Below are 121,896 nucleotides of genomic sequence, written 5' to 3' on the forward strand. Positions count from 1 at the left end.
AAATATGTATAGTCATGCAAAATAACTTTCAGCATTAGCCATGTTTTTAAAAAAGCAATTAAAAAAGGGGAAAATATATACTTCAATCTGCACTCTGAGTCCATAAGTTCTCTACCTGGAGGTGTATAATACGTCTCTTCATGTGTTCTTTGGAATTGTGATGGGTCATTGTGTTGATTGGAGTTACTAATTCTTTCAAAGTTGGTTATCTTTATTATGCTGCTATTACTGTATTCTTCTGGTTCTACTCATTTCTTTTTGCATCAGTTCATACAAGTTTTCTCAGGTTTTTCAGAAATCATCACCTTCATCTCATCTTAAAGCACATTATTTTATCACATTCATATACTGTAATTTATTCAGCCATTCTCCAAATAATGGATATTCCTTCAGTTTCCAATTCTTTGCCATCACAAAAAGAGCTGCTGTTAAACATATGCATCATTTTCCTCTTTCTTTGATCTTGGGGTATAGAACTAGTAGCAGTATTGCTATGTCAAAATTGCTTTCCCGAATGGTTGGATTAGTTCACCTGAAAAGAGATAGAGGCAAATTATATTGTTTAAAGATATTATGGAACTTGAAAAAACTATCATCAATAGTAAATAGTAAATGATCAATACTAAAAACACAGAGTAAAAGTTAACTAAACAGCTAAAAGATGTAAATAATATCAAAAAGTGTAGCTTGCTTTAATGTTCTATCTCAGAGTGGACAAATGTGACACAAAGCTAAAAAGGGCTAATGGAACTGAACACACCATGTGGGAAAGTAGATTGAAAAATTACATCTAAAAGATATATGGTGTTTTGCAAATGTGCATATAAAAGAATATACTTGTTTTTCACATTACCTTTACAAAAACAGACCATTAATTTGAGTACAGAGAAAATAAGCAAGTATAAAAATTACTATTTATGTTCTTAACAAATCATAGCTCAAAAATATAATTAATACAGAAAGCAATAACATATTAAATAACACGTGAGTCAAAAACACATTTAAAAAATAACCATGAATAAGAGAATTTTAACAATGATAGCTGTTGTTAGTCATTTCAGTCACGTCCAAGTCCTTATGACCCCATTTGGGATTTTCTTGGCAAAGACACTAGAGTGGTTTGCCATTTCCTTCTATGACTTTTTTTTATATAGATGAGGAAACTAAAGCAAACAAGGTTAAGTGATATGCCCAGGATCACACAGCTAATAAGTTTCTGAGGCCAGATTTGAATGCAGGAAGATGAGTCTTCCTGACTTCAGGTCTGGTGCTCTATCCACTGCGCCACCTCGCTGCCCCTTTGATAGTGATATAGCATGCCAAAATTTGAGATGCAGCTGAAGCAGTTCTCTGAAGAAGCATTACAATGCTTGAAAATATACGTGATCAAAATAGAAAAAGTTGGAATTAATTAAGTAGGTAATATAAGAAACTGGAAAATCAATGAGTAAATAAACCTAAATAATCACGAAAAGGAATGATTAAAAATTAGAGTAGAAATAGCTATATTAGGAAATTTAAAAGCTTCTGAAATTATAATGAAAACTAAAATTTATTTCTTTGTATGAACCAATAAAATTGATAAACATTTAACTAACCTAATGGGAAAAAAAGACCAAGGAAAATCAAGTCAACAGAGGAAAAATAAAAAAGAATTGTCAGAATCTACTGTATACAATTGCATCCTAGCCAAACTGAGAATTTAAAGTCCCAAATTAATCAAACATTAAGTACAGATATTAAACAACCAAATGTCAGAAACTGAAATTGAATTAGTTATGAAGGAACTACAAAAGAGAAAGAGAGAGGAATTCTGGTCATTAAAATTTTACAGGTGGATTTTATCAGCCATTTAAAAAACAGTGCCATGCTATATTTTTGTCAAAAACTGAAAAAGAAAAATCCCTAGTAAATTTCTTTCAGGAGACAAGTATGGTCCTAATGTCTACACCAGGGAAGACAAAGAACAAGAACTATATAGTAGTGTATATTAGTAATATAATGGAAATGTTCAACAAAAATGTATTCTCCTTCCATTTTTTTCTCTTGAACTTTATTTCTAATTTCATTATTTTAATCTTTTGTTTCATTTCTCCCAGCCGGTCTTGGAGTCCATGAGGCTGACTTTTTTTTCTTCTGAGCTTTACTTTTAATTGTTGTGAATTTACTCTTCTGTGTCTGCCTCTTTAACGTCTCTTAATCCAGAGTATTTCTTCATTGTTTTCTGTTTCCTTCTGCTTCCTCATGTTTCTAGCCTCACTTCCCACATTGAGACTTTGTGCTCGTGGAAGTCTATCCAGCTCTCTTGGATGGGTTGACCGTGTATGGTCCTGTCATCTTAGTGCTACTGCTGAAGCTCTTTTGAATGGGGTGGTTGACAGTAGACCTCATCCTCTGCCTTAATTCCTCTCTTCTGTCTCAGTCTCCTGGTCATACAGTTATAATGGTGATTAGGTGCTTTACTGCCAGATTCAGAGTCCGTCCTACCCTCCCACCCTAGATAGCCTCTTAAAAAAAAAAGGAAACAAAAAACTGCATTTAAGGGTTACACCAACTTTAATTCCCACACAAGGTAGACATATTACTAATCTCACATGTGACAATTCACTTACTTTCAGGGAATTTTCTAAGTAGTTTTTGAGAGACACAATTTTGCTGCTTCACATATGGCCTGGAAAGCACCCTTGAAGTGTGAAATTAACTTAAATAAATTCACAGAACAACAATAATTCCCTTTGTCTTACTTGTTAATGGGAAAGTCTATGTCATGCTGGAATCATGAATGTTATCTATAAAAGAAGAAGCAGTGAGGAAACATCATCCCTTTTCCCTCTTTCCCAATGTCAACGGCCTAAGAGATCTGCAAAAGGAATAGCGGGGGGACTCACTTGAGCAGATGTTTAGCTAGGCTGATGCCGCTTTAGTAACAGTGACGTCCTGATGACCTATCCAAGCTATACTCTCTTCTTTCTCCATTCCTACCTCAGCAAAAAAGTTGCTGGGAGAACAGATAGAACCCCTTGTGTATTGGGGAAAATGGGTGAGGGAGAGGAGGGAGAAACAAACGTCACTTTCCTGGGCGATTCCAAATCGATAGGGCTAATGATATAACCTTTTCTTTTTTTATTCGATTACGTGAGCAAAGCGGGAAGAACTGATGAGAATTTGAAGGGCTTGCAGCCCTGGAGTGAGTCAGGGAAGGATGCAGGGGACAAGGTGAAGATGCATTCTTTCCTTTCTTCTCCACTAGTGGGCGCCCTAGACTCAAGTCTTAGAGCGGGCAGTCCTGCAGGACGCTAAGACCTGAGGCCAGAGTTGTGTGATTGGTGAAAGCCAACGTGTAGCCTTGGAAGGGGATGGACTTTTTTCCAGCCTCTGACGCCTGGCCGTTTTCTTGGGGTTGGAGCGCGTGGGTGAGGCTTGTCAGAGCCATGCCCCGCCTACTCGTTTTTTTCTGGAGGTGTGGCTCTCCTTTCTCTTCCTAGCGCTCGGGACCTTTTCCTATCACTCCTTAGCTGCAGGCTGGCTAGGTTTGGGTCAGGTAGCAGAAAAGGTCCGTGCACCGTGACTGTGGGAGTGGGAAGACTAGGAGGGAATATCTGTAATTGCTGGAGCTGACCCATTTTCCCGCGGCTCTGGTTGAGAGGGGAAGAAGAAAGGCAGTCTTCCGCCAGCATTTGCACCAGTTTTTCCCTCAGTTTTTGCTGAAGAGAGGACTCAGAAATTTTCTTCTTTATTTTTCCTTTATTGTTATTATTATTATTATTATTATTATTATTTTATTATTATTATTATTATTATTATGCTGGGCTTAAGTAATGGCTTGTGGGTGCTCGTTATGTAGGTGTGTTTATTCCTTGACTTACCTTGGCTATTGTTTGTAACCTTTGGGTATTTCTTCTGTAGTAAGTAAGCTCTGCTTACCTTCACCATGGAGCTTTCTCACTTTCCTAAAATCTATTCCTTTCCCTTAGAAACTGAAACTGCATTGGTACTAATTGATAAACTAGATTGACATGAGGACCTCTGAAAAGTAGTTTATATTACTAAAACTTCCAAGAAATAACTTGTGAATTCATTTTCCCTCTTCTCTCCCTTTTCCTTCCTTTCTCCCTCTATCCACCTTTTCTTTTCTCCTTTCTTTTACAGCATCAGAAACTTAACTTCAAACCAGGTATTCCCAAACTGGATGGAAATGTCTTGAATTCACCCTTCTCAAATGAGGAACGTGTCTTTTGTGGAAACTCTGAATTTCCCAGCAGCCTAGATGAGCAGTGATTTTTCAAAGAAGTTGGAATGGAATTAAATGACATGATTTGTCTAGGTTATTGGATTGATGAGATCCAGTGGCTAACCATGGTCACTCTGTTCATCGCCGCCTTGGTGACTCTAAGCATATATTTGGTGCAATATGCCTTGGTCATTGTTGGATCCAGTCCCTGCAGGATGTCAACAGACTCCTTCCAGCCAGTACAGAAGGAAGATTTGGGTTTCTTGCTGAAATGGGTACTATCCCTAAACAGTTGGAGGAGCCAGTGGCAAGTGGCTTGGGTGACAGCTTTGAATGAGGAAGCTAAACATAAAGGGGTGAGTTACTCCATGTGTGTCCACCACTATTTGTGAGGTATTAGCTTTGCTGGCTGCTGGGCAGAGCATACAGATTTTTGAAATGACCCCGTGTACCGTTTAAAATGAAACAACCTCCTACCATTCCCAGCCCCCATCCACCTCCCCCCTCCCATCCTATACTCATCCTCATATCCACTGAACAGCTCAGGTTGTCACAGAGAATGTATTAAATAGAAGTGAGCCTTGGACTTGTGGATAGACTGAAGTTTCAGGGAGATCCTTATATGAAACAAGGGAAGAAAATGCTTCAAAAAAGGGAGAGATAGAGAAAAGGGGATCTGGTTTTAATTGAGGGAGTCAAAACAGAGGTGAATAGTATTAAAATGAAAGACTATGACACAGCCCTTTGTGATGAACTTTCATAAGTACCTTGAGACTGTATGGGTTTTTTATTGATCTTTTAAAAGGATATTTGGAATGTGCTCATAATTTTAGATTTGTTTATTTTTGTGTAAATCACTGATTCAGAAAAGATTTCCAATTCCAAATTAATATCACTAGGTGAAATCTTTGCCAATATGATATATCATTTATGTTCACTTCATTGGCTGACATTAATAACTGTAATTCCCCCTCCCTTTTTACTAATTTGATAGATTGATAAGTGCAACTTAATTATTTTATGTGCATTATATTAGGTTCATAAAATGCAGTTTTTAGTCAAGTAAAATTTTCTTGTGATATAGTAAATATCTGAGTTTCAGAAATATGAACTGGTTTCCTTACTCCCTTTATCCCTGTTTTTCAAAAGTTCCTGACTGTCACCATGGCATCTTTAGCATATGCTTTGTATACCTACTCAATAACGGTGGGAGGTAGATTAGATTACCATGTTAAGTCTCAAAGATTCTGTGATATCTGGATCCCCATAATAATGAGCCATTTCTCATCCTCCATCTTTGTCTTTTAGGGAGAGGGAATTATGTGGAGTTTTTATTTACATTTAGTTCTCAGTCAGGGGACCATCAAAATACCATGAAAAGTTGGACATTACCTAATTTTTTGTTAAAATTTTTTTTGTGAACTTAATAGTCACCAACCAATATAAGATATAAAGATTAGAAAAGTACAAAAAACTGTGAACTTTTGTTACATTTTTTTAAAGACACAAAAAGTTTAACAACATAGTAACAAAGTAGGTCCATTTGTATCTATCTGCATTTTTTTCCCTTTCTGTGTATTTCTAAAAATGTTTTGTTGATAACTCCCCTCTGTTATCACCTAATCCTTTCTCTATTGTATCAAATATGTATATATAGTCAAGCAAAACAAGTCAACACACTGGTCGTGTCAAAGAACACACATATTTCTGTATCTCTCTATCACCTCTTTCAAAAGTTGCCTTACTTTTCCTTAGATATTTCTAGGTTTGAAAAATGGGGCCTCTTATACCCTTTCCACTGATGTTTGGAAAGAGTCAAATTGAGCTTCAAATTCCTTACTTGAAAAGTAGGGGTAATAATATTTGCACTGCTTATCTCATAGAGTTTTTTTGAGGAAAAAGCTTAGCATGCTTTATAAATGTGAATTATTATGTAAGGCACATTAATTTTAATTTCTCAAAGGCCAGTGTGAGTTCCTGGTTCTTCAGATTAATTTTAAATCAATTAAGGGCTATATGGTGTGACTATAATGAGATATAAACCCTTGTGCTTGACATATTGAGGCATCACTCATAATTTTGCATATTGTCTCATTTCTAATAATGTAGAACAGACATATTGAGGCATCATTCATAATTTTGCATATTGTCTCATTTTGAATAATGTAGAACAGAGGTAGGAAAACTACTGCATATAGATTGAAGGTAGCAGAGATATGATTTTTAGTGTAATAACAGTATTACCCAGGCTAACCTTAGGTCAAATTGTAAAAATTTCATATTTCCCTATTAGCATCCCTCCTCCTGCCTTTGATAACATTGCTAAAGTTTAGGTTAGGGCTTAGTGTCTAGAGAATTCTGAGGCACCAATGCTATGCTGACCCTTCCAGTAACAAGTGAATTAACAGAAGCTTAGCCACTTTGGAGAAGTTGTTAATTCCTACCCTAAAGTAAGATAGCTATTAAGATACTGTAATAAATTTGGTAAAATTAAGCTTTGCCAGAGAAAGTTGAAATTTCTTGTGGGGGGAAATCGACTATTTCTTGTTTCTGGGGGGGAAAGTTGGCTTATTTTTTGCAGAGGTAAAGAGATCAAAGGGCTTGATTGATATATAATAAAACAATAGATCCATATCCTCTTTAGATAAATTTAAGTGATCTTTAAAGTCTGTTAGCTAACAAGCACCTATTAAGCTCTTATTATGTGCCAAGCACTGTGTTAAGTGTTTGGGGATACAAGGAAGGGCCCTGTCCTCAAGGAACTCACATTCTAATGGGGGACACAACATACAAACAAGTATATACACAAGATTCAATCAATCTCTCTCCCTCTGCCACATATAGATACATATATATGTATGTATGTATACATACATACATACATACCTATATACATACATACACACCCCTATATATAAAATATACACACATAAATATGTGTGCAGAAAGTGGGATTTGAGCTGAATCTTGAAGGAAGCCAGGGAAACCAGGAGGTGGAGGGGTAGGAGAGCATTCCAGCCTTGGGGTACAGCCAATGAAAAGGCACAGAGTTGAGAGATGGGGTTTCTTGTTTAAGGAACACCAAGAAAATCAGTATAGTTGAATCATACACTATAAGGAGGGGAGTAAAGTATAAGAAGACTAGAAAGGGAAAATGTGAAAGGCTTTAAAAGTCAAAGTACTGTTTTGACTTCTTGGAAATTACCTTCACTTTTATTGCAAGAGTTCTAGTCTTGGAGCTGGCCCTGAAGAAACAAAATATTTACTAATTGTATGAACCTGGGCAAGTCACTTAACATCTCTGACTTGGCTTCATCAATGTAAAATGTTGAAAATACTACCCCCACAGGATTATTATGGAGAAAGGCCTTTATAAACCTTAAATGGTTAGGAAAAAATGAAATTTCATTGGATAGGATCATAAATGTGGATGTAGAAGAAGCCTCAGAGGGCATCTATTCTGATTCCCTTATTTTGTAGACAAGCAAACTGAGGCCCAAAGAGTTTAAGTGTTGCTCACAGTTCCATAGTCTAGTAGGCCAGGCCTGACCCGGGCCAGTTTAGTGACAGGCCTGGAATCAGGAAGACCTGAGTTAAAATCCAGCCTCAGAACACTTATGAGCTGTGTGACCTTAGCCAAGTCACTTAACCTCTACTTGCCTTAGTTTCCTCATCTGTAAAGGTGATAAATAATAGCACCTATGTCCCAGGGTTGTTGAGAGAATCAAATAAGATAATAATTGGGAAGTGCTTAGCACAGTTCCTTGCACATAGTAAGTGTTACATAAATGTTAGCTATTCTTATTACTATAGATTCTAGGTTGTCTTCAGCTAGAAAATTGTTTCAAACTGTCCTTTTGTGGGTTCTGCCACTCCAGAATTCATTGTGCAGCATGATTTTAAAGTTGTTTGGAGGAGAATTTGGGAGAGTTCAGATGAGTCCCAGGCCTTTTTTCTGCTGTCTTGCTAAAATGAAGAGTCATTCCTAGGTCATTGAACAGTTAACAAAAGGAGGTTTACTTAACCATGATATAGTAAGGATATGGAATAAGGGAATAGTGGCACTTAGCTTCTATAGATTCAGCCCCCCTTGTCTCCATATGGAAGCACATCCTTTCAGCAGGGAAGGGTATGGTGACTTCTATGGTCTTCAGACATTCAGTAAGTCAAAGGAGTTCCCTGTGGATGAGACTTTCTGTGCCAGGAGGCACATCAACCAATCCAGATCCTGAGGATAGCTTTATCACCTTTTAGGAAAAATTAACCCACGTATAGGGGAAGTGTTGAAAACCCTTCTAAATAGTACTTCTATCACAATGGGTCATTCATACAACCGCATGTGATAGTCCACACCATAGGCATCACCGTGTTTTTTCATGTTTGGGTAATTGAGTAGCTATACATGGCATTTAGGATTCTGCAACATTCTGGGGCTTGATGTCATTAGCAAAATGTCATCCACAAATAGCATATGAAGGGACCTTACCATATGTAGGTCTAAAAGCAGATGGGGATAGGGAGTTTGACTGAAGAGGATCATTAGCCACTGTAACTTCTACCCTTGTGTGGATGGAGCCTGTTTCCAGCTCCTCCCTTCAGATGGGATTCTCTTCTAGTCAGTGCTCTAGGTTTGCCTCTTAGAGGAGGGGTTCCTTTAAACCTGTAGTGGTAATGGAACAGTGGAAATTGAAAACTGACTGAGGGTTTTTTCTTGCTTCTCTTTGCCAAGCTGTCTTCCTCCAAAACAATTTTGGTTCATTCTCTGTCTAGGTTTCTTTTTATTCCAAATTATCTTAATCTTTTCCTTGCTTTGGAGGAATCTTTGATAATATGTATTAGTAACATTTCTTTGGTTCATCTTAAGCCTTCAACTCCTTATCTTAGCTGTGTGCAATTGATCATAATCTCCCTCTCATTTGCCTTTGAGCAAATGAAATATTATACAGACCAGAAATGCATTGGGGTAAGCATAATTTTATCTTGATAGTAGCTTTTATAGGATACAAAGACAGAAATGCGACAGTCTGGGAGGCGGAGCCAAGATGGTGGAGTGAAAGCAGTGACTTGCTTGAGCTCTCCCCTAAACCCCTGCAAATACCTATAAAAATGGCTCTAAACAAATTCTAAAAACAGCAGAACCCACAAAAAGACGGAGTGAAGCAAATTTCCAGCCCAAGACAACCTGGATGATTGATCAGAAAGGTATATCGCTCTGGGCTTTGAGGGGAGCGCAGTGTGGCATGGGCTCGCAGGCTGCAGCGAACCTAAAGCAGGCCTCAGAGGACTGAATCTCAGGCAGCTGTGGCAGTTTCCAGATCTCAACCCATGAACGCCAAAGACAGCTTAGAAGGTCAGTGGGAAAAGTCTGTTGCTGTGGTGACAGAGGAGCTGGGTCTCAGAGCCAGATCCAGAGAGAAGAGCGCTGCCTCTTGAGCTTCCAGCCCACAGACTGAGGGGGAATTGAGTGGCTAATCAGAGAGGAATTGCAGAGATCTCTTTGCCAGTGCTGAAGCAGGAATCTCTTGCTTTGCCCTGCTTGGATCTGGGTCACAGTTCTGGTTGGCAGTCCTGGGGCGAGGAGGAGCACTGGCATGGAGGAGCTTGTAGTGGCTGGGGAGAGAAAACCCTCCTTACAATTCCAGGACAGAAAGGACTGCTTGTGGTCACTAATAGACCAGAGCACAGGCCAGGAAAGGAGTAAACATCTTGCCCCTTATCATACCACCTTGCAAGAACTGAAAATTTACAGGATCCTACAAGTATCTCTGAAAACAGCTGTACAAACCCCTGAAGCTCGGGACAATACATTCTCCACATTGGAAGCAGACTCTTACCTTAACAAAGAGCTTAAAACTCAAGTAATTGGCAGGGATCTTGAGCAAGCAGTGTAAAAAAGAGTCAGACAAAGATAGAAATGCAAAATAAGCTTGAAAGAAACAAAGAGAAGCTTCAGAATGGTTATATTCATTTGCTGGTAGGAGAGATTAGGAGAACAAGTGTCGCCTTCGTCACCCTTGGCAAACAAGAACAGCTAGAGCCTTTCTGATGAGACTTTAGGTAGCCTTATGTCATTCAGTTACAATCCATTCCAAAAGTCTCAGCCCCCAGTCAGAGAAATGATGGTAACAGTAACAGCAACAGTGACATTACTGAGCACCTGCCAAGTGAGCCCATCTCCTCTTCTTTTTCCTTGTATGTGTGCCATGAAGAACCTCACATTTCAGCCTCTGATATCTATGATTGAAGTGTCTCACAATGGAGGCTATGTCATCGTGGTTGAAGCTGCTTGGGTACAGAGGTAGTTGCAGTCTTGTCTACCTCTATACACCATCTTTTCATTGGCTTCTTAAAAAAATGTTTTAATGGATGCTGTTTCTTAGATCATCACAGTTATCCCAGGTGTCTCTTCTCCTTCCCCTCCCAGAGAACCATCCCATATGATACATAGTATTTTTTTGAGAGGGAAAAAATTCAGTACCATTGATCAATACACTGAAAAAACCTTAAAGTATGTTCAAAGTATAGCACTCCATGAAGAAGTGGGTTGGGGGTGTCTTCTCATATCTCATCATTCATGTTCTACTTGATCTTCACAATTTTTTTAAATTTTGATTTTTTGGCACATTTTTCTTTCCATTTACATTATTATAATTATTATGTATATTGTTTTCTTGGCTCTGCTTGTTTCTTTCTGCATCAGTTCACGTAGATCTTCCCATGTTTCTCTGTATTCATCATACTCATCATTTCTTAGAGCACAGTAATATTTCATTACATTCATGTAACACAGTTTGTTTCGCCATTCTCCAAATGATGGGCATCTACTTTCCAATTCTTAGCTAGCACAAAAAGTGCTACTTTAGATATTTTGGTGTATATGGAGACTTTCTTCTTATCTATCTGTGGTGTCTTAGGGGTAGAAGCCAAGTAATGGAGTTTCTGTTCCAAAGGGTATGGACATTTTTGTCAATTTATTTACACAGTTCCAAATTGCTTTCCAAAATGGTTGTACCATTTCACAGCTCCACTAACAATGTATGCCTGTCATTTCACAACTGCTCCAAAATTGACTGTTTTCATTTTCCTTCAATTTTACCGATTTGTAGGATGTAAAGTGAAACCTCTGAGTCATTTTGATTTGCATTTCTCTTGTTATTAGTGATCTGGAGCATTCTTTAATGTGGTTGTGAATACTTTGTAATTCTTCTTTTGAGAACTGTTTGTTCATATTCTTTGACTAATTATCCGTTAGGAGATGCCTGCCCATTAATCTTACATGTATTTATTAATTATTTACATGTCTTGGATACTAAATCCTTATCAGAGAAACTTGATAGGGGCAGCTAGCACCGGCCCTGAAGTCAGGAGGACCTGAGTTCATATCTGGTCTCAGACCAAACACTTGACACTTACTAGCTGTGTGACCCTGGGCAAGTCACTTAACCCCAATTGCCTAAAAAAAAAATTAATACAAAGATTTTTTTTCCCATTTGATCCTTTCTTTCTTATCCTAGGTGTGTCTGTGTAGAAGCTTTTTGATTTCAAGTAATCAAAGCTATGTCTTCTTTTGTAATTTTTGTAATTGGCTCTATTTCTTGTTTGATTAAGAATACATCTACCCATATCTGTGAGAGATATATGATCTGGTTCTCTTATATCTTTTTTTAGAGTATAATTTTTAATATTTGGTTACATATCCACTTCAGGGTGGCGCAGTGGGTAGAGGCTGGGCCTGGAGTCAAGAAGATCAACTTCAAATCTGGCCCGTGGCACTTACTAGCTGTGTGACCCTGGGCAAGTCATTTAACATTTTTTTGCCTCAGTTTCCTCATCTGTAAAATGAGCTGGAGAAGGAAATAGCAAACCTTTCCAGTACCTTTTCTAAGGAAACCTCAATGGGGTCACAGAGACTCAGATACTACTGAAATGACTGAATAAGAATATCCGTTTAGTCTACATATCCTCTTCAGTGCAATCTTTTTCCTTTGTTCATTGTGGCAGAAATTTGGGCCTTGGCCACTTCTCACTATAGTACCTTTTTACCTCTTGAGAGATTGCAACTTTCTTTACCTACAGGAAGAAGAGAGGGAAACTATCTTTTCTCCTGGAGAAAACAGTCCCCAGTCATCCTTGGATCAAAATGCAGTTGAGATTTCTGTCACATCCAGTAGGTATCCACCTCAGATGAACTCTATGGAGTAACCCCTTGTGTAAAGATGGCTACATAGGAAATCCCTCTTGCCTTTAGACTCTACTGGAGTCTTCCATGACATTTGTGTGATGTCATGAGCAATCCGTGAGCATTTGTCTCCCTGGTTAATATATTTCTTGATTTTAATAACAGAAGTCATTGAACAAAGTTATGTTTGTGTTTTTCAAGACATCTTGAATGAACTTGACATGTTTGTTGGTGGGTCTAAGTTGGAAGAGAGCCTTCGAGGGCAAATTTTGCCTAACTAAATGAAAAAATTAAAGCAGTCAGAAACTAATAACCACAGTGATATCTCATGTTCCCAGTACCTTTCAGTCAAGCATTTAGAGGTATGGGGTCTGCTGTGAAATATAATTCATTGGAGCTTGCTTATTCCCTTTTCGTAGTTTTAGCAAGAATGCCCTTAAAAAGTATGAAGATCATTCTCATAATTTTTTAAAATGAGAAAATAGGTATATGAGTAAGTGGCTGATGATTTGGGTTTTTAGTTACCTTTTGATAATTATAAAGTCCATCAATTAAGAAAAAGAATTTATTATGAATTTAATCATTGTTGTTGTATTTCAATATACAAAGAACAAAAAGGTACAAAACCGTGAACTATTACAGTTTATTGTTGTTTTTTTTTAAAGTAGACAATGACATGATCACCAAGATGGCAGAATAGTCATTTTCCCAGATTATTTTAACTCTTTAACTTTCAAAAATAAAAATAAATCCAAAAGGAATTATGCACCAGATGTTGAATAATTTGTTCACACAACAAAGAAAAGGTAAAATTTTTATGAATTGTCATTGGAGAATTTTAATCCCTATAGTACTCACTCTCTTTCCTGTATCAACCTCTACTCATCCCAAGTAAGGGCATAAATAGACTTTTGAGCTTTCATCTGGGACCTTTTTTGGAATCTTCCTTTCCTTTGAAGACTATTAACGTACCCCACCCCCTCACCGTACTCATGTTTCAAACAAGCAGTGGATGCTGACTTTTCCTATCCATGTGAGAAGGAAAGCAGAGAGCTGAAACAGCACTATCTTCTGAGTGGGGCCTGGATGTTGGTTAGGGGCCCCCAAAGCTTTGGAGGCTTACTGAAATAACTCCTCTCCCCACCCCCTCATCTCTACAAATAACAGCGGACACTGATTTAGCTAGTGAAGGAAAGGAAGAAAACCAAGGGAGGAATTGAGGGGAGGGGGGAAAGGTTCATGGCTAAGCTAGGTCTGAAGAAAAGTGGACTAAAACCTCTCTGGGCTTATCTTCTTTCCACCAAGAGACTACTATCCTACCTTCCTTCCCTCATGCTCACTATCTTCTGCTACTCCCCAACTCCTCTCCTGCCTTTATACTTTGGTTGTTGTTTGATTCTTTGTAGTTTTCTTGGCAAAGATACTGGAGTGGCATGCTATTTCTTTTTCCAGCTCAGTTTACAGAGGAGGAAACTGAAGCAAAGAGGATTAAGTGACTTGACCAGGGTCACACAGCTTTTACGTGTCTGAGGCTGAATTTGGACTTAGGTCTTCCTGACTCCAGGCCTGGTGCTTTATCCACTGTGCCACCAAGCTGCCTCCTTCAAGTCTTCACTAAAATCTAATCTTCTACAGGAAGCCTTTCCTAATTTTTCCTAATTCTAGTGCTTTTCCTCTTTTAATTATTTCTTCTTTTTCCTATATATATGTATTTTTTTTATATATTTGCTTGTTTTCTTCCCCATTAGGTTGTGAGCTCCCTGAGGACAAAGACTGTCTTTTTCCTTATTTTTGCATCTCCAGTGCTTGGCACAATGCCTGGCACATAGTAGACTCTTAATAAATGGTCATTTTCTGACTTGATTACTGGGGGCAGGGCCTCAGAATGGTGAACTATATATCCCCTAATGTACAAGGAAACTAAGGCAGCTTTACAGATTAGCACTGGTGGGTGGGGTAGTACCCATGAACAAAAAAGGGAATTTCAGATGGGGGCAATATTTTTTAAAAGGCTAGGACACCAAAGCTTTTTTATAAAAGCCCCCAAAACAAGCAGATAAATCAATATTGAGAATCCCAAGAGTGGAAGGAAGGGTGAATTCTAAATCCTCAAAGTGTTAGTCCTCTTAATAAATATTATAAAACAAATGTATTAATGGTTGATGAAATGCATAATCTACAGAATTTCCAGGAGAGGATGGAACAACAAGAAATTTCAGAATGATTCAAAAGATAAATTAAATCCATAAAAGACATTAAAATTAAATATATCTTGGGATATAAGGCTCATAATGCAGAATTTAAAAGTTTAATTAGCAGAATTGGAAAATCTATGATAGAAATCTCTCTAAAGAGTTGAAAGATCAATAAACGGATGTGGAACACAAAAATACTGAAGTAGAAGAAAATCTTGTGGAAGAGAAGTGAAAGGCTACAAAGAACACACGAAATCTATATAAGCTGAAGCAGCTGATCTTCAGTTAAGTAACATGTATTTATTCAGCAAAAGGCACTGTGGGCACATACACAAACAATGAAACAATCTCTGCTGTCAAGGAGCTAACATTCTAACAAGGAAGAACTTAAGGATTTGCAGAGAGAAATTAGACCCATTCTACCTTCTGCCTCCTGTGGGAAGAGAAGAAATGCCATTCCATCATGTCTTGTTTGGATTCCTACCTTTGGGGCAAGGGGAGAAATACCATTCTTTTAGCTTCCCTCACTTAGTATCTTACCAGAGCTGCCTAAAGCCCTGAGAGGACTCTCACAGGAGACCAAACCCCTAGTAATATTGATAACCTACCTGAATTCATTCCTCAGTGATTAAGAAACTTTCACCTGATCATACCCTCTGCATCTCTATGATTTTGAAGTCCTGGCTGTCATCATTCAAACCCCATTCTTCATGTCCTACTGCCCAATCCCTTATTCCTGTTACCTTCAACTGAACTCGCCTATCCCCAGGGCCCCACTTGAAAGCTACCTGCCCCTTCCACTATGCTCTGTGGAATACTTGCAAGTTTACAAGCTTGCTTTCATTGTACATATTTTAATTTCTTCCCTTTTTCTGGTTCTCACTGAGATTTGGTTTGCTGCTTATGACACAAGCCTAAGAATTCTACAGAGTTGGAATGCTCCCTGTTCCCCATTGCCACTTCTTTATCTACCACCATCACTCAATAACCTCTCCTCCTTTAAGATGCATTCAGTGCATATCTACCACCCAATCAAAATTCTGATAGCTTGTGTTCACTAACTTCTAGGGCACTTCCTTTCTTTCTTCAAGGAGTTTAGTGCCTGGCTCACAGACTTTCTCTCCTTGACAACTCCTACCCTAATAATTAGGGACTTTAAGAGAAATTTGATACTCCCTCAAAAGCTCTTGATTCAGTTCCTAGGTATACTCATTTCACTTGACATAATCCTTCACCACTCCTCTCACCTATATACTAAAATGGATCTTGGCATCCCTCATAATTGCATCATTTAAATATTGTTGTTCATCCTTCATTTTTGAAGAGGAACAATAGCATCATGGGGTTATGTCTTGACTTGAGTGTGAATTGGATTTAAGTGCGGCAGAGTTGTAAAAAGTTGTCAGCCTCTCTCTTCCAGAGTCATTGAAGTTCAGTGGCAAGAGAAAAGTCGAGATGACTGGTGCTAGCCCAGCTTATAGTGGATGAACTTGGCATCTTCGATGTTTGATCAAGCTCTAAGTGCCCCATAGCACCTGCTTCAGCTGCCTTCATGGCCATTGGAATATATCATTGTCATCCACCCAGTCTGCTAGGGGATGTCTTCACATGCTTGGGGTAGACATTCCCCTAAGTCGCCTATGGGTCACTTACTCTCAACCTGGTTTAGCCTGTCTGCCCAGGCAGTTTTACCAGGGTGTGGCGATTGCACATACTATAGCTTCTTGGAGCCACGGGTGAGAGTTGAGTGACGTTTGATACCAAAGGTGGATGAGTAGCCATGCTGCTAGCTATATGACCCTGGGCAAGTCACTTTGATTGCCACAGTTTCCTCGATTTAAAATAAGAGCACCTGCCTCCTAGGACTGTTGTGAGAATCAAATCAGATAATATTTATAAAGAACTTAGCTTTATTGTTAATTTATCTGCTTATGCTGAAGGTCTATAACTGAGTTTTCTTCCTCCTGACATCTTTGATAATATCAGTCTTTCCCCCTTATGTTCCCTTATTGCTGCTTTCTTACTCTTTCTTTTTTTGGTTACAGTTTCCCTAGGGGTTGGAATTCAAAACTGTTTCAGGCTCCTCCCATGATGGTGAATTCATGTTTTGATGGCCTCTGTCACTGCCCCAAGTGACTTCTGGAGGGAAAGAACTTACTGAAGCTGGTTGCCAATCTCCTTTGCTTCAGGCAAGCCTGATGTACACACACACACACACACACACTTTAGTATTCTGCCCCCAATTTCTTCTATTCCTCCGTCCTCTGTCTGAGGATCATTGCAGCACAGAGCATTGACAAAATAATCTTCTGCCTTTTGGTTTTCTTGGGATACTGGGGGAGGTGCAGAGAATGCACAGAAATTTGAGCCATAGGTTGGCTTGTGTAGCCCTTCCTGAATGTTAATGACTAGTGGGATAGGGAGTTCTGAGTGAATGGATTAGAGGTTTGGAATTAGCTTTCTTTGATGTTAGTTCAAATTTTTACTTCCTTAAAGCTCTTGGTGTTGTAGATTATGGGGATAGCTGAAATTGTTTTACCTCTTTTACATAATTCCTATTTTGGAGAGGTTTGAGATGCATGATCTAAGAAAGTGTCTAGTCTTTCATCGTGTTGTTTGTGTGCCCTGGATTTCTGTTTTCTTTGTTTATGAAGGGCTGTGTTCTTCATGGATCTCTGTAGCAGCTCAGGTGAAAAACCTGAGAGATTTCAGTGTGCTCAACACATTCTGATATTGGTTGAAGTCTGAGTGTTTCCTTTCTGGTCAGAGCTTTGCAAAGCCATTGTATCCATTTCTGGTCTAGGTAACACTATTGTAGGTTTGTCCCTGTTTGGAACTTCAGTTGACTGCCACTGGGTAGATCCTGTCCTTAATGCCTGAAGTTCTCTTTCTGTCTCCTTTTGCTGACTTAGGCTGGAAACATGATTCACTGTGATTTTTCCTTGGACTTCCTAATCATGATTTCATGGGTGTCTCTTTCTAAGTCTTTGTTGTAGTAGTTGTTGGGGCGAGATGAACTGTACTGCTTCCTCCTACTTTGCCATATTTGTTTGTGTCATTGAAACACTTTTTTTTTTAAATTTGCAAAAGATAACTGAAGGAAGCATAGACAGGCAGGATGATTTTGAAAATAACAGTAGGATTTGTTGTATACTTTTAAAGAAGCAAGCAGTGTGAAATGGAAATCCATAGTTTCATGTTCTCCTGTATATATCAAAATGCTCTTAAAAAAAAGTTTAAAAAAAGACATACATGTGAAATGCCAACCATTGATAGCATAAAACCTTCCCTTTAAGATCTCTTTCCTTCCTTCGTGTTTTCCCTGTCTCCTATCCACCCCTGTAAAGCAGGTTAATCTGGTGTCTGTTAATTTAGAATGAACTCTGTAGCCAAGCCAAAACTATGTCTTTTGATAATAAGCTGTACTCATGTTTAACTTTGCAGATTGTTAGGTAAATTGAAAAGGGGAGATGGGGGTAAAGTTCATATTTTAAATCTGCATAATTTTATTTTATTTTTTTCTCAGCAATGAGGAAATACAGCCTATCTTCAGTGTCCATGACAAAAATGTTTATTTTCCTTATTTTTATTTAAAATCTTTCACAAAGATACTCTTTGTTGTCCTTTAAAGACCACACTATGGTATCTTTAGAAATAGATTAACGTCTTGTTTCCTACACCCAATAGAGAACAGTTTTAATCTCTCCTTTTTATTAGTTCAATGCTTGGTCTTATGTTTTGTTATTCTCTAGCCAGGCTTCCTGGTTTGCAAAACATCTCTTACGTTAATGACACTCCTCTGCTGGCTTGTTTTACCAAAACACACCTTAATCCTGGAAACTGGGAAGGGTAGCAATCAGAAATACCTGCATAGCAATAGACCTCTCCATTCCTCTGTGTGTATGTGTGTGTTCGAAAACATTATTTCATCACTTAAAAAACGGATTCTATATTTCCCTTGTTAGTTTTAGGTGGGACATGCTACAGCAAAAGTTAGATTAGAAATGTTTTTCTAGCTTTTAATATATCTTTGGGATTCCTAACATGGCCACTTGCCAAATAGCAAACACTGGTGAGTTGACTCATAAAAATATTCTGGCTTCTGTGTTGTTTTTGATTGTTTCCAGTTTTCATTATGAGATACAGGTGGTTTGAATATAAAACAGTAATTAAGACAACAGCCCTCTTCTCTGATAAAAATCACTAAGAAAACTTTTTTTTTCAGGAGAAAATGTGCTTTTTAGAGGGTTTGAGCATTTATTAAGTGAGTGTTGTCCACTGTAAGGTAATCTTTTGTAAGGCCATTCTTGGGGGCACTCACCCTTCACTGTCCTATACCTAGCCAATGCAGTGTGTAGTTCAATGTTGGAATGAACTGCCCCTCCCAAGAAGGGTGGTTCCCTTTTCTCACACTCATTAATTCATTTTTAAAAACTTAATTATGGGATGCTATTTATGGTAAATGAGGTTTGTAAGTTTCAGGTTTCTCCCTTCAGTTTCAGATTTTCACTAAGGGAAAAAGTACCAAAGGAATTTAATATACAAAAATGAATCATGTATAGGTCATATAATTTATGCCACTCACAAAAAGGAGTGCTCAGCATAAAAGAACTGTAGTCTATATTAACAGAATTAGATAAGAATTCAGTAATTCAGCTTATAACTATGGTTATAATCAGTTGGGAGGCTAATAGTTAAACCTCTTCAGTACATGAAGGACTACTAATCAGGGATTTCATATTTGCCATACTTGGCCTATATGGACCTACTCTATTATTGATGGTTATCTTCTTTGATGCAGAATATTCACTTGCCTCCACCCTACTACCACTTAGAGGACAACAAAAGTGATCCTTATGTAGGCCCCCCCCAGGACTTTTGGAGCTCTGAATGTTGTCCCCAATCCTAGACACATCCATCACAAACACCATGGTCATATGGAGGCTGGGTAAGAGAAAGGGCAGTCACCCCTATCCCACTCAACAATCCATGACAAATGTTGAAGGGGATGTGGAAAAGTTGGGACACTAATGGATTGTTGATGGGATTGTGAAATGATCCAATGATTCAGAAGAGCAATTTGGAACTGTGCCCAAAGGGCTATAAAGCTGCATACCCTTGGATCCAACATTATCACTACTAGGTCTGTATCCCAAAGAGATTTTTTAAAAAAGGGAAAAGACCTATATGTACCAAAATATTTATAGCAGCTCTTTTTGTGGTGATAAGGAATTGGAAATTGAAGGGACACACATTAGGGAATGCTGAAGAAGTTGTGTTATGTGATTGTGATGGAATGCTGTTGTGCTTTAAGAAATGATAATCAGGATGCTTTCAGAAAAACTTGGGAAGGCATGAACTCATGCAAAGAAAGTGAGCAGAACCAGGAAAACATTGTGCATAGTAACAACGATGTTGTACAGTGATCAACTGTGAATGACTTCACTATTTTGCTCAATACAATGATCTAAGACAATTCCAAAAGACCCATGATGAAAAATTCTGTCTACCACCAGAGAAACACCTGATGGACTCTGAATGCAGATCAAAGCACATTTTTTAAAACTTTATTTTTCTTGGGGGTTTTTTTGTCTGCATTTTCTTTTGCAAAATGGCTAATATGGAAATATGTTTTGCATGACTGCACACATATAATCTACATCAAATTGCTTGCCTTCTCAAGAAGGGGGTAAAGGTGGAAGTGAGGGAGAGAATTTGGAACTCAAATTTTTTAAAAAAGAATGCTAAAAATTGTTATTACGTGTAATTAGAAAAAAATTAAATATAAAATTTTTCCCAAAAAAGATTCTTTCTTTTTCTGGTTTTTAGTTAGCTTTTTGTGTTTTTTTTTAACTTCACCAGAATTTTCCTACTATCCCTCTCTTCCTCTCTCTTCCTTCCTTCCCTGAGGCCTATCCCAGGTAAATTTTTCAATTAATTAATTAATTTTTAGTTTTCAAAATTCACTTCCTTGAGATTTAGAGTTCCAAATTTTCTCCCCATCTCTCCCCTCTTCCCACCTCAAGATAGTGTGCAATCTGATATAGGCTCTACATATACATTCATGTTGAACCTATTTTCACAGTAGTCATGTTGTAAAGAAGAATTAGAACCAATGGGAGAAACCACAAGAAAGAAGAAACAAAAAAAAAAGAGAGAGAGAGAGATTAAATAATGTGCTTTGATCTGCCTTCAGATTCCATAGTTCTTTTTCTGGATGTGGACATTTTCCATCATGAGTCCTTTGGAAGTTATCTTGGATCTTTGCATTGCTGAGAAGAGATGAGTAGCTGTTACTGTCTACAATGTTCTCCTGGTTCTGCTTGCTTCAATCAGCATCAGTTCATTTAAGTCTTTCCAAGTTTTTCTGAAGTCTGCCTACTCATCATTTCTTATAGCACAATAGTATTCCATTACATTGATATATCACAACTTGTTCAGCCATTCCCCAACTGATGGGCATCCCCTCAATTTCTAATTCTTTGCCACCACAGAAAGAGCTGCTATAAATATTTTTGTACATGTGAGTCCTTTTCCCATTTGTATGATCTCTTTGGGATACAGACCTAGAAGTGGTATTGCTGGGTCAAAGGGTATGCACAAATTGCTCTTTAGAATAGTTGGATCAGTTCACAACTCCACCAACAATGCATTAGTGTTCCAGTTTTCCTATATCTTCTCCAGCATTTATTATTTTCCCATTTTGTCATGTTGGCTAATCTGATAGGTGTGATGTACTACCTCTGAGTTGTTTTGATTTGCATTTTTCTAACCAATAGTGATTTAGAGCATTTTTTCATATGACTATAGATAGCTTTAATTTCTTCCTCTGAAAACTGCCTGTTTATATCCTTTGACCATTTATCAATTGAGGAATGACTTGTATTCTTATAAATTTGGCTTCCTCCTCCCATGTAAATTTTTTTTTAAAGGAAAAGAGAAAAAAGAAAGAAAAATCCAGCAAAACAATAGGTTTTTAAAAAAAGTCTGGAAATATAAGTAGAGTTCCATACTTATGGACCTCCCACTTCTACAGAGGAAAAGAGTAGGAGTATCTTCTCCTACCCTTTCTTTTGTGTCATACTTATCCTTTGTATTTTTTTTTATATTTGCCTTTGATTTTTTCTCCTTTTTTATTGATTTTTTTTGTAGTCATATAAATTGTTGACACAACTTTACATTAGAGGGTATCATGTGAGGGTCTGTTTTGTTCCACCCATATATCCTCTGTATGTCCATATGAAGGTGGCTCTCAGTGAGCCAAGAATAGACATCCCTAGCATCTCCTTCCTCTCGGGGGAGACTGACTCCTGCCAGGAAGAGAAGGAAGAGGGTGGGGCTTGAGGCCGTTTACTCTGTTCTCCTCTGAGAGAGAAAGTACTGGGCTAGAATTATATCTATCTGACCCTTTATGTATTAATCATCTAGGGGAAGTAGTTTTTAGGTTCAAGCTAAATTCCTGATCAGTATTCATTAATGGTGAAAGGGTGGCCACAGGTTTATAACCAAGACTGCGATGAACACACAGATCAAATAGCAAAGAAACCCATTTGTCCAAGTCAATAGCAAAAAAAGCAAAACAGGAATCAGAAAAAGTAAATGTATGAGAATATATACCAGATAATACAGAATGAAGGAGTTCTCCCATTGGGAATGAGATATCTTAGCCTAACCAAGAGAGTGAATTCCAAACCTCAACCAATGGGAAAATTTCCTGAAGTCCCTAGTTTATCAAACTGCATAGAAGAACATGATAGAGATAGCCAGTTCCTCTACATGCTGGCCTCTTCTTAGTCTTTCTCTCCCTTCAGCAATTTGAGAGGAGGTTGGCATTCCCCATCTTCTTTCTCAAAACTAGAAGCCAGAAGAAATCCAGAACTTTTCTCTCTCATTCTTGCCAAATCTGCCCTTCCCAACAGGCTGGGGGTATTGATCTCCCAATCAGTTAGTCAGTCAATAAACATTTACTAAGTACCTACTAAGTGCCAGCTAAGTACTGAGTTAGTAAGTACAGAGGATACAGAAAGAGAAAAAAAAAGATAGTCCCTACCCCCAAGGGGAAGACAAGCTGTATACAAGATAAATGTTGTTTATCCTTTGTTTTTGAAGAGGACCAATGACATCACAGGTGATGTCTTGATTTGCTTGTGATTTGGATTTAAGTAGAGGCAGAGTAGAGCAAAGTTGTCAGCCTCTCTCTCTCTTCCAGACTCACTGAAGTCCGGTGACAGGACAAAAGTCAAGATGGCTAGTGATGACACAGCTTGCAGTGGATGACCGTGGCATCTTCAATGTCTGACCAAGCTCTAAATGCCCCACGGTTCCCGCTTCAGCTGTTCTCATGGCCATTCTGCTGGGGGAAGTCTTCCCATGCTTAGGGTAGACATCTCCCTAATTCACTGATGGGTTTGAGGCCTATTGGTTATCCTCAACCTGGTTTAGCCTGTCTGTGTAGACAGTTTTACCAGGGTGTGGCTGCTGCATATACTATAGCTTCTTGGAGCCCTGGGTGAGAGTTGGGTGGCAGTTGGACACCAAAGGTGGATGAGCCACCCCTAAAAGGGCTTCGCAAGCCCTCACACCAGAGGTGCTCATCCTCCCTGAACACCCCATACACTTCTGCAGGATAAATAGGAAGTGGTTAAAGGGGCTGGGAAAGGCTTCATGTTAAAGGTGAGATTTTAATTGGGACTTAAAGGGAGCTAGGAGAGCATTTCAGGCAAGGAGGACAGCTGAAGAAAATGTCTGAAGCCAAGAAATGGATTGTCTTATGTGTGGAACACCAAGGAGACCAGTGTCACTGGATGAAAGAATCTAAGTCAGAGAGTAAGATAAAAGATGACTGGATAAGTAGGAAGGGGCTATGCTATATTTTTTTTGAAGGGACTATGTTTGAAAGGATTTGAACACCAAACAGAGGCAAGGGGGTGACAGGTTTGGACCTGCACTTTATAAAAATCACTTAGATGGCTGAACGGAAGCTGGACTGGAGTGGAGAAAGAGTAGATGCAAGCAGAGCCACCAGCAGGCTAATGCAGTAGTTCAGGCAGGTGGGGATGTGGGCCTGCACTAGAATATTGGCAATGTCGGAGAAGAAAAAAGGCATACTGCAAAGATGAAATGATAAAATGAGATGTTGCAAAGGTGAAATCAGTGGGCCTTGGCAACAGATTGGATATGAGAGTAAGGAATAGTAAGGAGTCAAGGAAGATACCGAGGTTTTGAGCCTGAGGGACTGAGAGAGCTGCCTTTGGTAGTAATAGGGTTATGATATAGGAGGGAGGGGGAGGGTTTAGGAGGAAAGATAATGAGTTCCGTTTTAGATATGTTGAATTTAAGATGTGTGACAGGTAAGATGTTTACAACCAGTTCAAGATAACTGAAAAACAGTTGGAGAAAGGAGATTGAAAGTCAGCAGAGAGTTTGGGGCAGGATAGGTATATTTGAGAATGGTTAGCATAGAAAGGTAATTAAATGTATGGAGCTGATGAAATCACCAAGTGACATAGTATAGCGAGAGAAGAGAAGAGGGTTCAAGACAGAAACTGTGGGACACCTACAGTTAGAGAATGTGATCAGAAGAAGGATCCAGCAAAGGAAAAGGAACATTTCAGTAAGTGAAAGGAGAACCAAGAGTGGTGTCCCAAAAACCTAGAGAGAAGAGGTTATCAAGTCGACGAGGATGATCAGTAGTTTCAGTGGCTGCAGAAAGGTTGAAGAGAATGAGAATTGAGAAGAGGCCATTGGATTTGTCAATAAAGAGATTATTATTATTTGGAAAAAAACAGTTTTGGTGGAATGATGATGTCAGAAGATGAATTGTTAGGAGTTAAGAAGAGAGCGAAATGAGAGAAAGTAGAGGCACCTTTTGTAGATGGCCTTTTCAAAGAGTTTAAAACCACAGAGGGAACAAATTATACAGAATGATAATTAACAGAGATGGAGTGATCAAGTGAGGGGTTTTTTCCAGGATGGGGGAGAAATGGATATGTTGTATGCAGTAGGAAGCAGCTAGTAGTAGACAGGGGGAGATTAAAAATGGAGTGAGAATGACAGAGGGGTTGTTTTGTTGGAGGAGATGAGATGGAATAGGATCATTTATGTAGGTAAAAGGGATAACCTTGGTAAGAAGTAAGGCCACTTCGGGTGACACAGGGATAAAGGAAGAGATGGTGGCAGAAGGCATCTGAGGGAAAGGAAATGAACAAGCAGGAATAAGAGGGAGCTCATGGTGAAAATCCTTAAATTTTTTTTTGTAGAATATGAGGCAAGATTCTCAATTGAGAGTATGGGGGAAGGGGGATTTATGAGAAATTTAAGGAGGGATGAAAAGGTTTGGAAGAGCTTTTGTGGAGATTAAGGTAGTGAATTGATAAGGAGGGTAACAAGTACCAGGCAGATGGCCTGAGAGAGAATTGAGAGGTCAAGAGATTGGATGTCACCAGTGAGGAGAGGATTCCATACAATTGGGCCTTGGAGCCAAAGATTACAAGATCATATAAGTCTTTCCATACTTCTCTGTTTTCATCATATTCATATTTTTTACAACAAAGTAATATTGCATTACTGTTTAACCATTCCTACTTTGTTTCGAGTTTTTTTGCTACCACAAAAAATGCTGCTACAAATTTTTATTGTATGTGGGAATTTTCTTCTAACTGAATCTGCTTAAAAGAAGGATCAACATTCATAGTAAGTAGTGAAGAAAGACTTTTGATTAGGATTTTATCTTGAAAAATGAAAATAAAAACTAAAAATATTTTCTTCTATTTAACAAATTATTATAGTTGTTAATGCCTCTACATTTTCCTGCTACCTATAATATTGATTTATCAATGAGGAGATGAGATTTTTCTGCCTGAAACAATCTACTTCCTCCATCTGCTATTCTTTTGATTTTTCTGATTATACCATTTGCCTGATTCTTTAGATTTTTGCCTTCTCACTGTGGCTCAATATAAGATGTTTTAAAAAAAGAAAAGCAAATAACAAAAATACTTCCCACTCAACATTTGTGTTGTTCTCTAGTGATTGTACATAAAAAGAAACATTTCATTTCCTAATCTTTCATTATTGTCTGAAAGTGTTTAACTTAATGCTGTTTGTGTAGTTTGCAAGTCAAATACCCTGCTTACCACTGGGTTCTTTTGAAGGAAAGATTCAAATTCTTTTTTTGCTGAAGTCTGTCTATCTTATCTTATCTTATCTTATCTTATCTTATCTTATCTTATCCTATCGCATCTTATCCTATCGCATCTTATCTATCTATCTGGTATGTTTAGGTTCTGCAGTGTAGGATGTATTATTTTAGGATGTTAGCAAATGCCCTTGCTTTCCAAACATCATATTTCAATTTCCTTTGATTTCTTACAAACATAGAGTGATGCCATAATGTTCTGATTGTTTCTCCTTGGAATTTAAAGGGGGTTTTTTTTTGGTCCCTTACTGAATATAAGATGTGACCTATGATGGGGAATTCCTAAAATCTGAGTTCATTGTTTCTTACTGATTTATTCTTGGGGTTTCTGTTTTTTCTTGGAGAAAGGAATTCTTTCAATCTGAACTTTGTTATCTGCTTCCACTATTTCTCAGCAGTTTTTTTGGGTTTTTTTGCATGTTTCCTTGGATCAAGATATTCAGGTTTTCTTTATTGTGATATTTTCTGGAAGACTTACAATCTTTAGTTGACCTCTTTGCATTGTAACTTTGCCTTCAGCATTCTTGTATGGTAGAGCTGTCCTATGTTCTTCCACACTTATTTTAATTTGTCTCATTATTTGTCCTTTTTGATGCATGCTTTCAAGTTCTGTTATTTTCTTTTTTGGAGAACCTACTAGTTTTGTCTTTCTCTAGTCTGACTGGACTTGTTAATTTCTATTATTATTTCTTTACTATTTTCTCTTATTTCTTTTACTGATTTTCTGAGTCATTTTTTACTTTTTTTTTTTTTTAGGCAATTGGAGTCAAGTGACTTGCCCAGGGTCACACAGCTAGTGTCAGATGTTTGGTCTGAGACCAGATTTGAACTCAGGTCTTCCTGACTCCAGGGCCAGTGCTCTATCCATTCTGCCACCTAGCTGCCCCTCTGAGCCACTTTTTAAGTTGCTCCATTGTCGTTTCAGGGCATCTTGCAGAATCTGTTAGTCTATCTTCCCCTACCTCAGGAAGTTTTGACTCAAATTCCTTTATTTCAAAGTATTCATCCACTGAGATCAATCTTTTCCTTGAAAAATGCTATTTCTCTGTAATGTCTTTACTGGAAATGTGTTTACCACATTTTAGAAGGCCTAGTGCTTTTGTGCCCTGCCACTGTGGGAATTCACAGTATATAGTATGCAATACCCTTTTTCTGTTTTTTTTTTCTTTTTCTCTTTTGGATAAGGCAATCTGACATTTGTTGAGGTCACAATATTTAAAAATACAAAATAATAACAAAAAAACCCCCAACAACCCAGGTGTTCAAAATGGCAGGAGCCATACAGGTGGCTTTGGGCTAGCAAAGGGACTTTAGGAATGGATAAGGAAGGCTGGAAGCAATGGGACCATGCTGAAGTGGTGAGACATCCATCTGTCCTAGGACTGAGGGCTTACTAGGACAATTGAAAAGGGCTTAATTTCAAAAGTCAGGTGCCAAAAATGACAGTAGTCACAGAGGTCATAGGGAGGAATTGTACACAGGTCTATGGGAGCAGGATAGGCTGGTAAATTGGTCTTCAGCTATTATTTTCTTTAGATTTACCTTGTGATGAGTTTTTTAATTGTTCCTTACTTGTCTTGGCTGAGTTTACAGCATTTGGGAACTCTTTTCATGTTTATTTGCTGCAGAGGTATTGGAATGGAATGGGAAGAATTCTCCTAGGTTACTTATCACTCCTCTATCTTTCCATAATTCCCTCATGTCCAATTTTGTATATATCTGACCTTCTACAAAGCATTACTGACAATAATTGTCATTATTAATAATACAGCTTCAAGTTAGAGGCATCCTAGATTTAAATGTTGGAGAGAATGAGGACTTTGCTGTGACAGCAAGAATATCAACAGAGGACTCCTTACTTATGCAATTCCTCCTCTCCCATCCAGTCCCCCCTCTTTGGGGAAGAGTAAGGAAGTGCCTGTCAGCATCCGCTTAAAGGACTTTTTGAGGGACTCAGGATGTAGACTTGTGAGGCAAAGTGAAAAAGACAGACAAAAGAATTTGATGACTAGTTATGGTTTTATTACATGGGTTTTCTTGTGTTAAGTTTGTTAGTATACTTTATTATTTAATTTCTGGGGATTTGCCTCGCCTGTAAGTAGAAAATATAGTAATATAAGGGCTTTAGCCAAAAACATATTTGTGTTTAGACTGAACTGTAATATAGCAAGATGGAGTGGGAAATGTTTATTATATAAACAAATCTTATTTATTGAAAGAGCTAAAATACATGTTTTCTTCTTCCTTCTTTTTTAAAGGAAATGTCATACTTGATTGCCATATTTCCTCTTCTTCCTGTTTTAGGGACCATTATTTCTTACATTTGAAGAGGACCAAGTTCAAAAGCCATTAGAGCTAGCAGTTCAACCAGTTGTGAATGTCGTCGAGTCTGTCCAGAAGGTAAGCCATAATATCTTGCTCTGGGGGCAATGTATTTAAAGCTGGACATTGAAGTTATTTTTATTTACCATTACTGAACAAAAACAACCCTGAAACCTTGCATCAGGAAATTTTCTGGGGGCAGCTAGGTGGCACAGTGGATAGAGCACTGGCCCTGGAGTCAGGAGGACCTGAGTTCAAATCTGGCCTCAGACACTTGACACTTACTAGCTGGGTGACCCTGGGCAAGTCATTTAACCCCATTGCTTAGCAAAAAGAAAAAAAAACTTACAAAGAAATTTTCTGAATAATCTAGAGATTTAACCTTTCTAGCTATTACAATATATTTTTGCTATCAACAGTTGAACCTCAGGTGGATTTTATTCAAAATCCAGTGTTTCATTTTATGCCTTCTCATCCTAAATGACTCTTGTTCCTTATCTTCCATGAATATTCCATTGAAGAGCTAGCCAATGTGGTGTGAGCTTTCCTTTTCTATTGACAGTAAGTCTTCTGGTAGTCATCTTGCCTTGAATGTTTACCTCAGAGAGGATAAGTCTATGATCAGTTCAGCCCTCTATGCCACACGTCGCCTTCATCACTCTCACATCTTATCTGTCTCTTCTCTTTACAATGGCATAATCTATTAAATGCCATTGTTTTCTTTGAGGGTGCATCCAAGAATTTTTATTGTGCTTAGGTAAATGGAAGACAGTACTGGTGATGAGAAGGTCATGAGAAACACAAGTCTTCAGTAGTAAGTGACCATTGCTATTGCTGTTGCTGTTTCTGACTATTCCTCCCAAGGACTCCCTGCCGCATCTGATAATCTGCGTCTACCCTGGCATTAAAGTCACCCAAAATTACAAGTTTGTCCTCTTTTGGCACATTGAATATAAAGGTCTTTAGGTCTTCATAAAATTTTTCTTTGACCTCATCAGAGTTCATTGTGAAGAAGCACATGCACTGATGATAGTAGCATGGTGCTCTTCTACGAGTGGCAATCACATTGCCGTGAGCCTATCATTTACTCCTTTTGGTCAGCATACAAGCTTATTGAATAGATTAGTTTTGATTGCAAAACCTATGCCAGCTTCATGGTACTCCCCATAACTGCAGCCACTCCAGAAAAACATACATGCAGCTCTGACTTTGCTAAGCTGGCTTTCATTAGCCAACCTTGTTTCACACAGAGCTGCTATTTGGATGTGATACCTACTGAGTTCTCTTGCAACAAGAGCTGTTCATCTTTCAGGTCTACTGGATTTCATTCTGTCCATAAGTATGTGCACATTCTATGTACCAATGATGAGTAGAATCATCTTCGCAAAAGTTTTTGTACTTTTTTTGTGTTATGACTACGGAGTAGAATTCCCACCTGTCACAATAAGCAGGCCAGAGTTAGGTTGAGTGTAGCAGACAATTTTTAGGGCATCTTTTCTAGTCCCTTCTTCACAACAGGAAATGATTAGTGTGGTCCTTCAAAAAGGCTGCTCAGACACCCAGGGACTGCTGAATCCTACTGCTGCTTCAGTCTAATGAGAAGATGAACCAATAGGCTGAGCTGTCCATGTGCAGGGTTGTGACTACAGTTCCTAATATATCCATACCTGCTGCTTCGTCACTTGTCTATCATAGGTAAAAATGGTAAAATGGTATGGGTGGTGTTGTTTGACTCACTCATAAACTGGATTTAAGTGAGGCAGAGTTGTGTGAAGTCATCAGCCTCCCTCTCTCTTCTAGAATCATTGAAGTCCAATGGCAAGACAAAAGTCAAGATGACTGGTGATGACTCGGGATGCAGTGGATGACCTTGGTGTCTTGATGTCTAACCAAACTCCAAGCACTCCACAGCACCTGCTTCAGCTGCCTTCATGGCTATTGGAACAAATTGTTCTCATCTATCCATTCTGCTGGGGGAAGTCTTCATATGCTTGGGGTAGACACCCCTGTAACTCACTAATGGGTTTGAGACTGCTCAGTTACCCTCAACCTGGTTTAGCTTGTCTGCCAAAATGGTTTACTGGGGTGAGGCCGCTGCACATGTTACAGCTCCTTGAAGCCACAGGTGAGAGTTGGGTGAATCAGGTGGACAGAAAAGGTGGAAAGCAGCCCTCACACCAAAGGTACTAGTCTTCCCTGAACATCCGTACATACCACCTGGCACATAGTAAGCACTTAATAAGTATTGACTGATTGACAAAAATGGAATGATATTTGTAAAACACAGTGTCTGACACATAGCGGACATGTAATACAAGTTTATTTATTTTAGAAATAACAATGATTTGGCAACTGTTTGGATAAGTGAGATGAGGGAGAGGGAGAATTTGAGGGTGATACTCAGATTATGAACTTGAGAGACAGAGTAGTGGTGCCTTTGACAGAAATATGATAGTTTGAAAGAGGGAAGGATTTATGGGGAAAGGTAATGAGCTCAGTTTTAACCATGTTGAGTTGAGTTTAATATGTCTCCGGGACAACCTGTTTGAAATATTCAATAGGCAATTGATATTAAGAGATGAAAACCTGGGAAAGACTAGAGCTGGTTGTGTAGATCTGGGAGTCATCTTTGTTGAGATGATAGTTACTCGAGGGGGCTGATGAGGTTATCAAGAATGGATAGAGGGGGAAGCTAGGTGGTAAAGTGGATAGAGCACTGGCCTTGGATTCAGGAGGACCTGAGTTCAAATCCGGCCTCAGACACATAACACTTCCTAGCTGTGTGACCCTGGGCAAGTCACGCAGCCTCATTGTCTAGCCAAAAAAAAAAAATTAAAAAATAAAAATTAAAAAAAAAAGAATGGATAGAGAGGGGAGAGAAGAAGGCATAGCATAGAAGCTAGGGGGTCACCTACATGTAATGTAAGAGAGTTTGGATGAAGACAAGTTAACACAACTTTAGTGCTATTTACAAGGAGAGGATAATAATATCAACATGGAACATTTTTGGGTGCGCAAACAATGTAATGGAGTCCACTTGGCTGAAGGCCACTGTGGGATAGCGTCTTTATGTGGAACCACTGCAGTGGCTTTTATGCTCCAGTTGAAGTCCCAGAGACCAACTTATATAGAGTTTTAAATGAAGAGCCGACTGGCACCAAGAGTTATTCCTAGAGGAAAATGGTTGGGACCAGAGAAATGAGGATGTTTTCTAAGTTAGCTAATAAAACAGGAGAAATGAGGGGCAGGAACATATGGAACTTAACTCTAACTATGTCATCTGGAAAGAAGTTTGAAGAGGACAATGTCAAGTCTCTAGGTTTATTAGTCTTCGTGTACATGCATCCTGGGAGGCTGGGACCATACCAGTCAAACTAGTTTTCTTTGGCTCATACCACAGTTAAGGGTCTTGATACGAATGATAATGTTAAATTATTCAGATATCCATTGACAGGTGCTGCTGCCAGGCATACTTATCAACATGCAGAGGCATTTTTTAACTGGTTTATGATATGCTGGAGCATAGTCTTAGGGTAACAAAAAAAAAAAGCCAAACAAACCTAATGGACCATGAGTGGCCTTAGTAGACATCTTATATGGGACAGGGCAGGATGGCTATAGTTGGAGTTTTTACAGAAGGCAGAAGGGAAGTGTTGGAGACTGGGTCACCAAAGCAACCACTGCATCAGAGGCACACAAAACCAAAGTGATACATCCAAACTTTATTAGGGTATTTCCTTTCTACAGACCCTGCCATAGCACCTTGCCAGGGTCAGCAGGATTTGGGGGATATTTCCTTTTAGAGGCTTTGTTCATAAGCTATTTATAAGTTCTTTTACTATTAACTGCTTAAGGGGAAAGTGGGCTGAAACATGCAGTATGTGACTGAATTAGCAGGGTGGGTAAATGTTCAACCAAGACAGAGTAAATCCCTGCCTTACCATACATCATTGTTGATTTAACTAGAATATTTTATGAGTTTCTTGCCCCTGACTGCAGCTCTGATCCCATTTAACCCACAACCCACTCCTTCATTGGTGGCCTGAAGGGTCCACCTCTTCCAAAATGCATCTAGGGCTTGTGGATGCAATTGGCTGCTTCTCATTATCCAGTTCCATAACAGAAAAGGTACAGATTTACACACCACAGAACTGATATTAAAAAGGGAAGGTCTCTGTTGGATAAATTTGTAAATTGATCAGTAAGCACTAGAGAATCTCTCCTGGAGTTTACAACTAGTCAGCAAATACTCATCATGAATAAATAAAACTGAGCCAGAAATTCTTTTATCATTAACTAATCACCTGGGTTAAATTTTTAGGTCTTCGCTAAATTCCACCAAAAGAAAAAAGCTTCCCTTGGCTACCTCACTTTCTTTAAAAACAAAACAGCTGTACTGGAGCCAGTAGAAAAGAAATTAAAAGTTCACTTATGATAATGACAGCCAATTAATAGCCAATAATGATAGTCTGAGTTGGAATGGTCCTATAGATAGGAGACTAACAAGAAGAGTGTGACAAGAACTCCAAGAGGGAAGAATGTTTGGAAGTTAAATGTAACAGATCAAGAAGGATTAGAACTAAGAAAAGATGATCAGATTGGTTAATGAAGGAATCATTGGAAGGAGTAGTTTCCATTGAATAATTAGGTTGAAAGCCAGGTCTCAAAGAATCTGTGAGAGAGTAGTAAGAGGAGGGGAAGTGTAGACAAGTGTAGACAACTTTTTCAAGGAGTTTGGCTGAGAAAGGAAGGAGAAATATAGTATTATATCTTGGAGGAGGGGAGAGGGTCTAGTGCAGGTTTTTTAAAGATGGCAGAAACTCGGATTTTTTAAAAAAGGCAGTAGAGAATGAATCAATTGTTGGAGGTTAAAGATACAAGGGAAGAGGGTATGGTTAAAGATGCAGTTTGCTAGAGAAAACAGTAGAAGATGGGATCAAGTGCATATTTATAGGAGTTGGCCTTGGCAAGAAGTGTCTCATTATCAGAGCCTGGGTGAAAGGAGGAAAGAGTCATGGGGTTTTGAGATGAGAAGGAGAGAAGAGAAAGCTCACATTGAATGGCTTCAGTTTTTTCAGCAAAGTAAGAGGCAAGGTCCTTGTCTGAAAGGTGGGGATGAAGAAGTGTGAGAAAGCTTCAGGAAGGAAGAGGATATTTGGAATAGCTTATGTGGGGAGGGAGTTAGGAAAACAATTAGGGAGGAATAAAAGGACTATTTGGCTGCCACAAATTGAGGTTGGATTACATACATTTTTAATGTACGAAGAAATGGTTGTGAGATTTTCTTAGCTTCATTTAGTAGCTCATGATTGGGAGTTGAGGAAGTAGATGGTGGGAGTAATTCAAGGCTGAGCTTTGACAGGGGATCATCAGTGGGACAAGGGGGTAAGAGATTCAAGAGAAGTTGATAATGTAGAGCTGATATGGCCAGCTACTGAGTTGAGATTGAGAAGGGAGAAGGGGTAACAGTCTGAGAAAATACTTAAGGATGGAGGAAATGGAGGTCTCAGTGAGAGCAAAGAACAAAGACAGGAGTGAAGTAGAGGGAGAGGTGTAAGTCAGATAGGAAACTTGAGTAACGGCAAATGAAAAAATGGCATTTTTTCAGTTATGTCTGACTCTTTGTGACCCCGTTTGGGGTTTTCTTGGCAAAGATATGGGAGTGGTTTGCCCTTTCCTTCTCCAGCTCATTTTACAGATGAGGAAACTGAGGCAAACAGGCTTAAGTGACTTGCCCAGGGTCATAGAACTGGTAAGTGTCTGAGGCCACATTTTATGTCTTCCTGACTACTACCTTGTGTTAATTTTGTATATAAAATATATACTTATATGTACATGTGTTCATCTCCATGATAATGTAAGCCCCCTCAGGCCAGGTGCTGTTTCACTATTGACTTTATATTCCCAGTATTAAAACAATTCCTCTCTAATAATAACTGATAATAATAATAAATAATAAGTGCTTATTTATTGGTTGAATTTACATTATAGGTATGTATTTCTTAGTAATCTATCACTAGCAATAACAAAAAAATTCTAAATCCTTCAAGGTTCACATATGTACTTTGATTTAACAATTTAATTTAATTGTAGAAGATTCACATTTTATGTTTGTTCTCTTAAATAAATTAATTTTGGAATTATTCTTTTTTGCTTCATTATATAACATGCCTAATAACTTTAAGTTTTAAATTCTTAGCATTCTACTAGGGTTGTTTTTTTTTTTTTAACATGGTGTTCTATGCCTATAAATCATGGTAGTTACCCTCTTCCCCTAACTCCCATGTTATCACTTATCCCAGTCTATCTTCTTATTTCCTCCTTGTTTTCTCCCTCCAAATATATACATGTAGCAAGGATGATGTATAAGTTCAACATAAGAACAATTGCTTATATTCTGAATTAATTAATTCTGTAACAGCTATATAACTGTGATTTCCAGATTTGAGGCACTTCTTTTTGGAAAGCATATATGACTAATAGATTTTACTGAGTGTTAATATCAGATCTGCTTAACCAAACCTAAACTTTTCCCTAACCTCCAAATTTGCATTTCCAATTGCCTTTAGCCATCTTGAACTGGATGTCCCATAGACATTTTAAAGTAAATTTGTCTAAAAACTGAACTTGTTATTTTCTCTCACACTCTATGCTTCTTCTCTTTCTAACTTTCCAGTTATTGTCAAGGGGATTAACATCTTCCCAGTCAATCAGGTTTGCAACCTAGGTGTTAGCTTTGATTCACCACTCCTGTCATCACCCTGTTGCACTGGCCCTCATCATCTAATGTCTGGACTATTGTAAAGCTTTCTGGGTGGTTTCCCTGCTACAAATCTCTTCCCACTCCAGTCTGTCTTCCACTTAGATGTCAAACTGATCTTTCTAAAATGAGGGTCTCACCATGTCACCCCCCATCCCCCATTCATCCTTTGTTTGGCATAAAAGTCCTTCGTAATCTGACCCCTTCTTACCTTTCTAGTTTTCTTATACTTTAACACCCTCCCCACCCCCAACCCCCTAATTCTGTGGTCCAGTGATACTGGCCTATTTGCTGTTTCTCACACAAGATACTCCATCTTCTAACTCTGTGCATTTTAGTTAGCTATCCCTGATGCCTGGAATGCTCTCCTTCCTCATATCTAACTTGTGGTTTTCCTAGCTTCTTTCAAGTGCCAGCTAAAAACGCACTTTTTACAAGAAGCCTTACCTGATCTCAGGAAATGCTAATGCTTTCTCTCTGCTTATGTATGTAATTTTTTGTATTTTATCTCCGCATTAGACTGGGAGCTCCTTGAGAACAGGAACTGCTTTTTTTTTTTTCGGTCTTTGTATCCTTAACACTTAATAAAGTTCTCATACTAGATGCTTAATAAATGCTTATTGACTAATTGAGTTATTGACTTACTGACTGGGAATGTATAAAAAACTTCATGCTGGTAAGTGTGTCTAAAGGAAGAAGGATCAAAACAACTGATTTGACAATCATCATGTTGAACTTCTGGGAAAAAAAAATTAATCTGTATTAGAGGACATTTTAGAATGCTGTTTCCCGATTTTCAAGTGCTCTATGACATTTAATCAGATTAGAAAATTTAAACTCACAGCTAGCTATGGAATTCTGGCAAACAAAAAAAGTATGTAAATTGTATATATATATATATATATACACAAGATTTTTATTGCTCTATAAAGTTTTTTTATATTTAAAAATTTTAATTAAATGCTTCCTCCTCCCTCCTCCCCCAGGTGGTATCCTATAATGTTGAAGGAGATTCAATTCAGTTTATTGTCCATGTGCTCTCAGCCTCATCTGATGCTTCAAAATGTCAGTCATATGATGTACAGTTATCTCCGTTTCATTTACAGGTAAAATTTAGTGTTTTTTCTTTTCATATCATGAAAACTTGCCATGGAACCTTCCCAAACCATGCCTCCTTTATGTGAAATGAAAGGAAAGCATCGCAAATTATGTAATATATGTTATGTGCCATATAAAATGTATCATACATCTTTAAAAAAAACAAACAAAAAACAACCCACCAGAAAAAAACCACCAACCTCCCCCCAAAAAAAAGCTGGCTTTAAGTAGGGCTTTAATGTGGCTTTAAGTAGGGCATGAGCTATTTTACATGTATCTTTTTAAAAGAGCTATTTTATAGATACAGATGTAACTGTGTCACCTCACAAAACAGCGCAAAATGGTGCTGGAGAGGAAAACAATTCTGAAATAAGCCTGGCTTGAGACTCAACTAAGCCAGATCATCCCAGGAGCATTTATAAATAAAACTGGAAGGAAGGCCACAAATTGACATGGAAATGGAAGACATCTACAGTTATTTTATAGTGAACTCTTCTTATTTCCAGTGACAGTGAAATCACCACATTTCATCTCAACTCCTAAATTCCCAATGTGCTATATGAGAAAGTTGAAATCACCTCAAGAAAATTAAGTTGGAAAGAACAACTAGACGAGACCATGTATATACAAATAAAATCAGGGGTAGAGGTGATATGATTCTGAAAATGAATGAATAAAATTTAAAGATATGTAGAGTTGGAAAAATCATAGATAGTATTATTACCTTTCCTTCCTCCCAAAAAATTCAGATTGAGAGGATGTCAGTAATTACTAATTCATATGCCATCTTATTCACAGAATCCTTGATCTGGAAAGGACCTCAGAGGCCATTTAGTCCAACAGACTCATTTTATAGATGTGGAAACTGAGGGCCAAAGAGGTTTAGTGACTTGCCAAGGTCACACAGGTAGTAAATATCAGAAGGTGACTTGATCTCAAGTCCTCTGATACCAGAGCCACTGTTCTTTTAGTTGTACCGTGATGTCTCCAATATCTTTTCAAATTTATACTGTCATGAGACTATACTTAGAAGTTAAACTAATAAGAATATGAATATATGCATAGTTAGATGTCTCTAATTCAGCAGAAGCTCAGTTACCTAAAATCCTCAATTAACTGGAATTTTAAAGTTCTCATATTTAAGGAAAAAGAGGAAATTTTTTTAAAAGAAAAACTTATAAGGGATTAATTTAATTTCTTTTAAAGTAACATTGAGGATATATTTTGAGTCTATTACAGATTCAGTCCAATTATTTCTTGCTTATACATGAATATTCCTGTGAGTCATAAAATACTTCCCTAAGATACTGTAAGAACTTCATTCTTCAAAGAAATATGGTTTTAATAGAGTATATTGCATTTTAATTAAGTTAGGAAAGTGTACAAACACATTTTAGAAAGATTTTTCATTTAGACTTCCCTGTTCATCAATTATTCCAGCTTTATTTTGTTATTCTTTTGTGGGGAGAGACAAATGGAATGAGAACCCTTCGATCACAAGCACTTTGAACATGACATATTTTTCTTTCGAGATGCAAGTCATTAGAAAATTGCTCCAAAAGGGTTGGAACATTTTGAAGGAAATCCCATATTTGGCTGGGAAACTTCATTATGTTCTGTGTTTTCACATGGTCGTGAGCAACAACGTTCTTGGAAATTATGTGTTCTTTTCTAGTTTCCTCTGATGATTTTAATGATTTAGATCAATGTGATACAATCATGTCTGCTGTCCAAAACAATTTAAAAATGTATGTGAAGATAATTTTGATACCCCTAGTCCAATGAATCAACATTTACTCAGTTCATTTCATGTGATTTCATGGGTATCAATGATTGTATTAGTGAATTAAGTAGAGTAGAGTTAAGTTTGAGTTAGTTATTTTAGTTAATGCTGTCAGGATAAGAGTTATGATTGTTGAATCTACCATGTATTGATGATACTATTAATGATATCTGATTTATCAGATAGATTCACACTCTGTTAGATCTGTTATAAGGAATTATCAATGCATTACCCCCCAACCCTCCCAACTCCAAGTGTAGTACTTTGAAATAAGATTCATTTGCCTTTCTGCACCTGTGAAGCACTATCACCTACTCCCTAATGACCTTTGCTTCAAAGCCACAATTCCTTTGATTCTTATAAAACAGCTCACCAAACACTAATATCTGATGGGCCGTGGAAAGTCCCAATGAAATGGCCTATAGTTGATGATTTGTAGTTAATAACCCTTGAAAGGCTTGCTGACAAAGTGGTTGTGATTGATGGACATTGCCTTTAGCCAATCATGGGAACTGTTCTGCTTCTGAAGATTAGGCAGTCATAGGAGTTTCCTTGAGCACCAGGGGCCTGGACTGTGAGGAAGGTCTTGGACCCAACTGATTAGGGGCCACCTGTCTCTCTAATAAATTGATTGATGATGTTTGGAGCTCTGCCTTGATAATTTTTGTTGCAGATTGGAATTTTGTGGGCCACATATAATATATGCATTATAGCTAATATACATGCAATCATCAAAGATTTAGTATTAACACCAGGGGCAGGTCTGTGTCCTATTCTCATATGTTTTTGTAATGAAAAATCATAAAATAATGCTAGTCTTCAAAAGACTTTAATACCTAATGATCTGCCCTTTTGTATGATTGTTTGCTAATTGTGTTACATTAATGAAACTAAAATATCTCTTCTTTACACAATCACTTTGACTTATAGGGAAAGATGAATGATGATAGGAAGTTATTATGAACCTATAGCAATTATTTCTCTAATTCAGTTCAACAAAGAGGGTGGATTAGAAAGAAGGAGAAATTGGAGGCAAAGAGACCACTTAAGTGGCTATTGCCTTAGAATAGAACAGAGATGATGAAGGCCTGACCTAAGGTGCTAGCCATGTGAATAGAGAAAAAGAAAAAGGACAGATGTGATATATAGAGGTACAGTTGACACAATTTGGAAATTAATTGAATGTGAAGGGTGAGGGTGGTAAGAAAAAAATTAAGTATCCATTCCATTTAAGTAGTATTTAATGTAATGTTTTTTCCCTCTTTCCATGGCAAATTTAATAATGTATTATGAGGAACCAAACTACTGATTTGAAAACTACTTTTGCTAAAACAGTGACCGTAAAATCATAAATCCTAATAATCAGTTTTTTTTTATTAATAGCTAGAACTTCATATGAAAGAGAAAAGAGAAGACATATTGATAAAGTGGTCCTTCCTCAATGCTTCAGAGATAAATATAAAAATCCAGCCTAAAGCAATACAGGAGGTTAGTTTTTATTATTTTCAACATATCTCATATCACAGAATTATGCTGCTAAGATGTCACCACTTGTAGACTGATAATCTGTGTCTGCTTCATGTATATTTATCCAGCTAACTTAGGTTTAGCCATGGACCAGTCCTGCTGCTGTGATGGAAAATTGCATTAGGAAATATTTAATATACTTGTGCTTTGCCCTCAATGTGACCTTCAATCCCTCAGTCCCTTCCTTCCTAATCCATAACATAACTGGCTTCTCTCCTATCATCGTCGACATCTCACATTTGTTTAGTGTTTTAAAATTTGGAAAGCATTTTTCTTTAAAAAGTCCTGTAGGTGTAGGTAGTACAAACATTTTTCACATTTTACAGCTGAGAAAATGGAGACTCTGACTTTTTGATGGTCATAGTTAGAGATCATTTAAAGCAAGATTTGAATTCATGTCTCTCCTGACTCCAAATCTAGAATTTGATCTACTGTATCATGATGTCTCCATCCATTTTATCATGGTTTTAAGGCTATGGTTAACTTATTTCTCATCTTTGTCATTCCATTATACTCACTCTGCTAATCCCCTGGCAACATAGATTCTGAGTCAAAAAGATCTGAATTTGAATCTTGCTTCAGACACATACAGTATGTCCCTGGGGTAGTCATTTAGCCTCTTTCAGCCTCAGTTTCTTCATCTGTAAAGGGGATAATAATAGCATGTCCTAAAGTTGTTGTAAGGATCAAATCAAATGAGAAAATATATGTAAAGCACTTCGTAAATATGAAAGTGTTATATAAATGTTAAATATTATTTTCCTTTTTTATTATTTCTACTCAATGTGGCTTACTGGAAAAGTAATTTGATTTGAATGGACCTTTGCATGAACACTAATTTTTGTTTTTGTTTTCAATATAATTTAAATTTCTTTATCGTATTCAAACCTCATATGCACTACAGGCCTTTCTCTGGAACTTTCTTATGTATATAGAACCACATAATTGTAAATATATATACTTTTGCCAAATATAGGACTATATAAGAGCTAATTTAATCTTAAATGCATATTTTTGAAATTATTCAACCAACATCTTTTAAAAATTATTTCCCCACAAACTGAAATGCCCACAAACATCAAATGTGATTTTCAGTTTGTATTTTTAACCTTAATAGTGCTTATTTCCTTTTGTTCAAGAATACTTTTCCTTATAACTTTGTTCCATTCTTTTCTCCTAATGCTTTAGTCAAGAGAATGGGTCTCTTCACTCCTGATTTGTTCAGGGCTGGTATCTGGGAGGATCTTGAATCCAAAGTAATAGCAATTATGTGACCTTGGGATTTAACCTTTGGGCCTCAATTTCTCACTCTATAAAAATGAGCTTGGCTTAGATCATTTCTAAGATCTTGTCCAGATCTACATCTTATGAATTTTTTCTCAAATTAGGAAGTCTCAGTTACTTATTAATTACTTATTAACCTCATTTTGGTCCTCTGGCCTTTTATTTATTTCTGATCCCTATCTACCTATCTGATTACCTGTCTCAGAGTGGGTGTTGCAGATCTCTTCAGTCATCAGGCCTTCAACTCCTGTCTTTGCTGTTTTTGCTTTTGACAGATGGCATTGCCTCCAAAGGTAGTGATGAGATCAAAATCATCAGACAATAGTTTCCTAAACTCTCTCCAGTCCTCAGGAAGTCTGGAGATTGAGGATGTTACAAATCTTCCAAGTCTGCATCAGATTAACTCATTGGGTAGCAAATCTGAAGGTGGCTTTTCGGCTTTCCAGTTTTGTACAAGAAAGGGCATGTCTGATTTGTGTATGTGATATTTCACCATTTTTCTTCCTTCTTTAGGGCAGAGATTGGAGAGGACATCCAGGGTTCTCTCTACTCTCAGCTTTGAGTTCTTTGAGCATTATAACTTCCCTTCTCTTAGTACCCTCTTAAACTCTTTTCTCCATTTCTATCCTCATATTCACTTCCAAACCTTTAGAAATAGTCAAGAAACATTCATTAAGCATCTGCTATATGCCAGATGCTGTGCTAACTGCAGGACTACAAAGAAAGGCAAAAGATCGTCCTTACTATCAAGAAGCTCACAGTCAGAAGAAAACCAAATTACTAGCATCAGAAATGAAGAGAGTGAATATAATACTAATGAAAATGAAATCAAAGAAATTATTTTGCCCAATTATATGCAAATAAATTTAACAAATTAAGGAAGAACGCTTATAAAAATATAAATTGCCTAGATTAATAGAAGAGGAAATAGAATATCTAAATAAACACATTTTAGAAAAGAAATTGATCAAGCCATAAATGAGCTTCCTAAGAAAAAGCATCAGGACCAGATGGATTTGCAAGTGAATTGTACTAAACATTTGAAGATAAACTAATTCCAATATTAAATAAATGATTTGGAATAATAGAGAAGGAAGGAGTCCTACCACTCTTTTTATGAAACAGATATGGTGCTGAAACCTAAACCAGGAAGAGCAAAAATAGAGAAAGAAAATTAATTAATATGAATGCAAAAATCCCAGAGAGAGAGAGAGAGAGAGAGAGAGAGAAGAGAGAGAGAGAGAAAGAAAGAAAAAGAAAGAAAGAAAGAAAGAAAGGAAGGAAGGAAAGAAGGAAGGAAAGAAGGAAGGAAGGAAGGAAGGAAGGAAAGAAGGAAGGAAGGAAAGAGGGAAGGAAGGAAAGAAGGAAAGAAGGAAGGAAGAAAAAAAGAAAGAAAGAAAGAAGGAAAGAAAGAGAAAGAAAGAAAGAAAGAAAGAAAGAAAGAAAGAAAGAAAGAAAGAAAGAAAAATAGTGTGTTTCAGTCTTTATTCAGACAGTATCAATTCTTTCTCTGGAGGCAGAGAGCATGCTTCATCATAAGTCCTTTGGGATTGTCTTTAGACCATTGTGTTGCTGAGAATAGTAAGTCATTACACAGTTCTTCATTGCACAATATTTCTATTCTGTGTACAGCATTCTGGTTCTGTTCACTTCGCTTTGCATCAGTTTGTGTGAGTCCAGATTTTTCTGACATCATACTGCTTGTCATTTCTTATAGCACAATAATATTCCATCACAATCATATACCATAATTTGTTTAGCCATTCCCAAATTGATGGGCATCCTCTTGATTTCCAATTCTTAGCAACCACAAAAAGAGCTGTTATAAATATTTTTGTACAAATAGGTCCTTTACCTTTTAAAAAAAATGTCTTTGGGATATTCTGGATCAATATTCTGGATCAAAGAGAATTCACAGTTTTATAGGCCCTTGGACATGGTTCCCAATTGTTCTCCAGAATGGTTGAATCAGTTCACAACTCCACCAACAATGCATTAGTGTCTCAATTTTCCCACATACCCTCCAAAATTTATCGTTTTCCCTTTTTGTCATATTGGCCAATCCAATAGTTGTGAGGGGGTACCTCAGAATTGTTTTAATTTGCATTTTTCTAATCAATAGTGATTTAGAGCATTTTTTCATGACTATGGATAGCTTTGATTTCTTCATCTGGAAACTGCCTGTTTATATCCTTTGGCCATTTATCAATTAGGGAATGACTTGTATGTTTTATAAATTTGAGTCCTGTTTCTATATATTTGAGAGATAAGGTCTTCATCAGAGATACTTATAAAAAAATTTCCCCCCAGTTTTCTGCTTTCCTTTTAATTTTGGCTGCATTGGTTTTGTTTGTGCAAAAACTTTTAAATTTTATATAATCAAATTATTTATTTTACATTTTGTAATGCTCTCTATATTTTCTTTGGTTCTAAATTCTTCCCTTGACCATAGATCTGACAAATAAACTATTCCATGCTCTCCTAATTTGCATGTGGTATTACCCTTTATGTGTAAATCATGTACCCATTTTGACCTTACCTTGGTATATGGTATGAGATCTTGATCTGTACCTAGTTTCTGCCATACCGTTTTCCAAGTTTTCTCAGCAGTTTTTTTCAAATAATGAGTTTTTGTTCCAAAAGCTTGGATCTCTGGGTTTATCATATACTAGATCACTATGGTCATTTACTATAATATCTAATATATTCCACTGATCCACCACTCTATTTCTTAGCCAGTACCATATTGTTTTGATAATTACCACTTTATAATGAATGCAGTTTGAGATCTGTTATGGCTAAACAATCTTCCTTCACATTTTTTTCATTGATTCCTTTGATGTCCTTGTGCTATAAAATAATTTTTTGGTAGTTTGATTGGTATGGTACTGAATAAATAGATTAATAGATAGAATTATCATTTTTATTATAATGGCTCGGCTTACCCATGAGCAATTAATATTTTTCAAGATGTTGAGATGTGACTTTATTTGTGTGAAAAGTATTTTGTAATTGCATTCACATAGTTCCTGGGTTTGTCTTGGCAGGTAGACTTCCAAATATTTTATATTGTCTACAGTTATTGTAAATAGAATTTGTCTTTCTGTCTCTTGTTGCTGGACTTTGTTGGCAATACATAGATATCCAGATGACATATGTGATTTATTTTATATCCTACTACTTTGCTAAAGTTGTTAATTGTTTCAAGTAATTTTTTTATTTTATTCTCTAGGATTCTTTGAGTATACCATCCTATCATCTGCAAAGAGTAATAGTTTTGTTTCCTCACGGCCTATTCTAATTCCTTCCATTTTTTTTCCTTCTTATTGCTATAGCTAACATTTCTAGTAAAATTTGAATAACAGAAATTATAATGGGCATCCTAGCTTTACTCCTGATCTTGTTGGGAAGGCTTCTAGCATATCCACATTGCAGATGTTTGCTGATGATTTTAGATAGGTTCTACTTTTCATTTTGAGGAAAGCTGCATTTATTCCTCTGCTCTTTCATGTTTTTAATAGGAATGATTCTTCTATTTTGTCAAAAGCTTTTTCTCTATTTATTTTTGATTTATTCTGTATTTATTCTTGATGCTTTTGTTATTGATATGGTCAATTATGCTGATAATTTTCCTAATATTGAATCAGCCCTACATTCTTTGTGTACATCCCATCTGGTCATAGTATGTTTTTTTGTGATATATTGCTGTAATCTCCTTGCTAATATTTTATTTAAATTTTTTTTGCATCAGTATTCATTAGAGAAATTGGTCTGTATTTTTTTCTGTTTTTGCTCTTCTTGGTTTAGCTATTAGCATCATACTTGTGCCATAAAAGATGTTTATTAGGATCTCTTCTTTCTCTATTTTTCTAAATAGTTTACATAGTATTGGAATTAATTGTTCTTTAAATATTTGATAGAATTTACTTGTGAATCCATTTGATCCTAAGAATTTTTTCTTAGGTAGTTCATTTATGGTTTGTTCAATTTCTTTTTCTAAGATAGGGTTATTTAAGTATTCTATTTCCTCTTCTTCTAATCTGAATAATTTATATTTTATATTCATCCATTTCACTTAGATTGTCAAATTTATTGTCATACAATTGGGCAAAATAGTTCCTCATAATTGCTTTAATTTCCTTTTCATTAGTAGTGAATTCACTGTTTTCATTTTTGATACTGGTAATTTGGTATTGTTTTTTTTTAAAGCCAAATTAACTGATGATTTTGTTTCATAAAACCATCTCTTAGTTTTATTAGTTAAATGGCTTTGTTGCTTTCAATTTTATTAATCTCTCCTTTGATTTTCCTTCAAGAAAATTAGAGATATTAAGGAAATGTTTCATGCAAAAATTGGCATGATAAAATGCAAAAATAGTAGAGAGTTAACCTAAGTAGAAGAGATGAGGAAGAGATGACAAGAATATACAGAAGAACTATGGAAGAAAGATCTTAACATCACCAAAAACCACATGGTATGGTTATTGATCTAGAGCCAGACATCCTGCAGAATGAAGTCAAGTGGGTCTTAGGGAACATTGCTAACAACAAGGCTAGTGGAGGTGATGGAATTCCAGCTGAGCTATTTAAAATACTAAAAGATAATGCGATTCAAATGTACTCAATATTTTGAAAACTCAACTGTGGCCAATCAGTTTTCATCCCAATCCTAAAGAAGGGCAATGCCAAGAAATATTCAAATTACTAAACAATTGTTCTCATTTCACACGCCAATAAGACTATGCTTAAGATTTTTCCAGCTAGGCTTCAGCATTGTATGAACCAAGAATCACCAGAAAAGCAGGCTTGTTTTTGGAAGAGGAACTAAAGACCAAACTGCCAACAATCTCTGGATTATGGAAAAAAGCAAGGGAGTTCCAGATAAACATCTACTTCTGCTTCACTGACTACTCTAAGGCCTTCGACTGTGTGGATCACAACAAAGTGTGGCAAGTTCTCAAAGAGATGGGAGTACCAGATCATCCTACTTGTGTTATGCTGACTGTGGCCCCATAATATTTGAATTATTTCTTTTTTGGCTGCTTGCAGTATTGTCTCCTTGACTTGGAGTTCTGGAATTTTGCTATAATATTACTAGGATTTTTCATTTTGGGATGTTTTTCAGGAGGTGATTGGTGGTTTCTTTCAGTTTCTATTTTACCCTCTGGTTCTAAGATATTGAGACAGTTTTCCTTGATAATTTCTTGAAAGGTGTTATCTAGTAAGTTATCTCTCCTAGATCTATTTTCTAGGTCAATTTTTTATGAGATAGTTCACATTTTCTTCTGTTTTTTTTTATTCTTTTGACTTTGTTTTATTGTTTCTTGATATCTCATGGAGTCATTAACTCCTACTTGAACAATTCTGATTCTTAAGGAGCTTTTTTTTTTTAGTGAAATTTTGTACCTCTTTTGCCAATTGGCCAGTTCAGTTTTTTGACTTTTTTTCTCAGTATTTTTTGTGCTTCTCTGACCCAGCTGTTAGTTTCCTTTTCATAATTTTATTGCATTGCTTTCATTTCTTTTCCTAATTTTTCCTCTGTAGCTTTTATTTGATTTTTAAAATAATTTTTTGTTCTTTTAAAAAAATCTTTTCTTGGTTCCTCTAGGAATTCTGGTTGGGTTTGATTCCAATCTGCATTTTTCTTTGAGGCTTTGCATGTAGGTGTTTGTGTGTCATTGTCTTCTTCTGAGTCTGAAGTGTCTATTATCCTTGATTCTTGTTATTAACCCAAACCATCTAATTTCTAGCTATACATATTCTTATGTGTCACTTCTTTTGTGCAAGATATCCCTGGGAATAAGTATGCTACAGACCTCACATTAACAAAATCTATGAAACAACTTAAAATAAAATTATGAGTTTTCCCATTTTGTTTTTGGGTACCTGTGATCACAAAGAAGATGCCCTACAATTTCAACCTGAAAATACCCTTTGAAGTCATTTGTTCCAAACCTTTCATTTTATTGATGAGGAAATTTATATCCAGAGAGACTGTGACTTTTTTAAAGCCAGAAGATGAACCCAGGTCTTGTGAATCTGAATTTAACTCCTTTTTCCCTGTATCCTTCTGCCTCCTCCATAAACATGAACCCAGGTCTTGTGAATCTGAATTTAACTCCTTTTTCCCTGTATCCTTCTGCCTCCTCCATAAACATGATTTCTATGATGCCTTACAATTCTATAATTCTATGATACTGTTTTTAACCTTCCAAAAATAAGGTCAAGCTGTATTATAACATTTTTATATTCTATGTCATTTTTGACCCAAATGGAAGAAATCTGATGCCAGATTTCACTTTGTAGCTATATCGTGGTTATTTGAGTTGCATATTTTGCATGCTTTTTCCCTGTTTGCTTTTTAAATATTGATAATGATGTTTCCTTTTTCCCTAGGATGAGATAATTGAGACACTTGAACTATCCAAAACCCTCAAAGATATTTTGAAACACCTAATTAGTTCAGTCTCCCCATCAGTGGTTTTAAGCACAAAAATTGTGGACATAAAAAAGTTAGAGGTAAATCTTTTCTTTGTTATTAATATTGATGTTACTTCAAGGTCATTTTTTATTTGTTTGTTTTTGTTTGGGTGTTTTTTGGCTAGGCAATGGGGTTAAGTGACTTGCCCGGGATCACACAGCTAGTAAATGTCAAGTATCTGAGGCCAGTTTCGAACGCAGGTCCTCCTGACTCCAGGGCTGGTGCCCTATGCATTGCACTACCTAGCTGCCCCAACTTCAAGGTCATTGTTGATCTGCCATTGGAAATTTGCAAATGGTCTTGTAGCATTTCCCCATCTCCCATAACCCCTGTTCTTACTCCCAGGCCTTCTAGACCTACTGAATTTCATTCCTTTTGACTGCCTTGTAATAAAGTAGTGATTAAGACACAAGTAACTTTCTTATTCAATACAGTTATAAAACATCATTACATATTACTCAGTGAAAAGGTATTTTCATCATGTTCTGATGGATGGCATTGGACTCAGGAAGATATGAGTTCATCTCTTACTTCTGTGACACATACTGACTTTGTGATGATAGACAAATCATTTAAATTCCCAAGCAACTCTCTGAGATTGTAAGTTACAGATAAATTGTTTCTATTTGCAGAGGAAGTTTCTCAGTAAAGATTTTCATGTTTTAGCCTTTCACTTGATTCTTATTATGCAACTTTTTAGTTTTCTTATGAGGTTTATTATTGTATGTTTTTGAAAGGGATTCTTACCATTTGTGTGCATAATTTATGGACTGAAAATTGGCTATTTGTCTCATTCAATAATTTTATCTTGGTAGGGTGTTAGAATGTCAAAACCACCTGTTTTCTCTCATTCTTTTGGGTAAATGTTCCTTTTTTGTTGTTGTTTTCCTTCTACAGGATGTGCAATATACCTCAACACTTCCTCAGGACTTGTGCCCTCCTAAACCTCCAAGGGTTCATAAGCTAAAACTGTTGGTGAAGAATATCCAAGCAATACTGCTGAATAATCCTGGTTCTTCAGGTAGAATATTGGAAATATCAGAGAAAGCTATGCTACAGTTCCAGAAAGATGGGCTGTTCTGTAAAATTGATAGTGCTTTTTGGCACAAAGAAATTGTAGTATGTACAACAGATAAAAAGTTGAGATGACTTTTAGGTGTTAAGTATTACTAGGATCTGTTATGCTTCAGACGCTGTGGTCCAGAAATGAAACTCCTGATTTTGGAGATAGATGCCTAAAAGAACAAAACAAAAGAACTTAAACAAGAAAGTTAGAAATCCAATTTATCTAGTACTCCAGTCAGCATTTTTTCCTTAACTGTTACAAGATCATGCCATGAGATAAGCTTATTACTATTTTTTTCCTCCTATTTTTTTTAGGTTTTGTTAACAGCTCTTAAAATTTATGAGATGAAAGAAATGTGGTTTTCTGGTCAGTTATTTGAAATGAAAATGTTTTATTCTGTAGAAGTTATTATCCTTCCTGTCAAATACAACTACCTCTAGTTCCCTTAGGAAAAACTATGGGTATATATAATACCTCTTACACTAAGTATCCTTCTAATGTGACATTGCTCTTCTTTAATAAGCTATTATTTTTCTATCTTGATTATTTTTTTAAAACATGGCAATGGTTTTAAAAAACATTAATGTACAGAAGATTTTCTTTTTTGAGTGGCTCTACTGGAGGCAGCTTGAACTGGCTTATGAGAGTTAATTGCTAAATTTTCATTAGAAAAGAAACAAGTAAATGGGAAAAGAAAATCTTTGCAGCAAATTTCTTTTATAAAAGTCTCAAATCCAAACTAATTAAAGGTAAGATCAAAGCTGTCTCCATAGAGAAATAGTCAAAGAAATTTTTCAAAGGAAATGATCCAAACCGTTGATAACCATTTGAAAAAATGCTTTAAATTACTAATTATTTGGTAAATGAAAATTAATGCAACCTTTAGATTCCACTTCACACACATCAGACTAGCAAAGATGACGAAAGAGGAAAATAACAAAAGGTAGGAAGGCTATGGGGAAAATAGGTAACACTATTGGAGCAGCTTTGAATTGGTCCAGCTGTTCTGGAAAGCAGTTTGGAATTATGTCCTAGAAGTTCTTAAAGTGTGCATACCTTTGACCCAGGTATACTACTACTAGACCAAAGAGGTCAAATAAAGAGGAAAAAGACCCATAAATGTAAAAGATATATATACAGCTCTTTTTGTAGTAGCAAAGAATTGGAAACTAAGGGGATTCCTTTTAAAGAATGGATGAATGAATTTTGGTTTGTGAACATAACAGAATACTGTTGTGCCATAAGAAATGGTGAAAAAGATGATTTTAGAGAAACTGTGAAGACTTGTATGAAATTATGCATAATGAAGTGAGCAGAACAAGGAGAACACTAAGCAATGGTGACAACAGTCCAAAAACAAAAACTTTGAAAGAATTAAGAATTTGAGGAGCAGGTAGGTGGCGGAGTGGATAGAACTCTGGCCTTGGAGTCAGGAGGACCTGAGTTCAAATGCAGCCTCAGACACTTGACACTTACTAGCTGTGTGACCCTGGGCAAGTGACTTAACCCCGATTGCCTCACCCCCCCCAAAAAAAAATAAACACAAGAATTTGAATCAATGCAAGATCCAGCCATGATTCCAGAAGAATGATGATGAAGAATTGTACCCTGCTCTTGACTGAGAGGCAGTGGACTCAGGGTGCAGATTGAGATGTAGTACTTTTTTAGAAATAGTGTAGAAATTTGTTTTGCTTGAGTATGCCTATTGTCAAAAACAAGGATTTTTGTTTTGTCTCATTTGTTTTTTATAATGGGGTGTGTGGGACAAAAAGAAAATATATTTTTATCAATTGAAAAAAAACTTTAAAATATTCAATTCCAGTGATCAAATTACAACACAAAATTATATTCTGAATATATACTCTTATCCCAGGCAGTTTTCCCCCCTAAATCATAAAACATTTTTCATTTCCTTCCTCACATTTGTGATGGATTGCCTTTGTTTTGAAAGGTAGAATCTTTTCATGGTAAATCTTTGGTTTTACAAATTTTAAACTACTAACTTAATACAAGGAAAAGATAGCTCAACACTTAAATTGTCCTCAGATGCAGAACATGGTTTTTATCTATCTATCTATCTATCTATCTATCTATCTATCTATCTGTCTACATATCTATATCTATGTATATGTGTATATATATGCATATATTGGTATTATTTTTATTATTCCACAGAAAAATGGGAGAGTAAAAATGCTCTCATGAATTTAAGTATTCAACAACTAAAAACTTCTCAATTGGGAAAGCTGCTTAAATGAGAAGTACTATGGACAGGCAGAACTTAAAAGCTTGAATTACATAGCATTTTAAGGAGGTGTTTTTTTCTTTCTTTTTTTTTTTGCAGTGAAATATTTGTTAATTTATTTTTAGTTTTCAACATTCACTTCCACAAGATTTTGAGTTCCAAATTTTCTCCCCATCTCACTCCTCCTCCCTCCCCAAGACAGTGTGCATTCTGAATACCCCTTCCCCTAATCTGCCCTCCCTTTCCATCTCTCCATCCACTTCTCTTATCCCCTTCCCCTTCTGTTTTCCTGTAGGGCAGGATAGATTTCTATACCCCATTGCCTGTATATCTTATTTCCCACTTGCATGTGAAAACAATTTTTAACATTTGTTTTTAAAACTTTGGGTTCCAAATTTTCTCCCTTCCTCCCTCCCCACCCACTTCCATAGTAGTCATGTTGTAAAAAGCTAACTATATTTCCCTTCATCCTCTCCTGCCCCCCATTTATTCTATTCTCTCTTTTGACCCTGTCCCTCCTCAGAAGTGTTTGGTTCTGATTACCCCTTCCCCAATTTTTATCATCCCTCCTGCTATCTAATCCTCTTTTCCCCCCTTTTCCTGTAGGGTAAGATAGATTTCCATACCCAATTGAGTGTGTATGTTATTCCCTCCTTAAGCCAAATCCGATAAGAATAAGACTCACTTATTTCCTCTCACCTTCCCCCACTCCCCCCCACTATAAAAGTCTTTTCTTGTCTGTTTTATGTGAGATAATTAACCCCGTTCTACCTCTCCATTTCTCCTTCTCTCAGAATAATCCTCTCACCCCTTAATTTTATTCTCCGGATATCACCCTTCATCTTCAACTCACCCTGTGCCCGCTCTCTCTCTCTCTCTCTCTCTCTCTCCCCTATCTATCTATCTATATACATATAATTTTTTCCCTCCAACTACCCTAACACTGACAAAGGTCTCATGAATTACAAATATCATCTTTCCATGTAGGAATATAAACAGTTCAACTTTAATAAGTCCCTTATGATTTCTCTTTCCTGTTTACCTGTTCATGTTTCTCTTGAATCTTGTATTTGAAAGTCAAATTTTCTATTTAGCTCTGGTCTTTTCATGAAGAATGCTTGAAAGTCCTCTATTTCACTGAATGACCATTTTTTCCCCTGAAGGATTATACTCAGTTTTGCTGGGTATGCAATTCTTGGCTATAATCCTATCTCCTTTGACTTCTGGAATATTATATTCTAAGCCCTCTATTCCCTTAGTGTAGAAGCTGCTAAATCTTGTGTTATCCTGATTGTGTATCCATAACACTTGAATTGTTTCTTTCTGGCTGCTTGCAATATTTTCTCCTTGGCCTAGGAACTCTGAAATTTGGCTATGATATTCCTAGTTTTCCTTTGGGGATCTCTTTCAGGAGGTGATTAGTGGATTCTTTCTATTTCTATTTTGCCTTCTGGTTCTAGAATATCGGGGCAGTTTTCCTGGATAATTTCTTGAAAGATGATGTCTAGGCTCTTTTTTTGATGATGGCTTTCATTTCAATAATTTTTACATTATCTCTCCTGTATCTATTTTCCAGGTCAATTGTTTGTCCAATGAGATATGTCATATTATCTTCTATTTTTTCATTCTTTTGGTTTTGTTTTACACTGTCTTGATTTCTCATAAAATAACTAGCTTCCATTTGCTCCATTGTAATTTTTAAGGAAGTATTTTCTTCAATGAGCTTTTGGACTGTCTTTTCCATTTGGCCAATTCTGCTTTTGAAGGCATTCTTCTCCTCATTGGCTTTTTTGGACCTCTTTTGTCATTTGGGTTAAGCTATTTCTTAAGGTGTTATTTTCTTCAGTATTTTTTTTGGGTCTCCTTTAGCAAGCTGTTGACTTGTTTCTCATGATTTCCTTGCATCACTCTCATTTCTCTTCCCAGTTTTTCCTTCTTCTTTCCTACTTCTCTTACTTGCTTCTCAAAATCCTTTTTGAGCTCTCCATGGCCTGGGACTGATTCATATTTTTCTTGGAGGCTTTGGATATAGGAGCTTTGACTTTGTTGTCTTCTTCTGGTTGTATGTTTTGATTTTCTTTGTCACCAAAGAAAGATTCTATAGTCTGACCTTTTTTTTTTTTTTGCTCAATTTGCTCATATTCGAAGCCAATTACTTAAGTGATGAACTCTTTGTTAAGGTGGGGTTCTGCTTCCAGGGTGTAGGATGTACTGTCCCAAGCTTTGGGGGTTTTGTGCAACTGTTTTCAGAGATACTTCTAGGGACCTGTAAGTTTTCAGTTCTTCCAGGTGGTATGATAAGGGGTGAGGTGTTTACTCCTTTCTTGGCCTGTGCTCTGGTCTATGAGTGACCACAAGCACTCTTTCCTGCCTTGGAACTTGAGGAGGATTCTATCTGTACCATCACTACAAGCTCCATCAGGCCAGAACTCCTCCTTGCCCCACAACTGCCACCCAGAACTGTGACCCAGATCCAAGCAGGGCAAAGCAAGAGATTCCTGCCTCAGCACCAGCAAAGAAATGCCTCCAATCCTTCTCTCTTAAGCCACTTGATCCCCCCTCTGTCTGTGGGCTGAGCTCCAGAAGCAGCCACTGCTCCAGGGTTGCGCCAGGACTGGGGCTGGAACCTAGCTTCTCTCTCACAGGGTCACAGACTTTTCCTACTGACCTTCTAAGTTGTCTTTGGCATTTGGAGGTTGAGAAGTCTGGAAACTGCCACAGCTGCTAGTGATTCAGTCCCCTGGGTCCTGCTCCGGGTTCACTGAGGCCTGGTCTTTGCCTGTGAACCCAAGCCGAACTGTGTTCCTCTCCTGGCCAGGCACAATAGACCTTTCCAATCAATCATCCAGGTTGTCTTGGGCTAGAAATTTGTTTCACTCTTTTTGTAGGTTCTGCTGCTCCAGAATTTGTTTAGAGCCATTTTTTACAGGTATTTGAAAGGCTTTGGGGGAGAGCTCAAGCAAGTCACTGCTTTCACTCCGCCATCTTGGAGATAGGATTACAGCCAAGAATCACCTACCCAGCAAAACTGGGTATAATCCTTCAGGGGAAAAAAATGGTCATTCAGTGAAATAGAGGACTTTCAAGCATTCTTCATGAAAAAACCAGGAGGTGTTTTTTCAAAGAAGATGCCAAACACTTGATGACTTGTCTCATCCAGATAGTGTATCATCTTTAGAGGACACAGGTCAAATTTCTAGTATAGGAAATGCTGTCTTGCCACTCATTTTGGCTAAAATTTAGCTATTTTTCCCATTTCTTGGGTTTTGTAATTGAACTATATTTGGGATATTTTATGGAAATTATAAAATGTCACTCTTTTCATTGCAGGTAGCCTTAACTGTGTATTTGTGACTCAGTTAAATGACCCTCTTCAGAAGTTCTTCAGCTCTGTAACCAAAAGTACCACAAATTTCACTTGGGATGAGGAGTTCACTTTGTGAGTATACCAACAGATAACACACTTCAAGGTGTGTTTTTAGTACAGTCAGCTTTGAGTTAACAAAGCTATTAACTTTGTGCAAAAGGGGGACAGAATTGTTGGGTTGTGCAAAAGAAATGGAATATCTTGTTAAGCTTGTGAAGTAGTTTGAAATATGTAAGTGATAGTGGAAAGATGTGTTCTCTGATTTTGTTATGTAAGTTAGTTCTTGGTATTGATTTTAAAAAATCAGTTTTTATTTATGTCATTTTTTTACATTACCATAATTTTCCCCAGTATTCCTTTCCCTTCCCTTCCCCGGAAGTTATCCCATATGACAAAAAGTATTTTCAAAGACAAGAAGAAAAAACAGCTAACTGATCAGTATAATGAAAAATTCTGAAATTATGTGCAATGAGCCACACTCATGGACCTTTAACTCTGTAAAGGACTAGATTAGATGTCTTCTCATATCTCTTTTTTTGGAGCCATGCTTGTTCTTTATATGCAACATTTGTTTATGATTATTTTGTAGTTATTTTTTCCATTTCTATTATTGTCTTGATTGTGTATATTGTTTTCTTGGTTTTACTCACTTTACTCTGAATGAGTTCATTTTAATCTTTCCATATTTCTCTATATTTATTGTATTTGAGTTTCTTGAGCAAGTTTTTTTAAAATGTACTACAATTTATTAAGCCATTCTCCAGTCTATTTTGTTTCCAATGCTTTACTGTCACAAAAAAGCCTGCTACAAGTATTTTGGTGTATATCAGGACTTTAGTCTCACTGATGACTTTCTTGTAACAGAATCACTGGATCAAAGTCACTTTATTTGCATTATTCCAAATTATTTTCCAAAATGATTCACTGATGCTGATTCATAATTCCTCCAAGAAATCACTAGTGCGCCTATTGACGTACAACCCTTCTAGCATTGACTATTCCATTCTGTCATCTCTGCGCATTTGTAGGATATGAAGTGAAATCTCAGGATTGTTTTGATGTGTATTTCTCTTGTCATTAGAGATTTGGAGCATTCTTTTATATAGTTGTTAATAGTTTAAAATTATTTTGAGAAGTATTTGTTCATATCCTTTGACCACTCATCTATTAGGAAATGACTTTTGGAGATGTGTGTATATCATATGATACACAACATATGTACATGCATCTTATATGATACAAAATAACATGAAATTACATGTGTTTGTTATTTCTATATTACATAACAGTATGTATTGTATAACATACATAATGTCATACTGGAGAAATTGAGTCATGCCAAGAGTCGTTCTCCCAACTTTTCCCATGAGAATACCATGTACAGTTCATAGATGTGAACCCCATAGGTTTACTGGCATCATGGATTAATTGGCTTAAGAGTATTTCTTGGTGATCATACCTGGACTGAGACTCAGAACAATGTCACTTACAGTCCCATAAGGTCTTAAAGAACAAGTTCAAATAACTATAGCTTTGGGTAGATTCAGCTCTCAAGGATCACATTTCCTTGATAACAAGTATTGACTATGATCTCAGATTGGTAACAGTAAAAGATTCAGCATGAAAAAATTACGATTTATATTGATATAAGTAGTACTTGTGGTGAGTAGGTGCTTTTTCATTCTTAGGTTCAACGTTACACAAATTATTTTGCTTTAAGATGCTTAATAACAAACAAGAAAAGACTTGGGATGTGATGTGTAAATATAATAATCCCAAATTGTATACAGAGAACAGCTTATATTACTTATATTACAATATACTATTGTCTATAGTAAAACATGTTCAGTTACTAACCCATGTTCAAATGGACATAAACATAGATTACTGCTTTCAAAATCCCTTTAAACAATGGGAATATCTTTAAGGTGAATCTTAAGTAGTTTGCATCCATTTCAGGGCATGCTGTACACACAGATTCTAATCTCAAATATAAGTAACATCAGATTTCTTGTTAAAGTAACACAAGATACCTCATAAGTCCCTAGTCTCCACTAACATAACTGACTATTGAAGTTAAAATTAAGTCAGTTCCTTAAAACATAAACAAAAGAAGTTCCTGACTTTAACCTTACAACATAATAGATTCACATCTTTGTTTCACTAGCTTCTCTACCTTTGTCTAATTATACTCCTATTATTCTGAAAGAATAAGATACTGCAGGAAATGAGTCTTATACATATGACAAGTTCAAGCATTAGTCTAACTCTTGCTTAGGCCATGGAACAACTAGAAATTCAGATCACAACAGCAAAATCTTTCCCGCTTGCAGCTTATTACAGTAATTTAGATGCTTTAGTATTCATCTAATAACTAATAGATCCAGTACTTCAGTGGCAAACTCCCACTGTTTTCCTACCTGGATAATAGAAATTTGCTATGACTTAGAAGCAGGGACATGGTTGTAACAGCATCAAACTGGTCCTCAAGACCTATACCACTATAAGCCTAGTATATATGGAACCAGGTAGATCGATATCTTGTATGGGAAAATGAATTAAGAAGAGTCCAACCTTAGCCTTTCCAAGGTAAACTCCCTATCTTATTTCCAGGGACAGATATTCACTAACCTTAGATCTCAGATGTCACTCCCATTGAGCTGCTGACTAATGATGTTTTTCTTAAAATACCCATTTAAGTTGGCCCAAGGATGCAACAAACCTAAAAATGAAACTCAAAAAGAATATTCAGGTTCCCAAAAAAGGTTTTTTTCCTCAAACACTAAAATCTCACTAATTATAGTAGGACTGGACACAATTATTATCAATATCATAAAATTGTTGCAATAAATTGGCTTACAAATAAAATTTATCAGCCTTTTTAAAAATCACATAGTTTTTTTACTTACAAATTTACACAAAAGATTTTTTTACTTAAATATTCCTTTCTAGTATTTCTCTTTCTTAAAAACAGCTTAAAATTTACCCTGATGTTAAAAGGCAATAATTAGAATAATTAAATAAATTAATTGGAAACCTCTAAACTTATAGATATCTTTTATTTAACCATAAAGCAAAAATAAATCCTTAAAATTAGAATTTATCAAAACTAAGTTGGTATAAGATGTCTTCATATATCATAAATAAATCCCCAAAGTACCATAAAAACAAAACAAATTTCTAATTATCAAAAATTCCTCATTACCCCCCTTGTCAAAAAGTGTTGGCATTGGGAAGGAGATTCAGGTTTTCTCATGAAGCAATGCCAAAAATATACCCAATTAAATTAGCCTTATCACAATAACAAAGTTTACCAAACCTTTAAAATTTTAGTCAATAGCACTTTCTTCCTTTTGTCTTCTCCTAGAGTATAAACTCATCCTGGTATAAAATATATTACTAGAAATCAAGAAAATAATTATATTCTGGAATCCCACATAGATAGTGAATATGTGATAGTTTACTCAAACCCCTAGAAAAACAACATTGGCCAATTCCTGTAAACCTCCAAATAACTTAGTTAACAATCTCAAAATTTTGATAAGTGATAGCCAAATAATTTTAGATGAAGCTTACTTTTAAAAAAGGCAAACCTGGAAGTTTATAAGTTCTTAAACACATACTTCAGAATATTACAATAGGTGGTCAGCAAGGCTGATAAAATGACCCAACACTTTTCAGACTTTTTCCCCCTTCTTTTAACAGTGCAATTCTTACTCTATCAATATCTAGAATCTATTCTAGATTATAAGAAGTTACCTTTCTAACAGCATATCTGACATAATAGTTTACCAAATTTCACAATATAAGAAAATGTATAAATGAAACAATACCATAAACAATACTAAGTATTTGAAACTTGAAACAAAGCCCATTACTGGTCAGCTGGCTTCAATGTAGGTGAATGTGTCTCTAAATTACCTTACGCAGAAAATCATTCATCTCATCACCATTGGCATTGTATACTGATCACATCTAAAATCCTATATAAAGTCATCAAGTATGAAGCAATTATATCTAATTAAAGAAATAATAAAACAGTTAACATTAACATAGCACTTTATAATCATGTGATTCCCACAACAACCCTGCGAGGTGGGGCCTATTATTATCCCCTTACAGAATAGTCAACTGAGGTAAATAGACATAAGGTAACTTGCTTGGGGTCACACAGCTAATAAATTTCTTAATGCCAAATAGCAAATGTCTTTTATATTAAGTTCTTATTTACCATAATTATCCTGATAGGAGAACAGACCACATTCTGATTTCCTTCAGGACAGATTACACATTAAATCAAATCAAATTCAGATTTATAATCACTAATGATAACTTTTAAATCTCCAAGGCCTAGATGCTGTTAATAATTTAAAAAAAGATTATTATCTATAAGCTTATACATATATGTTTTATTATTATTATTTGCCTTTTCCCTGTGTGCCTTTTATCTGTAAGCTTTGCTTAACAGAAGGGGACTTACACCCTTTGATTTTTTTCAGTGCAGATCAATTTCTCCTTCTTTGCCCCCTCACATTGTTTCTCCTCATAAGACCCATGGTTAGAAACCCCTGATGAAGTGTTTGTCATATTAGTTAGTGATTCATTGAGGAGACTTATGTCTCTCAATAGAATCAAATGAGGAAATGAGAGAAATGATTGTTAAATAACTCATTGTTAATATTGGGGAGACACAGGAGTCTCCAAAAAGGTTTCCAAAACCTTTTTCTCTATTAGGCCAAGCCAGCATCTGTAAGATGTTGCTGATAATGAGATTGGATTAATTTTCTCATTCTTGTTCAGGCCCGACCCTGAGGGGGAAGGAAGCCCACTGTGTTCTATTCAGGTTTGGATGGGGGATAAATTCTTTGATAAGATTGTCCAAGGCTGGGAGTGGTTTGGAAGTAAATGATATAATCAAAATTCATCAGCCTTTCATTGAATAGGTCTGCCTCTCATTAAAATATTCTCTGTCCTTACCTGTTAACCAATCAGAGTCGATTGACACAACACTCACTTTTTTCCTTTTTTTTTTAAATCTTTAGGCAATTGGGATTAAGTGACTTGCCCAAGGTTGCATAGCTAATAAGTGTCAAGTGTTTGGTCTGAGGTCTTATTTGAACTCAGGTCCTCCTGACTCCAGGGCCAGTGCTCTATCTGCTGCACCACCTAGCTACTACCCCTTCAGTTTCCAGTTCTTGGCCACCACAAAAAGAGCTGCTATAAATATTTTGTATATTTGGGTCCTTTTCCCTTTTTTATGATCTCTTTGGGATATATACATAGTTGTGGTATTGCTGAGTCAAAGGCTATGCACATTTTTTTTTTGAAGAGTGAAACCAATTTTATTATGCATCAGGTGAATCTAAAAAGCAGGAACTGCAGTCATGCTATCAGACAAGGCAGCTATATAGCAGATGAGTCATCATCAATGTGTATATTTTTGCTAGTCTGTGAGATTACATATTAGCTTAAAAATGAATCAATGTCATAACAAACAAGGAGTCAAGAAATTAATCTTATTAACAAACGAGGTGCATTCTCTCACAGCTTACCAAATCATCAACATAAAAGACACATGCAAAGAACATGCATGCATAGGTACCATACATGCAGGACATACATATGGGCTTCACGTGTGTCTAGGGAACATGTGTGAAGATACATTTTCCAAGAACCTCTATGCCCAGGGTACATAGATAGGGCAGCTCATATGTATGATGATTTAGTTGTTGTTTTCCTTCTTTTCCCTTCCTTTCCCTTCCCTTCCCTCTAGTTTTTTTTAATATAAATTTATTTATTTTTAGTTTTCAACATTCACTTCCACAAGTTTTTGAGTTCCAATTTTTCACCCCATCTTACCCCTCCCCCCACCCCAAGATGGCATGCATTCTGAATATCCCTTCCCCTAGTCTGTCCTCTCTTTTATCTCTTCCCCCCTCCCCTTTCCTTATCCCCTTCCCCTTCTATTTTCCTATAGGGCAGGATAGACTTCTGTACTCCATTTCCTGTATTTCTTACTTCCCAGTAGTATGTGAAAACAGTTTTTTTTAAACATATGTTTTTAAAACTTTAGGTTTCAGATTTTCTCTCTTCCTCCCACCCCACCCACCCTCATTGAAAAGGCAAGCAACTCAATATAGGTTGTACATGTGCAGTTATGCAAAACACTTCCATAGTAGACATGTTGTCAAAAACTACCTCTATTTCCCTTAATCCTATCCTGCCCCCCCATTTATTCTATTCTTTCTTTTGACCCTGTCCCTCCTCAGAAGTATTTACTTCTGATTACACCCTTTCCCAATCTGCCCTCCTCTCTATCATCCCCCTGCTCTCTTGTCCCCTTCTCCCCCTATTTTCCTGTAGGGTAAGATACATTTCCATACCCAATTGAATGTGTATATTATTCCCTCCTTAAGCCAAATCCTATGAGAATAAGATTCACTCATTCCCTCTTACCTTCCCCCATTTCCCCTCCACTGTAAGACTTTTTCTTTTTTTTCTGTGAGATAATTTACCCCGTTCTACCTCTCCCTTTCTTCTTCTCCAAGTATAATCCTTCCTCATCCCTTAATTTTATTCTCCAGATAAGATCCCTTAATCTTCAGCTCACCCTGTGCCCTCTATCTATATATATACACATACACATATTTTTTCCCTCCAACTACCCTAATACTGACAAAAGTCTCATGAGTTATAAATATCATCTTTCCATGCAGGAATGTAAACAGTTCAATCTTAATAAGTCTTTTATGATTTCTCTTTCCTGTTTACCTCTTCATGTTCCACTTGAGTCCTGTATTTGAGAGTCAAATTTTCTATTCAGCTCTGGTCTTTTCATCAGGAATGCTTGAAAGTCCTCTATTTCACTGAATGACCATTTTCTCTGCTGAAGGATTATACTCAGTTTTGCTGGGTAGGTGATTCTTGGTTGTAATCCTATCTCCTTTGCCCTCTGGAATATTATATTCCATGCCCTGTGGTCCTTTAATGTAGAAGCTGCTAAATCTTGTGTTATCCTGATTGTGTTTCCACAGTACTTGAATTGTTTCTTTCTGGCAGCTTGTAATATTTCTCCTTGCCTGGGAACTCTGGAATTTGGCTATAATTCCTAGGAGAGTTTTCCTTTGGGGATCTCTTTCAGGAGGAGATCTGTGGATTCTTTCAATTTCTATTTTGCCCTCTGGTTCTAATATCAGGGCAGTTTTCCTGGATAATTTCTTGAAAGATGATGTCTAGGCTCTTTTTTGATCATGGCTTTCAGATAGTCCAATAATTTTTAAATTCTCTCTCCTGGATCTAAATTGTGTACCCATTTTGACTTTATTTTGGTATATGGTGTAAGGTTTTGGTCTGTGACTAGTTTCTGCCATACTCTTCCAGTTTTGAGTTTTCTCTTTTTTTTAACTTATTTTTATGCCTTGAATTTCTTTCTGTTGCTGTATTGCTATTGCTAGCATTTACAAAATTATATCAAATAGTAATGAGGATGTCTTTACTCCTGTATAAACTGAGAAATCTTCCCACATATCCCTATTTCATATGATACTTGCTTTGGTTTTAGAGAGATACTGTCTATGACTTTTTTTTAAGTTCCCAAATGACTATACTTTATAGAGATTTTCAGCAAAACTTGATATTTTACTTTGTCTGAGGCTTTTCCTATATCTATTGAGGTAATCATACAATTTTGGATGTTTTTGTTTTCAATATTATTAATTACATTAATTGTTTTTCTGATGTTGAACCATTTGAACATGTGTGATATAAATACATCTTTGTAATTTCTTGATAATCAGTAGTATATTTGACAGGATTTTATATAAAAATTTAAAATTGATGTTGGTCTATAGTTTTCTTTTAATGCTTTAGTTTCCTGTTTTGAAATTAGAAGTCTATTTATCTCATAAAAGGAATCTAATAAGCAACTTTCTGAATCTTGAAGAATAATTTGTGCTGTATAGGTACTAATTGTTCTTTAAAATTGTATTAGAAATTTCCTGTGAATCTATCAAGACCAGGAATTTTTTTCTTCATTATTTCCTTTGCAACTAGTTTTATCATTTTCTGAGATTGTTTTGCTTAACATCATCATTTGATCTGGTTAGTTTCAGTATTTTATGTTTTTGAAGATATTCTTCTATTTTTATTTTGTGTTCTTGGTTTTGTTAGCATTTAACTATGCATAGTATGTTCTGATAATTCTTTTTATTTTTATGTCTTCTTATTTTGTTTTGATTTCATTTTGTTCATTTGCTATTTTGTTGACTTGATTTTCTTCCTTCTTTAATCAGATTGGCCAAATGTTTAACACTTTTATTAATCTTTTCAAAGAAATAGTTTTCTTTATCATTTGTATTTTTTTCAGCTTTTCTACTTCTCTAATCTATGCTGTCTCACCCTTTGTGCTCATTTTCAATTTATCTGTTGGCTTTCTAATTCTTAAAAAAGGCATATTCAGTTCAAAAATCCCCTCCTTTTTTAGTTTGTTGATATGTGTTTATAGGGATATGATTTTCCCTTTGAGTAATCTTTTAGCTGCATCCCAGGAAATTTGGTACTTTATTTCATCGTTATTTTCTTTCTCATAATTACTCACTGTTTCTATGACTTGTTCTTTGATCCACTCATTATTTAGGAATTTTTTATTGTCTCAATTTGGATTTGTGTCATATATTTTGCTTCCTCAACTGACAGCTATTTTTATTGCATTATTGTCTAAGGGATACACTTATTATTTCTGCCTTTTAAATTTTTGTTTGTAATATCCTGCAATTCTTGTAGGTGATAGAGAAGATGGAAGTATGTCCCATGGTAGAGATTTTTTTTTTCCGTTTTTGCACAGTTCATTAATACCCTTTGCCATCTTCCTTAATAATTTTCTCCCGTTTTTCATTAAATCTCCTCCATCATCCATGCTCTCTGATTCCACTGGGTGTCAGTTGCTTTAAGGGGTTCTTGATTCCGCTTTTGCTGAGGCAAGATGTTCTCTAAACTCTGAATCCCTGAACTTTACAGGCATTTTAAGGTTCCCATCTTCATTCATAGGATATCTCTCTTCTTCCTGAATGTTCTGAACACTGAATGTGCTTCAGTGGGAATTCTTCCCCCAACTTAGTCAAGAGTTTTTTCTTTCTTTTTCCTTGATCTGTCCTCTTTGCTTTCTGACCCATTCTTTTGTAGTCCCTCTTTTTCCTGAAGGACTACTGGAGTAATTTTCCCTTTGTTGTTAACCTCTAACTTCATTAGGGTACATTATATATTTCCCTTTATTTTCTTCCTCCCCTCTTTCCTTTTGTGCACCCTCCTTTTCTGCAATTTAGTTCCATAAAAAAAATAACAGCAACAAAAAAAGCCATTGATTTACCCTTAGACAGGGTGTTATGAAGTTTAGTCCATGACTTTTCAGGCCTGTTTCTCCAACATCGTTTCTGTTTCATTTCTGCTTTCACCTTTGTCTCCTTGTGTACTTTCACAAAGAAATCTCTTAATGATCTCTGTTATTTTGTTGTTATTCTTAACTCCAAAGGTGTCTGTCTTTGTAGGTTTTTTTCCCCTCTTTTTTTTTCTGGTATAACTTATTTCATTATTGATGCTGTCATTGGTTGCTTGATTTGTTTACTTTTCTTGCATTTGTTTTCTGAGATGTTTGTAGTTCTGGTTTTCTTTTTAAGAATGTTTTTTTAAAATCTCTTTTTATTGAACCTCCATATTTTTCAGTTAATGTTTAGGCTCAGTTTTGTAGGTTATGTCACCTTGGTTGCATCTTGAGCTTCTTTACTCTTTTAGAATACATTATTTTATTCTCTTCTGTGGTTTCTGGGGGTTTCAAAATAGATTTGTGTTATTTGAATTTCCTTTCCTTTATATTTGAAAGTTCTTTGCCTTGTGGCTTGCAGAATTTGTTTTTTTGTCAGTAGAATTGTTAAATTTAACCATTGTGTGTTTGGAATGTACAATCTAAGGGAGTTGTTTCTGGAGGCTATCTGTGGATTCTTTTGATGGGCACTTTGTTTAGCTATTCTGGGCAGTTTTCTTGTGTTATTTCTTGTTTTGTGATGTTTAGGTTTTTTGATTTGTTGTGATGTGAAAGAACTGTAATCTTTAAGTTATCTCTAATGCAGCTGTGAGAAATGCTAACAGTTTGGTTCCCACAGAATTGATAAGAAAACTGGAAGGGTCAGATTGGTTTATTGGTTTACACAAATATATAAACAATATGAGGGGGAGATTGGTTTTCACAGACTCTACAGAAACAATAGCTATTGCATTGCAAACACAGATGTTAAATGGGATGTGCCAGAATGCTGGGACAAGTTGGGGGTTAAAGCCAAGTAATCCTATATAACTGCTTGCTCTACTCCTGTATAGTTGTGTGATTCCTGTGAGGGAACATACCCAATTCTCGCAAGAACTGCTAATAAAGATATTTCTTCTCTTACTCCACAACTGTGATTTTGTTATGACCCAGCTAATTAACGTTCTGGGAGTTCACTGAGCCCAATCTTGGGCTGAATTCTGAATTGAGTCTAGGGTTTTTATAACACAGCCTTTCTTTAACATGTTTTGCTTTTATGGAGACCTTCCTTCCTTCCTTCCTTCCTTCCTTCCTTCCTTCCTTCCTTCCTTCCTTCCTTCCTTCCTTCCTTCCTTCCTTCCTTCCTTCCTTCCTTCCTTCCTTCTGAGGCCAAATTTGAACTCAGGTGTTCCTTATTCTAGGTCTGGTGCTCTAGCCACTTTGCAGCCTAGCTGCCCCTATATATCTGGTCTTAAATCTCTTGAGCTCCTGCCATGTATCAACTGCCTGCTAGTCAGGTCCTCCTGACTCCAGAGCCTGTGCTGATGCTTTCTTTTAATATTGTTTTTTGCTTTTCTTTTTTCAGATTGTTATTTATTTTTGTGTATTTGCCATTCCAATTGGTTATGATGAGGATGGGATATAGACCCCAAAAAGGAAAAACCCTGGACTTTCTCACATGGCCAACTCTCTAGAGTTTGTCTTACCTCCCTATGACCCCAGGCCACTTTCCACCCTTTATCCTATCTAGGCTTCATTCTCCCCTGGCCATATGGTCCAGGTCCCTGGAGTTCTATTACCTCATAGACTACTTGGCCACTCCTAGATCCCTCCCATAGTCTTTATGTATATAAGATCCCTCTTGTCTCCATTAAGATGCTCAGATTCTTAAAATCTAGCCAATAGCTTACTAATGTTCAGACTCCTTAAGAATCTGCCCAATATGATGGATGTTCTAATAAGCCTCATCTTTGGCTGAAAGAAGGCTTGGGTCAAATTCTTTCAGGCAGAACCGGTGTGTTGTGATTTTGGGGTGCCAGCACCCCTAAATCTATAAACTTCATCAGTTATCCTCTCTTTATTTCTTCAGTGAGGTTTGGCACTATGGATTCAAGTTTTTCTATTCTGCCAGTTATTTCTTCAGGGCATGCATTCTGCTTTTACAGTTCTTATTTCTTTTTTTCTAACCATTCAGGAACATTCTGTTGTGGTTTCTCTTCAAAATCCACAGGGTCCTCTGCCTCATCAGGAGTTAATTCATTTTCTTTTGTCTTACTTAAATATTTATTTATAGATGTCAAGACTCTTCTACTTGATCTGTAGGCTACATTCCCTTCTGTTAGTAGCTTTCTTGTTGGTTTATCAGCCTATGCTCAAGGTTTTTAATTGATTTTTCTTCCTCCTCTAATCTTTGGTAATTTTAATTTTTGTTTTCTTCTTCTGTATTTTACCATATATCTCAGTTTCAGACTCTTTCTCCTTTGATTAAAGTTTCCCTGTGCTGGAATATTCACATTTCCTGACCTTGGTATCTGCCCCAGGTTCTTTCTGGGGACACAGAACTTGCTTTGATTGAGGCAGGCTTGAGGGATCCATACACATGCTGGCATCCTGTTCCAGTTCCCTCTTATCCTCAATTTTATTCCTTTTGTTTTCTGTCACAGTAGGGGAAGGGAGGCAGAGTGAAGAGTTCAATTCTGTTGTTGACCTTAAGTTGGCTTGAGTAGCCCTGCCAGTTCATGGTGCCGAGTGAGGTGGGTAGGAGGGTTAGTACCTCCCACAGTATATTAGGGATTATGGGAATGTGTGGGATGCCACTCAAATTAAAACATACACACACACACATACACACACACACAGAGGTATCCAAGGAGAAACAGAAAGTTAATTTATTATTATAATTATTTCAAACCTCGAGATTTGGGTGTCCCTCCACCAGAATACTCTGATGAAAGGAGACACAGACAGAAGCAAAGGACCTGATTATATACCCTAATAGGCAAATTCCCCCCTCCCACCAACTGGCTAATATTTGGCTCACATTCTCAATGTCCATAGAAACTGAAAACAAAACAATGAACACAATATACATATCTATATTTCTTAGTTTGCTGAAGTAATACCAAAGAAACAATTAAAGGTGTGCAGTCAAGCTAGACACTGTACTGTATAGCCAGGTCACCATGACTGAGATATAGCAACAGGTGCATCAACAAAATGGGGGGGGTGCTTCTTCAGGAGTTTCAGGCTTGGCAAACTTTAACTACTTAACAATGGCATGGGGGGGTATTTGGGGTTGAATTCCCGTAAATCAGGTGATTTCTAGTCAACTGAAACTTAGGCCTGTCAGGCTGCTATGCCTGCCTTGAGTCTAATACAATTTCTATTTATTCTTCTAACAAGTTTTCACAGGACCCTCATCCCACTCAGCCTTATCCCAAACCTTAATTACACTGAGGAGTCTTCACTGGGACATCCCATTCAGGAATAGCTTTCTTTGCTGTTAGTTCATATGGTTTATAATCTCAGTAGTGTAAATTAAATAGGGAAGATTTATGACTTCTTGTGGTTATACTCTAAAAGACTTCCTGATGGGCAAATAATCATTTTCAAAAGCTTCATCTTCAGAACTTGAAGGTGACATATTTTTTTGGAAAGAAGAGTGGACTAATAAACTGATTCCAAGCTTGGTCTTGCAAGTGACTAGATTTATGACTGTGTAAAGTCATCTCATCTTTCTGGACCTCAGTTTCCTCATTTATAAAAGGAAAAAGTTGGATTAGATACTCTTTAAGGCTGTACTTCCTATTAGTTTCTCTTAAGTAATAAAATATTTTTCATTTCTTTCATTAATCTGGTGATGATGCGATTTAGGGTTTCAAGGGTCCTAAGACCCCAAAATCACAATACTTAGGTCCTGCCTGAAGAATTTGACCCAAGCCTTCTTTCAGCCAAAGACGAGGTTTATTAGAGCATTGTCATATTGGGCGGACTTTTAAGGAGTCTGAACATGGGGAAGCAGTGGCTAGATTATAAGAGTCTAAGCAGTGAGTAGATTTTAGAAATCTGAACAGTGGCTAGATTATAAGAATCTAAGCATCTTAATGGAGGCAAGATGGACCTTATATACAGAAAGCCTGTGGGAGGGATCTAGGAGTGGCCAAATAGTCTATGAGGTAATGGAATTCCAGGCAAATGGAGCCTAGATGGGACCAAGAGTGAGAAGTGGCCTGGGGCCCTAGGGAGGCAAGACCATGGAGGGGAGATTGGGTGTAGCCACAGTGAAAGGATAGTTGATGGGATTATAGCCTCAGGCAAATGCCAGAGATTCGGCCATGTGGGAAAGTCCAGGGTTTTTCCTTTCTGGGACCCAGATCCCAACCCCATCAATGATATATTACTTGGTACTGACAAAAATGTTGTGTTACTCTGAGTGAAACAAAATGTTTTTATATGTTTGTATTTGTAAAAGGCAGATAGATATGGTAATGGATGCAGTGCTGGACCTGGAATCAGAAAGACTCTTTCTGAGTTCAAATCTGGCCTTGATGAGGATGGGATCTAGAAACCCTGGACTTTCCCCACATGGCCAAATCTCTGGTGTTTGCCTGAGGCTATAATCCCATCACCTGCCTTTCATTGTGACTACACCTAATCTCCCAATTCTGTTTCCCTTAACCTAGCCTAGCCCTCTTTATGGTTGGCCATTTCCCACACTTAATCCTAGCTAGGCTCCATTGTCCAGGTTCTAGGAGTTCTGTTCACCCCAGTTTACTGGCCACTCCCATTCAGGTCTTCTTTAGACTCCTCCTCCAGTCACTCCAAACTATTTGGCCCCTTCTAGATCCCACCCACAGTCTTTAAACTTTATCTTTGGCTGAAAGAAGGCTTGGGTCTAATTCTTTTAGGCAGGATCTGTGTGTTGTGATATTGGGGTCTCAGCACCCCTAAGTCCCTAAACCTCAACAGCCTCAGACACTTACTAGCTATGTGATCCTGGACAAATCACTTAAGCCTGTTTGCCTTAGTTCCTCATCAGCAAAAATGAGCTGGAGAAGAAATGACAAACCACTTCAGTATTGCCAAGGAAACTCCAAGTGGGGTCATGAAGAGTTAGATACAACTGAAACCACTGAACAAATAATTTTGAGATAAAGAGCTCTGTAGAAGTCACATAGCACTTTTTTCTTGTGTTTTTTCCCCTTTTGTTCTGTTCTTTCACAACATGACTAATGTGGAAATATGTTTAACATGATTGCACATGTATAACCTGTGTCAGATTGCTTGCTGTCTGTGGAAGATGGTAAGGGAGAGAGGGAAAACAATTTTGGAACTGAAAAGTCTTATAAAAAAATGAATGTTGAAAAATTTCTTTACATGTAAATAGAAAAAATAAAATACTATTTACAAAAAAAAGAAGTCACATTTAAGCCATTTGTAGAGGCAGTTATAAAGCAAATTGTATATCACTCCCCTTACCTATCAGCTGTCATCAGTTTTAGGGGATGTTGTTGTTTGTTTATTTTCCAGAATTCAGGTGAATTTTTCACAATTCAAGTGGATTTAAATGATCACACTCTCAGTATATCCCTTGCTGATCTCCTCCCCAAAGAATCATCTGGACCTAGAGTCAAGAAGACGTGGGTTCAATTCTAGCATAAGACACTTGTTATGTGACACTGGAAAAGTCCCTTAACCTCTACTTCTGTTACTTTATTTGTAAAATAAGGATAATAATAGCATCTACCTCTCAGAGCTGTTTTTATGACAAGTTGAGATATTTGTAAAACACTGAAAACCTTGCTATGCTATGTAAATGCTATTGTTATTTTCCCATGTAACAAAGAATTAAAAGGAAAAACACAGTTTAACAAGACTAACCAATATAATTTTTGTCACAAACAAAGCCAGTGCAGCTATAGAAAATGGAAGCTGGTAACTAGGGAAAAAAAATCTTTGCAGCAGATTTCTTTGATAAAATTCTTATTTCCAAGATATAAAGGGAAATGATTCAGATTTAAAATAATGAAATTGATGTGGTTAAAGTATATAAACAAGCAGTTTTCAGAGGAAGAAATGCAAGCTATCACTAAGACATATGAAAAAATGTTATGATCAAATAGGATTGATACCAGGAATACAGGAATGGTTTAACATAAGGAAAACTATTAACATAATTGATTACATCAATAATGAAAGTTTAAAAATTATATCAATAGATAAGGTCAATTGATAAATGGTCAAAAGATATGAACAGGCAGTTTTCCAATAACAAAATCAAAACAATTTAAGTCATATGAAAAAAAGCTCTAAATCATTATTGATTACAGAAATGCAGATCAAAATAGCCTTAAGATATCATTTTATAACTACCATATTAGCTAAAATGATATAAAGGGAAAGTGACAAATATTAGAAAGGGTGGAAAAATTGGGACACTAATTCATTGTTGGTGGAATTATGAAATGATCCAACCATTTTGGAGAGCAATCTAGAATTATGCCCAAAGAGTTATTAAACTACCCTTTGACCCAGCAATACCACTACTTACTTTATTTCCAAAGATGTTTAGGGGAAAAGGAAAAGAACCTATACGTTCTAAAATGTTTCTAACAGCTCTTTTTATGGTGGCAAAGACTTGGAAATTGCAGGGATGCCCATCAATTGGGGAATGACTGAACAAATTGTGATATGTGATTGTGATGGAATGCTACTGTGCTATGAGAAATAATGAGTTCCACAATTTTAGAAAAACATGGAAAGACTTGCATGAAATAATAAATGAAATGAGCAGAACCAAGAGAACGTTGTATAAAGTAACAGCAACATTGTTTAAAGAACAACTTTGAGTGAATTTCTTTTGTCTTTTATAAATACCCCAATTAACTATAAAGGACATATGAAGAAAGATGACATCTTCATCCACAGAAAAACTGATAAATAGAAGTATGTATAGAATAATTATAAATATGCATACCTATTCGTATCTAATGGTAGCCATCTCTAGGGCAGGAGGTGGGAGGTAAGGGAAAAAAAGAAATTTACATGATAATTTTGTTGTATATTTGAAAGGAAAAGCAAGTTGTGCACGGTAGATTTGCAGTTTCATATGCAATCATCTTTTTTATTATACTATATTATGGAACTGCTTGTTTTATTCCATAAATTAAGAATAAAATAAATTTTTTACAAAATTAAAAAGAAAAAATGTTCCAAATTAGATCAATGAAAATGAAAACAACACTACCTCATACTCATCAGATTAAGAAATTTGACAAAAAAAAAAGTGACAAATGCAGGGGGGATTTCAGGAAAACAGATGTGCACTATTGGTGGAGCTGGGAATTATTTCAGTCATTCAGGAAAGCAATTTGGAACCATACCTCCAAAGTTACTCAATTATGCATCCTCTTTGATTCAAATATATCACTCCTATGTCTGTACCCACAAAGAGATCAAAGAAAGAAGAACAAGGCAAATGTATACCAAAAATATTTACATCAGCTCTTTTGGTGCTGTCAAAGAACTGGAAACCTGGAGGGTTTTCTACAAGTAGGGAATGGCTGCATAAATTATGGTGTATGAATGTAATGGAATACTTTTGTTGTGTAACAAATGATGATGAGGCCAGTTTCAGTTAGATAGAATTATACGAAGTGATACAAATGAAATGAGCAGAACAAGGAGAAGAATTTATATGATAACAATATTGTAAAAAAAAAAAGAACTTTGAAAATCTTAAGGACAATGATCAATAAAACAAACTAATTCTAGATGATTGATCATTGACATAGAGGTGATGTATATTAAACATATACTTAAGACATGGCCAATGTGGGAATTTTTTTTTATTGTAATCAAAAGCAAACATTTTGTTTTTCTTTCTTTTTCAATTATTAGGGATAATGGTAGGGGTGGAGGAGAAATGAGAGGTTTTTTTTTTTGATTAATTGAAAAAAGCTAAAAAAGAAGAGTCTGGTCTTCTACCATTGCAAAGAAGTGGGAACAGGTACCTTCTCTTGCCTCTTCTTTAGGCCACACTTGATCATTATAATAGGAAATATTTAGTTTTGATTACTTTGTTGAACTATTTTTTTCCACTTATGCTGTTAGTATATATTGTTTTCACAACTCTGTTTCACTTTGAATCAGTATTCATCTAGTCTTCTTGTGATTCTTTATATCAATCATATTTATATTTTACATTACTGTAATATTACATTTTCCAATTGATGGCCATCCTTTTTGTTTCTAGACCTTTGCTACTACAAAAGTTCCTACTATAAATATATTGGAATTTATGACTCCTTTCTTTTTGTCATTGATCTCCTTGTGATATATGCCCAGTAGTGGAATTTGTGGGTGAAAGGTTTTGGCTATTTCATTCACTTTCTTGATATAATTTCAAATTCTTTTCTAGAATTTTTGGACCAATTCAAAGCTCCACCAAGAAGATTTTATTAGTTTGTCCAACTCTTTCTAGAACCCCTACAACATCACCTATTCCTATCTTTTTCAATCTTTGCCAATTTGCTAAATATGAGGTAAAACCTCAGAGGAAATTAATATTGTTAATGATGGAAGTATAAACATCAATTATTGGATTTTCTAATAGTTCCTTAATATTTATGGTTGTATGGAACTCCTTATGTGACTACCCCAAATAGATTGAGTTGCGTTAAAATATTTCATTGTGAAAACCTGATGGTTTTATTCTTTTCATAGTGAATTAAATGCCAAATCCAAAGAGTTACAAATGCATGTTTTAGAAGATGGGAAGTCCAAAGATAGTAAGTATTTTCAAAGTACTTTGGTAGAATTATTTTCAACTAGTTTAGCACCCAGTATCCTTCCTACCTACTTCTAGGAAACTGAGGTACAAAGTGAAGGTATAGAGAGGAGAAATAATTTAGACCCTTTTTTAAAGTTAAGGACAAGAGGAGTGTATGCACTTAGTGTTCATAGTGCTTAGGTAATACTATTGAAACCTTAGATTTCTGATGTGAGAAATTTTTATTTAAAAAATGAATCTTTGCTTTATTCAATGTAGCTGAAATTTTCACTGAAAGTAACAACACATGGAACAGTTAATACATGTTTGTGAATATATGGAATTTGACTTTATTTAGCTTAAAGTTTTGAATGCAAGCTTTATACAGAGTACTGATTTAATATAAATAAAGTTTAGCTTTGCAGAAGAGAGCCACTAATTTTTTTTTTTTTACTAATCTTAACACTTTTGGCATCCTCTTTCACTGGTGCCATAGTGAAGCAATTGTCAACCTTGAGTTTGTTTACCTTAAAAGAGTAAGAATAGGTGATAAGGATTATATTTTTCCATTTTAATTCAGATTCTTTTTTTCTGAGCATTATTAGGTAGATCTAAAATAACTTTTCTTGCACCCTGTGTACAGGTTTATTTATTTGCATCAGGCTTTTTTCTTAGTGTTTTTGGTGCATATTTTAATAGTAGCCTTCAAAATTGTAACTTGAATATGATATGAACCTTTCCTTGTTCTTATTAATTTTCCACATATTTGGGGTTTGATGTTGTTTGGTCCATATCTATGATTTCATCGGTGTAGGAAACTCTTTCTACAAGTCAGTAATTGCTCTGTAACTTAAATATCTTGGATGGTTAAGTGGGGCTAAGAAGTTGTGATTTTCCCAGTCACATAGATTGTATGTGTGAGAGTCAGGACTTGAAACCAGTTATTTTTCTATTTTGATACACTACCTTTTCTATTTTATTTTAGGTCTGTTCTTTGGTTTGGCAACTGTTCCTATAGATGTATTCAAGAAAAAGCCTTCTGGACAACAGTGCTTTGTTCTGAACAGTGGGTACAGCTGTAATCACATTGTGTTGGGATCTATCACTGCAGAGGTTTGATATTCTTGTCTTTTTAATAGCTACACCTGGATTTACCTTGTCTGTTTAGTATTATGGGCTTGTATTACCTTCCATTTATTAATATCAGATCTCCATTCCTATTATCTTAGAATAAATTATGTAAGAGTATACATTTGGTTATTTAAACATTGACTTTTATCTAGCACTCTAAAATTTGCAAAGTGCTTGACATATATTCTTTTTTAAGCATTATAATAACCCTATGAGATAGATCCAACTGGTGGCATTTTCTCCATTTTATGATGAGGAAACAGGTTTAGAGATATTAATTTACATTGCCATTGTTACTTAGCTTAGATAGGGTTTACTATAGTCTTAGTGTTAAACCGATCTACCTAGGTGGTTCAGGGTCAGGAATGGAACAAAATTAGACACTCCCATCTAATGGTTAACAAGAGGGAATTTATTTAACTATAGGATAAAAAAGATATTCAGCAAGGATACAGCATTGATTTAATTCTGTACAGCCTCCCTGCCTCTGCATTCGCTATGGTGGTACAGTGATGTTGACATCACTGGAGAGGAGCTCCTCATTCCCTGTACACTGGCTTTTGTATTTAAGCCATTAGGAAGCTGTGTCAGTGGTTGAAGTCTTAACCCCCAGGGCCAATTAAGTCTTATATGTGTATATGTGTATATATATATACACACACATGTATATATGTATATATATGTGTGTATATATATATATACATATACATGTGTACATACATTTATGTGTATACATGTATAAATACACATATATTTATATAAAATTTGTTTTCATCAGTCAGGATCCCCCTTCATGCTCTCCCACTCTAACCCCTCCCTCTGCATTGAGAAGATTAGAAAAACAAAACCCATTAGAAACATGTATAATCAATCATAGCATATTTCCACACTGGCTATGTCCCCCCAAAATTTGTCTCATTCGACATTCTTAATCCTTCAGCTCTTTATAAAGAGATGGGTAGCATGTTTCATCATTGGTCTTCCAGAATTCTGGTTGGTAATCATTATTGTTGATGAGTGAAGCATAATGGTGTTCCATCATATTTATATATCATAACTTCTTTATCCATTCCCCAATTTATGGGCATCCTCTCAGATTACAATTCTTTGCCACCATAAAAAGAGCTGCCATAAATATTTTTGTACCTATGGGTCCTTTCCCCATTTTTATGATCTCTTTGGGATACAGCTCTAGAAATGGTATTGCTGGGTCAAAGGGTATGCACAATTTTATAGCCCTTTGGGCATAGTTCCAAATTGCTCTCCAGAATGGTTGGAAAAGTTCACAACTCCACCAACAATGCATTAGTGTTCCAATTTTCCCACATCTTCAACATTTATCATTTTCCTGTTTTGTCATGTTGGCCAATCTGATGTGATACTTCAGAGTTATTTTGACTTGCATTTCTCTAAATCAATAGTGATTTAGAGAATTTTTTCATATGACTATAGATGGCTTTAATTTCTTCCTCTGAAAACTGTCTGTTCGTATCCTTTGACCATTTATCAATTGGCGAATGACTTGTATTCTTATAAATTTGATTCAATTCTCTATATATTTTAGAAATGAGGCCCTTATCAGAGATACTGGTAGAGCTACAAATATTTTATTTTGTTGAGGCAATTGGGGTTAAGTGACTTGCCCAGAGTCACACAACCAGTAAGTGTCAAGTGTCTGAGGGCAGATTTAAACTCAGGTCCTCCTGACTCAGGGCTGGTGTTCTATCCACTGTGCTACCTACCTGCCCCAGCTACAAATATTTTTGAACATACTTAGAGTTTGTTTGCTTATGACTAATCTCTCCTTTAATCTACTCAAATCCTTTCCTCCTTTCACCCTTTCCCTACTATTTCCCTGTGGAGTGAATACATGTCTGCATCCGTGTGTGTGTGTGTGTGTGTGTGTGTGTGTGTGTATTCTTCCTTCTTTTGACCAGTTCAGCTGAGAGTAAGGTTCAAATATCAGCCACTCCCTTTTATCTCCTTCTTGTTTATATAGGTACCTATTCGTGCATCCTAATTATGTGAGATAATTTTTCCTTAATCTTCTTTTCCCTTCCCCCTACCCCAAAGGTATTCCTCTTTTCTCTTTCCATTATTTTCTTAAGATCATCAAAACATAACAGAACCTCTCCCAGGCCTTGTCTAGTTGGACACCATCTTTCAACCACGATGACGATAGGGTTCAGAGGGGACAACTATATCTTTCCCCATATTTGAATGTTAGCAATTTATCCTTGGTTAGTCCTTTATCATTGTTCACTGATATTTACCTTTTTATAAGTCTCTTCATTCCTGTATTTGGACTTCCAATATAGCTCTGGTATTTTCATCAGGAATGCTTGGATGTCCTTTATTTCATTAAAAGTTCATTTTTCTCTTGTGTCATCAAACTCAGTTTTGCTGTGTAAGTTATTCTTGACTGTAAGCTTATAATCTTTGCCTTCAGGAATATCATATTTTAAGCTCTCTGCCCTTTTATAGTGGTGGTTACTACATCAAGTGTGATTTTGACTGTGTCTTCTCAGTTCTTGAATTTTTTCTTTCTGACTGCTTGCAATAATTATTCTTTGGCCTAAAAGCTTTGAGTTTGGGCTATGATGTTCTTGGGAGTTTTTGTTTGTGTTTGTGTTTTTGTTTGTTTTTCCAGTAAGTGACTGGCGGATTCTTTCTATTTTCACTTTGCCCTCTAGATCTAAAAGATTTGGGCAGTTTTCTTTTAAGATTTCTTGAAATATGATATTTATTTTTGGTCATGGTGTTCAGATAGTTCAATGATTCTTAAATTTTTTCTTCTTGATTTGTTTTCCAGGTCAGTTGATTTTGCTATGATATACTTTACATTTTCTTCCACCTTTTTAGCCTTTTGACTTCATTTTGATATTTCTTGTTGCCTCATGAAGTCATTAGTGTCCATTTGTTTTGCTCTGTTTTGTTTTGTTTTTGGCTAGGCAATGGGGTTAAGTGACTTGCCCAGGGTCACACAGCTAGTAAGTGTTATGTGTCAGGGGCTGGATTTGAACTCAGGTCCTCCTGATTCCAGGGCCGGTGCTCTATCCACTATGCCATCTAGCTGCCCCCATTAGCTTCCATTTGATTGATTCTAATTTTCAAGTCGTTTGTTGCTTGGGCAAGGTCTTGTACCTTCTGTATTGACCTGTTAAATGCCTTTTCAATTCTTTCTTCCACATCCCTCCCTTCTTTTCCATTTTTTTCCCTTTAAGCACATTTGTTTCATTTATAAAAAACATTTTAAACTTAAAAAAAACCCAACCTCTTAATTCTTCTCCTCCAGGAATTCTAGTTGAGTTTGTGCCCAAGCTGGGTTTTTCTCAGAGGCATTGCTTGAAGTTGTTTTGGAAGCATTCTCTTCCTTTGTATACGTGTGTTGAGCACCCCTGCCACCAGAATCACTCAGTATGATGGGGTTCTTATTTTGTTTGTTCACTCTTTCAGCCTAATTCTTGACTTGATATTAAAGCTCACTTCTGGAGACATGGTCTGGAGACCAGTCATATTGTTGCTTTCTTGAGGTGTTGAGTGTTATATTATTCTAGTATCTCAAGGACAGTCTGAGGACCTGCAAACTTTTAGTGCTTCCAAAGTGAACTGATGTAGGGCAAAGTCTGGTTGCTGTCCCTCCCTGGCCTGAGTTCGGCAAGCTACTGGCCTAGGTTTGGGTGTGAACAAGAGTAGACTGCTGCTGTATTCCAGTCTTATCAGCTAGTTGGAATGCTCTATTGGTTCAGAATGGCAGAATTGTAGACCCCACTCCCCACCCTGCTTTGGTCTGGGTTTCCTTAGTTATGCCTCTGCAGTCTGTGCTAGATGCTGGAAGTAAGAGCTTCCTCTGAGCTATACCACTGCTACTGTGAACTTCTAAACTTCTTCCTTTCTCTATACATAGCCCAAGTCTCTACTCCCTGACCCCCCTACCTGGAGACCCAGGTCCCCTGCACAGGTGTCCTCACTCAGCCCTGGATCTGTGACCATGTACTGAATAGGGAGTGATAAGTCTTCTAATTTACATCTGTTCCCTTCATAGTCCTAATATAGGTCTGGAGGTATCCCGGCATAGATCTAGGACCTCCTGTCGCTCTGGTGCTCAGCCTCTTCTTGGGTGTTAGAGTGGTCCCTTAATGACATACTCCTGGCTCAATCCTTCTTCAGTGTCAGAAGACCTAGGGCAATCTGGGCTGGACAAATGACTACATTTTTCTGGATTTCCTCATTAGGACTGTATCTGGTACATTTTCTATACCAGTTTGGAGAGCTTACCACACCGCTTCTTACTACTCTGCTATCTTGGCTCCATTTCACTATTTTATTTTATTTTATTTTTGCTTTTTGGTGAGACAATTAGGGTTGAGTGACTTGCTCAGGGTCACACAGCTAGTAAGTGTCAAGTGTCTGAGGCTGGATTTGAACTCAGGTCCTCCTGACTCCAAGGCCAGAGCTGTATCCACTGCGCCATCTAGCTGCCCCTCACTATTTAATTTTTGAGAAGAGTTTCAGCACCTATTAAGGATGTATTGTGATTGAATCAATAAGTCCCAGAGAACTAGATGTGCAATTAAAGTCACTGGGTGAAGGCTCATTCATCCCTTGAGGAACTTTCATAAGATGAAGAGGTATCTGAGAAACAGAGATTCTAAGGGCAAAAAAATCTGAAGTTTGGGACAGTCACCCCCTCCCCCAATACCCCCCCCGGGAGAGTAGAGCCCAGCTTTAACATAAAGTCCAAAGTCAAGAAATAGACTGGAAAAATGATCAAATAACAAAAAAAAAGTAACTGTCCATTAAAAATTGCTATGGTGACAGCGAAGCTCAAGAAAAAACTCAGAAGAAAACAATGACATGCAAACATCTTTAAACAAAAGCTCAAAGAAAAATTCAGATTGGACACAAACCAAACCAGAATTCCTAGAAGAGCTAAAGAAAGAGATTTTTTAAAAGTGCAAAAGAAAATTATTTAAAAAACCAAATAAAAGTTGTACAGGAATAATTAAGAAAAGAAATGAAAGAAATGCAAGAAAATTATGAAAGCAAAAGGCAAAAAAAATACTGAAGAAAGTAACTCCTTAAAAAACAGAATTGGCCAACTAATAAAAGAGGTACAAAACTTCACTGAAAAAAAACCTCCTTTATTCCATGAGACATCAGGAACAATAAAACAAAGTCAAAAGAATGAAAAAAAGGAGAAAATGTGAAATAGTCAAACAGACTTTTGACAAGGTAAAAAAAAAAGAAAGGAAAGGATAAACAGAAAAGAATAGAATGCAGGCAAATACGCAGTTAGAAACCATAACTGTGAATGGGATGAACTCACACATAAAGTGAAAGCAGATAAAAGAATGAACTAGAACCAGAATCTAAAAATATGTTATTTATAAGAAACATGCTTGAAACAGAAAGACAAACAATTAAAATAATATGTTGGAAAAGAATCTATTAATGCTTCAGCTGAAGTAAAAAAGGCAGAAATAGCCATCATGATCTCAGACAAAGCAAAAACAAAAACAGACCTAGTTAAATGATATAATCAGGGAAACTTCATTTTGGTAAAAGGTACCATAGACAATGAAATGATATTCATCAAATGGCATAGCATCCAGATTCTTAAAGGAAAAGTTAAGTGAAATACAGGAAGAATTAACTGTACTAGAACCTCAATTTACCTCTCTTGGAACTAGATAACTCTAACCATAAAATAAATAAGAAAGAAGTTAAGGAGATGAATTTTAGAAAAGTTAGATATGACAGACCTCTGGAAAAAAACTAAATGGGAATAGAAAGGAGTATATCTTTTTCCTCTGCTTTACTTGACACCTTTACAAAAACTGACCATGTATTAGGGCATCTTTACAAAAACTAGTCATGTATTAGAGCATAAAAACCTCATAAACAAATGCAAAAATATTGAGTGTACCCTTTTAAGATCATAATGCAATAAATGTTACATTTAATAAAGGGCTGTGGAAAGATAGATTAAAAATTAATTGGAAACTAAATAATCCAATCCTAAAGAATGAATCTGTCAAAGAACAAATCACAAAAAAAACCCCAATCAATAATTTCATTAAAGAGAATGATACAATGAGACAACACACACCAAATCAGCGTAAGCAGGACTTACAGAAACTTTATGTCTCTAAACGCTTACGGGAAGTAAAATAAAAGAGAGAAAGAGTAGATCAATATATTGGGCATGCAACTAAAAACACTAAAAAAAGAATGATGAAAAATCCCCAATTAAACACCAAAATAGAAATCTCAAAAACCAAAGGAGAGATTAATAAAATTGAAAGTAAAATAAACAAAAAACCAAAAACCATTTAACTAATAAAACTGGGAGCAGGCTTTATGAAAAAAAACAATAAAATAAATAAACACTTAATATGATTTTTTTTAGGCAATTGGGGTTAAGTGACTTGCCCAGGGTCACACAGCTAGTAAGTGTCAAGTGTTTGGTCTGAGGCCGGAATTGAACTCAGGTCCTCCTGACTTCAGGGCCGGTGCTCTATCCACTGTGCCACCTAGCTGTCCCTACCTTAATATGATTTTTTGAAAAAAGAAAGAAGAAAACTAAAAAGACTAGCAAGCAAAGGAATGAAGTCTTTCCAGTAAGATCAGAGGTGAAGCAAGTATGTCCATTATCATCACAATTATTAATATTATATTAGAAATGCTAACTAGTATTAAGGCAGGAAGAAGATACTGAGGGAATAAGAATAGGCAATGGAGAAATAAAACTATAGTTTTTTCTTTTTTTTTTGTGGCTAGGCAATGGGGTTAAGTGACTTGCCCAGGGTCACACAGCTAGTAAGTGTTATGTGTCTGAAGCCGGATTTAAACTCGGGTTCTCCTGAATCCAGGCCTGGTGCTCTATCCACTGCGCCACCTAGCTGCCCCTTATAGTTCTTTCCAGAAGATGTGATGTTCTACTTAGAGAATCCTAGCAAATCAACTAAAAAACTAGTCAAAACAATTAACAACTTTAGCAAAGTTGCAAGATATAAAAGGAATCCACATAAATCATTAACATTTTTATATATTATCAACAAAACCCAAAAGAGAGATAAAAAGAGAGATTCTATTTAAAATAACTATAGACAGTATAAAATACTTAGGAGTCCACCTGCCAAGATACACACAGGAACTATATGAACACAATTACAAAACACTTTTCACACAAATAAAGACAGGTCTAAACAACTGTAGAAATATTAATTGCTCATGAGTAGGATGAGCCAATATGATAAAATTGACATTACTGCCTAAATTAATTTACTTATTCAGTGCTATACCAATCAAACTAGCAAAGAACTATTTTATGGAGCTAGAAAAAAAATCATCTGGAAGAACAAAAAATTAAGAATATTAAGGGAATTAATTATTTTTTTTAAAGTGAAGATGGCCCAACAATATCAGATCTCAACGTATACTACAAAGTAGAAATCATCAAACAGTTTGATACTAGATGTGAAACAGAGTGGTTGATTACTAGAAAAGATTAAGTACATAATATGTAAACATAAATGACCACAGTAATCTAGTATTTGATAAACCCAAAGATCCAAGCTTTGAAGGCAAAAATGTATTATTCAATAAAAACTGCTGTGAAAACTAGAAAGCATTCTGACTGAAACTAGGTATAGACAAAGATCTCATGCTGTACACCAAGATAAGGTCATAATGGATACATGATTTAGATATAAAAGGTGATATCATCAGCAAATTAACTGAGAAGGGAAAAAATTACCTGTCAGGTCTGAATAGGAGAAGAGTTCATGACCAAACAAGAGGACACAGCAAGTAAAATGGATAATTTTAATTACATTAGAAGGAGGTGTTCTTTCCTGAGAAAGATTCAGTGGGATAATGGAGCTCCCTATACGTATATGATTCTTCAAGGGAAGTTTTAACAGGATTAAATGGTAACACTATGAGTATTTTGGGGGAATGGGGAGAGTTACAAGTTTTCTCTTACTCCCTTGAATAACACTTCAACACACTTGTTGAAGAGGCAAGCAATATATCAATTAAACATGTGAGGTTGCGCAAAATGCTATTTCCAAATTATCCATGTTATCTTGCCCTTCCCCCCTGCCAAAAAAAAAAAAAAGAATGTGAAAAATAAAGTATGCTTCAAACCACTTTCAGAGTTAATCAGTTCTCTTTCTGGAGGTGGATAGAATATTTTATCATGGATCTTTTGGAATTGTCTTCTGTCATTGTATTGATTACAGCAGTTAAGTCTTTCACAGTTGATCATTGTTACCATATTGCTGTTACTGTGTACAACGTCCTCCTGGTTCTGCTTACTTCACTTTGCATTTGTTCAGGTAAGCCCTCCCAGGTTTTTCTGAAACCATCTTGCTCATCATTTCTTATAGCACAATAGTATTTCATCACATTTATATACTACAACTTGTTTGGCCATTCCTCAATTGATGGCCATCCCATCAATTCCCAATTCTCTGCCACCACAAAAAGAGCTGCTATAAATATTTTTGTATATATAGGTCCTTTTCTTTTAACTTTGATCTCTTTGGATAGACCTTGTGGTGGTATTACTGAGTCAAAAGGTATATGCAATTTTATAGCCCTTTGGGCATAGTTCCAAATGATTCTCCATAATGGTTAGGTAACTTCACAACTACACCAACAGTTCATTAATGTACTTATTTTTTCACATCCCCTCCAGCATTTGTCATTTTCTTTTTCTATTACATTAGCCAATCTGGTAGGTATGACATGGTACTTCAGTGTTTTTAATTAGTACTTCTCTAATCAATAGTGAGATGTCTTTTAAAAAAAAAGAGGCCCATTTTGATGAGAGTAGGGTGGGAATAACAATATGAATTACTGAAACCTTCAGATACATAAATACTTTAACAGCTATAATGTTGATTCCAGCATTATTCTAGGGGTTCCTTGGGTAGATTTATCTTTGGACTTGATGCATCCTGTAGCTATCCCAGGCATGGATGACTTTAGAGATTCAAAGACTTCTGGAAGATGAGATATAGGAATTGGTAATTTTTGATTGGTTTTCCAAAAGTCTGAACTGACCTAGTGCCAAATAACATTACCATACTAGGAATCAGGGAACTTGAATTCATGACTCTCAAAATTAGAAGGATCAGAGATTAATAGAGCCCAATGCATGTGTGAGCATAAATCCACTTCTAAAACACTCACAACAGTTCTTTATCTGGCTTCTGCTTGAAGTAATGGGGAACTTGTTGCCTCCCACTCCATTCTGGGGCCCTACAGAGAGCAGAAATAAGAATTCTAGTCCAACAGTAACTGTTGACGTACAGGCAAGTTATTTAATTTTTTTAGCTTCCTTTACCTCATTTTAAAGTGTTGATACTACCATCCTGAAGGTAGTGAACTAAATTGAATAATCTTTTCATGTGTTTTTAAAAATTTCGTTTTAGGTATTTTTCTCTCTTTGGGTTTTGCTGTGTCCTTCAGGAGAGTGACCCTTTTCAGCTCAATGGTGTCCATTTACTCTGAGTAGAGCACCTTAATATGTCCTTTTTTATTTCTTAGCTTCTCTATTTGAGCATTGTCCCACAGAAAAGCTTTAGATAGTTAATTTTTAAATGGAAAAAACATCTGTAATTACTTCATTGGTACTTAAGCATTTTAATGTGCAATCATCACTTATTATTTGGAAAAGGGGAAAAACTTAAACATTTCTTTTCTAGTTCTTTTACATAGAACCAAAAGAACCAAAATCATGGAAAATTCCTCCTCCTGTTACTTCTGCACAGACAGAAAAAGACCAAACAGTGATGCCCTGTGGGACTACTAGTGGTGCCCTGATGGTCACTTCTATAACTGCAATGAGAACAAATCCTGGACTGGATGTGGGTAGATTTCCTGCGTTGAATTCTGGTGAGAAAAATGAAAATCTATGCCTCTTCTCTGAAGTTTTGAGCTTATCATTTCAATATTTCTTTGAAGACCTAGGCTTTGATCCTGACTCCTTCATTTTTTGCTTTAGCAAAGGAAGTTTCTTCACTAGGGTTAGGGTTAGAAATCCTATAGCAATGAAACACAAGTCCATTCCCAAGGCTAATCCGTAGGCATAGGCAGAGTGTGGAATGAGAGAGAGTATAAGGAGGTTTGTTCCCCAGCTAGCTGAGGAGTAGAGAGTGAAGTGAAGTATGACTGAGACCTACCTGAAATAGTGAGCCAAGTAGGGTGGTCGTTAATTAGGGCACCCTCCTTAGGCTAGGAATTAAATACTCCGTGGAAACTTTGACCTAGAGACAAGACAGCTGGTGAGATGACTCCACGTAAAAATGGAGATAATAGATTCATGTACTGCACAGAGTTACTGTGAGGAAAGTGCTTTATATATATATATATATATATATATATATATATATATATATATATATATATATAGTTTGTGTACAAATGAGAGCATATTTGTAAAGTGCTTAGCTCAGTACATGGGACATAGAAGGTACTATGTAAATATTACTATTGTTCTTATTCATACTGTAAAGCTCTAGAGTATAGTAAATTGCTGTTTAGACTATATCCTCTGTTTGTATCCTTGTTAACAATTTCATCAGGTACCTTGACAGGCATGAACTTTATGAAACAAGTATTTAGTTGGCCAAATATTTGTAAATAAGGTATAATCCTATACTGTATGTAGCTGAATGCTTTATTTACTGATTTGTTGTTTATTCCAAGTTTAATTACAAACATTTCACGTTTTAAAGTGTGAGTGGCAGAGTAATTCCAAAAGTTGAATTGGGAAAAATTTCACAAGTGAAATTAAATCTATTAAATCAATTTCTTTCTTTTAAGGAAAACATGTGCCAGTAGTGTACATCTATACTTGGGCATGGTGGGTATTTTCAAATGCAGCCAGCAATCCTTAAAACATAGCTATTCTTAATTTTATTGACTCTGATATTCTTTACTTGAATCTATAGCAGAAATCTATTATTCACATATGGAAGAATGAAGTATGTCAGCAAAAACATGCTATATTGTACTAGAATCCTAAATATAAATGAAGAATTTTAAGTATAATTAAAATGCTTCAAACTGTTGTTTACAGTTTTTTATTATGTTAGGTTTTCAGCAACCCCATTTTTCACTGTGGTCAAATTGAGAGTAAACAAAAAGAATAATTTATAAGGAGATAATATTAAAAAGTTCTTGAGGTCAAACCTTCACCTTTATCAGTTGCATAAATTTAATTGACATTAGCAGATGGCTTTAATTAAGTATTACTGCTGATTTGAATAATCATTTGATTGTCATTCATAATGTAGATATTTTCTTAGCAGATTTTTCTGTGAAAACTCTTATTAAAATCAAAGTCATTGAAAAGGATATCATGGTCCAAGCAATTTCTTGCCACAGTGATTTCTCCTCTTCAGATACAAGTAATGTCGCCAAGATTCTTTTTTTTTTCTCATGGCTTCATTTGATTTGTTCTTTATCCAGCTGTTCTTCCCTACTAAGTAATAACATGTTGGGGAGGGGGGTAGTCATGATACAGAATGAGGGACTTAGTCTAGTTGGATGAAAAAGAAAAGCTTTGTAGTATGGCTTGTACTTAGTTCAGATGTGGCAAGCTAGAATTAAAGTTAGAAACATGACCAGAATGTCATTACTACCGTTTCCCCCCCCACCCCAAATACCGTACCGCTCTTTAAAGTATCACAAAAGATGAGAAAAAAGTGGATGGATTGCAATCTGTTAAATCAAGTATCTGACATACCCATATATATGTTATATCATGGATTTATTATTCATTAAAGTATTGTTAAAGAACCATGTTGGCGACTAGTTTTTAGTGTTGATAAGATCAGAAGTTTAAAAAGTATTACTGTATCTTTTTTTCATTTAATGATATTAATGACTTTAACTGTCATAAGTTTTTTAATGATAATTCTGTGTCTTATCATGGAAATGGTTTAATATCTCTTATAATGGGAAATAAGTACTTTCACTTTGACATTATAATGAGAACTTTCATCATGCTTTCAAATGAACAAAATTCCAAAAGATCCAGGATCCTGATGAAATGAACATAGTCTTCCCTTCTACAGAATTGTTGGGGTTGAATGATTCTGATCCAGTTGTAGATGCTGCAATTCAACAACTAAGTCATTCTTCAAAGTTGAAATTCAAGTCACCAAGGAAGAAGAGTACTATTATCATAGAAGGGGAGTCCAAGGTAAAATTATAAAGACCATCTGTATTTATTGGTATGTTTGTTATATTTGTCCTTTTGCCATACATATGTATGCTTTGCATTCTGTTAACATCCCCATAATTATTATCCACTTTATATACATCATACTAAATTATAAATTATGATGACAACTATATTGACTTATCTTTTGCAATAGAATTCATTTCATTTCACCAAATGTCTATTAAGCCCCTACTACATTTTAGGCACTAGTATAAGATAAAAATTATCTAGTCTCTGCCCTCAATGTGTTTAGATTCGACTGGGACAGTGGGTGGATAGAATATTTCACAGAATAAGCATAATACAAGGTAGGAAGTGAAGGAGACAAGACTTGGTCAGAAAATTTGCTCTAGCCATATTAGGGGAGACTTGAAGGAAGTTAAGGATTTTTTGGGGGGGGTTAGGCAGTGGGGTTAAGTGACTTGCCCAGGGTGACACAGCTAGTAAGTGTTATGTGTCTAAAGCTGGATTTGAACTCAGGTCCTCCTGAATCCAGGGCCGGTGCTCTATCCACTGCGCTACCTAGCTGCCCCAAGATAAGGATTTTGAAAGATGGAAGGTGGAAAAGGCTATTCCAGGCATGGAGATGAATGACTTGTGCAAGATCTGTGTAGATAGATGACGTGTCAAAAACACAGGCATGTCTAGAAGTCCACTTTGGCTAAAACACAGAGTCCATGAAGGCTGTGTAAAATGAGGAAAGGTAGATGGATTATAGCTAGACTGTGGTGGTTCTCAAATGCCAGGTTGAAAAGTTTGTTGGTTTTTTTTCCCTAGAAGCAATAGGGGACCACTGATAGCTTTTGAACATGGAGATGACATGATCATATCTGTTCAATGAGATCATTTGGCAGTTGTGTGAAGTATGGATTGTGAAAGGGTGAGCCAGTAGTCCAGTTGATGAGGGAATGAACTAGGTTTGTGACAGTGTGGGTGAAACAACACAGTGACCGTGTCAAGAACCTGGCATGTTCTACTTACCTACGTTCTACATACCTTTGATGACTGCTCCTATCTAATGATGCTAGGTCTGGGTACATTCCCCAGTGTTTAGCAAACTCCCCTCTCCTCTTCCTCTTGCATTCACCGTGATACTAAATCTTCAATTACTTAAGAGTTAAACGTTCCCACCTGAAACTCCTGTTGCATGTTCTTTCACTCAGCTCTGCTGGAGCCCTACCCCTCTCAGCCAGATCTGCTTACCTGTTCTGCTGTGCCCCCTGGAGCTCCTACCCCATAAATGACAAACTTCCTTTTGTTTTAGATCTCTAACTCTCATGGACCTTTCAGTCTTATGCAACTCACAGAGAGCTGACTTCTCTTCAGACGTCACTTCCTCCCTGGCCATTTTTCCATCCTTTCCAGCACTGGTGGTGCCTTCTGTCATGCCTCTTGATTCACTGTTCCCAGTAGAGGGGTAAGGAGGGGCGGGTTGTGAGAACGCTCTGTATTCCTGCACCGTAGCACAGAATCTCTCCCAGCATTCTGACGAGCCTCAACCCCATAGTTCTGGACTCCGTTCTTTGTGGCAGTCCCTTCTTTCCATGCTTACCTTTTCCCATTTCCATACTGCATTTCACTCTCTCCCCTTCTTCACTTCTGGGTTTTCTACACATGTTATCAGTAGCTGTATTCTTCTTCTACTCCTACTTCTACCTAGACTGACTTTTAAAGGTCCAGACCTCTCTGTTTATCTTGTTGAGTTGCTCCCTTTCTAATTCACTGAAAAGACTTATTTGAATTTCACAAAGATTTCAAATAAATGGCCAAAATTTTCACTTTTTACTTTCTTTTTGCTCCCTTTTCTGTGACTAATCTCTTGAACTTTCAAAGATAACTTCTTTATGGTAGTTAGGTAGTGCAGTGAATAGAATTCTTGGCCTGGAGTCAGGAAGATCCGAGGTCAAATCCGGCCTTAGACACTTAGTAGCTATGTGACCCTGGACAAGTCACTTAACCTCTTTATGCCTCAGTTTTCTCATTTTAAAAATAGGATAATAATAGTAATAGCTCTACCTCCCAGATTGTTGTTAGGATCAAATGAGATATTATTTGTAAAGCACTTAGAACAAGGCCTGCCACAAATTAATAAATTTGTATTCCCTTCCTTTCCCCTCCCCACTTACATTCATCCCTTAGTTAAACATTTGTTGATGCCTGTAAATTGACTGGGATGCATTTGGACATATATGTCCATAGTTCCAAATTCTGGGTATCTTTTCAGTGACTTACAAGTGTAAATTATATGAATATTCTATTATATGCATGTCCCAATGGTACACAATTATAATTGCAGAAGCATAATTATATATAATCATCAAAACAGAGCATTATTATGTCAGTAATTCTATACAACACAACATACATAAACAGTATGGTATATGCAAATAGATAAATAGCAAAATTACATGTAACTGGCAAATGTGTTTATGGTGCACTGATGCTGTAATTACTATACGTATCAATGAACAATGCAATTACATGCAAGGAACATCTTACATTAGTGTTGTTATCTGACTACATGTGTAACCACTTTTCCAGTTTCCTCTATAACATCTATCATGGGTTAGTTTGGTTACAGGTTAAAATAGATCTCAGTATCCTATGAATCTATCCCTGTGCCTGAATTACTTCATCAGAAATATAGTCTTAAATCTCTAAACCTGAATTTGTGGAGGATTCAAGTTGAGCTAGCGGTATTACTTCACTCTGTCGGGGTTTTCTGTACCCTGGGAATCTCTACAGCTCAGATTTTGGGCAGAAAAAGTACTGACTCTGGATTTAGTCCTCTTCACCTATTTGGACAGGTTGTAGGATGACAGTATACTGAATTTTCTTTTATCAAAGTATTTGTTCCTGGGCCATTATGTGGTTAGGCAATCATTGAAAAAATGGTAGGTTGTCTCTTTTGCTTAGAATTCTCTGAGGTAAATATTCACCAATCACTTCTTGCTCTTCAGAGAGTCTAATTAATTCTCTTGTAGATAATAGGATATTCTCATAAGTTGTTTTGATAGGGCCCGTATCTATTTCTGGAGCTAGTCTTTAAATGCTTAGTCTCTACATAGCTAAATATGGAGTAGCTTTCCACTAACCCTGAAGAAGTCACTTACTTGCTCTGGGCGTCAGTTTCCTCACTATACAATGAAAGTTGGACTCAGTGGACTCTAATATTCCTCCTATCTCTGTGCCTATGGTCTTGTGATCCAACTTTCTGCTAACTCGTGTTTACCATGATCACCAAGATTTCTTAGCAAAACTGTCTCAGTGTCAAAAACCTAAGCATCATTGCCCCTTTTGCTCTTATAAGCTAAAGAAGCTTAAGTGATAAACTTCTTTTAGATTCTCTCTCAGCCAAGCAACAATGTGTGAAGACTCTACAAAAGCGCGAGGATTTCTGGATCCCATAGCTGCCAGTTACCCTTTGCAACATGTGCATTCTACACGTGCACCTCACTACCTCTCTACTCCGAGTCCGTTCTTCCCAAGGAAATCGTGCATATTTGTGAGAAAGAATACCTCAGGCTTTTGGGAGGAATGTTTTGTACCAGCTGTCCTTATAGTGCCGTTTTAATAAATGCCTAATTTAAAAAGCTAATTGTCTACTTATTGTCAATGGGAAATACTCTGGTGGGGCCTTGTGAGCTATGGTAATAATAGTAGCCATCCATAGGGTTACCCTTGGAACCCAAAGCAATAGCCACCCTGTAGAGACCCATCATTGCAAGTCCAAATGCATACTGGGGGATAGCTCAGAGTAGATGCTACAGTATCATCACAGAATCCAACAGCCTAGGAGTTGCCTGTAGTCCTAGTATTGAAAAAGGATAGAAGATTAAAACGCTAAATAATTGTTAGCTATTATTGTTACACATGTGGGTAGACTACTGGACTACGGAAGAAACAAAGTAGACTAGTGAATCATGCTAACTCATACTGTCCCCTTACACCTGTTCCTTCCCTGTTCTTTCTTTCTGGTGGTTTAGTGGATGGAGTCCTGAGCCTGTAGTTAGGAAGTTCAAAGGCAGCCTCAGACAATTACTAGCTCTGTGACTCATCTTGCCTCAATTTCCCCATCTGTAAAATGGGGATAACAATAGCAACTAATTTTCAAGGTTGTTATGAGGATCAAATAAGAAAATGTTTGTAAAAAGTGTTTCACATGGTGCCAGGCACACTACAAAAAAGCTTAGTCCCATATCTTCTCTTTCTTCACTTGCTGGCTTAATAAAGGAGTTTCATTAAGACTAGGAAGGAAAGAGAGTATGGCTAGAGCAGGACTGGTCAAATGGAAATTTACTGAGGATTTGGAAAGATGTGACGTCATGGTGAAGCTAAGAAGAATAGGTTTAGGAAGACTAAAGGATAAAGAGAAAAGGAATGGTAGGAAATTATAATCAGATTAAACAAGTTCAGCATTTTTGATCACGGAATCAAATGGTGATGGATGATAGAAAGATCAAAGATGTGCCAATCCCTTTATGTAGCTGAGGTTGAGAGAGGTAGGTCATGAAAGCTGAATAGACTAAGGAACTGAGAGGTAGTGGTATTTGAGAAAACAAATGAATTCTCCACTCCTGCTCTAGCCACACTCTCCTTCCTTCCTAGTCTTAATAAAACTCCTTTAATAAGCCAGTTCAAATATACACAGTTCTCTAATCTTAAATCCTTTTTCTCATTGTTCTATCACTATTCATGCCTTGCCAAACCCCAATCCTGTATTATTCCCCACTTTATTATTCTATATTATTCTGCCTCTTCTACTTTTACTCAGGTGCTATTGAACAGAACTAGAGGAAGTTACACAATCATTCTAACTAGTTTTAGTATAAATTGTTATTTCATCATATAAAAAATGCTCAAAATCACTATTGATTAGAGAAATGCAAATCAAAACAACTTGTAGGTACACATCACACCTGTCAGATTGGCTAACATTACAAAACAGGAAAATGATAAATGTTGGAGAAGATGTAGGAAAATTGGAACACTGATGCATTGTTGGTGGAGTTGTGAACTGTTCAAACCATTCAGGAGAGCAATTGGGAACTATGCCCAAAGGGCTTTAAAAATGTGCATACCCTTTGACACAGCAATACCATTTCTAGAGCTATATCCCAAAGAGATCATAAAAAATGGGAAAAGTTCCCCTGTGTACAAAAATGTTTATAGCAGCTCTTTTTATGGTAGACAAGAATTGGAAATTGAGAGGATGCCCATCAATTGGGGAATGGCTGAGCAAGTTGTGGTATATGAATGTAATGGAATACTATTGTGCTATAAGAAATGATGAGCAGGTGGACTTCAGAAAAACCTAGAAAGACTTGAATGATCTGATGCTGAGTGAAGTGAGCAGAACCAAGAGAACATTGTACACAATAACAGCTACATTGTTCAATGACTAACTTTGACAGACTTAGCTCTTCTCCGCAATGCAAGGATCTAAGACAACTCTAAAAGACTCATGATGGAAAATGCCATCTACATCCAGAAAAAGAATTACAGAGTCTGAATGCAGATCAAAGCATGCTATTTAGTCTCTTTTTGTTGTTGTTGTGTTTTCTTTCTTGTGGTTTCTCCTATTGATTCTAATTCTTCTTTACAGCATGGCTAATGTGATAATATGTTTAATAAGAATGATATGGGGCAGCTACGTGGTGCAGTGGATAGCGCTCAGGCCTTGAAATCAGGAAGACCAGAGTTCAAATCTGAACTGAGACACTTAACATTTACTAGCTGTGTGACCCTGGGCAGGTCACTTAACCCCGACTGCCTTATCAAAAAGCAAAAGAAAAAAAGAAAAAGAATGATATGTAGAACCTATATCAAATTTAAAACTAAGAAGGTTATAGAAGTGAATGTTGAAAACTAAAAATAAATAAGTTAATTTTTTTTAAAAATTGTTATCTCAACTGGGACCTTAGTGTAGCCAAGTATTTTTTTAAAAAACTTTTTCCTAATTGATTCACTGTCCCACTACCCATAGCAGCTATTTCAAACCTTCTCTTCTCTTCTCAGACCTCCCACATGACCCTTCCCTTTTTTTTCTGCTGCATTTGAGGCTGTTGATTATCCTGTTCTTAATAACTCTCTTTCTAGGTTTTCAGGACATTACTCTCTCCTGGTGCTCCTCCTACCTATCTGATTACTTCTTCTCAGTCTCCTTTTCTGGATTTTCATTTAGGTCATTCCCACTAAAAATGGGTGTCCCATATGACTCTGTCCTGGGACCTCCTTTTTTTTCTTCTATACTATTTCACTTGGTAATGTCATCAGTTCCCAAGGATTCAATTGTCATCTGCACACTGATGATTTTAGAATCTTCTTACCCAGCCCTTACCTCTCTTCTAAAATCCAGACTTAGATCTCCCAACTGCCTGCTGCACATCTTCTACTGGATGTCCAACAGGCATCTTAAACTCAACATGTCCAAACTGAACTCACCTTTCCATCTAAACCCTCCCTTCTTCCTAACTTTCCTATGACTGTTGAGGATGCCACTATATTCCCAGTCCCCTAGGCTCATAACCTAGGTCTGTCCTCAACTCTCCACTTTCTCTCTCTCCACCCCTCCCCGCCATATCCAGTCTTTTATAAAGCCTGTCAATTTTGCCTTCATCACACCTCTCACATATATTCTCTTCTCTCCTCTACACCGCAGCCACCCTGGTTCAGGCTCTCATCACCTCATGCCTGGACCATCTGCTGGTTGGTTTCCTTGACACAAGTTTCTTCCATGCCAGTCCATCCTTCACTCAGCTTTTAAAGTGATCTTCCTAGACCACAGTTATGACCATGTCAACTTCTTTCTCAATAAACTCCGATGCCTCCCTATCCCCTCTAGCGTCAAATATAAAATCTTGTTTGGCATTCAAAGACCTTCATAACCTGGTCCCTTTCTATTTTTCCATTCTTCTTATACTTTACACCCTCCACACACTCTTCAGTTCCGTGACAATGGTCTCCTTTCTGTTTCAGGAAAAAAAATTCCATCTCCTAACTCAGAGTATTTTCACTGATTGTCCCTCATGTGTGAAATGCTCTCCCTCCTCGTCTCTACTTTCTAGCTTCCCTGGCTTCCTTGAAATCCCAGCTAAGATCTCCCCTTCTAAGATCTCAGCTTTTCTGATCTCCCTTAAAATTCTAGTGCTTTCTTTGTTGACTATCTCCAATTTATCCTGCACATAACTTGTTTATACATAGTTGTTTGCATATTGTCCCCCTCTCTCATTTAGACTGTGCATTCCTTGAGTAGGGACTGTCTTTTGCTTTTCTTTATTTTCCCAGCACTTAGCACAGTGCCTTGGCACATCATAGGTGCCAGAGTAAGAGGAAAGGGGCATACAGCTAGGGCAAGATTTCCCTCTTCTGCCTTGTATTGCTCTGGTGCTAAGAAGAGGATCAATCTACCATCTAATTCTGCACCTTCCATCTCCTGCTACACATCCCCTGAGAGAAGAGGAAGAGGAAAGTCACTGGGGATCAGGATATCCATCTTCTGCTAAGTGTGTTTGACTGGCGTCTCCAGCTGTATTGTCTCCTGCCTGATCACCAGCCTTCTCTGGGAAGAGGAAAGACATCTTCCCACTTAATGATTAACATACTCACACCTGGTCATACTCTACACATTTCAGTAATTCTGAACTCCTGTATGTCATTATCCAAACCACATTCCCTATCCCCTACCATGTGATTCCTTATTCCCATCCCCTCAACCCACCCACCCTAATGTCTCAACCAAGTGCTACCTACCCCTTCTGCTTTGGCTTTAGGAATATCTGTTCTATAGGCAGCAAACTTGCCCTTGTCTAAAATTATTTTCTTTCCCACTTCTTCCATTTTCTGGCAATCACTGAAACCTAGCTTCCCTCTCATATGCAGCCCTCTGATCACCTTTTCTAATATTAGCTGCACTTTCATTCATTCCTCTCAATTTACTTCCTTTGCCACTTCCAGGTTCTTCCCCTACCTCCACTACTCAGTAACCTCTCCTCTTTTGAGGAGAGCCACACTTTCCAATCAAAATCCAGGTAGTTTTCTACAGACCCTTAGGACACTCCCCCTCCTTCCTCAATGAGTTCATTCCTGCTCATAATTTTTCTCTCCTCTCCAACTCTTGCCCTCATGATATGGCACATCATTATACATATTGACATTCCCTCAAACACTTACCCATTCAGTTCCTCATCCTACTCGTTTCCCATGACCTAATCCTCTACCTCCCCTCAGCTAAACGCAAAGATCATATACTTGATCTTGCCATCCCCCACAAATGCACCACCTTGATATTCAAGAACTTTGAAATCCCCTTATGTAACTGTAACTTATTGGCTTTCCACCTCTCCCTCTACCTTCCCTTATCAAATCCTATTCTGTTCTCATCGTGACCTCTACTCCCTCTACTCTTTAGTTTTCTCCCAGGTTATCACCCCTGTTCTAGCTACTCTTTCCTCTTTTTCCAATCTTGACCTTCTGGTGAACCAGTTCAACACTATGTCTTGAGTATCTGGAGTCCCTGACCCCCTTACCCTATTTCTCATTGCTCCCTACCTCAGCCTTGGATCATTCCAACCATTTGTGCCTGTACACATGCCAAAAATCAAAAATGGAGAAAATCACAGAACTAGTCTGACTGGATCTACTATAAATTTATGTTACAGTCTTAACTGGGCCTTCACTGCTCCTAGGCAATTCTTTACACCTTCCTAATAAACTCACTAACTTGCTTTCCACAGTCACTCTTTCAAACCTTTTCAGTTCTTCTCAAAACTCCCATAGCTTCCTCTCCCCCGACACTCTCAGCTGAGAACCTTGCCCCATATATTACAGCAAAAAATGGAGACCATATGTCAAGTTCTTCCTCTTCTCCTCTTCATCTCTTATCACTCAGATGCCTCCTTTACCCCTGTCTTACATGAAGACTTTTTGCCAAGGTAAACCGTTCTACCTGCAAAAGCATTCCCATTCCATCCCATCTCTTCCAACAGACTGCCCCTTAGCTATTCCCACTCCCTCACTTATCTTCAGTGTCTCTCTACTGGCTCTTTTCCTACTACCTACAAACATGCCCATGTCTCCCACATCCTCAAAAAAAAATCATTTGATCTTTCGTTGCCTGCTATCGTCATATATCTCTTTTGCTCTTTGTGGCTAAATTTCTTGAGAAGACTGTCTACAATAAACACCTCTAATTCCCTTCCTCTCATTGTCTTCTTAACCTCCTAAAATCTGGCTACCTTTCTGATCATTCTACCAAAACTCCTCTTTCCAAATTTACTAATGGTCTCTTAGTTGCCAAATTTGCCTATTATAAATACCCAAATAAGAGATATATGAAAAAAGATGCTATCTGCATCCAGAGAAAGAACTGATAAATAGAAATATATGTAGAATAATCTCATATACATATATATATATATATATATATATATATACACACCTATTTGTGTCTAATAGTAGCCATCTCTAGGCTGGGGGGTGGGGAAGGCACAGAAGAAAGAAAAAAAAGAAATTGATAATTTTTGTTGTATATTTGAAAGGAAAAGCAAGTTGTGCAAATCAGATATGCAGTTTCATGTATAATCATCTTTTTTATTGTACTGTTATGGAAATGCTTGTTTTATTACATAAATTTAAAAAAAATTTTAAAAAAAGAATGAAGTACAACAGGAGAACAATATAAAAATGACAATAATGTAAATGAAAACAACCTTAAAAGGCATCCAAAAGATTGAGTGCAGTGATCAGTTTTGGTCTCAGAGTACAAATACTAAAATTCTTTTCCCTCTTCTTGGTAAATAAATGGTCATGGAATTGTGGAAACAAAATGTTGAATATGCAATCAGATGCTATCATTGTGTTATTTAACTGTTTTTATTACAAGAAAAGGTTCGGTGGGAAAGGGGTACATATGTATTCTGTGACTGTGGTATTAAAAAGGGGCAACCATAAACCTTTATAAAATTTGTAAAAAAAAAATTATTTCCTTTAATTTTGTATATAGCTTACTTTGTTTGCATGTTGTCTCCCACATCAGATTATAAGCTCTTTGACAGCAGAGACTATCTTTTGCCCCTTTTTGTGCCCCTACCATTTAGCATAGGGCCTGGCACATAGTAGGTGCTTCCCACATATCCAGTCAATTGACAAATCCTGCCATTTCCATCTCCATACTATCTTTTGCATAAGCCCCCTTTTCTCTGCTCATACAGGCACCACCTTAGTGTAGACTATCACCCCTTCCCATTTGAACTAATGCTTTGGCTTCCTAATTTGTTATCCTAACCAATTCTTTCTCCACTTCAATGCATTCTCTGTATAGCTCCCAACGCAATTTTCCTAAAGCAAACATCTTACCGTGTCACCCCAGTATTCAACCTATTACTTCTAAGATCGAATATAAACTACTTTGGCACATAAAACTTTCCCAACCCAATCCTGTAACTAACATTTGTGTAGCACTTTGAGGTTTGCAAAGTGTTTTACATACATCATTTCATCTGATCCTCATGACAACCTATGAGGTAAGTGCTTTCCAGCATTCTTAGACATGATTTCCCTTCATGGATTTTACAGTCTACTGGGGTGGGGAACCTGCAGCCTTGAGGCCACATGTGAAGTTCTGTGAAGTTTAGATTCAGTCAAAGGGCTGCACTTGAGGACCTGGAGGGCCACATGTGGCCTCAAGGCTGCAGGTTCCCCACCCTGGTGTCGTTCTGGCCTTCTTGCTTCTTAACACATAATGCTTCTTATGCTATCTCCATGCCTTTGCACTGGCTATTCCCAGTTTGCTTCATTCCCCACATAACTGAATTTATGACTTTATGGACTTCACCACTGTGACTTATCTGTTTTCTCACTCTGGAACAAGGCCTCTTCTCCAATAAATGGGTTCTTTTTGAGGTCCTCCATTTTGGGGATGAGACCAGGCCAGCCATGCTTCTTTCACTTCCTTCTTCTGCTTCTAACTCTGGACTTTACCACTATACTCCATCATGAGTACCATCTTATCTTCTCCATGCCCCCCCACCTCCATGCTTTTCAATATTCTTTTATGTGTTGTCTTTCCTCCATTGGAATGTAAGCTCCTGAAAGCAGAGAGGGAGCATCTTTATTTTTGTTTGTATCTGTTTGTCCAGTGGTTAGCACAGTATCTGGCACATTATAAGAGCTTGTAAATGATCTTTGTTTGCTTCCCTCCACTTCCTTTCATAATATTTTCTCCTTCCTTTCCTCCATCTCTTGTAATGACTAGTTTCTTTCAAGACTTAGCTCAAGCACAACCTTCTGCATCAGCCTTTTCTGCTCTCCCAGTGCCTTACCCTCTGAGGTTACCTTGCATATGTTTTGTTTCTATCCATATATGTATATGTTGTTACCCACCTTAGAATATGTACTCCTTCAGGTCAGAACCCTCCCATTTTGTCTTTTAATATCCAATACCTTGATTGACTGATAGATGAAAGAAATGTGGAAGAAGAATGGACGGGATGTGTCAACTGATTGTAAAAGGAGAATGAGGGAGAAGGAAATTGAAGATAATTCTGGATTTTAAATCTGACTGGGAAAGATGATAGTAACAACCAAAAATAAGGAATTTTAGAAGTAGGAAAGTTTTCGGTGGGAAGGTGATAAATTCAGATTTGGATATATTTAGCTTGAAGTGTTGGTGAGACATCCAGCTGAGAATGTTCAGCAGGTAATTAAAAATGTAGCACTAGAGGCCAGGAGAGAGATTAGGGCTAGAGAAATTTGGGAGTCTTCTGAATATAGATGTTAGTTGAGTCAATTGGAGTGGATAAGAACACCAAAGAAGAGAAGAGGAAAAAGGCTCGGGATAGAACTTTGGAGACAGGAGAGAAATTTTTAATTGATAAAGGAAAAAGAGGAGTGGTCCAATGAGTTAAGAGCAGTATCCTAGAAACCAAGAAAGAAGAGAGTAGTCTACAGTGTGAAAAGCTAAAGAAAGGTGGAGGAAAATGAAAGCTAGGAAATAGTAATTAGATTTAGCAATTTACACACACTAATGTGTAGTTTTAGGGGTCAGAAGCCAAAATGCAAAGGGCTATGGAGTGATGAGGAAGTAAAATTGCAGTGATTGGGAGGACAGATAGATATAGTACAATAGCTGGAGATGATCCAGGGTCAGAAGACAGGGTTTTGTTTTTGTTTTTTGTAGGGGTGAGGGCAGGGGTAGGGGAGGTGGGTGGTAAACTGAACATATTTTCTAGGTAGCAGGGAAAGAACCAATACGTAAGGAGAGAATGAAGGTGACAAGAGGTAATGACTAACCCGGTAAGTTCCCAACGAAGATTGGAAGGAATTCAATCAAAGCTATAAGTAGAGGGACTGGCTTTGAAAAAGAAGCAGTGCTACTTCATCCTGAGACTAGAACAAAAGAAGAGGGAATCGATTAAGATGTAAAGAGATTTGAGGAATGGATAGGAGAGATGAGAGAACTTATAAATTTGTTTTTTGTTGTTTTGTTTTGTTTTTAACAAAGTAGGAAGTTTGGTTTAGAATAGTAACTGCTGCAAGTATGATAGAAAGTCAGTGATAAATGAATAAAAAGACTGCTTTTCAGCAATGAGCCCAGTAAAGGTTAGGTATCATTAAGAGTGTGCTGGAACCACCTAATATTGACTCCTGATTTTGATCATTAAAATTTTAGTGTGAGCACTTATACCCCAGAAATCAGCAAACACTGCAAATCAAGGCTTGGTTTATTGTTTTGTTGACTGTCTAGATTTAAGAAAGTGATGGAGAAAATGTTAATTATATAGAATAAACTTAGAGGTATGCCATGAGTACATTTTTTTTTCTCCCTGAGAGCCATTTGTTAACCATTTACCAACACACTACTGGATATCATGATTGTGTATTTGATCCAGCCAGCAGAAGCATATATTTTCCTCCTGTAGCATTTGTCAACCCAGGAATAGAAGTAGAGATGGCTCAGTATTAAGGACTAATAGGGCATGAATATTAGAAAGTCACGTGGGAAAGATATTCTAAGCTGAGGCCAGTTCTTGCTCAACTGGTTAACAGTGAGGCCTAAAGTACGAAGTGAGGAAAATAAAAGTATGATAGAAAGTTAATGGTAGATAAATAAAAAGACTTTTGTGCAGCAGTGAGCATAGTAAAGGTTAGATCATTCAGGAGTGTGCTGGAACCAGCTCATACTGGTTTCTGATTTTGATTCCCTGTGTCTTGATTAAAGGGAATATAATTTTGGAAGGTCACTTCTGGGGAAGGCAGGCCAGGGAAGGGGAGTTTTAGATAGCCAAAAAACATTATTTGGGCAGTGGGAAGATAAAAGAGGGGTGCCATCAGAAAATGAGATGATTTCAGAAAGAGAGGTGATATCCTGAGAAAGAACTAATGATAGAGTTGGAATGCATATTGAAGCATACTTTTTTACTTTTTTTTTTGAGGGTTCTTTTTTTGGTCTGTTTTCTTTCACAACATGTCTAATATAGAAATATGTTTTGCATGACAACACATGTATAACCTATATCAAATTACTTTCCTTCTTTATGGTAGAAGGGGGAGGGAATTTGGAACTCAAAATTAAAAAAAAATGTTAAAGATTGTTTTTGCATGTAATAGGAAAAATATTTCAGATCCCTCCCCACTCCCCAAATAAAAGGAAAATATAAAGAACATCAAGACCCTAAAAAATGGGGAGGTGATAGTATATCAAAGATAAATTTCACTTGCTTTACAATTTTGCATTGGGCCTATATGCCTGATAATACCTTTCAGAAGCACTGTATCTCTGGTTGCCATTAGGTGATTGGTGCCTAACTTAAGGTAGTTTAGATTGATAATCAGACTTTGTTTGGGCATGGGTAATTGAAGTAAGGATTTAAAATTGTATTCACTTGTGCTTCTACCCATACATAGATATGTATGTAATGTTTAAGGACATAGCACATTCAATGCTTAACAGCTACTTTCTTCTTGTAAGTAACATAATTTTAAGATTTTTAACATAAAAAGTGCTCCCTTGTTTTGCATAATTTCTACTAATTTAACATTTCCTCTCTTTTATACTAAAAAGGAAACATAGGCAACTTTCTAAGGCTTATAAGCTAAATTGCGGAGAGTTGCAATCTATGTTGGTAGAACTGACACCATACTAACCAAATCATAGATTCTTGATTACTGTCCTCTTAAAAGGGCCAGACCCTTCTGAATGTTTTTTTTTAAATCACCAAAGAAAACAAGTTTTCAACAATGTTATTTCTACCCCCACTGTGTTTGGTTTTAATTCTATTTACCACAGACTTCCTTTTACTCCCTAGGTACTGATAATGATTTCTTTTCACTGATAGATTTCATTATCTCAGGACAGTGAAACACCGCTGATGATAGACTATGCAGCCTCCATGGACAGCTCATATCAACAAGAATTCCCTTCATATTATGAAGAAGTTGTATCTGCTGAGCTTATTGATGAAAATTTATCAAAACATATATTGCCTGCCTTAGAACCACAAGAAAATGAATTTGATACTTGGAAACTGGAGAGGAATGCCAAATCTGAAGAGTGGAATAGTGATGCTCAGACAGACCTGGATAGTGAAGAGATGCCACGGAGTTTATCAGCATTTTGAGAAAATGTAAAGGTACTTCCTTCAGCCTTTCCTCCTTAGACATAAATATCTTGGCAGTTTTAAATATTATAGCTAGTTTTTAGAGATAACTTTAATAGGCATAATCCGTTTCTTTTATCTTCTTTGACAAGATGCTCAAATCTTTCTCATTACATTTTTAGGGCAAATATATTGACTTTATATGAATAGAGACGAGGCCTGTGATTTAATTAGCACAGAGAACCCTAATTTGAGGAATCTCCCTCTACTAATGCAAGTTGGTATCTTCTCTGCAATTTATAGTCATAGAGAGTTGCCTAGAGTACTGAGACATTAAATGATAGGCTGAAGGTCACACAGCCAAATCAGTGGTAGAACCTGAGCCAAGGTCTTCCTGGTTTTTAATTCAGCTCTTTACACTACTATGCTTCTCTTGATTTGATATTAATCATAAATAAATAATAACACTTCAAAGTTTACAAAATGCTTTCCTCACAACTCTTTGGGTATGTAGTATAAGGATTCTTATCCTCATTTCACAAACCAAGAAACTGGAGCTCATAATGATTAAGTTACTTGTTTTTAGTCACCGAACTAATAAGTTTCAGAGTCAGGATGCAAATTCTCTGTACTCCAAATCCAATACTCTTTTTTGTTTTTTTGTTAACCTACATTTCCTTTCCTTTTAAATGGTGCTAGAAGAACAACTAATAGGCTAACTGTCCTTTTACCTAGTAAGTTCATTTTTAAGACAAAAACACTTGCCAGTATTTCTTCTGCACGTGTGATATAATTTTTGCTTAATATTTTGCTTAATATGAATTGTTTTCAAGGATCACCAAAGATTATTTAGCCAATAGTCACTCCATACCCACTTTGACTAACTGCTAATTTTACTATTTCCATATAGAATACCACCTGTATATTTCTTACTTGTCATAGGTTATCTTCCCATTGTCTTAACTTTATTAATCCCACTGTCCTTCCATTTTTATCCTTGTAAGGGGCAGCTAGGTGGCGCAGCGGATAGAGCACCAGCCCTGAAGTCAGGAGGACATGAGTTCAAATTTAGCCTCAGACCAAACACTTGACACTTACTAGCTGTGTTACTCTGGGCAAGTCACTTAACCCCCAATTGCCTAAAAAAACCCCAAACAAACAAACAAACAAAAAACCCCGAAACATTGTTATCCTCGTGATGGTGATAACTTCAATCCAATAAGAACCATACTGAGAATTCCATAGTCCCCTTTTGATCATTAGGGTAATAGATTAATCACCTTAACCTACTGTGTACAATAATGAAAGGATTTTTTTATTAGTTTAGTAAAAACATATAAAACAATGCAAGTGCTGAATGAATGTCAAATAGTATAATATTAATTGTTAAATAATAATACGTCTTAATTATTCAGTGATATAATTCTTTGTACCATAAATATTTGATTGATTCTAGATCTGATAGCTATTTATTACAAAGAGAAAGTTCATGTGGAAAAAAAAGACAATGCTAAAAATATTTTATATCTTAAGTACTATTCAGAAAGGGAACTTAATGTCTTTTTAATTTAGACTGGACAGCCTATTATTTGGTAAAGGCCACATGATCTTTCTCCTTTGAAGCAGACAATTGAAGAGGGTATGTAATAGGCATAAAAATTGAGGAAGAAAAGAAGAATTAATATATCTTGAGATAGATGGTTAGCCAGTGAAAGAACTTTAGGCTTTAATTCCTAGCTCTGAATCTCATTTCAGTGGCCCTAAGGTGATTTTACCTTTCAGGAGAAAAAGGCTTCCAGAGAATTTAAATGTTGAGAATATCAGTCACTTTTCAGTGAATCTTGGTAAGATTCATTTTCCTGATTTCTCTTTCCCTCCTTTTGTTGTGGTAAAATGTGTTAAAATATGTGTTCATTCTTTTTACACCCTTCCCTGTTTTGCTTTTAAACCTGTTGTTAGAAGACTACATTGTCTGTCCAATTTGTGATAACATAATGCTATGGTTGTCTTCTTTCTACTTTGCCAATAAAAAAAGCAGGAGCATGTTTGTGTGTGTGGGGAGGGGGGTGAGAGAGGAGAGAGAATGAAAAATGCATGTGATTAATAAAATATTGTAATGAAAATCTAAAAAATGTATACTTCTTTTGATTGGTTAGCTGCATGATCCAGAGGTTTTGAGTGACCTATGAATACCTTGGAATAGTTTGAGGATCTGTAGGTGTCTAGTGTTTTTTTCTTTCTTTCTTTCTTCCTTCCTTCCTTCCTTCCTTCCTTCCTTCCTTCCTTCCTTCTTTCTTTCTTCTTTCTTTCTTTCTTTCTTTCTTTCTTTCTTTCTTTCTTTCTTTCTTTCTTTCTTTCTTTCTCTGTCTCTCTCTGTGTCTCTCTCTCTCTCTCTCTCTCTCTCTCTCTCTCTCTCTCTCTCTCTCTCTCTCTCTCTCTCTCTCTCTCTCTCTCTCTTTCTTTCTTTCTTTCTTTCTTGCCCTGTATCACATCTTCTTTGCTTGCTATTTAACATAAGCTTTTCAGCTCAAGTTTGTTTAAGTTATGATTGGGATACAGTCTCCACAGCACAGCTTTACCAAGATCCTTGACTTAGTACTGGGCACAGGAAACAAGAAATTGAGAGGATGGCGCAGTGGATAGAGCATTCACCCTGAAGTCAGGAAGACCAGAGTGCAAATCCCACCTCAGACCAAACACTTGACACTTACTAGCTGTGTGACCCTGGGCCAGTCACTTAACCCCAATTGCCTAAAAAAAAAAATTGAGGGGAGATACTGGAAGGTAAGTCTATGCATAATTGCAAAGTATAATGTGCGAAGGTTATCTTTTTGTTCTTATCTTTCATCTTGATGTTAATGTCTTTGGAGATTTTATCCATTTGTTCGTCCACCTATTGAATCTTCTGCTTTCCTGGTTTCCTTTGACTTTCTTACCAACTCTGTTAACTTAGGAGGACTGCTCTGCCAACCAAAATTAATTGCCTACATAAGTAAGTTATTTTTGTCTTATGGTTGTCTCCTACAAGGAACAGAATTAATGTGAAGGAGAAAAGTGTTAGAGCACTCCACCCCCATGCCACCTTAAATTGTACCTTGTGTACCCTAATCTATTTAATGATTAGTATTCGTTAAACTGCATGGTCTTTATCTTTATTTCTATCCTGCAGCAACTTTTCTTCTCTCTTTCTCAGTTTTCCATCTGTATAATGGGGGTAGCAAGTCTTTATGATCCTTTAATCATGAAGTAGGAAAGTGGCTAAACATTACGTAAAAGGCTTTTGTGGCTGTTATTAGTAGTCAGGCTTGATTTGCTTGGGACACTGTTTCAACAGGTACTTGCTTGTTCCATTCTAAAAATTGGCACTTTAGAATAAAGCACTAATTCTTCTTAACTATATGATTTTGTTCAGTCATTTTTCAGTCATTTCTGACTCGTTGTGACCCCATTTGGGGTTTTCTTGGCAAAGATACTGGAGTACTTTGCCATTTCCTTCTCTAGTTCATTTTACACATGAAGAATCTGAAGCAAACAGGGTTAAGTGACTTGCCCAGGATCGCACAGCTAGTAAGTGTCTATGGCCAGATTTAAACTCAGGAAGATGAGTCTTCCTTAGTCCAGGCCTGGCACTATTCACTGTGCCACCTAGCTGCCCAGCTGTACAATCATTTTTACTTTTACTAATATGCCTGCATAGAATAAAAATAGCCAATGATAGTCACCATTTATATAACATTTTAAGGTTTATAAAACATTTTATTTTATATTTAAATATTTACATTTATGTTTAATATTTGCATTTAAATAATAATTTATTTGATCCTAAAATGAGCCTAGGAGATAGCTACTATTATTATCCTCACTTTCCAGATGAGGAAATTGAGTCAAATAGAAGTTAAGTGACTTGTCCAGGGTCATACAGCTGGTAAGTGTCTGAGGCAGGATTTGAACTGCTTTCCTAACTTCAGGTCTAGTGTTCTATCCACTGTACTACCTAGCTGCCTCAAAGGTTTTTCAAAGAACGTATTTGGCAATGCTTAAAGAATATCTTCACTAAAAAAAAAAAAGATTACTGAGTTATAAACTATTACGATACCTATTTGTTTGCCTAGATTTTATATAATGATTTTTGGAATTTGGGAGCTATTTAAAAATTTAAAAAGGATCAATAATGTGCTAGGTGATACACATTGTAGTAATTTTCATTTATAAACATCTTAAAAATCCCAATTAATGCTGTGCTTGATAATTCTCTAAACCTTTATCATCTCTACAAACCAATTTGCTAAATTTTGTGGTTTAAAAAAACCTTTTCATTTTATTTTCTTGAACCAAGAAAACTGTGCTGAGATTTGTACAAAGGACCTGTACGTAGAATATCCTGCATGGAATTATACTGAGTGTATCAAGAAGCTATCATATATATGTTTAAGTGTAATACAGTAACACTGTAGCTACTACAGAAATTATTTCTCAAATTAAGGTCTATCTTTTGGTTTTAAAAAGTGTTAGAAAGACAAAAAAGTTTTTGCCTCATGTTCTGCATAAAAAAATTCATGCATGTAATATAAAAGGTTAAGAACTTGTCCTCCACTCTTATTTTTTCTTGCATACTTTTTCCTTTTACCTACTTATTATTTCCCTGATTTCATCTTTCTTGTCCACTTTGTTCACTTAGAAGGACTACTCTGCCAACCAAAATTAAATTGCCTACTGAGTAAGTTATTTTTAATCATGTAGTTTTCCTTCTAGAAGGCACAGACAGTGGGAGGGAGGAAAATGTTATTATTGAGTAGAACACAGTGCTGCTTTCTCTTCCTTTAGTTTCCTTTTCTCATTTATTTTCTTATGATTCTAAATTCACAATTTCCTTTTGTAGTACAAGGGAATTTAGGTAAAAAGCATCATTTCACACAATAATAACCTAAACAAACTTTATTACTACTCACAAGGGAAGGAGGTGGCAGCTTCTGGCAGAAACTCAGTGTTTGGTTTCCATACCTTAAGTAGCAGCACACAAGATGAGGTAGCCATGCTCCAGTCAAAGGCCCCATGACCCTCAGGATATGACTTAATATGTCTTTTGAGACAAAGAGCCAGTGTGATACCAATGAGAAACTGTTCCATTTTCTATAAGAAGTGAAATTATTTTTTATATTAGCTAATAAAGAGGGAAGAATGTAAAACAAGGCAGTAAGAATGAAGAATAGGTAATAAGAAAATTTACTTAACTCTAATAGTTCCATTGTGGCAAGAGGCTGAAATGGTAGGCTGAACCTGCAGCAGTCAGGCCAGTTTTCACTGGTTAACTCCTTTCTTGTGCCTAAAAGGTATGCCTTAGATTTTCATAATACTTTTTATTTGTAGGTATTAGAGTGTGTGTGTGTGTGTGTGTGTGTGTGTGTGTGTGTGTGTGTGTGTGTATATACATACATACATATATATATACATATATATGTATATATCCACACACAGATATACTCTAATTCTTCTTCACAGTATTCTTATGAAATAAGCATTAGAAGAGGTATTATCCTTTTTTGAAAGTTTTTATTTCAAATGGCTTCATATATGAGTTAAGTGACTTGTTAAAGGTCACACTGTAAGTTGGTACTAGAAGCACAATTGTTTATTACCTGTATCTCTCAATATCCTGGATGAAATGTATACAACTCTTTATAAAGCACTGACTTGCCTAAGGTCATAAAATTAGCAAATGGCAGAGTTTGAGACTCAAATCTAGGTCTTCTGAATGAAATCCGTTTCTATTATATCTGTTTAAACAGTGCTTTTTTCTTTAGAAAAACAGAGCCTTTGTATAGTCAATATAGTCCTAATGTATAGTCCATTAAAAAATGTCGATTGGGACTGAGGGGATTGTGGGAAGATGGAAGCATGCTAGAACACAGAAGATCCCAGATCCCTCACAAATACTCCACTGGGGCTTAGAGATACACCACTTTATTAAGAAATAGATAGAATCACCTCTTTGTCCTGCCACACAATCCAGGAATCCACAGAAGGACCCTAGAATCTTGCAGAGGTCACAGAATAGAAAAGCTGCAGGATGAGGGTGAAAGGCAGAAGGTGGGGGGCAGCGCATGGCAGGAGGAATTATGATGGAGTCCTCACTCTCTGAACTGGCAACTGGCAATGTCCAAGTGCTGCAAGATGGAGCTTTCCCAAAAGTCCCTGTCTGCAGAAGTCAGACAAGGGAAGGTGACTTTTGGATGTTCTGGGTGGGTCAAGCAAGGCATTCTCTGCCTGAGCCAAACAGATCCTGAGCCAGGCCCAACGTGGGGCACAATAATACTGAAGCTCCACCCAGGCAGACTTAAGCATTCTAGGCAGGGTCCAGTGTTGCAACAGTCGCCCCAGCCCAAATGTAAGAGAAAAGCCCTGGACAGAATCTGGTCTGAACAGTCCCTGAAATCTGTGGTGAGAGCCCAGGAATGGAGAAGCACTCTAGACTGGTGAAAGGGAGATGTTCTTTAGTCCTGGGACATATGGCAGCCTTGGGCAGAGCCTAGCTGACTGGCCCACCAAGCTCAGGACTAGGAAGACCCTGCCCACCTTATTCAGCACAGGGGCTTTACCTGACTGTTGTCAAGTGTCAATTCTACCTTTTCAGCATCTCTTGAATGCCCCCTTCTCTCCTCTGATACTGCCCCCACTCTAGTGCAGGCCCTCATTACCTCATGGTCTGCCTGCCTCACAGTCTCTCCCTACTCGAGTCCATCCACTCAGCCACAAAAGTGCTTTTCCTAAAGCACAGGTCTGATCACATCACCAGCCCAGTCAATAAATTTCAGTGTCTCTAAGATCAAATACAAAATGCTCTGTTTGGCATTCAAGACCCTTTACAACCTAGCCTTTTCCTATGTTTGCAGTCTTCTTATACCTTACTCTCTGAAACATATTCTTTGCTCCAGGGACACTGGCCTCCAGGCTGTTCCATGAACAAGATAGTCCATCTCTTTGCTGTAGGCATTTTCTCTGGTTGTCCCCCATGCTGGGAATGCTCTCCTTCCTCAATTCCTGGAAAAGCTTGGTTACCAAGGCTGACTCACTAGCAGGAGGGGGAAGTCCTGACTCTGCCCAAGGACAACCACAATTTGGCCTTGCTGAGAGCCTTAATGGGGTGATCCCATGCCCTTGCCATATAGTCTGTGGTTGTCCCTCCTCAGGAGCAAACTGCGCCCTGTGGAGCAATGACCCAGCTTTGCGAGAAGCTTGGGAGGACCTTCCTGTACCAGTGTAAGCACAGAAAACCCCGAGTGGTCATGCCCAATACTGTACCTGGTCTTAGGCATCTTTGTCTGCTATTATAATAAACATATATTACATGTTGAACATCACACTCAAATGGACCCGAGTCATTCACAGCACTGACATGTCACAATTTGATAACTTATATAAAAAAAAGAAAAAAGAAAAAAATCTATAAATTGGGCTTGCAATTAAAACTTAGACAAGAAATTTTTTAAAAAACCTATATAACAAATTTGTGAAATTTGTTGCAAAATTACAAAATTGTAAAAATTACAAAAATTAAAGAGATTAATAAAAATTAAAGCAAAATTATAATTGAATTGATAAATAAAACTAGGACTTTGTTTTTTAAGGCAATTGGGGTTAAGTGACTTGCCCAGGGTCACACAGCTAGTTAAGTGTCAAGTGTTTGGTCTGAGGCTGGATTTGAAGTCAGGTCCTCCTGACTTCAGGGCTGGTGCTCTATCCGCTGTGCCACCTAGCTGCCCCCCCTTTTTTTTTGAGGGGAATGGGGAACCTAATAAAATAGATAAGCAACCTGACTGTTTATAAAGAGGAAAACAATTTTTCATATAAAATGAAAAAGGAACAATTGCAGTAAATGAAGATGAGATAAAGAAAATTATTAGAAAATATTTTGCCCAATTATATGCTAACAAAATTGATAACTTAGAGGAAATAACATCATAGAGTTCTCCTAGGCGTTCTTCTCTCCCCCTTCTGAGGGCCCTTTCCTTTCTCTTAGTGATCACATCTACACCCATGGATTTCATTACCATCTCTATGTTAATGATTCTCAAATCTACCTATCCTGCTAAACTCTCTCCTGCTCTAAACTCTCTGCTGATCTCCGATCTCACATTTCCAAGTGCCTTTCAGACATCTTGAATATACCCATAATTCTAACATTAAACATTATATTGTTACTTGCATTTCTGTGGCAACCATTTCCCCAAATTAAAATTAAGTTTATTAAAAAGCAAACAAATAAGGAAAATGTTATATTTCATATTTTTCTTCAAAATCGGTTAATATTTATTGTGTCTACTATATACCAGTACTGTGTTAAGTACTTAGTATACAAAAAAGAGGCAAAAGATAGTACCTCTTTTTGTATCCCCAGTGCTTTATAGTAGGCACTTAATAAATACTGACTGAATGAAATAGATATATACTTAAAAATTATAAAATGCCCACATTAGAAAAAGAAATAGGTTATTGAAATAACCAAATAACAGGGAAAAAATTGAACAAGGTATAGATGAACTTCCAAAGGGGGAAAAACAAACTCTAGGACCAACTACATGTAGAACTAAATTATATCAAACACTCAAAGAAATCTTATTTCTAATACTACAGGAACTATAAAGAAGACACCCTTCCAATCAGTTTCTATGATACAAATGTGGCAACTTGACGGTCCACGCAGGCCTGCACAATCTGCTGCGGGCCAAAGAATTTCCTTTCCATACAATGGATGTTTTCCTCTACATTTTTTGAGGGCTGCCCAAAATCCTTGCTGCAAGCAGCCCAAGGGCTGCAGGTTGTGCAAGGCTGGTGCAGCAGATGGAACAATGAACTTGGAGTCAGGAAGATCTGAGTTCTAATTTGGCCTCAGACACTTACTAGCTGTGTAACCCCTGGCAAGTCCCTTAATGTCTGTCTACATCTGTATTCTACTCTATAAACAGGGATAATAGCACCTTCCTTAATAGAGTTGTGAGGATAAAATAAGAATACATATATAAAGTGCTTTGCAAACCCTAAAATCCTCTATAAATGCTAGCCCTTTATAACTAAACTAGGAAGAGAATAAGCAGAGAAAGAAAACCATAGGCCAGTCTCCAAATGAACATCAAAAAAAGATTTTATTTTAAATGTTATTGATGTCTTATTTTTTACATCACATCTCTTAGCATTCCCCCACCCTCTCCCAGACAGCCATCCCACATAACAAATAGTATTTTTTTTTTGGCTAGGCGATGGTTAAGTGACTTGCCCAGGGTCACACAGCTAGTAAGTGTCAAGTTTCTAAGGCATAATTGAACTCAGGTTCTCCTGACTCCAGGGCCAGTGTTCATCCACTGTGCCACCTAGCTGCCCCACCAAATGTATTTTTTAAAGACCTAAAAAAGAAGAGTAAAAAAAAGTGAGCACAAATGTTCAGTACATTGAAAAAGTCTGAAAACAAGTGTAATATGTAACATCTGTGGATATATCTTCTCCACAAAGTGGAGTTACAGGTGTCCTCTCATATTTCTTCAAGTCATGCTTGATCTTTGAATTCATCTTTTTTTTTTTGGAGGCAAGAGGGGTTAAATGATTTGCCTGTCTGGTGCTGGATTTGAACTGGAGTCTTCCTTACTCTAGGCTCTATCTACTGCACCACCTAGCTGCTCTGAATTCACTTTTGTGTGTGCATTCTTTCCATTTACAATGTTGTAATTATTGTGTATGTTGTTTTCTTGGCTCTGCTTACTTAACTCTACATTAGTTAATGTAGATCTTCCATGCTTCTCTGTATTCATCATATACATCATTTTAAAAAGAACAGTAAGTAATATACCATTGTAATCATGTGCCACAATTTATTTAGCCATTTCCCAATATGATGGGCATCTACTTTGTTCCCAATTCTTTCCTGTCACAAAAAAATGCTGTTATAAATATTTTGGTGTATTATAGGGACTTTCTTCTCATTGGATTTTTGGGGGTAAAGCTTAATAATAGAATCTCTGATTCAAAGGGTATGGACCTTTAATCACTTTATCTGCATAATTCCAAATAGCTTTTATTTTAGCTGTATCATTTTACAGTTCCACCAACAATGTATTAGTGTGCCTATCATTCCACAACCACTCCAACATTGACTATTGTCATTTTTTGTCGTCTCTGCCAATTTGCAGGTTGTAAGTGAAACCTCAGGCTTGTTTTTGCATTTCTCTTATCATTAGTGATATGGAACATTCTTCCCTGTGGTTGTGTATACTTTGTAATTCTTTTTAAAACTGTTTGTTCATATTTTTTGACCACTTATCTATTGGGGAATGGCTATTAGTCTAATATATGAGAAAAACAATTATTTTTCCCTTATGTTAATAACCAATTATTAAATTAGGATTAAGGTTTTCCCTTCCTATTTCCTCATTCTGAAACCAGCCCCTGTAGGTTATTCAACCATTCAGCCACATTGCTGACAGGTGAAATTGCTCAAATGTTCTGGGTACATGCTTCTAGATCTTGGGTGGGACTTCACCCAACTATAAGCCCTTACAAACAGAACCCAGTCTAGGTGAGTTCTTTCCCTTAGGAAATAAGCCACTGTGCTTGGAACCTTGTATTAGAATTTAGGGTGACTCAGCTTATGAAGGGGAAAACCAACCAGAGTAGTCTAGGTACAGATGGATTTTTTTGCCCAGTTTGCTGGAGATGGCTGAGTCTCATGATAAGATCATGTTCTCAGCAGGAGTAGTTGAAGACTTTTTCCCCACCTGCTCATTAATATGTCTATCCCCTCATTGATTGTTAACCAACCAAAGTTGGTTTCCACCCTCAGGGACACCTCCTATTCAGTATTCTCCAGGAGAGCCTTTTGGTTGCTGAGAGGAACCACTAACCTCATTTTATTGATGATTTGTTAGCATTAATTAATAAACTGATTATCAATTACCCAGAAATTATGTATCTCAGACTTTTCATTTGTTTCATATATATTTATTGTTTATGTCTTCAATACCATATCCATATCAGAAGAATTTGGTACAAAAGTTTCCCCCTCCCCCCATTTAACTGTTTCCCTTCTTATCCTAGACGTATTCATTTTATCTGTGCACATGTAATCAAAGTTATCTATTTTACCTTTTGTAATTGTCTCTATCTTTTGTTTGGCTAAGAATACATTTCTTACCCATAGCTATAAGAGGTACATGATGTGTTTCTCTTCTAATATTTTCATAGTATGATCCTCAAAACTTTCTCAATTTTTGAGAACAATTTGTATACTATGGGTACTAATTGCTCTTTAACAGTTTGATAGAAATCTTCTTTGAATCCATCAGGACCAGGAAATTTTCCTTTGGTAGTTACTTTATAGATTAAACTGTTTCCTATTCTGAGATTGGGATTATTTAAAATCTCTATCTGTTCTTCTGATAGTTTGGGTGTTTTATATTTTTGAAGGTATTCTCAGCTTTGATAGCATATATCTGTGTGCAATATGTTCTGGTTATTCTTTTTATTTCTTCTGGTTTTGTTGTGATTTTGACTTGCTCATTTGCTATTTTATCGATTTGATTTTCTGTCCTATTTTTATTCAGATTAGTTTAGGGTTTATCAATTTTTTTAGTCTTTTCAAAGAACCAATTTTTAAGGGGTTTTTTTTGCCTTTTCTATATATTTTGTATTTCCATTTTATCTATTTCTTCTCTAATTTTTTAATATCTACTCTTTTGTGCTTGTTTTAGGTTTATTTGTTGACTTCCAAATTTGTTAAGATGCATATTCAGTTCATTAATCTTTTTATATTTTGTTAATACATTTGTAGGGATATGATGTTTCCCCTGAGGACTGTGTTAGTTGCATCCCAGAAATTTTGGTATGTTATTTATTCATTATCACTTTCTTTCATGTAATTATTATTTAATTTTTTCCTAAAATATAGCGTCTGCTGGGATTCTTATAATCTAGCCACTGGTCAGATTCTTATAATCTAGCCAATAGCTTACTAATGTTCAGACTCCTTAAGAGTCTGCCCAATATGACGGATATTCTAATAAACCTTGTCTTTGGCTGAAAGAAGGCTTGGGTTGAATTCTTTCGGACAGGACCCCGGTGTCATGATTTTGAGGTCCCAGCACCCCTGAACTCCTAAACTGCATCACCACCACCAAAACAAGGCCTTCTTTCCCCTTCCCCTTCTGAATCCTTTTGCCTCCTCCTCAACCATTCTCTCCTGCAGGCTATTTTCTTCTTGAGATGACAAGTGTTACCTGCTCATTGCTAGCTCTTCATTTGACCCAAGTACATTGTACCCTCTTTTCTCTCTCCCTGCTCCTTTCCCCATCTTTCATATACTCTCCTAATTTGTAATGCTGTACCACAGAAAACATAGATTCACCTGTAGTCTGGGTGTCTGTGCACAATGCCCCAGGCCCACCTCTAAACTTCTGCTTCCACCCCTGCCTCCTTGTGTACATTTAGGGAAAAAAAATCCTCTTTCCTCTTTACCTTGCTGTTGCTGTGATTGGTTGCTGTATGTGTTCCCTTTATCTTGCCTTGTTGTCATCTGGGGTATTCAAGAAGCAAATGATCTTTTCAGGACTTGTTTTTAAGAATGTTTCACAATTCTCTTTATTTTTGAACATCCATCTTTTTAAATTTATTTTTAAGCTCAGATTTGCAGGATAGGTCACCCTGGTCTGTACCTTGTACTTCACTGCTTTTTTGGAACACATTCCATTCCTTCCCACGTGGTGGGTGTAGAATAGTGTCATATTGTGTTATGTTATTCAAATTTCCTTTCCCTAGTATTTGACAATAGTTCTCCCAGTCCTTTACTGAACTTGTTTTTGAATTCAATTGATAAATTTAACCACTAAAGCCTCTTGCAGTTCATAACTTTGTGTTTTTGTTTATTTGGTTTTTATTTTTCCTGGAGGAAATATATGAATTCTTTTGATTGTTATTTCATTTTCTGTATTCAGAAGTTCTGGGCAATTTTCTTGTATCATTTCTTTCATTATGTTTGTGTGTGTTGTTTTTTTTTTAGCCTTCTTCTGGGAGACTTATGTTTCTTATCTCTACATATCCTATCTTTAAGATCAATGTTTTGTTAGGATAGAAAGCATTTTTTTTCTTTTAATGTTATTGCTTTTTTATTTTTCTTCTAGATTGTCCTTCTGTGTATTTGTATTCCCACCCAGCTGTTGTCTTTTTTGTTCCTTTGTTGAGATGTGCCATCCCAAATTCAAGTTTTCCTATTTTGCCAACTAATTTTTACTGTGCAGGCCACAAATTCTGCTCTTACAATTCTCACTTCTCTTTTAAAATACTCAGGAAAAGTGTATTGAGGTTCCAATTTCTCAAATTCCACTGTGTGTGTCTCATCAAATGTTGGCTGATTTTCCTTTGTTTTGCAATATTTATTCACAGATGCTGGAACTCTTTTAGTAGACCTGCAAGCCTTATTTTCTTCTGCTGTTAATCTTTTTTCTTTTGATTTCTCTGCTTATGGTTAAGGACTTTGGGCTTTCTTTCCTCTGAGATCTTTGGTAATTTGTTTTTCTTCCCTTTATTTTCCCCTTTTGCTGAACCTGATTCCCCTCTGCTGGGGGGGGGGGCGGAACCAAACCCAGTTGAGCAGATAGAAGCTGATTGTAGCAGACATTGTCCCCTTTCCCAGACCCATGAATTACCTGAGGCTGACCAGCTCCAGCCTGATTATTTTGTAAATACTTAACTCTTCCCTCCTGAGATTCCCAGGCTTTCTTTATGGACTTTGGGTTGTTATGCGAAAGAATCTATGTGGTCAAACCACAGGATGTTCCAATCCCCTCTACTTTCAGCCTGGCCTTTGGAGAATTGTACTCCTGTCCTCTGCCCCCCCCTCCTCTATAATAACCCCTTGCCATGCCCGGACCCCTCCTTGGGCTCCCCAGCACTTGGTTGGTTGTTGTCCTTCATGCTTGAAGAGGATCAAAATGATTTAATTATGTTGGGGTCAAGGTACAGTGTGTCTGAACTATGACTTATCAGACCAATATAAGCTTGGAAGGCTCTACCACAGGTCAGGCACAAATAAGTCTACATGAACATTTGGAGTGGAGATGTCTCTAAGTTTGGACATCTCACATTTCTTTTGAGCTACTGCAATTCTGCTTCACTCATAGAGCACAGTCCCTTCTTTGATGCTGGCATGCAATGCTGGGCCGCCCTGTGCCAGTGACTCCCATGTCTCACAATTGATTCCAAAATTCTTCAGAAAGACCTTGAGAGTGTCCTTATATTGCTTCTCTTTCCCCCCCCTTTTTTTTAGCCAAAGACAAGGTTTATTAGAACATCCATCATATTGGGTAGACTCTTAAGGAATCTAAGCAGTTGTATTGCTAATGTAAGCAGGCCAGATCTTAAGAATCTGAGCAGTGACTGGATTTTAAGAATCTCAGCATTTGGCTAGATTTTAAGAATCTGAACACCTTAATGGAGACAAGATGGACCTTATATATAGAAAGACTGGGAGGAATCTAGGAATGGCCAAGTAGTTTGGAGTGACTGGAGGAGGAGTCTAAGGAAGATCTGGATGGGAGTGGCCAGTAAGGGGGGGTGTGAACAGAATGCCTGGGACCTGGACTACTTGGCAAAGGGAGAATAGAGTCAAGATAGGATTAAGGGTGGGAAGTGGCCAGGGGCAATCAGAAGGTAACAGAATAGAATTGGGAGATTGGGTATAGCCACAAGGAAAGGCTAGTTGATAGGGTTATAGCCTCAGGTGAATGCCACAGATTTGACCATGTGGAAAAGTCCAGGGTTTTTAAACCTTTTTGAGGTCCAGACCCCATCCTCATGATTCCCCTCTCAAATAAATGGGGCACAAATTCTTTTGGGGTAAGGGGCGAAGGTCTTGGCTTCTGAAATTTCTTCCTGCTGGCAAGGGACATAGCTGTCCCTACCTTGAGGGGGTCCCAAAGAGGAGGTTGACTGGAACCGAGCACAGGATGCATCCAGGGAATGATGGGAGGACACTGGCTGGTACCCACTGTTTGCTACTGACTGTAGGTGAATGGCCTGTAGTCTGGAAGACACAAATCTGACAGAAAAGACTGCAGGGCCCAAATGACAGGATAAAACATCCTTAGCTCTGTTTGGATTCAGAAAATTCAGTTTTCCAACCATGCAGCATCAAATCCACCTCATAGCCAGACTCAAGAATAACCAGGTGGGTAACATTTCTTTTCAAAGGAACATAATAGGGAAACTGAGCCAGGAGGATCCCATCTTAGACTGAGGTTAAAATTGTCCTCTCAGTTTTTCCCAATGCTGACTTCCCACCAGTATCACATTCTCTCTGAGTAGTTTGTGGCATTTTTCTCAGATAGTAGATTATTGATCATGAATGGATTGTGATCCATCAAACAACTCAAAATAAAATCCTATGAGCTTTTACCTCAAACAACAAGTTTCACTAATCACAGTTTAGGAAAAACCTTTCCAGGATCTACATCTCAAACTTAAATTTGTCCTGGTGTAAAAAGTCAATCATTAGAGATTTCTGTACACATGCAAATTCTCAGCAAGCCATACATAACCCAAATAAGCCTTTTTGGCTGGTTTACACATTAAAACAATAACCAACAATAGCCAACTTATTTTAGCAGTAACCAAATTATGAAAAGTTGCTTCAGAATTTCAAACTTGAAATAAACCCATTACCAATCAGGTGACTTTGGTTTTGTTAAATGTGTTTCCAAATTACTTTACACAGAGAATCAGCATCTCATCATTAACAGTTAAAACTACAAGTTTAAAAGGCATGCTTACCCAAGTTCAGAGGCTAGCTTCATTACCACGAGCAGGACGTGCTGAACCTGGGTGATGCTTCCAGGCAAAGGTTGCCCTAGGGCCGGAGGCCGTTGCCAGGGGGTCCTATGCTGTATCTGCTGCCCCTCCCTCCTCCTTCCTTTCCCAGGTTGGGGAGGGTAAAATCAAAGGCAAAGGGTAAAGGGTGAAACTCTTCTATGAGAGGGGTTAATAGATACCCTCTTGACTCGAGGGCAGGGAGTGGGAGAAAGGAGTGACCAGGGTTGTAAGGAGGAGTTTCAAAACTCCTTAATGATCAATCATAAAGGCTCCAGAATGTGCCAAGATATTTTTAGCTGTTCTAACTTTTCCCTGTAACCTCCATGAAGGAGGATTCAGGAGTGTAGAAGGGAGTAAGTAAGCCTCAGGGAACCAAAAAGCAACTGCAATTTTCCCCAACTCACTAGCACAGAGAGAATTGACAGAATTGGGCATACACTTCTGGATACGGCATTGGTCCTTGTCCTCTGTGCTGCTGAAGGTCTACCCAGGTTCATGGCCTCGAACCAGCCCAGTGGACCGAAAGTCTGGGAGCATCAGGCTGAGTTCGAGACAGCCTCGAACTGTCTGCCTGAAAAGCACCTCTGAGCCTTGGTGCTTGGAGAGCAACCTCAATTGTACAGCAAGTAAAAGGGGAAGCTGGGGCTTACATACCTTCCAGTCTTGGCTGAAGAAGAACTGGGGGTTAGGCAGTTTCCCCATATGGGCTACCAAAATGTTGAGGTTTAGGAGTTCAGGGGTGCTAGAACCCCAAAATCACAATACGCAGGTCCTGTCCAAAAGAATTTGACCCAAGCCTTCTTTCAACCAAAGGCAAGGTTTATTAGAACATCCGCCATATTAGGCAGACTCTTAAGGAGTCTGAACATTAATAAACTATTGGCTGGATTATAAGAATCTGACCAGTGGGTAGATTTTTAAGAATTTAAGCCTTTGGCTAGATTAGAACAATCTGAGCACCTTAATGGAGACAAGCCGGACTTTATATACAGAAAGACTATGGGAGGGATCTAGGAGTGGCCAGGTAGTCTATGAGGTAATAGAATTCCAGGGACCTGGACCAGGTGGCCAAGGAGGAAGGGAGCCTAGATAGGATTAAGGGTGGGAAGTGGCCTGGGGCCAGAGGGAGGTAAGACAAACTCTAGAGAGTTGGCCATGTGGGAAAGTCCAGAGTTTTTCCTTTCTGGGGTCCAGATCCCAACCTCATCATTGGGAACCCTGAAATTCAAGGGCAGAAGTGGGTCTTGCCTCAAATGAATTCGACTCAAGCCTTCTTTCAGTCAGAAACAGGGTTTATTAAAACACCGATTGAAGTGGGCAAGGTTTTAAGAATCTGTGCTATTTGGTGACACTTGTATTGATAAGCAGGCCAGACTCTTAAGGAATCTGAGCCCTTTAACGGAGGCAAGATGGACCTTTTATATAGAAGACTGTGGGAAGATCTGGATGTGATGTAGGAGTGGCCAAATAGTCTTGGGGTGACAGGGAAGTAACAGGAGTCTAGGTGGAATTAAGGGGGGGAAGTGGCCAGGGGCAATCCAGAGGTAACAGACAATGAAGGGCTAGTTAGAGGTAACAGAGAACTGGAGTTTGGGGCAGGGTCAAAGCCATAATGCAAGGAACTGGGAAGGGCCGGGTGCCCCAGGGAAGGCATGGGAAAGCCCAGGGCCTTTTAGTGCCCCATAGGGTACTATTAGTACTATAGTTGTAAATACTCTAAAGGCAGAATACACACACACATAATCATATACACACTGATATTTACAGATGCAAAATTTAAAAATATTTGACAATGATATCTTAAGATTATTGTTCTCCTTTTTATATTATTTTTCATCACGGAATCCCCCCCCCACACACACACTTTTTGCTTATCCAATACCAGAAGTGGTTGTGTAGTATGGTCAGAGGAATCTCCTAACCCTCTGCTCCCATACAAGGTAAGCAGGTTTTTCCTTAATAGGCATTAAAACAGTTCTTGACAATTATCTGTCTTTGGAGGCTAAAGGTAAAAAAAATAGCCAGGAGTAGCTTATACTTGGCTAATTGACCACTCAGCTTTGCTCAGCCAAATCATCTCCAGTTGTCTTTAATGCATATACTTGTTGAATATCCTTCCTTGGCTATGGCTAATTAAATTTCCCTTTGTTAATTGTTAAATGAGTTACAAGTATCTCATTTGTTCCAATGTTGGACTCAAGCTAAAGGAAGACTGGCCTAAGTTAAACCTATACCAGAACATATGCATATAGGTAAGTAGTAAATTCAGTAGACATGCTAATCTTTTCTTTAAAGCTATTTTATTCCTATTTCAGCTTCCATTGAAAAAGAGATTCATATTTTAGGTCTGTCTCAATGGCCACATAAATAAAAACACTTTTTGCTGTTTCTAGGTGGAAATTTAAGAAAGGGAGCAAAAGTTTTCCATCCATGGCATCATCGGAAAGATCTTGGAATCAGCCAGTCATATAATGACCTTATATTCCTGCAGCACCCTGATGAGATTCACAGAAAATCAACAAAGATAACAAGAACTTTTAAGAAGAATCTGCTTTCCATGCACAGGAACAAGAGTGAATTGAATGTCTTCTCAGTGGATCTCTCTTTATAAAGCTCTGTTAACTTCTTATGTGACATGCATATCAACTGATCAGTTATTTATGAAGCAACATTAAAAGATATGAACACAGACATACAACTGTGTACTTTTTGCTAGATCTTTGAACTTCATTATAAAGGGAAAGCTCTAGTTGACATGTGACGTTTTGTTTAGAAGGCTTAATATTTGTTTTTTCAGACTGATATGTATTAAAAGAGGCCCTGAGGGTAGATAGGAAAAAAAAAAGATTGATATATATATATTTTGGAAATAAAAATAGAATTACGAGAATATAAAATGAAACTCGAAAATGTACAAGAATATTTTCCTTTGATATTATCCATATTACTTGATTAGTTTTACAGTTACTTAACATAGGTATATATCATGCTAAACATTTTCTAAGTTTATTTTGAGCATATTTGCAAATGTTATTTTTAAAAATTAGTGTTTACATTTTTCTCAACTATACAAAAAGCTACTATTGCCATTGTAACATTTAATTAATAATTTCCTAATGTAGAATACTGGTTAAGAAAACTTGAAAAGAGAGAATAGGAGCCATAAATAATACTGTTTTGGTCATGTCTATTATGAAGAAGGGGAGAAATGCAAACAGGCTGCAAACAGGAGTGAACCAGCCCATGTCAGAAACATAGGCCAAAATTTTCGTGTTCATTAGTAGTGCCATCAAGTCAGTGAATAGCATCTGCATTTCCAGCCTAGAAAACATAGAGGGATGTTGCTGCACAGAGGGCTTTTTGCTATAGTGATAACTTTGCTTTATTGTCTGGGATGTTTGAGACACTAACAAGTTATTTAGGTCTGGTTTTCTTTCTAAGAATGTTTTGAGGGGACAGCTAGGTGGCACAGTGGACAGAGCTCCAGCCTTGGAGTCAGGCAGGAGGATCTGAGTTCAAATCTGGCCTCAGACACTTGACATCTACTAGCCCTGTGACCCTGGGCAAGTCACTTAACCCAGACTGCCTCACCAAAAAGCAAAAAAAAAAAAAGGAATGTAAGAATGTTTTGAATACCTCTTTTATTGATTAATGATTAGGCTCAGATTTGCAAGGGAAGTCACTATGGATTGCATTTTGAGCTCCTCTGCACACATTATTATTCCATTCCCTTCTGGGGTTTTTAGTGGGTTCAGAATAATCTCATGTTGTTTGAATGTCCTTTTCTTTTTACTTGAAGGTCTTCTTCCTGTTCAATTACAGAATTTGTCAGTGAAACTGTCCATTAAATTACATTTAACCACTCCACTGTCTTGGAATTGGCAGCATAGACTGTTTGTTTTGGGGTTGTCTGTTTTTCTGGAGACAATCTATTGATTCTTTCAATTGGTGCTTTGTTTTCTGTGCTCAGAAGTTCCAGGCAATTTTCTTGCATTGTGTGTTCAGGTTTTTTTGACTTGTCATATTCTTCTAGCAGTCCTTAACTTGTCTCTACACATCCTGTCTTCGAGATCAATGTTTTACTTGTATAGATATCATGCTTTCTTCTAATGTTATTGCCTTATGCTTCTCTTCCTCCAGATTGTCCATTTCTTCTATGTATTTGTATTCCCATTCAGTTATTTTCTTTTGTTTCTTTGGTGAAACTTGCTACCATGGATTCAATTTTTTCTATTCCACCAGTTATTTTTACTATTCAGCCATAAATTCTGCTACTCTTTGAGGTTTAATTCTCTTGAGATCCTTGATAATTTAACCTTTTCCCCTTATTTTCCCCTATTACTTTCTGATTCCCTCCCTTTGGATGGCTGTTTCCTTGGGGGCAAGATTTCAAAACCGTCTCAGTCTCCTCCCATGCTAGGCAATTGCTGGTTCACCAGCTTTGCTCTCTGCCCCAAGTAACATCTGGGGGAAAAATTGGACCCAGCTGGATGATGGGCTCTTTCCTTCTGGTTTAATAGAGTGCCACGCAGCCACACATACCTGTCCTGCCCCATTTCCCTCTACTCCTCAATTCTCTGGCTGAGTGCTGTTGCAGCACCAAGCACTGTTGTGACACAGAGGGCTATTGCTGCACAGTGATACCATGCTTCTTACTGCTGTCTCAGCCTAAGGAGATTTCTCCCTTAGATCTCTGAAGCACTGGGTGGCTGGATGGATTCCTGAAACCGTATCATTGTGGCAGTGGGGAAAGTGGTGCTGAGTGATCATGTTAAAAGTTGGGTATTATTAGGCTAGTTCACTGGATTTTTAATTTCTTCAGGGGTTTTGAAGTCTGAGACAGTGGAGAAAACTGAATTGCCTTAGTTCTTGCATATAATACCTATTTTGGAGAAGTTTGGGAGGTTGTGAGGATCAGAAAAAATGGTTAGTCCTTGGTCAAGTGACCTTAGTCTCAAAAACAAAACAAACCAAATCATGGCTCCAAAGAAGAGACATGAAAAGATACTTGCATCACTCCTTTGAAGAGGTGGGAAATCATGGGTGAGGTACAATGCACATATTTTTCAGACTTTTGCTGATTTTTCTTTTCCCTTTCTTTAAACATATTATTTGTTATATGGCATTACTCTTAGAGAGGGAGGGGGAAGGGATATGGGAGAAAATCTGATGTTAAAAAAGCTATCAATAAAATTTTTTTTAAAGTATATAATGGGGGGAAGCTAGGTGGCACAGTGGATAGAGCACTGGCTCTGGAGTCAGGAGGATCTGAGTTCAAATGTGACCTCAGACACATATCACTAGCTGTGTGACTCTGGGCAAGTCACTTAACCCCAATTGCCTCACACACAAAAAAAGTATGTAATAGGATAAAATATCTAGCTGCCCCCCCCATGTTCTCTTAACTAAATCTTCTTATATATTCTACATATTTTCATAATGTATTTAATAATATTGATAAAATTTATCAACATAAAAATTATGGCTTAAGAGGCCACTCTCTAATCTTCAGTCTCTAGTCACTTCCTTAGTACCTACAAAAAATGCCCTTATCTGCCTGATCCCCCCAAAACTCACTTGATCCTGCTATTATCCTGTATTTCTCCTCTTTTTTGTGGCTAAACTCGTTGAGAAGGCTGTCTATAATCAATGGCTTCCACACTTATCATTCAACCAAAACCGCTGTCTCCAAAATTCTCAGTGATTGCTAAATCGAATAGCCTTTTCTCCAGTCATCCTTCTTAACCTTTCTGTAGCTTCTTACACTGTTAATCACCATCTTCTCTCTGATAGTCTAGGCTTTTATAACACTGCTCTATTCTGGTTCTCTTCCTGTCTGATCACTCCTCAGTCTCCTTACTTACCTAGCCCAACTCTCTCTCCTGACCTCTAGTCTTGAATCTCTAGCTGCCTACTGGACAGCTGAATATCCTGTGGACATCTTAAAACTCAACACGTCCAAAAATGAATTATCTCTTCCTAACTTCCCTATAACTGTCCTTGGTACTACCATCTTCCCAGAAAACAAAGTTCCCAACCTAGGTGTCATCCACAACTCCTTGGTCTTTCTCATCATCCATATCCAATTTGTGGCCCAGGCCTATTGACTACCTTTTGTAACATCTCTCCTAGCTCCCCCTTATCTCATTTGACACTGCTTCTAGTCTCCTGCAGGCCCTTATCACCCAAACCTAGGCTGCAGCAGCCTTTTGATTGACCTCCTAGCCTCAAATCTCTCTTAGTTTCAAAGCAATCTTCCTAAAGCACATGTCTGACCA

The 121,896-nt window shown here is 37.0% G+C and overlaps 1 protein-coding gene across 5 annotated transcripts; it reads left to right on the top strand.

The window, feature by feature from the left end:
* The first annotated feature begins 3,474 nt into the window (after positions 1 to 3,474).
* On the top strand, positions 3,475 to 118,095 carry C2CD2 (C2 calcium dependent domain containing 2). Of its 5 annotated transcripts, none has more exons than XR_013482840.1 (15): positions 3,475 to 3,553; positions 4,150 to 4,587; positions 28,107 to 28,202; positions 35,871 to 35,990; positions 39,149 to 39,253; positions 46,973 to 47,095; positions 47,955 to 48,078; positions 53,699 to 53,807; positions 71,755 to 71,819; positions 72,786 to 72,913; positions 82,651 to 82,840; positions 85,027 to 85,154; positions 99,512 to 99,805; positions 111,588 to 111,638; positions 118,012 to 118,095. XR_013482840.1 is itself a non-coding variant. In XM_078146474.1 (14 exons), the coding sequence occupies exons 2-13, from the start codon at positions 4,297 to 4,299 to the stop codon at positions 99,791 to 99,793; spliced, it is 1,761 nt and encodes a 586-aa protein (XP_078002600.1). In that variant the 5' UTR covers positions 3,475 to 3,553; positions 4,150 to 4,296; the 3' UTR covers positions 99,794 to 99,805; positions 118,012 to 118,084. The 5 variants fall into 5 exon arrangements, 3 of the variants coding, with proteins under 3 accessions (XP_078002600.1, XP_078002601.1, XP_078002603.1); XR_013482841.1 differs by having other exon boundaries at positions 82,717 to 82,840; XM_078146474.1 differs by lacking the exon at positions 111,588 to 111,638 and having other exon boundaries at positions 118,012 to 118,084.
* Positions 118,096 to 121,896: the final 3,801 nt, after the last annotated feature.

The sequence above is a fragment of the Phascolarctos cinereus genome, unplaced genomic scaffold, assembly GCF_003287225.1.
Source record: "Phascolarctos cinereus isolate Bilbo 61053 unplaced genomic scaffold, phaCin_HiC Scaffold_726;HRSCAF=1367, whole genome shotgun sequence".
Taxonomy (NCBI): domain Eukaryota; kingdom Metazoa; phylum Chordata; class Mammalia; order Diprotodontia; family Phascolarctidae; genus Phascolarctos; species Phascolarctos cinereus.

What these genes read in the sequence shown, in the direction of transcription:
- C2CD2 (XM_078146474.1), top strand. Translation starts at nt 4,297, where the DNA reads ATGGAATTAAATGACATGATTTGTCTAGGTTATTGGATTGATGAGATC. An exon ending in AGGAAGCTAAACATAAAGGG is followed by an intron (nt 4,588 to 28,106) that starts GTGAGTTACTCC and finishes TTCCTGTTTTAG; the next exon opens with GGACCATTATTTCTTACATT. An exon ending in TCATAGAAGGGGAGTCCAAG is followed by an intron (nt 85,155 to 99,511) that starts GTAAAATTATAA and finishes TTTCACTGATAG; the next exon opens with ATTTCATTATCTCAGGACAG.